The 111807-nt window shown below is 43.4% G+C and overlaps 1 protein-coding gene across 2 annotated transcripts; it reads right to left on the reverse strand.

The window, feature by feature from the left end:
* Positions 1–2416: 2416 nt before the first annotated feature.
* Pgap1 (post-GPI attachment to proteins inositol deacylase 1) lies at positions 2417–78562 on the reverse strand. Of its 2 annotated transcripts, none has more exons than XM_041668023.1 (27): positions 78299–78562; positions 71802–71955; positions 69868–70043; positions 64670–64841; positions 60500–60657; positions 56933–56985; positions 55796–55862; positions 54225–54330; positions 53347–53402; positions 51786–51869; positions 49530–49579; positions 48542–48593; positions 44383–44460; positions 42206–42281; positions 39368–39441; positions 39205–39256; positions 38521–38587; positions 38009–38117; positions 37092–37130; positions 23808–23901; positions 20943–21033; positions 19531–19728; positions 18304–18439; positions 16288–16338; positions 15540–15727; positions 12074–12178; positions 2417–10351 (listed from the first exon to the last, which is right to left on the reverse strand). In XM_041668023.1, the coding sequence occupies exons 1-27, from the start codon at positions 78443–78445 to the stop codon at positions 10213–10215; spliced, it is 2772 nt and encodes a 923-aa protein (XP_041523957.1). In that variant the 5' UTR covers positions 78446–78562; the 3' UTR covers positions 2417–10212. The 2 variants fall into 2 exon arrangements, with proteins under 2 accessions (XP_041523957.1, XP_041523958.1); XM_041668024.1 differs by having other exon boundaries at positions 10212–10347.
* Positions 78563–111807: the final 33245 nt, after the last annotated feature.

A 111807-nucleotide genomic window follows, 5' to 3' on the forward strand; every position in this document is an offset into this window, starting at 1 on the left:
CGTATCATACACACCGGCTTTCGTGGAGGCTTGACGAGCTTCGGTATCACAAGAACTTGAAAAGGCAGCTCGCCATTCTCGTTTCTGCCTCCCTTACCCAGCAGATCACAGCTGAGGTCCCAACAGTGCTGGCCTACTCAGAGAGGATGCCAAAACATCTGGTCCTCAGACGTCCCCAACAGGAATGCAGGGTGCGGAGAGGCAGCATCTCGGAGGCTGGCCAAAAGTGGGGACCCTGACCAAGTTTCCATGCGGCTTGGCTTCTGGCACAGAGGAAACCAGAGCCTATAGCTCAGTGACCCACAGCTCTTTTAATGGACTTCTCCAGAACAGTGGTGACATTTGACAAGAGACCCCAGTGCCGTCGACTCACGCTCTGGAAGACTGTAACATGGGAACACCACTTCCGTAGGATGTGGGGGCAGGAGCATGAGTTTATACATAGCTGGACATTTATGCCCGTAAGCACTCCTTGGTATCACAGTTGGCTGAGCAGTACAAGGGTGGACTCGGGGAGAAGATCGAAAGTTCTGCCATGTAAAGAGGCTTGCAGGGGACTCCTGTAGCTGGTCCACGCGCTTATTCACTTTCAGAATTTAAGTCGCATGCAATGAAGGCGACATTGTAGTGTATGTGGGATGGTGAAGGCATCTACGGACCATATTACTAAATACACTATACTTTGTTTGAATTAACTTAACCATTGTAGATCGGAGGCACCTTCAAAATACTCCATCCACAAAGCTGCAAGTTAAAAACGATAGTAATATCTGCACGAAGCCCAGAATATTCACATCTACTTCTCTCTCAGCTGGACTAGAATGAAAGCAGTAAGAGATTATCTCCTCTCTCGCCGCTGAAAAGAATTAAGATTTGAAAACTGAATTGATATTACTACTGTCCTCAAGTTTTGCATACACGCAGGCATACTTACACTGGGGTGCAGACCAGAAGGTAATGGCCGGTATCTTCTTTAACTGTTCTCCACAATATTTTTATTTTTTCACGCATTTATTTTCAAAAAGTATCTTGCCGGGCATGGTGGGTCACACCTTTAACCACTTAACAAGGCAGAAGGCGGCAAATCTCTGCGATTTTTTAGGTGAGCCTGGTCTACAGAGTGAGTCCCAGGACAGTTAGGGCTACACAGTAAGACCTCTCTCTCTCTCTCTCTCTCTCTCTCTCTCTCTCTCTCTCTCTCTCTCTCTCTGTGTGTGTGTGTGTGTGTGTGTGTGTGTGTTTACTGCTTGTGTGATTGCATGTAAGGATCTTGTTACCGTGTATATATGTGGATAACCTGAAGGACCTGCTTTTCTCCTTGTACCATGTGGGTTCTGGGGGATGGATCTCAGGTTCTAGGCCTGGCAGCTAGCCCCTCTCTCTACCCACTGAGCCACCCCACTGGGTCTCTATCTTATATTTGGAGACCCGGGTCTCTCACTGAACTTGGATCTCACTGATTCGGTAGGCTGGCTGGCCAACAGGCTCTGTGGACCCCATCTCTGTCTCCTACCTGCCAGCACTGGGGTTACAGACATGCACTGCAGTGCCTAACATCACAGGTGCTCTGTGTGTGTGTGTGTCTTTGTTTAAATCCCAGTCTTCACACTTGTAAGTCAGGCACCTCACCCACTGAATAATCTCAACATTCTGGCTCTCATGCTTAAAACCAGACCTTTTCTGGTCTGTGTAATAATACACACAATACTTGTATAGACAGATAAGGAATGTCTACTTACATATTTGATGATGTTGGTTAATAATACAAGAAATATGCCTGTCCCTACCCCTGTCCCCAAGAAATATCCCATCTCATTTGACTCTTTCTATCCAATTCTATAACAGTGTTTGAGTTTATGGTAAATTCTCAAATTATCTAGTGCCGTCTGGCAACTTGGAATTCTAAATCTCTGGTTGCTTCTAGATGCCCTCGGAAGTTAAGTTTATTGTCTAAACTTAAGAATTACTTCTGGGTAACTTGCTAACTAGAACTCCGGGCTTCTACTCTCAAAAGCCAACTGCGTAACTGTAAAGTGATCTATAAATCTGTGTAATGTCTAAAACCCTTCTCATTCTTCTTACGCTGAGAAACTGAGCACCGAGGATTATATCCAGTGGGCAGTGGCAAGGGGGAAAAGATTGTCTCTGGTGGAAACATATACAATTTCTGAAAGGTCACACAGACCCTGTGACCTATGAAGTGGCCATAGAAACGTATGTGAAAACCTATAAGATATCAAGTTGCAGAACGTCTGCTTTTCCTGGGACTTGACTGTGTTGAGCCCATATCCTGTGCCCAGCAGGTACTCTGCTTACGAAGGCCCAGACTTGCAAAGAAGCCTGTTTAACGCTTCTTCCACGGACAATATTTTAGACCATGCAAAGCAGTAAGAAATCTTTGTACCAAATGTGCTTGCTCACCAAATTTATTTTGGGACGTTCAGAACACCAGAATATGACAAATTAAAAACAAAGCACCCCAGATTGCTACACGTTAATACCTGAGCGGAGACGGAAGGTAAATGCTCACCTAATAAAACTACATCGTAACGTGGGAACAGAGGTTAAAAACGTTTACAAAACTCAACAAAGCACAGGAGCAGCACTTTTCCCCCAAACCACAACTGGTTCAACGTAACAGCGTTAATTATACCGTACCAGAAACACACAGAAGAGAACACGCACACGTGTTCGGTGCACTACACGCCGCGCGACGCACTGGGGGAGGAGCATGCATGTTCGGACGGGGAGATCTGCACGACGGTCATCGTTTTCAGCACACACTTTCGGACAGGCTTCTTGCACTAAGCCTTGTTACTACACACTAGAGTTTACGGATGAGCACAAAATGGGCGTGCAAATAAACGCTAACCCCACTGAGTCTCCCTCGGCAGCCACGAGTCATCTGCGCTCTAAAGGTTTAACTGTAAGGGTAAACACTGACGTCAGCTGAGAGACCTTGATTATGCACACCCTTGTCTAAACAGCCCCGCTGTCAGTCTTACCAGGCTTGAAGGAAAGACACACTGTCGTTTCTACAAGTTTTTAAGAGACTCTTATTTAAATAAAAACTTGAACAGAGTAAAGGAGTAGTGAAGGTGAAACAGGACAAGAGAAATACACTGAGTTTATGTCCAAAAGTCACGTGGAAAAGCAAACAGTACACGGGGATCCGGACGCCTTTGGAAAAACAGCGTGATTATATGATCAATCGAGTAATTTGGACTTTAATGAAAATCATACTCCTTGTTTTAAATAAACACAATATAAACGCTAGACTTTACATTAAATTAAAAACAGAGGAGCTAATTCTCCCATGACGCCATAAAATAATTAGGCAGGAAAAAGAAAATGAGAGGGAAATGGTAACGTTTTTTAAAAAAACGACATTGATCTGAGTTCAGCCACTGCAAAATCATTACTGGGTTGATACCCCTTCCTTGAGAAAAAAAAAAAAACACAAGTTTCAATCTGCCACAACACGGGGCACAAGTCTTAGAAGGAACTCACATGTTTGATAAGATCATTACCAATAAGACAAAAATACATTTCAATGATTAATTTTTATATATTCAGTAAGTTTAGAAACAGGAGGGCTGTGACTCTCCCTTAAAGCATCTCCCCCAGAAACTGCAGTCAAATCTAATTTCCCAGCTATATTAAGACTAAATCAATTTTTTTTAAAAAAAAATAGAACAACCAAAAGCAGCTCTGGAAATTAAAGGAGGTCTCAAGAATAACGGTTGTGTGGACCCTAAAGGAGGTGTGGGCCAATTTATACTGAAAATTTATAATTTCAACCGCTTGAAAGAAAAGGATTTGAGGTGAATTTGAGAAGGCCGCCCACAGTGAAATATCGAGATACAAAAATCGCAGGACGTTGCTTCGTCATTTTTTAAGGCACAGTCTGTTTTATCCCAAATAAGTTCAAGGTCACAGTGATGATATATATATATATATATATTCAGTTTTGGTCTGGTTTATCTTGGGCACGTTGTTATATTTACAATTAGTCCTAGGTTGAAGAAACCACAGTATGGCTTCACAACGATACACCTTAGTTCCCATTTTGAAAAAATCTAAGTATGTAACACAACTTCCTAGTTTATACACAATAAAAAATGAAGATCTCTCTCCCAACCACACATCGGGGAGGGGGAGATTGGCATGAGAATTCTGACAAACATGTGTTTCTCCACACACAGAGCCAGCTTATGTTAAGGACAGGCGTCTCCTACTTAGGCTAAGGCCATGGCACACGACACACGCACCCTGTAGCCAGCTCGCATCATAAACCACCTTTCTATCTACAGTCCCTCACAGTTAGATAACCATTACTCCACCAAGACCAAGTAATGTCGGTATCTGGCTTTCCACAGTACTTGGTACAAGGTGTGCCCTGCTCAAAGGTTTGCTTCAATGGACTACGTTAGGGTCTAGTGGACAAACACTTGGGACTGAACAGAAACAGAGAACAAAAGAGAGCCCGCAGGGCAAGCATTCAGGTATATAAAGAGGACGCATAGACCAAAAAAAAAAAAAAAATGGACTGAACAAAATTCACTTTTCGCAGCACAAAGTAAGACCACAGCGGATGACTTCTTCAATTAAAGAAGCTGAAAGACGACCCAGCGAATTCAGTTTCCACCCAACAGTATCAGGAAAGCAGACAGAAGCGAGCACATGGTTCTAAAGCTCTGAACAGCTTCAGAGAAAAAATACAGTGTGGCGTACGTTTTCACGGTGTGCACATTTATTGTAGGTCTAGATGAAAAATACTGGAAAAGATGACTCTTGTTTTAACCCCAACATCCTAAGAGAAGTTCCTTGGCACAGATATCCGGAGGTATTTTACAGTTTTGTTTAGCTTTGGTGGCAAAGTATGTTCTGCTACCCACGGAGGTACTCACAAATTCCAATGCAGATTATGCTGAAAAGAATTCAAATGTATCTTTATTTTCCTAATAAAGGGATGTAAATAGTCCAAAATGAAACAGCACAAACCACGTGAAATACAAACACACCGGCCACTAGGCTCTGGAGCTGTCAGTAGGGATACACAGATCTAGAAACTTTTGCCAGAGTAACATTGCTACCTTACGAACACTAAAAATCCAAAGAGCATTTGAAAGAGTACGTGCAGTTCACAAAACGGCTCCCCGTAGGTTTCCGAGACAAAGAGTAGGGTATAGATAACTGTACACTAAACGGATCAAACAGCAACAGATAGAGTTTCTCATTGCCGTTCAAACTGGCCATGTACAGGAGGATTATAGATTACTTCTGACACAAGAAAATACCAATTTTACACAAAGTCGTCAGAAATGGGCTGGTTTCTCCTAGGGCTTCAGGTGGGTCTGGACAGCGTCCCATGCCAAACATGTAAAGAAAATGATTCTTGGTTTATAATGACTGGTCACAGACGGTTTGACCAAGCTGTGGCTCAGACCCTGGTAGCTCTGAATCACACCATGACCCAGCCGCGGTTACGTCCCTCGTGCTAACAGAGTAACAGGCCTGTTTCCACTGTCTCCGGAGTCTATTCCGTCCTCAGATGTTACTACCACGTACAATTCTGTTTTTCTTTATTCACAATGTGTTGTAAAAATGAAGACGTTTATGCATGTATGGTGCATCTTTGAACTGCTCTGACTCCCATTTCCCACAGTCCTATGAAAAGTTGGGAACGTGAGGTCCCCGGGGTTTTCTTATGTCCCCATGCCTCAGCAAGCCTCACGTTGAAAGAGTAGAGAATCACGGAATCATAAATGTTTCTTGTTCAAAAGGATTGGCGATGATAAAATTCCAGCTCTCAACCTCACGGCTAGAGTGAGTCCTATATTTTCTTGACCTGTTTTGGGAGGAACTAATGTCGCAAACACAGAACCTTCCGTTGCTCCCTTTATTCCTGCCAAGTGTCAATCTCCCCAAATGGATTGTGAACCTCGATAAACTTCACAAACTCTGTTCTACGATATCCAAACTCACAAACTGTCCACACGGATGAAAACCAACTAGTGACCCAAAGCCTCAGCCTACTGTTGGAATTCTCCCAAAGGATTTTTTTTTTTTTTTAGAGACCACTTACTAAATGTCGAAGGGCAACATCCTAAAATCCTGCCTCGATCGACCTGAAAAACACAAGGCCTGCATGAATTCAGACCTGACATCTGGGGAGAGAAATACAGGCCACCTGATTATCCCATGATTCCGGAACCAGCAGCTCTAGCTTATCTCACGGTACCTCTTAAATGTTTTGTGTGTTCATGTGTGTACATGTTTGTGTATGTGCAGAGAGAGGTGCGGCGGGGGGCACAGGGGACGACACAGAATGCTGGGAGCCTTCCTCAATGACTCTCCACCTTCATTTTTGAGGCAGGGTCTTTTTACTGACCTCAAAGCAGGCCAGTGTGGGTAGGCTGGCCGGCCGGCAAGCAGCAAGGATCTACCTGTCTCCGCCACTCAGACCTGGGATTCTAGACACACATTGGTCAGCCAGTTCCTCCTGCGGGTTCTGGGAATTTGCTCTTGGGTTCTCATGTTCCAACAGCAGGCACTTCAGGGTCTGAGCCATCTCTCCAGGCGTGTGTCCCACCTTCCTCCTACAGCATGCAAGAACTCCTGAAAACCGAGTTCTACGTCCCTTGATTTCCCTCCACCATCTTCCACCAGAGGTACTAAGGAGCATGGTGAAACGGACACATCACGCTGTGAGAACTCTAAAGTTTTCTTTAAAGAACAGAGACTTCACAGTGGATAAGACAGTCTGCCTTGTACAAATTTGTGAGCACTGTGGAAATGTGTCATGTCGATACACACGACAATGTAATAGCAACTGTGCAGCAGGCCGACCTCCTGAAGTTATTTCTTTTTCCGCACTGTAGAATATTTTATAGTTCACTCAAGAAAAGTTATCCCTTTGCCGGGCAGTGGCGGCGCATGCCTTTAATCCCAGTCCTCAGGAGGCAGAGGCAGGTGGGTCTCTGAGAATTCAAGGCTAGCCTCCACTACAGGACAGCCAAGGCTACCAAAGAAACCTTGTCTCAAGAAAACAACTGAACTATCCTTTATAAACAGTTGAAATTATATAACTATAATATAAAAATAATTTAAAAGACTAATCAATACATGATTGATACATATTAGGCAGCCTCAAAGATTAGTGTTAACCCAGCATAAACGGTTTCTTTAGAATCACAGTTCTGAAAGTTTTCAATACATGATAATCAAGAAAGGAATAGAATGTATTTAATTTTGGCATGAAATGAATCCAGACTAGCTGTGGATACTTCAAAGGTAGAGAAAGTACTTAGGAAACACAGGTAGGACTGGACTCAGTCCCTGGTGTGCTCATGTATATATACACACACACAACTGTAATAATAATTTCTATCAGATTTATCAGGTCCTGGAACTAGAGAAACAGCTGGGTGAAGAGAGCTGCTGTTCTGGAGGATTTGAGTTTGGTTCCTAGCATCTTTGTCCAGCAACTCACAACCACCTCTATCTCCAGCTCTAGGGGATACACTGCTCTCTTCTGGCCACAGTGAGCAACTGCATACACATGTGTGTATATACATATACATATACACATACATACACACACACACACACGAATCTTTTTAAAAAATTAGCAGGTCTGAATTATAATAGCACTAACTCTATGAGGGTGTTTCAGAAATACTGAGCATTCAATGTTCTTAACAGTCTAAAGTATACCCAATCTATTTACTAGCAAAAATCCAGTTGTTTAATAAGCACAACACTTACTAAAAAACTCAATTTCCTAAAAAAGAAACCACAACAGTGGAACTCAAAATTTGATGTATTACTCTCTAACTTAACTGCCAATTCAAGTGACACTGGTATTGGGACTATGGTAATAAAACACATGTAAACATGATAGGTAAAAGCAAGAGATGCTGAGATAAAGGAAATCCCTTTTCTTACAGGAGAGCAGCCTTCATCATCAGATAGTCTACCTAGCTACCTGTATCTAAGTACTTGAAGAATATTCTGTCAACGCATGTCCTTGTATGTTCATGTGTGAGTGTGTATCTGGAAGAAGACTCTGTCAGAGCATGTCCTTGTATGTTCCTGTGTGACCGTGTAGAGTGACAAAGGACCAAAGACCCACACCACGATTCTCTGGGATATTTTGCTGGCATAAATAAGACTTGGAGGATTGGGAATAAATACTTTCAGACAAAAACCATTCTAGCAAGAATTAAGTGTGCTTTGATAACAAACGTACCACTCGTGAGTAAGGACTCAAACTTGCTATATCTTACTTAGTAGTGCTGGCTAACCGTGGAGATGCTAGATCTCACAAATAACGAAGGCTGTAAAAAGGTCTCTCACACCAGATTTCTGTTAAGATTTTGTAGATGCATGTCCTAATTCAGAAAGTCAAAGTGCTCAACTACCATTAAGTTGAGACGTCTGTAATGTCACTGACAGTGTAAAAGAACATGGATATAGAGGCTGCCCAGACCTGGCGAAATTGAAGCAGGTATGTCCGTGTATGTATGTATGTATGTATGTATGTGTGGTATACCGTGAGAAAACTGTATGATCTGATGAGCTCACTCTCAGATACTGAATGAACAGTACGGCGTAGTTTATTCTGTTTGACACATTTTCTGCGACAAGAGACTAAGACGTCCGCCACATCTAATATAACTGTTTTCCTTTCGGAGTCTTAGTAAGTGAGACTAGGAACACCTAACAAGCATGATGCCAGGCAAGACAGCAACGGAGTCACATAAACTAACGAACCCCTGTGGTAATACCATCACCCTCTGACTAATTCTGAAACGGGAAAGACTCAAGGAGGAACTCCCAGGGGAAAATGAGGCCAGTTGCCAAAGTGACTGGCGTGGGAGGAGCCTTCCGGCTGGCAGTGGCGGCTGAGAGGCTGTGGTACCCGGTGCAACAGCGGATAAAACGAGACTGGTTCCCGAAGTGCCATCCTGGGACTAAGAAGTGCATGCGCTCACAAGTCCACCCGTGACTTCACCCACACGCGAGGGCTTCGTTGGAGAGGCTTTGGGCATTTACAGAACACACATCTAGGTGAAGGGCTCTGTGAATCCCGACCTCCTCAGAGTTTCTCCTAACAGAAGGCAGAGAGCAACTCTGTTCTTCAGCTCCCTGCCTTTCTGTTTTTCTGTAGCTGAGAACGAACGAGAACTGGAAATGAAATAAAATGTTACCCTCACTGGCCAAACGGTAGTCCCGGGGAGTGAACCCTGCCAGATTCCACTGGTAACTGAGCAACGGCAGGGCGGAAGCCGGCTCAGACAGGGCTCACTCTCTCAGTACCACGGAGCAATGGCTGCCTACTGTTTCCCTATCAAGGGCAATACTCTACTTCTGTTGACATCTCTCCTTCCCAGGACACCAGAGATGATGCAAATGCCAAGTTATTTCAACTCTGGAATGTAGCTGTTTTAATACCTGATCATTACCAGAGGCACCTGTGGCAACCATCGGCACTGACTTAAGCAGGGGCAGAAACTGAGTGTGCCAATGTGGTACTCACCAGAAAAGTCTTCTGATAATAGACCTATCCGTAGATCTTTCTTGCTTTTAATGTTCACCAAGAGTGCACAGTAAGATTCGTATTTAAAGGCTCAAGAAAAGTCACTGCTTTGAACCTGACGTCTAACAGCTAACAAAAAAGTCTCCCTTTGAGGCCCTTTTTCATCGATGTAAGAAGACTGATAGAACTTTGCTCCCCATCGTTGCCAAAAACTGACCAAAAGCCTCCTTTACGACTGTCTCACTTCTGCGAAACAGCTGTGACTTTTAACCTTTTAAGACCTACTCTGAATATGTCAGTTATAGCAAACAGAAAACCCACTTTTCAAATAAAGTCTGATGGAGCCAGCGGAAGTTCCACAGGAGACGACAAACAACACCGCATCTACTAAGTTTCTAGAAGGTTCACGGCATGGCTAGTTGGTATGTACACGAGTGCCCCTCGCTCATTCCTCAGGCACGACGAGAACACAGACGCTACGTCACGAAACGAAACCATGCTTCGGCGACTTTCCTCACGCGTTACAAAACTAATTTCCTATTTCCAATACTGTAAAAATAGACGCATCTTCTCCGAAGGACCTCGCTGTGCCGGCTGGTGGGGCTGCGCTCACGGTATCACCGGTCCTTGAGGCTTTAAAGCGCTTTTATCGTCCTCTCAGGCCGGCCTTACAGGAAGTTGCAAAATGCGTGGTACAGAAGAGGGACGACCACGAAATTCGGGACCCTGTACAAGTGGGTGGAGCCGAAAGCGATCACGCCCACGGCCAGGGGAAGCGGTAACTGCGAGGTGGACTTCAGTAACTTACTGGGAAGAAACAGAGAAAAGCACAGTTAGACAAGCTACATTCGAGTCCAACAGAAATATGTTCCTCTTTTATACAGCCCTGGAAACTCAGTTGTGATTTTTGTTTACATTATTTAATTCTGTTTATTTATTTCTGGTTTCCTGATTATCCTCTTTTCCTTAGTTTTTTTGTTTGTTTGTTTTGACGGGTTCTGACTGCTTAGACTTAGCTGGCCTGGAACTTGCCCTGTAAACCATGCTGACCTCAGCTCAGACTCACAGAAACCTGCCTGTCCCTGCCTCCCGAGTGCTGGGATTTAAGTTGTGCGCCGCCTGTGCCGTCCGAGTTTTGGTTTTCTGAGATAAGGCTTTGTGACATATGCTATAACCCAAGCTGGCTTTGAACCCACGATCCTCCCGGCCTTCGGAACGCAGGGACGGCAGGAGCATGCCAAACCACCTGGCTTTTTAGGTGATTTTAAATGATGCGATTGTTTTTAATGAACTGAAAGAAAACTGTCTATAGTTTTATAAAGCTCCACAAAAACCATATTTTAAGCAGATAAAGGAAACACACTTCTATCCAAAGAACGGCTATATCCTTACTCGTTCCTTAACAGAAAAATACCAGTTGGTATTTCATTCCACGATTCCACCCTAAAAACACAGCCTAACAAAATAATGTTCTGGAAGACACAGCTACAAAATGCATAATTGAATCCTACTTACAGCTGCAAAATCAAATGAAAAAAGAGAGAAACAAAACAAGACCATGCATCTTTTTCTTTAGAAAGGAACTATATAAACCAAAACATTAACTATTTAAAGAGAAACTAGTTCCAGGGGAAACCCCTTAGACTTTACACTGAAAATGGAGAAACGGAGGCTAGAGGTAAATCTTATCGACACGACCAAGTCAAGATTTGCTCTTGCTTATTTATGCGGTGTATTTGAACTTGAACTTGAACACCCCTCCTTACTACAGACATGGGCCTATGTAGCTCAGGCTGGCCACCAATTCTAAACGGCTGAGGATGGCCCTGGCTGCAGAGCCTCCTGCTTTCCCTCCCATGCGTTCAGACCCAGGCATGCAACAGCACTTCTGCTCCCATGCAAGCTGCAAGCGCCTCCCAGAGCAAAGGCTCCAAGAAGACCAAGAGTTGTTACGAGCACCTCAAACACATCCACATAAAAGGCCCAAGAGCACAAAGCCCTCGCCCGTTACCCAGATGACTCAAATGGACATCATTCAGTCTCAAGTTCATCTACATATATGACTTCTATACTTTTGGGAAGTCAAATCTTAGATATTGTACCACTTAAGAGTTAAGATTTATTTATTTATTTACTTATTATGTATACAATATTCTGTCTGCATGTATGCCTGCAGGCCGGAAGAGGGCACCAGACCTCATTAAAGATGGTTGTGAGCCACCATATGGTTGCTGGGAATTGAACTCAGAACCTTTGGAAGAGCAGGCAATGCTCTTAACTGCTGAGCCATCTCTCCAGCCCCAAGCGTTAAGTTTTAAAAGAAAATAACTGACCCATTTCCTAACAAAACTCCTACAATTAAGAAAACAAGCAGAATATATTTGCATATGAACTACACTTGCATATAAACCACTATCACCCATGGCTTTACTTTTAGAGAGTTGAATTAAATACAAATAAAAAGCATACTTCGAGAAATAAAATGATAAAGGCCAGCAGTAGATGAAGACGTAACGTAAACCACTGTACCTTGACTTTACGGTCACTGTGAAAGAATTTCCGAGAATCCCTACAGCCGGAGTAAGGAGAAACACCAGGGGTTTGCAGGGGTCGGGCTGAAGTTTAAAATAATACCTAGAATAAGAAGACAGATCAATAAGGCAGGACTGTTAGCTATAAAAGGATCAGAATCAAATTAATTAATTTTCAAAAAGTTCAGAGACAATATAGTCACATACCCTTCTGTCAAATTCCAGATTTAACTACTTCAAATATCAACATACTTAGCCGCCGCCAACAGCATATTTTACCCACCTGCTGGGAAATGTCTACACTTGGCAGCCCACAGAACTTTCTCCAAAACAGATCACATGCTAGGGCTTAAAACAAGTCTTCATTTTGCCGGGCGGTGGTGGCGCACGCCTTTAATCCCAGCACTCGGGAGGCAGAGGCAGGCGGATCTCTGTGAGTTCGAGACCAGCCTGGTCTACAAGAGCTAGTTCCAGGACAGGCTCCAAAACCACAGAGAAACCCTGTCTCGAAAACGAAAAACCAAAAAAAAAAAAAAAAAAACAAGTCTTCAATTTTAAGACGCTAAAATAATTTTTTGTTCCTTACCAAATCATAATAGAACAATGATGGAGGAAGGTCATTGGTTAATAAACAAACTGCCTTGGCCCATTTGATAGGCCATCCCTTAGGTGGGTGGAGTAGACAGAACAGAATGCTGGGAAGAAGGGAAGTGAGGTAATTGCCATGCCTCTCCTCTCTGGGTCAGATGCAATGAAGCTCCGGCCCAAGATGGATGTAGGCTAGAATCATTCCCGGTAAGCTACTGCCTCGTGGTGCTACACAGATTATTAGAAATGGGCTAGTCGAAAAGTGAGAGTTAGCCAAGAAGAGGCTAGATATAATGGGCCAGGCAGTGTTTAAAAGAATACAATCTGTGTGTTGTTATTTCGGAGCATAAGCTAGCCAGGCGGCTGGGAGCCAGGCGGTGGGAAGCGGCCTGCAGCTCCCTTCTACAGAACAAGACTAGAAATCAACAACAAAAGAAACCACAGAAATCATACAAGCATGTGGAACTTAAACAATACAATTCCGTATGATCGGTGGGATTGATTTCTTTAATCAAGGGAAATTAAAAAGCATAGAATCACATGAAAATGAAAACATCGCTTATCGGAAGTTTTGGAATAATGCAAAGAAAGTTCAAACAGGAATGTTATAGCTATAAAGGCCTACATTTAAAAAACAGACCTCAAACAACCTAGTGGTGCACACAGAGGTCTTTGCAAGAGGGAACAAACTAAACTCTAAATTAGAAGACAGAAGTAAGCATTAGGAATAATGAGTTAGAGACTCAAGGGACAATAAAGGGGAGTAAGGAAATAAAGAGTAGGTTCTCTGCAATGGTAAGCAATACTGACAAACCCTGAACCAAACTAACACAGAAAAGTCTAGGAGTAAACGGGTTTAATCAGCACTTTAAAACACACACATCGGTTTTCGTCAATCAATCCATAAAAGAGAAGGAACACTGTCAGTCTGCAAAACAGTATTGATCGGATCTCGAGGAGCCAACAAAAAGGAAACTATAGACCCATCTCTCTCGGAAGAAGCAACACAAAAATTCTCGATAAAATACAACAACACAGTTAAAAGACGCAATCAGGCCAGTTTCAACCCAGGGGTGCAAAGATGCCGAGACACACAAATAAAACAACATGATTTAATGCATGGATAAAATAAAGGACAAAACCCATGGGATCGTCTCATTAGATGGGAAAAAAAAGCCTTTGAGAAAATTCAGAATCCACTCATGAAAAAAGCCCTAAGGATCCAAGACTACAAAGATAACAGGTCAGCAAAGTAAAGGACAGACATGACCAACCAAGAGCGAACTTTACACCGAGGGGAGAAAAGCTGCCAGGGCTTCTTCTGAAACCAGGACAACGGCAGGATGTCTACTCTGCTGTTCTTACTCAACAGAATGCTCAAAGTTTCAGTCAGACCAATAAGGCAAGAAGATGAAATAAAAGGGATAAAAATAAAAGAGTCAAGCTATCCCTATTAGTAGAAAATATGATCTTATACTTAAAAGTCCCTCAAAATTCCAGCAGGAAACTCTTAGATATGATAAACACTTTCAGCAAAGTAACAGACATGAAGACCAACGTCTGTTTCTATGTCTGTAGTGAACATGCTGAGTGTGACATCATAGACACAAGACCAACATCTATTTCTATGTCAGTAGTGAGCACGCTGAGAGTGATGTCATAGACACATGAACAAAGTCTGTTTCTGTGTCAGCAGTGAATATGCTGAGAGTGACGTCATAAACACAAGACCAACGTCTGTCTCTATGTCAGCAGTGAACACGCTGAGAATGATGTCATAAACACAAGACCAACATCTGTCTCTATGTCAGCAGTGAACACGCTGAGAATGATGTCATAGACACAAGACCAACATCTGTTTCTTTGTCAGTAGTGAACACACTGAGAGTGACGTCAGAAAAACAGAACCATGTACAAACAGCCTTTAAAAAGTCAACAAAACACCTAGGAATTAACCAAGGAGGCTAAAGATCTCCGCAATAAAACCTGTAAACCACCAAAGACAGAAACCGAGGGAACCCGAGAGACTGAAACACCTCGTACGGATCAGCACGAAGAATACTGTAAAAATGGTTCCTTATACAAAGCAGCCTACGAACTCAAGCTGATCCTGGGAAAACTCCAATGGATACTACAGAGCCTTCTGTGCTTTCATATCTGTTTCTTAAATTTCACATATTAGAGAGAACAAATTCACTTTTCTGAGTCTAGTTCACTTCACTTCATAGGATACCCTTCCAATTCCATCCATTTTCCTGCAAACAACACAGTTTCGGTCTTTCTGGCTGAAGAGTACCCCATTGTGTGTGCACACATGTTACATTGTCTCCATTCATTTCTGTCAATTAGCATCTACGTTCATAACTTAGTAGCCACTGGCACTGCTGAACCGATCATCTGCAGGCAGCCGCGCTGTGCACAGATCCTTTCGCTCGGGATCACGCTGGCTATGTGGAATCCATCGCACTTCCAGACAAATTTTACCGTTGCTTCATTTGGCCTCCTTGGTTAGGTTTATTCCTAGGTATTTTACTGAGCTTTTTTCTTTTTTTAAAAAAGGCTGTTTGTACAGAGTCCTGTTGGAAAGAGGAGGGGATCAATGGAAAAGAGACGCTGGGACAAGGAGAAGGTGACCTCCACCGAGTAAGAGGCATGTCTGAAAATGTCACAACCAAACTCATTATCTTGTATACTACACATAATAAAACCAGTTTCTAAATTAAAAAAAAAAAAAACTTTTGTTGGTAAAAAAAAAAATGCACATCACTTCCTTCAGCTGATTTTTAGAGACCATTTCTAATCAGGAATCCGGAAAGGTTCTACAGAGAGAGCGCTAGTGTCTAACCACACAAGCAATACGTCCATCAGTCACGCACCCAAGGTTCTTCAGCCAATAGATGAGCGACGGCAGGCTGAGCAGCACCACCCAGGTCAGTAGGTTAATCACGGTGCTGTGCATGCGCAGACTGTCCTCAACATCCTGAACAGACAGGCGGGGACCCTGCACCGACGAGTCTTTGTAGTGGTTGGACTTCTTCTCGCTTCTCTTCGAGTGCTTGGGATTCTAGGAAGCGATCACATGAGAATGTCAAGTTAGGAATAAACCAAAATAAGTTCACGATATCACTTAGAATCAATGATGGTCCACTGCTTGACTACATCATCTTTTATTACCAACCATAAATAAAATACTGAAGTTAGTCCTTGAAGTACTTTAAAATTGTTATCGTCACTACAGTTTATTCTTTTTGGTTTTATCTGAGATGAGATCTTGCTTTGTTGCCCTGGCTCAAGCTATCCCCTTGCTTCAGCTTCCGGGTGCATATGTAACCATGCTCAGCTACGTGTCTGACTTCTCTTTCTACTGCTAGTAATAACTCAAAATGTACTTTTTAACAGCAAAGTGCTGAAGGTGAAGGTAGCCCAGGAGCAAGTTAAACAGGACAGTTCAGGTCTACTTTACTGTTCCTTGACTTAAAGTTACTTACATTTGCAATTCTTTTTAAACACTGTAAAATCCTAACGCCCGCCCTCACAACTTCAAAACACAACAATAAAATCCCAGACATCTATTTTCTCACGGACTTTTATATCAGTGTGCAGTGCTTAGAAGACAAAGCTCACCACTTGCTGGCTGTTTCTAAACGTCGTCAGGCAGGCTTGCAGATGGACGACCTTGAGAAGGGAAGATGACTTTAACTTCACATGTATTTGGAACAAAACAATAGACTTTTTTTCAAACTAAGAAGCATTATAATATGAAATTTTCAAAAATATAAAAACGGAGCTGGAGAGATGGCTCAGTGGTTAAGGGCACTAACTGCTCTTGCATAGGACCTGGGTTTCGTTCCAAGGCTCCACAGGGCTCCAGCCACCAGGACTCCACATACAGGGGTTCTGAGGCCCTCTGCTGGCCTTGATGAGCACTGCACACACGGGGCAAACAAAACACTCATATGCATAAAATAAAAATGAGCAATAATGAAAACATCAACAAATATAAGCAACCAGGCCTCACTTAGGCCTTTGAAAACAGTAGTCTAAGAAAGATAACTCATAACAGATGCTAACTTAAGGGTTTAAAAAGAAAAACACAAAACAGAAACGATACAAACTTCCAGAATAGGCAAAGACATTTCAACTCCTGTGAACTTATGCTTGAATAAGGGCTTCCCATAGCAATCTTGCATGCCTCATAGATCAAAGTTTAATTATAGTCAATATTATATGAAAATGTCCCATTATATGTAGTGGTAAAATATCTACAAGACTTTGAGAAAATTTTATAAATTTATTGTTTCCCTCGAGTTAAATATCTGAGGGACTTTTGTCTAGTGAGTCTTTTTTTTTTTAAAAAAAAAAGATTTATTTATTTTCTACACAGAGTGTTCAGCCTCCATGCCTGCAGGCCAGAAGAGGCCACCAGATCTCATTACAGATGGTTGTGAGCCACCATGTGGTTGCTGGGAATTGAACTCAGGACCTCTGGAAGAGCAGCCAGTGCTCTTAACCACTGAGCCATCTCTCCAGCCCTAGTGAGTTGTTTTTTTAAAAAAATGTCTAGCCAAAGAAACAGAACCTAACCATATCATTTATAAACTGAAGTAGCTTAGACGGCTTCCAGATTTACAGAAGTGACTTTAAAAAACTGAAAATAACCTACAGTGTGCATGTCTTAGTTTAAAAAGAGGCAGATAGAGCCTTGATAAAGAGTAAAAACAATATCCAGTGTGCTGTGACCGTCCACCACGTGATCAATACAGTGGCTCTGACTGTCCACCACGTGATCAATATAGTGTGCTGTGACCGTCCACCATGTGATCAATACAGTGTGCTGTGACCGTCCACCACGTGATCAATACAGTGTGCTGTGACCGTCCACCACGTGATCAATTATCCAGTGTGCTGTGACTGTCCACCACGTGATCAATATACCACAGACGCAGCCTGTCGTCTCCTGGATCCCCTTCGAGGCTGTTAGTTTTTTGGGTTTTTTTTAATATTTATTTATTTATTTATTTATTTATTTATTTATTTATTTTGCATGCAATATTCTGTGTGTATGTCTGCAGGCCAGAAGAGGGCACCAGATGTCATTACAGATGGTTGTGAGCCACCATGTGGTTGCCGGAAATTGAACTTAACCACTGAGCCATCTCTCCAGCCCCCGAGGCTGTTAGTTTATGCAATAAAATCATCACTATATTGTTACCATTGCCTTCGAGTCTTCAGCAACACATGTCAGTAGTCGCTGACATGGCAGACAACTTGATAAAACTAACTTTTCCGTTCCCTCCTCGTGTGAAAGGTCTGAGTGAGTCAATCTATGCTAAAAAGGGTTTAAAAAGTTAATGCTCTTAAGAACAAAAAGTATCCTAAAACAGATTATATCTTCTCCCTTTGCTTTAACCAAACCCCCAACTCAGACCAGTTATATCAATTCTATACTTAACTAAATACAAGTTAAATAACCAAGATATAAAAAAAATTAAAATTAAAAAAAAACCCTTTACACCAACTTTCTGACGTACTAGAGGGTTGCATTCAGGAGTAATCACAATGTTGGTTAATAATGCCTGTGGGGCTGCTATAGGTGCCGGATGCTGAGCCCGGGCCTCTGGCTTTACTGAGCCGACGTACCTTAAACACATAGTACAGGTAAGACAGCAGGATAGAGAGGGCCCCACAGGTGGTCCAGCTCACTATGAGAAAGACACATGTCGCGAAAGGCAAGTCTGAGGCCGTCGCCCTGACATCTTTGGGAAGCTCAACAGGTCTAGAATAAAAGGAACAAAGTTTTCTTCTGAAATCCAACCGCCCACAGAAGAAGGAGACGATGTATCGGCCAAGGGCCACACACGCGACAAGAGGAGCGTTCTAAGTCGCGACCGCGTATGCCAGGCCAGAGCCAGAACACGGGTGTGTCGAGGAAACTGTAAAATAAGCTTCAAGTTACGTAGACAAAGCAATGTGAGACAAATGCATATCGTACTTGGATCCCGGTGCCATCCCCAAGATGCTTCCTAACGTATATGCGAACATTTCAAACTCTAAGAAAGTCTGGAGTTGGAACCGTCTCTGGCTGAGCATTTCCGACGGAGGGCTCTACCGGCTCCTCAGCTGGCGAGTTATTAGTATACGAGGGACACAGAGCAAACTATGAACCCAAACTGTGTCCAAAACAAACACAAAGGAAACATGTTTCTCAGCGAAGATGAGCGGGGACAGCAGCTCTCCACACTGTGAGGACGGTTTATACTACGCCTGGAACTTGTACCAGGAAAGGAACGGGACAATTATTTGCAGATCCTGTGTCAAGCATGCCCAGTCCTTCCTCCTGTGAGCCTGGGGTCTCACTAACAGAAACTTGAGACCCCCCTCTGAATGGTGAAGGAAGCAGCAGCATCTATGACCTCCCGTGTGACAGGAAACCACATCACAGTCACCCGGTGTGGTGGTGGAGTCAAAAGAGAACTAGATTGGAAATTTATCAGAAAAGCCACTAGTAAGTTTAAATTCAAACTGACTTTGGGCCTGTAATACAACCAGGCTGTTTTTAGGGCCTTAATCCATCAGATGGTAAAGGCCAAGGCTGACGTCCTCTGCCGTTAAGTTTGATAACAGAAGTGAGAGTCTTTACAAAATAAGAGACAACTAAAGGTTGTAAGGTTTCCTACTGGAATATGACTGTACATACATATGATTTCGGACTTTGCCCCTCCTCTCTCCTCCTCCTGACTTTTCAGTGTTGAGGACCAAGTTCAGGTCCTGGCATACACTAGGCACAAGCTCTTCCGCCAGGCTGCACTTCCACCCCCAATATTTTCTCCCCTAGGAGGAGTAAGAACGCTTTGAGGACGACCTTACCCTTTGAGAGCTAGCCACAGCGAGGAAAGGAGCTGCACAGATGCCGAAGAGAGTAGACCACTCCAGTACGCGGTGCAAGTTCCGAGCAGAAAGAGAATCAAGGACACCAGAGGGAAACACATACTCTGACTGGTTAGAACAATGGCCTCTAATTCCGGTAGAAACAGTCCATCCCATAAGTCCTTAAACCATCCATACCTGGAAAATGGACAAAGGGAACCATAAAAATCGAAGCAAAACAAACACTAGTGTTTAACTTTCTATTTGAGATGTTCAGCCATCTGTTAGAAGCTTTAAAGGGCTAAGTCAGTTTGCAAAATATACTGAAAACAAATCTTAATTATTTTTCATTTGTTTTTCAGAGAAGCACTTATGTAGCTCAGGCTAGCTTTGAAGGACAGCTCTTCCTGCCTCTACCTTCTGCATGCTGAGATTACAAGTGTGTCCAAGCACGCATGGCTTTTACTTCATTCCCTTCCATGTGTGTGCATGTGTGTATGGGTGTGTACGCGTGTGCATGTGTGTATGTGTGTGCAATGTGCATGTGCATATGCGTGTGTATGTGTGTGTGTGTGCGCGGTGTGCATGGTAGCCAGAGGAGGATACTGAACACCTTCCTCTACAGCTCTATGCCTTCTTCCCTTAGGAGAGGGTCTGTCACCAAACTGGTGGTTTGCCATTTTAGCCAGCAAGCTCTCGGGAGCCGGCTGTCCTTGGCCACTCAACAATGGGGTTTTACAAGCAAACACAACCACAACCGCTTTTTTTTTTTTTTTGGTTTTTCGAGACAGGGTTTCTCTGTAGCTTTGGAGCCTGTCCTGGCACTAGCTCTTGTAGACCAGGCTGGCCTTGAACTCACAGAGATCTGCCTGCCTCTGCCTCCTGAGTGCTAGGATCCACAACTGCTTTTTCACAGTCTCTGCAGTAAGTACTTTTACCCACCAAGCAAACGTCCCAGGCCTTGGCTCATAATCCTTTAAGTATCCAAGACCAAGGGGCCTGGGAGCTACCTTACTCCTATCAATTACAGCATGAACAAACACAGTATTTACATGTTTAAAGTCAGGAAGTCAAGAGCTATTTAGAATGACAGTATAAAAGTAAAAAATTACCAAATGTGAGAAAATCAGTAACAGATATTAACCCGGTTAAAGTTTAAGCTTTAGATTTTTAGACACATATAATATATAATTACTTATATATAAAAGTCTGCAATTACTTCTGAAATGATCACATTACTGGGAATAAATGTTAATAGACACATTGGGCTTTTTTTCCCCCTAAACGTTTCAGTTTAATAAAAAAAAAATCAATTGCCAAATACATATAAAAATTCCTACTACATTATGGAATAAAAACATAATTATCTTACAAACAAAATTAAAATCACTATCACAGATAATACAACTTACCCCAACAGAAACTTTATCATAATCACAAAAGGGTCCACTCTGTATGGTTTGGCCTCTTTATCCAATATGGTTGCGTATTCTAAGCAATAACCTGGGGATTAAAGAAAATCATTTGTGGGCAATGAGGAAATCACAGTAATTAAACAAATGTACGTTATCTCTGAATGCCAAGGTAACACACAACAAAAGAACAGCACTGTGCACCGGAAACTGCAGGGGCTCTCGTCCTACCACAGAGAGTCCTTTATTGAGATACAATTCCTATGCCACAGAATCCATCCATTCACAGTCCATAGGTTCAAGGACTTTTAGTGTATTTGGTCATGCCTCCTCACATACAGTCAGTCTCGGGACATTTTCATCACCTTAGAGACAATGTCTGCTTTGAAATTAGCCACCATTTGGCAGTCACTAATCTAAATGCTGTCATTCAAGACATCTGGGCATGTGATATTAATGGAATCATAGGCTATGTGATCTTTGTCATCAGCTTCTTTCAATCAATACTTGCCAAGATTCAACTATATTTTAATATTATATATTAAATTAATATATATATATATATATATATTTTGGGGAGTGTTAGGGACCAAACGCAGTGAGAGCCATTGGGCAAGCACCCTACCACTGAGCGACACCCTCGGCCCTTCTTTCTTTTTATCGGTGAACGTATCTTTTCAGCGACTGCTTTGCTATTATGAATAGAACTACCGTGGACACTCATGAACATTCTTATGTGAATGAAGGCTTTCAGTTCTCCTTGGCGTGTTCCTGAGAACAGAGGTGCTGGGTTACAAGGCAACCCTGCTCATCAGCTGAGGAACTGTCAGACTGTTTCCCACAGATTTGCATGGCGGTTGCAATCTCTCCACTTCCTTATTAGCATACTGTCATTTACTGGGCTCATTGCAGCGGGTACCGTCTGCAGGTGACTTGCGATTTGCATAGTTGGTGTACGACAGCCCCTTCGTTTGTTTGAGACCTGCTCATACATTTAAATCCTCTAGAAGAGCTAGTTTCCAATGTCCAAGCGTCTCCACAGACAGCCCGGCAAGTTCTCTGCGATTCGGAACCAATTATCAGTCTGCGGCAACAAAGCAGTACGAAGTCTCTTTCCAAAGACCAACGTGCATCCTAAGGGCCTGGCTGACGTCACACTTCCAGACTAGCTCCACCGTTACGAGGCTAGGTCTGGAACTTGGAAGACAGCAGTTGCATGTGCTCCCTATGAAGAGCCTAGTTTGCATGCATGTGTGCATGCATGTAAGTGGGTGCAAACAGGAGTGAGGCCTAAAATGCAGAGGAGATCAAGAGTGAAAAGGCACTGAGGGGGGGCAGGGGAAGTCTACACTGGGTCATGTGACACGAAAGGGGGGGTCACAAAAGATGGAAGGGGGAGACTAGGGGAAAATCAATTATAATATACTTCAGTTATATAAATCAGTTATAATATTTAATACTTTGTATCGTTTTTTTTTTTTTTTAAAGGCTGGTTCTGGGGCTGGAGAGATGGCTCAGTCATTAGGAGCATAAGCTGCTCTTCCAGAGGACCCGGATTCAATTCCCAGCACCCACATGGCAGCTCACACCTGTCTGTAACTCCAGTTCCAGGGAATCTGACACCCTCATACAGACATACATGCAGGCAAAACACCAGTTTTTTTTTTTTTTAAATGGCTGGTTCTGGGGCAGACCACATTTCTTTCCTCTCTTTAGAATATGGGTTAGCAGATTAAATATGAACAATAAATTCGCAAAGGCCACTCAAGTTTCGTGAAGGGCATTACAAGAACGGAGTAGTCAGAAGAAGGTTTGGCACACAGAAATGGTGGGGGAAGATTCCTGGCTTTCTGTAGCTTGGCCTCACTCTTCTCCCACCTCCCCTCTCCTTTGAGACTGTCCAGGAGTTAGCCTCTTGGGAACCATATTCTGCATCTCTTCACAGCCGCTCTGCCCTTCACTTTGCTGGCTCTGGAGGCCTCTGGGCAACAGCAGCGAACGGGAGAGAGGGAAGAAGTGAGGCTAAGATCTCCCCACCTTCCCCTGCGAGGCCAGGCAGCAGTGACTGTATCTTGTGTCTTCTTCCGCCATGTGTAAGAGTTTTAAAGTGTTTGGTAATGAAGCATTGGCTTAAAGTTTAGGACAAAAAGGCTAGGGGAATGAGGGAGGAGAGGAAAGGAAAGGGAGGGAGCAAAGGAAGGGGAGGGAGGGGAGAAAGAAGAGAGAGGAGAGGGAGGAGAGGGAGGGGAGGGAAGGAGAGGAAAGGAAGGGGAGGGAGGAGAGGAAGGGGAGGGAGGAGAGGAAAGGAAGGGGAGGGAGGAGAGGAAAGGAAGGGGAGGGAGGAGAGGAAAGGAAGGGGAGGGAGGAGAGGAAGAGGAAGAGAGGAAGGGGAGGGAGGAGAGGAAAGGACGGAGGAGAGGAAAGGGGAGGGAGGAGAGGATAGGAAGGGGAGGAGAGGAAGAGAGGGAGGAGAGGAGAGGAAGAGAGGGAGGAGAGGAGAGGAAGGGGAGGGAGGAGAGGAGAGGAAGGGGAGGGAGGAGAGGAAAGGGAGGAGAGGAAAGCAAAGGTACTGAAAACACCACAAAGACCTGAAGACTGGTCACAAAGCCACATACCATCCTGGAGTTTCCAAGGACAGTGGCGGCAGCTAATCCTAAGAACTTTCTTATTGTGCCGTCCAATACAGCATAACCTAAATATCTATGACCTTGGGAATAATAAAGCCGAGCAGCAGTTCTTAGACTGCACAAGATTTAGTTTTGATCTCCAGTACCGGAAAAGACAAAACCAAACAAAATCCACAGGGAAAACGCCACGGAACTAACAGTGGCTCTATTTCAACTCTGATGGTGTTGGTACTTTTACCTGTTGAGAGGAGAGAAGACAACTGTCCTCCATAAGCAAGCATGATGCTAGACACCACGTAGGCGGGATAAGCTCCACCGTGAAATCTAACTACCTGGAAAACAGACAGACCAACGTCAGCTACGGAACATGGATGCTGCTGAAACTTTCACACAGGATAAAAAGGTTATTCTTTACTTTGCACTTTCCCTGGCTGGGTCACACCCTTATTTCTAGTAAGGAGCATCAAAACTCTAAGGAAACAAACGTTAATAATGAATAGCGTCATAGAAACAGCTGAGTTTCTCAGCAGAGGCATAGATGAATTCCCACGGCACACGGTACTTTTCACGGCATCCTTACTGAGCACCCAGGGTTCAGTGAAGACTCCTGACACCTTGTATGCATTATCTCATGCTCTCAAAAAACAACCCTTGGAAGTGATTTTCATCCCTATTTTAAGTGCAGAAGAATTCGGGTATGGGGAACTCCGTACCTTGTACCACTACAAATGTTTGAATGGTTAACTGAAGTAATAGGGGCGGCGGCGGGGCTGCGTCCCCAACACCCCAGCCGCCTGCCCGGCTAGCTCAATCGGTAGAGCATGAGACTCTTAATCTCAGGGTTGTGGGTTCGAGCCCCACGTTGGGCGCCAAAATGTAGTAATAAGGGCGGCGCGGCTGCGTTCTCAGCACCCCGACCGCCTGCCCGGCTAGCTTATGCCCGAAATAATTACACGGACACTGTATTCTTTTAAATACTGCTTGGCCCAATTTCTTCTAGGCTAATTCTCACATGTTAATTTAGCCCATTTCTAATCATCTGTGTGTAGCACCCCAAGGTGCGCTTACCGGGAAGATTCTAGCCTAGTCCATCCTGGGTAGGAGCTTCATCCCGGGAGCGGGGCATGGCGTCTCTCTCAGGTGTCTGCTCCCGAGAGCAGAGCGGTCGAGACTGAGCTCACTTCCTCTTCCTCCCAGCGTTCTGTTCTGTTTACTCCTCCCACCTATCCTCTAACCAATAAAATGGGCCAAGGCAGTTCCTTTATTAGCCAATGACCTTCCTCCATCAGTTAACTTATTTCATCTTGTGTGCTTATCAATAAAAGGGGGACAATACCAGTGCTTATAGGTGGTTATAGAGGTACAGCCCCTGGTTAGAGCAGTTAGAACGCCAACTCTCTCGAGATAAGCCATCAGAAATCCACAGTGGCCATTATGAACCTTCTCTAAATGCGGAAATCCCACGACACTTGAACTTAACGTAGCCTAAGCTCACAATCGTATGTTCCAGGGCTTCAAGAGGGCATACCCTGCTTACGGTAGACGGTACTAAAAGTGATGTTGAGTAAATGGCTCCATTGGTATATGATAACTAAGCAAAATGAGAGGCTCTGTTGTGATATTTTTATACAGGCACATTAAGTACTTCTCATAATGCTAAAATTAATTTAGCTTCAAGTTTCCCTCCATTCCACGGAGTCCCTTCATAACACACACTATCTGGTAACCTGATAACAGCCTATGGAAGTGGAAGCCTAACACAAAACAGTGCACAAAAATTCAAAAAGTGCAGCATCTTCCTGATTTTTGTACTATTTAAGACAGGCTTGCTGGGTGTTTAGTGTTTCGGGACTGGAAGAGGCATTTCACAGGCACCATCTCACGTCCCAGCCCCCCAGGTCCTCTGAAGGAGTTTCTTCCCCACTTAGCAGGCAAAACAGGTTTAGGTTCAGAGACCAAGAGCCTTCTGCGGTTAGAAATGTTGATAGGGAAGAGGTTTCCGGGTCAAAGGAGATCAGAAAATGATGCAGATGCATAGCCCATGTTCAGCTTATAGCTTTAGTGGAAGGAATAGAAAAATGAAGAAGGTAGAAAAGGCCATTTTTAAGCCGGGCGGAGGTAGTGCACGCCTTTAATCCCAGCACTTGGGAGGCAGAGGCAGGCGGATCTCTGAAACCAGCCTGGTCTACAAGAGCTAGTTCCAGGACAGGCACCAAAACCACAGAGAAACCCTGTCTCGAAAAACCAAAAAAAAAAAAAAAAAGGCCATTTTTTAGCCAATCAACCTAAACAACATTCACTGCAGCTAATGTCAAAGGAAAATGTAAAGAACCCTCTAGTTACAGAGAGCAGAAGGAAAGCTTGCGTGTGGCCACACAGGGGGCTGAGACAGTAGCATCCCTGGAACTTGATCACGGAGAGTATGGCAGGGGAGTTAAGCAGCCTAGAGGGCTCACAGTTACGTCCAGCTGTCCATCTCACTGGGCTGTCTGTCTTGGCACAAGGCTCTCTGACCTTTCTCCCTCCATCAGCAAGAGATGAACAGCATTGACCGCCCGGGGCGAAGGCTTCGCTAAGTGCATCCACACTACGCAATTACTTGAAATGGTAACTGACATACACAAGTGGTGGAAAACAGGAATCGTTACCAGTCACCGGCATCCTTCACTGTCTCTAGAACCCTGGACAGAGTCCTACTGTGTGTTCTGAACACAAGATTGCTTTTAACAACGAAGGGCGTTGTTAGAAGCATGCTGTACTAGGCTGGAATCTAGCTGGCCCGTAAGGTACAACATCAGTAATCAGAAGCTGGTCTTTAGAGCTAATACTTTTGGCTTTTTACCTGGCACGGTGTTTGCTTAGAATTGGAAGTGTATGTCAATGGTAAAAACTTGAAGTTCTGTTTTAAGTAGTACTATTTTAGGTAGCACTGGATTTCCTTCCTATAGTGACTGCAGCTGAAGGAATTCGTCGGCTGCTGTTTGTCCTCTCTCCGGGGACCATGCTAAAGATGCAACCTCTTCTTTCTCAGAAAAAAATAATTCTATGAAAAAAGTCATCTATCTAAAGGCTGAAATTTCTCTCAAGTGGTTATTCTTAATTCCTCTTCAACATTTCTTTTCTCTCATTGTATGGGGAGTGGTTAGTAAGTAACCGTGGGGTGGGAGTAATCAGGAACGGCCCAAGAACAGATTTAATTCATGAAAAAAGTAGAAAAAGAATCATGTCAAGCTTGCACACCTGTGCCCACTGCTGCTCCACCCACAATCACAAGGGGGCAGAGCAAGCTCATGAACAGGTAAGTGGGTAATGAAAATGGCTCGTTCCATACATAGATTACATATAGATAACAGAATTCTACCCGACTGGAAACAGGAGAAATTATGAAATCTGCAGGGAAACGTATGGATCTAGAGATAGAGCAAGGTGACGCAAGCTCAAAAAAGATTCAAAGCAGGAGCGCGTTTCTTCTCCTGTGTAGATCCCAGCTTGTGATGTAGGCATTCATGCACACAGATGGCTGGGAACTGGGAAAGATGAAAAAGGAAACCAAGATGGAGAAACAGGTGCTGAGGAGGGAGAGGGCGTGAGGGCACGCGTGCCGTGAACATGTGCAGAAGACACGGAGGTCACTGTGCTCACAGATGAGCACCAGGAAACCAGGGGTATTAGACATGGAGCGTGGTCTTGTTGAGGGTAGAGGATGTACGACCTCTTTCTGTCCAGAAGGCTGGGAAAGAGGTGGTTAATGGCCTGGTGACCTCTGCACTGTCTGTGCCGTCAGGCCACACTGCCTCCTTGAGACCTGGATGTTTATCTCAGTCAGTCTAGAGACCTAGCCTCCCCCCCACTCTTATGTTTATCTCAGTCAGTCTAGACCTCTCTCCTCCCCAGACCCAGATGTTTATCTCAGTCAGTCTAGAGCTCTCTCCTCCCCAGACCCAGATGTTTATCTCAGTCAGTCTAGAGCTCTCTCCTCCCCCAGACCCAGATGTTTATCTCAGTCAATCTAGGGCTCTTTCCTCCCCAGACCCAGATGTTTATCTCAGTCAATCTAGGGCTCTTTCCTCCCCAGACCCAGATGTTTATCTCAGTCCGTCTAGAGCTCCAGCCTCCCCAGACCCTGATCAGGAGCGTTGTTTACCTTGTGCCTGTTTCCTCAGTTAATCCAGAAAACCTGTCTTTATGGACGACGCTACCTGTGCCTTACAAGAATTTTGATGTAGTCATGTCTTAAGCTTTTGTTGTGCGCAAAAAGTTAATTTATCACAGGAAACTTTTCTCCGAATTGTGCTGTGCTTAGATAGTTGTAAAATAAACTACCCAATGTCAGACTCTAGTAATTTAAACCCAAACTGTCCACTGAGTTATGGCGAACCAGACTTCCTTTTGTCCACTGAGTTATGGTGACCCAGACTTCCTTCCTTCTCCTCATTCTGCTGGCCACAATGCTTGCAGAGACTCCAACCCCGACAATGGAAGGAGACAGGGGGAGAGTTACTCTGCTGATGTGGGGTGTCCTTATGCATATGTGTTGCTTTGCTTGGAAAATATTTTTAAGCTGTTTCGGTCTATGGCAGGACAGAATAAAGCCAGGTGGGAAATCCAAACAGAGATATAAAGAGAGAGTAGGTGAGGCCAAGGAGTCACCATGTAGCTGAAGAAAGACACGCCAGAACCTTTACCTGTAGGCCACAGCCCTATGGTGATACACAGATCAATAGAAATGGGTTAATTTAAGATGTAAGAGTTAGTTAATAAGAAGCCTGAGCTAATAGGCCAAGCAGTGTCATAATATAGTTTCTGTGTGATTATTCGGATCTGAGTAGTGAGGAAGCGAGCAAGCAGTTTCCACCTACACTCTGCAGGCTCTAGTGTTTGCAGAGATCCCTCTCCTCAACAATGGAAAGGAGATGGGAGAGTTAAGGTGGGGAGGGCAGAGGGGGTTGAATGGGGGAGAAGAATTTACCAAAACAGTTTGAAATGTCGTGATGACATCTAATCATACTTTGTGTGCTAATTTAAGCAATAAATCTAAAAATACACATATACCAAATAGTTTGCCGTGTTACACAAGAACTCATTCTCCTAGATCCACAAGCCAAGCAACCAAGGATGAAAGAAATTTATGCTTTTCCATTTTGTAACTTTGGACTTAATTAACACAAGTTCTTTATTTGACATTTAAGAAAGCACACACCTTTGCTCTTACGACGCTAGTACAATCTTACTTTTCAGAAAGGTTTCTGTATCTAAACATAAATATTACACTGTCCTCTTTTGGTATAATCGTCTTTGATCATCGCATATTCTGGTAACTTGAATTTTCTCATCACTAATCTGAAATGTGGGCCATGGGGCTATGGATAAGAGCTTATATCCACCTTCTCTCTATGCAAGTGACAAGTCTTCTGCAGACTTTGAAAACATGAGAGCAGGAATTATTTTATATTGCAGAAAATAATTTTTAATTGGTTCTTTTAACTCTGAATTTTTAAGTATTTATGATGTTATTTTATAACTCAAACTAAAATTCACTTGTTTCTTCATGATTTATAAAAAATTATACATTAACTGAATTTTATTATATCACACAAACTTTACAATAATTAAAATCTAATTCTCAAAAGGTTGTTTTAAGGTTCAAATGAGATAATGCATACAAAAATGTTTCCAACTCAATTTTAAGAATTGGATTACGAGGCCTGATCTTTCGGCGCCAGGAGACCCAGCATTGGGGTGAGTTTCTGGCCCACGGCGCCAGCCTGGGACGGGGAGCTCGGGGGTTTCTTGGCCCCCTGTCCTGCTTGGGCTCTCTGCTGCCTCTTTCTTCCTGGCCCACCCAGCTTCCGTCCAGACCCCTCCCCACTTCGCCCCCACTGCCCTCTTTTGGCGCGTAGCATCGCCCAGCGCAGCCTATCTGGGCGCTGGGTCCGAGTAGCCGGGGCTCCCGGGCGGGCAGCAGTTCCTTTGTTTCTGTGGCCTGCCTGCACCAAGCGGGGTAGGCGCTTTCTCTGCGGGCTGCCCAACCAGCACGGAGGCCTGATCTTTCGGCGCCAGGAGACCCAGCATTGGGGTGAGTTTCTGGCCCACGGCGCCAGCCTGGGACGGGGAGCTCGGGGGTTTCTTGGCCCCCTGTCCTGCTTGGGCTCTCTGCTGCCTCTTTCTTCCTGGCCCACCCAGCTTCCGTCCAGACCCCTCCCCACTTCGCCCCCACTGCCCTCTTTTGGCGCGTAGCATCGCCCAGCGAAGCCTATCTGGGCGCTGGGTCCGAGTAGCCGGGGCTCCCGGGGGGCAGCAGTTCCTTTGTTTCTGTGGCCTGCCTGCACCAAGCGGGGTAGGCGCTTTGTCTGCGGGCTGCCCAACCAGCACGGAGGCCTGATCTTTCGGCGCCAGGAGACCCAGCATTGGGGTGAGTTTCTGGCCCACGGCGCCAGCCTGGGACGGGGAGCTCGGGGGTTTCTTGGCCCCCTGTCCTGCTTGGGCTCTCTGCTGCCTCTTTCTTCCTGGCCCACCCAGCTTCCGTCCAGACCCCTCCCCACTTCGCCCCCACTGCCCTCTTTTGGCGCGTAGCATCGCCCAGCGCAGCCTATCTGGGCGCTGGGTCTGAGTACCCGGGGCTCCCGGGCGGGCAGCAGTTCCTTTGTTTCTGTGGCCTGCCTGCACCAAGCGGGGTAGGCGCTTTGTCTGCGGGCTGCCCAACCAGCACGGAGGCCTGATCTTTCGGCGCCAGGAGACCCAGCATTGGGGTGAGTTTCTGGCCCACGGCGCCAGCCTGGGACGGGGAGCTCGGGGGTTTCTTGGCCCCCTGTCCTGCTTGGGCTCTCTGCTGCCTCTTTCTTCCTGGCCCACCCAGCTTCCGTCCAGACCCCTCCCCACTTCGCCCCCACTGCCCTCTTTTGGCGCGTAGCATCGCCCAGCGCAGCCTATCTGGGCGCTGGGTCCGAGTAGCCGGGGCTCCCGGGGGGCAGCAGTTCCTTTGTTTCTGTGGCCTGCCTGCACCAAGCGGGGTAGGCGCTTTGTCTGCGGGCTGCCCAACCAGCACGGAGGCCTGATCTTTCGGCGCCAGGAGACCCAGCATTGGGGTGAGTTTCTGGCCCACGGCGCCAGCCTGGGACGGGGAGCTCGGGGGTTTCTTGGCCCCCTGTCCTGTTTGGGCTCTCTGCAGGGCCTCTACTCCCCGGGTGCTGCCTCTTTCTTCCTGGCCCACCCAGCTTCCGTCCAGAGCCCTCCCCACTTCGCCCCCACTGCCCTCTTTTGGCGCGTGGCATCGCCCAGCCCAGCCTATCTGGGCGCTGAGTCCGAGTAGCCGGGGCTCCCGGGGGGCAGCAGTTCCTTTGTTTCTGTGGCCTGCCTGCACCAAGCGGGGTAGGCGCTTTGTCTGCGAGCTGCCCAACCAGCACGGAGGCCTGATCTTTCGGTGCCAGGAGACCCAGCATTGGGGAGACCCAGCATTGGGAGAGCCAACATTGGGGAGAGACAGCGTTTGGTAGGCAAGGAGACCTAATCCGGTAAAAGAAGATCCATAGGGAGCATTTGGAAGAAGAGATGGGCCGACGTCAAGGCAAGAATTCGCCCAACAAGCTGAAAAGCAACATGAAGCTACCAGAAACCAGCGACCTCACAACGGGAGGACAAGAACCCCTTAATCAAGAGGAAGGAGAAAAGATTGACTTCATGAAAGTGATTGACACCCTTAAACAGCATGTAAAAAACGCCCTTATAGAAATGGATGAGAAATATAACAGAAAGTTTGAAGAATTGAATAAATCAGTGAATGATACCCTAGAAAACCAAGGAAAAACAATCAAACAGATAATGGAAACAGTTCAAGACCTGAAAACTGAAATGGAGGCAAAGAAGAAAACACAAACAGAGGGCCGTCTGGACATGGAAAATCTAGGTAAACGAATAGAGACTACAGAAACAAGCATAACCAGCAGAATACAAGAGATAGAAGAAAGACTCTCAGATTCTGAAGATACCATAGAGAAAATAAACACACTGATCAAAGAAAACAGCAAGTCCAACAAACTCTCATCACAAAACATTCAGGAAATATGGGACACAATAAAAAGACCAAACCTAAGAATAATAGGAGTAGAAGAAGGAGAAGAAGGGCAGCTCAATGGTCCAGAAAATCTATTTAATAAAATTATAGAAGAAAACTTTCCCAACCTAAGGAAAGATTTTCCTATGAAGGTGCAAGAAGCATACAGAACACCGAATAGGCTGGATCAAAAAAAAACATCCCCTCGCCATATAATTATCAAAACACAAAGCATACAAAATAAGGAAAGAATATTAAGAGCTGCAAAGGAAAAAGGCCAAATTACTTATAAAGGTAAACCTATCAGACTTACACCTGACTTCTCCATGGAAACCATGAAAGCCAGAAGGTCCTGGTTAGATGTACTGCAGAAACTGAGAGACCATGGGTGCAAGCCCAGATTACTATACCCAGCCAAGCTTTCATTCACTATAAATGGAGAAAATAAAATTTTCCAGGATAAAAACAAATTTAAACAATACGCAGCCACAAATCCAGCCTTACAGAAAGTAATTGGAGGAAAATCACTAACCAAGGAGTCCAACAATGACCACAATACCTCAGACATCTAGAGACCCTTCACCAACACAAAACAAAGAAGGGAAACTCACAAACTCTACGACTAAAAAAAAAAATGACCGGAGTTAACAACCACTGGTCATTAATATCACTTAATGTCAATGGACTCAACTCACCTATAAAAAGGCACAGGCTAAGAGATTGGATAAGAAAACAGGATCCAACATTCTGCTGTTTACAAGAAACACACCTCAACCACAAAGACAGGCACCTACTCAGAGTAAAGGGCTGGGAAAAGGCCTTTCAAGCAAATGGTCCTAAGAAACAGGCAGGTGTGGCCATACTAATCTCTAACAAAGTTGACTTTAAACTTAAATCAATCAGAAGAGATGGAGAGGGGCATTTTATACTCATAACAGGAACAGTTCATCAGGATGAAGTCTCAATCCTGAACATCTATGCCCCTAATATAAAAGCACCCACGTACATAAAAGAAACATTGCTAAAATTCAAGGCAGCCATCAAACCGCACACACTAATAGTAGGAGACTTCAACACTCCTCTCTCACCAATGGACAGGTCAATCAGACAGGAACCTAACAGAGAAATAAGAGAATTAGTGAAGGTAATGAATCAAATGGACTTAACAGACATCTATAGAACATTCCATCCAAATAGGAAAGAATATACCTTCTTCTCTGCAGCTCATGGAACCTTCTCGAAAATCGACCACATAGTCGGTAACAAAGCAAACATCCACAGTTACAAAAAAATATTAGTAACCACCTGTGTCTTATCAGATCACCATGGATTAAAGTTAGAATTCAACAATAATGCTACCCCCAGAAAGCATACAAAGTCATGGAAACTGAACAGTCAACTATTGAACCATAGCTGGATTAAGGAAGAAATAAAGAAAGAAATTAAAGTCTTCCTGGAATTCAATGAAAATAAAGAAACAACATACTCAAACTTATGGGACACTATGAAAGCAGTCCTAAGAGGAAAGTTCATAGCACTAAGTGCCCACTTAAAGAAAACAGAGAAAGCTCACATTGGAGACTTAACAGCCCACCTGAAAGCTCTAGAAAAAAAAGAAGCAGACTCACCTAGGAGGAGTAGAAGACTGGAAATAATCAAACTGAGGGCTGAAATCAACAAAATAGAAACACAGAAAACAATACAAAAAATCAATGAAACAAAAAGCTGGTTCCTGGAGAAAATCAACAAGATTGACAAACCACTATCCAAGCTAATCAAACGGCAGAGAGAGAATTTGCAAATTAATAAGATCAGAAATGAAAAGGGGGACATAACCACAGACACAGAGGAAATTCAGAGAATCATTAGATCTTACTACAAAAGCCTATATGCCACAAAATTGGAAAATGTAAAGGAAATGGATACTTTTTTAGATAAATATCATATACCAAAGTTAAATCAGGACCTGGTGAACAATCTAAATAGACCTGTTAGTCGCGAAGAATTAGAAGAGGTTATCAAAAACCTCCCTACCAAAAAAAGCCCAGGACCAGATGGTTTCAATGCGGAATTCTACCAGATCTTCCAAGAAGATCTAATACCTATACTCCTTAATGTATTCCACAAGATAGAAACAGAAGGGTCATTACCAAACTCCTTTTATGAAGCCACAATTACTCTGATACCAAAACCACTCAAAGACTCAACCAGGAAAGAGAACTACAGGCCAATCTCACTCATGAATATCGACGCAAAAATCCTCAACAAAATACTGGCAAATCGAATCCAAGAACACATCCGAAAAATTATCCATTATGATCAAGTAGGCTTCATTCCTGAGATGCAGGGCTGGTTCAACATACGAAAATCTATCAATGTAATCCAGCATATAAATAAACTGAAAGAAAAAAACCATATGATCATTTCATTAGATGCTGAAAAAGCATTTGACAAAATTCAACATCCATTTATGTTAAAAGTCTTGGAGAGATTAGGGATACAAGGGTCATACCTAAATATAATAAAAGCTATATACAGCAAGCCGACAGCTAACATCAAATTAAACGGAGAGAAACTCAAAGCCATCCCACTTAACTCAGGAACACGACAAGGCTGTCCACTCTCCCCATACCTCTTCAATATAGTGCTTGAAGTTCTAGCAATAGCAATAAGACAACATAATGGAATCAAGGGGATTCGAATTGGAAAGGAAGAAGTTAAACTTTCGTTATTTGCAGATGATATGATAGTGTACATAAGCGACCCCAAAAACTCCACCAAAGAACTCCTACAGCTGATAAACAGCTTTAGTAATGTGGCAGGATACAAGATCAACTCCAAAAAATCAGTCGCCCTCTTATACACAAAGGATATGGAAGCAGAGAGGGAAATCAGAGAAGCTTCACCATTCACAATAGCCAAAAACAGCATAAAATATCTTGGGGTACATCTAACCAAGGAAGTGAAAGATCTATTTGACAAGAACTTTAAGACATTGAAGAAAGAAATTGAAGAGGATACCAAAAAATGGATGGACCTCCCTTGCTCTTGGATTGGGAGGATCAACATAGTAAAAATGGCAATTCTACCAAAGGCTATTTATAGATTCAATGCAATCCCCATCAAGATCCCATCAAAATTCTTCACAGATCTGGAGAGGACAATAATCAACTTTATATGGAAAAACAAAAAACCCAGGATAGCCAAAACAATCCTATACAATAAAGGATCTTCTGGAGGCATTACCATCCCTGACTTCAAACTCTATTACAGAGCTACAGTAATGAAAACAGTGTGGTACTGGCATAAAAACAGAGAAGTCGACCAATGGAATCGTATAGAAGACCCGAATTTTATCCCACAAACCTATGAACACCTGATTTTCGATAAAGGAGCTAAAAGTATAAAATGGAAGAAAGAAAGCATCTTCAACAAATGGTGCTGGCACAACTGGATGTCATCTTGTAGAAGAATGAAAATAGACCCTTATCTATCACCGTGCACAAAACTCAAGTCCAAATGGATTAAAGACCTCAATATCAGCCCGAACACACTGAACCTGATAGAAGAGAAAGTGGGAAGTACCCTACAGGAGCTGGGCACAGGAGATCGCTTCCTATGTATAACCCCAGAAGCACAGACATTAAGGGCAACATTGAATAAATGGGACCTACTTAAACTGAGAAGCTTCTGTAAAGCAAAGGACATAGTCAATAAGACACAAAGGCAACCTACTGATTGGGAGAAGATCTTCACCAACCCCACAACAGACAAAGGTCTGATCTCCAAAATATATAGAGAACTCAAGAAACTAGACTTTAAAATGCTAATTAACCCAATTATAAAATGGGGCACTGAACTGAACAGAGAATTCTCAGCAGAGGAAGTTCAAATGGCCAAAAGACACTTAAAGTCGTGCTCAACTTCCTTAGCAATCAGGGAAATGCAAATCAAAACAACTTTGAGATATCATCTTACACCTGTCAGAATGGCTAAAGTCAAAAACACCAAGGATAACCTTTGCTGGAGAGGCTGTGGAGGAACGGGTACCCTCATCCATTGCTGGTGGGAATGCCATCTTGTGCAACCACTGTGGAAGTCAGTGTTTCGGTTTCTCAGGAAATTCGGGATCAACTTACCCCTGGACCCAGCAATACCACTCCTGGGAATATACCCAAGAGATGCTCTATCATATGACAAAAGCATTTGTTCAACTATGTTCATAGCAGTATTATTTGTAATAGCCAGAACCTGGAAACAACCTAGATGCCCTTCAATGGAAGAATGGATGAAGAAAGTATGGAATATATACACGCTAGAGTACTACGCTGCGGTAAAAAACAATGACTTCTCGAATTTTGCAGGCAAATGGATGGAAATAGAAAACACTATCCTGAGTGAGGTGTCCCAGACCCAAAAAGATGAACATGGGATGTACTCGCTCATAATTGGTTTCTAGCCATAAATTAGGGCCACGGAGTCTACAATAGGTGAACCTAAAGAAGCTAAGTAAGAAGGTGAACCCAAGGAAAAACATATAGTTATTCTCTTGGCTAAGAACCTTCATCTGGTGATGGATGGAGACAGAGACAGAGACCCACACTGGAGCACTGGACTGAGCTCCCAAGGTCCCAATGAGGAGCAGAAGGAGGGAGAACATGAGCAAAGAAGTCGGGACCACGAGGCGTGCACCCACCCACTGAGACAGTGGAGCTGATCTACTGGGAGCTCACCAAGGCCAGCTGGACTGTGACTGAAAAAGCATGGGATAAAGCCAGACTCTCTGAACATGACGAACAATGAGGGCTGATGAGACACCAAGGACAATGGCACGGGGTTTTGATCCTACTTAATGTGCTGGCTTTGTGGAAGCCTAGCCAGTTTGGATGTTCACCTTCCTAGATATGGACGGAGGGGGGAGGACCTGGGACTTGCCACAGGGCAGGGAACCTGGACTGCTCTGTGGACTGGAGAGGGAGGGGGAGAGGAGTGGGGGGAGGGGTAGAAGGTGGGAGGAGGGGGAGAAGGGTGGGAGGAGGGGGAGGGAGATGGGAGGCTGGGAGGAGGTGGAAACTTGTTTTTTGTTTATGTTTTTTTTCTTCTTTTCTTAATAAAAAAATTATTAAAAAAAAAAAAAAAAAAAAAAAAAAGAATTGGATTACAAAAAAGGATTAAATTACAATCATGACCAAGTACAAAATCATCAATATTAACTAATTATCTTATGATTCAAGAAAGTAGTATGTCTGAGATACAAAATACAAAGTTCAAAAAATCAGAGTGCCAATATAAATTTTGTATTAATTTCTATTAATTTCTCTGTCTTAATATTGTACAATTCTGCAAGTTCTAATAATAAAGACTAAAATCTGTGGTCTTACTTAAAATACTACTAGTTTATTGAAAAAACTGAAATCCCTTTCAAATCACAAAGCAATAAATAATCAACCAGCTTGCATCAATGTCTCTTACCTGTCCAAGTATTTGTGGAAAGGAAGTCTTAATTGTCACCTAGTATAAAATAATTGTTTAAAAAAAGAGATTAATTTTCACAAATGCATTTCATGTTTTATTAAATAGACTACATCTGCATATCCTTTAAATATGGTGATTTCTGAACAATCACACAAGAGATCTTCCAGAACGTCCCAAACCATACTAACTGTCTAAAGGACAGTTTTCCAATCTGTATATTTTGTAATATACTTGCTCCTCAACGGTAAAAACTAGCAATTCTTAAAACCCAGATTTCCCTACAGAATACCATCCGTGAAGTCTAGGAGATGCAAATAAATTCTTTACAGAGGTGCACCCGAAACTTGGCGGGAAGGACAGATCCCGCCAGTGTGCTAGCTCCTGTTCCGCCCTACAGAAGAGACTCCCATTACAGAATTACTGATGTATGTCAACCAGGAATAAGATATTTCACATAAGCCAGGGTGGCATTACGCCACCACTGAAAAGCATACAGATCTTTAGGAAATACAAAAGCCTTAAACTAAACCAGTACTGGTATAAACCAGTATGCACCATGACTGTTCCTATAGTTAACTATAATATACTATACTATATAGCATGACGGCTAATTAAATGAAGCTCTTCAATTTAGGAAAGATTCTTGATTCTGGGCTTTAAAATTTAGAATAACCTTTTCGTAAATTTAAAGTTTGGAATATATTCTAATTATTTAGACCACTAAGCTTCCTCTTCTTTTTTATGATGCTCACATGCTCATACAATCTACTTGCAGAAATACTAAAGAAACAAAGTGGAAAATATTTAGCAGTTTCATTTCTCATATTTATGGGCTTCTACATCAGCTAATAGAAAAAAAGACCTCCGTCTGTCTATAACTAAACCATACTTAGTGATGCAAACGTATGTCTTACCTCATATTTACAGTCTGGCACTGTGTACATTTTTAACAACGCCACGTGGCTGTCGTTTTCCGGCTGAGCAACGTGAAGTTTCAGAGAAATTTCTGTGGACGATGGAACCCTGAAGAGATTATGGAAATATCAGTCCTCAAATATAAAACGCTGGCCAACAGCCAAGGCCCAGCCAGTTCTCAGCACAATATAAGGAACTAACGTAGAGGAAGGGAAACGACAGAGACATTATTGCGTGTGGACACCTCCATGCACACTACAGTTATTTGGCTCCCCCCCCCCCCCCCAGCACTTGTGGAGTTGTGGAAATAAAGGTAAGACACACATGTCCAAGCAAGACGTAAGTGCTCGGTTCTTCCAATAGATTATTGTACATCTATGTTAAAGGACATGACATTAAAGGATACATACACTGTCCTAAAAGGATTTTAATAATGCATATGACTTAAATAAACAAAGCACAGGTTCCACTTTAAGACACAGAAGTTAAGTAAATTCTTTCATGTACTTACTGTGCGATGGTTAGAGAATCTTCGTAAGACCAGGGAATATGAAGCTTATAGATACTGGTTTTTTCTTCTGTTAAGAAACCAAGGGGAGAAGCGTTACTCTTGAGTGTTACCTTAACTTGTATGCCAACTATAAGACTACTGTATATAAAGTGTCCACTTTACAAAAAGATGGGTGCACAGGAAGGATTACTGAATATCAGACTCATAAAAATATTAAAGCAAATTAGTACTAAAAATCTAAAACAAAATTCAAGAGCCAAACCTGAACCTGCTGTAAAAAAAAAAAAAAAAAAACAAAAACCTACAGTACTTTAACTTTTTTTAAAAAAAATTATGATTACTAATATGTTTGCGTATGAAGCTTGCATGTGAGCACACATGGTTGTTGGAGGTCAGAGTACTTCTTAAGGGTCATTCATTTCTTCCAGCTTTACATGGCATGTTCTGGGAATGGCTGAGCTATCTCACCCATCCCCAAAATACATAGACCTTTTAAACACATGAATGTGGTTTAGTATGAAGAAAGAGCCTAGGATAAATTCCTCGAGAATAGAAACATGTCCCTATGATCATATATTTAATTTTACTCTATATAAAATATATGAAAGAAAAAAAGATGAAATAAGCATTCTAGAGACTTGGAAGCCACCCACTGGGCTCCTCACATGGAACGCACACACTCACCTTTGGTTCTGGAGCACTTGCTCACCACGTTGACTTTAAAAGCTTGGTATATCTGATGAAGTTTGACAAAGACAAAAACCCAAAGTTGACTTGTTTAATGAAGCAAATTTATTTAATGGGCAAATGAAGATGAAATTCTTCCTGCTCTACTCAAGAGAATTACCTGTTCAAAGTTCAGAAGCTCTATATTGTAGTACAGGCCACTCAGATTTAACATGACCTTCCTTGAAGTCAATCCTGTTGAATGGAAAGTACTGCATTATTTAGAAGCTGGAGAATTTTCAAAAATAGACTGATTGCTTAAAAAGCATTTAAAATTAACAAGAGAACTTTGAAATTAGGAGAAAATTTGTTAGGATGTGGTGTGGTGTGGTTGTGTATGAGCAGGGGTGATGAACTTTTGAAGCCACCTGGGCTACAACGGAGACTGTCTAAAATAGAAGTTAACAGGCCTTCGCTGCTGATATAAAGGAAGCAAAAAATAAATTCTCATGCAGAAAATGCTGAATAAAACAGTACTTATAATGACTTTCTGATGCTGGAGGTATTTTTTTAAAGTCAAGTACTTATTTCCAAGTTTAGGAAGATGTGTTTTCTAAAGCATGCCATTTAACTGAAACAGGTAATTCAGAGTCATTACCTTTGTATTTTTCTGAGCATTTTGTACTCCAAACAGGGACCCAGGTGGGGGAAGGGGGATAAAAACCTTAAAGGAAGTTTCCTATCCCTTTCACGAAAGGGATACACGCACATGTGTACGCATGTGTCTGTGCACATGTGTGAAGGACGCAGCATACGAAAAGGTAGAGTAATGACGCTAAAGGAGCCCCTGAAAGCCAAGGCTGGGACAACCAAAGCATGAGCACATCTAACCCTGTTATAACCCAGGAATAAAATATCCATGCGAAGTAAGCACTCCGCCATTGAGCTAGGCCCACCCAAAATATATACCCAGGAATCCATACGGTCTCAAAAATAAATGAATAAATAAGAGAGATGAGGCTACTCTATCTCAGACAGGATTTCAATAAATGGAGAATACAATAGTAATTACTTGCTAAAGACTAAGTGACCCACTGTATGCTAAAATTAATTAGTTGAACATTTTTTCAAATGATTTCTTCCATGATATTTATTAATGGTAATGGTAAAACAGTAACTGCATAGTATAGAAATTAGTAGACACCACCTTAATTAACCAAAGGTAAAAATTAACACCACAGCAATTAGATTTATTAACATTGTGCATCTTGACACATTAGGAAAGCACATTAATTCTGTGTTGTTCTTGGCAAAAATACTTAAGCTCAACCTGAAAATGTCACAATAGCAAACAAATCCAAATGAAGGGATGTTCTACAAGTCACTGAGTACTCTTGAAATGCTTAAAATTGATAAAGGTCATGGGAAGACTGAGGAATTGACTTGAGTTACAGGAAACACAATCAAACCCAATGCACGACCCTAGAGGAGGACCAGAAGCAAAAGCTGGCAATAAATAAGGCCTGCTTAGGTTATTAAATATCATAACAATACTAATTTAGGTTCAAAACTATATTGTGGGGCTGAGAACAGCTGGGTTCCCGAGAAGTGAACTCAGAAGGTATGTTTTCTCATTGCTTTTTCTATATGACCAAGGCATCTTAGAAAGCAAAGTCTCCAATGAAAAGACATAACAGCAAAGCCGAGGCCTGGAGCCTGGAACAGCCGAGACCTCACATCTTGATCCCAAAGAAGGAGGGAGGCAGAGAGAGATTGGAAATCACAGCCAGCTTTTGAAACCTCAAAGCCCAGGCTTTTGACACCTGTAAGCGCACCTACGCGGAATACTTCTTCAAGCAAGGCCACACCTCCTATCCTTTTTAAATTGTTCCTCTCACTGGGGACAAAGTATTGGAAGACAGGAGCCCACAGGGGCCGTTCTCATTCCAAATCACCTCTGTATTTTTCCATATTAGATAAACTTGCAGTAACCACACGCTTCTATATGTGTAGACTATTATGTGAAATTTTTACCAAATCTGGTTGCATTTTATAGTTTTTTTCCATAGAACTAGCTTTGGTTTTTATTGCGTGAACAAGTCTTGTTTATTTCTCTTTCTGATTCTGTGCTTGTGGCTTCAGCACGGTCATCCTGACTTTTCTGCTTATCCATAGGAAACCACACTTGGTTCTGTCATGGACACATAGTATATCTAGATTGCTGTCTGTCTTATGAAGGACTCATGACTACATGTTATGAGTTTTTATGTGTATGAGTGTTTGCCTGTATGTATATATGTGTGCCATGTGTGTGCAGGACCTGTGGAGGCCAGAAGAGGGGATTGGGACTGGACTTACAGGTGGTTGTGAGCCACTGTGTGGTTGCTGGGAGCTGACTGGACTTGAGTCTTCTAGAAGAGCAGGCAGTACTCTTAGCCACTGAGCCAGCTCTCCACCCCCCAATTAAATGTTCCTATGAGCTTTATTATGAAAGAATTTTAGACCCATAGTTGTTATGAAAGAGTACAGATTTCTTTTATATCCTTTACCAATCTTTTCCTGATATTGACCTCTTTCTTAAATACAATCCTTTGTTTTGTTCTGTTGTTTGTTGTTTTGTTTTGTTGTTAACAATGGCTTGCTATGTGGCAGGCTACCCTTAAAACTTGTAAGTCTCCTGCTTCAGTCTCCTGAGGGCTAGGATAGAGCCTTCTCTGCCATGTTTGTCTAACATAATCTCTTTTATTTTTTTTTAATTATCTCTGTGTGTATCTGTATCTAGGCATGTGTACATGAATGTAGGTACCTGCTGAGGCTAAAGGTGTCAGATCCCTTGGAGGTGGAATTAGTTGTGATGTGGTTTCTGGCCTAGCATTCAGCGAGGATCTGACCACTTAACCTGACTACATACTTTCCTGAGAACTATACTTGAAACATACTAATATTTAATATTCTGTGACTGGCAAAATAAATTGGCACTGCGAAAATGATGCTTAAGCTTCAAAAATGAAATACTTACCAAAGGAAAAAAGATGAGTTACAGGAAGCTGTATGGATCTTGCTTCTTTTTTAAAGAATTCACAGTCTAAGAAAAACTGAGATACAACATTAATTTATTAGAAAATACAGAATTCAACTTAGCAAAAAATCTTGACATTTGTGTGAGAAAAAAAAATAAAACCTTAGCTTTGGAGAAAGCACCATGGATTATACTGTAGCTCTGGCAAGAATCCCTCAAGCAGATGCTATGCTAAGAAGACTAGGTAAGCAATCTCTCAATCGAATATATCAAATTATCTGAAGGTCATTTTTATAACAAAGTCATTGCAAAGGTTTATTATAACATCGGTGTTTATTAAAGAGTAGATCAAAGCACTGAGATACAAAATAATCTAAGATTAATTAAGGGTTTAGATAATATGTCTCTGAGTACTTTCCTAGTCAAAAGGGGAATGTAACTTTGTTACTTATGATTTTTTTATTAAATACTATAAATTTTAATCTACAGTTTTAATCAGGTTGTAAAAGGCATCTGTAGTCACTCATCTACATTCATCTATAGCTAATGCTGTTTATGAGAATATTACAGTTGAGGCAGTTATTACAGAAAATGGGAAAAATGAATTCTCACTTAGGAATACATGTGCTTCCCCCCCCCCCCCCCACAAATGGAAACCTAGAATGTGGCATGCCACTACAATTTTTATTTTGACAACATTTTCTTTATCTAGCAACATGTCCAGACATGTGCAGGGAGCCTGTTTCGGCATTCTGCAGAAGGAACAGTTCCTGGAAGGCACAAGGGTGTAAAGAATCAGCGCCACAGGATTGTTTTGGCCAGTAGGAGGAGAAGAAAAATAAATGAATATAACCCTCATGACAGTTAGAAGACCGTTTTCTGTCTCAAGAGAATGGTCGTCACCGGAGTCCACCCCAGGCTTTCGTGACGACTCCACCTTCGGTGTCTCCGCTATGGTAATGCCTCTGCCCACAGAGGAACTGGTTGGTTGTTTCTGAATTTGGACAGGAGGTGGGGGAGACTTCCCCATGTGTGGTGCTGAGAAACAAAACCACCATGCTAAGGGCTTTGCTCTCATTCCTTCTCAGAAGCCAAACAAGAAATCCTCCCACTACAGAAAACAGCCACGCCAGGACTAGAGACCACTGAGTGAACAGGATCATCCGTATTTTACAGAGTACGTTTGGGGGGAGATCGTGAGATGGTGAAGTGGCTTGCAAAAGCAGTTCCAACCGTTGTACCTGAAGGTATTCAAATACTAGGATCTTTTTTTAATACCTTAAAATGTGGCTGTGCTCTTAGCTTTGCGTAGCGAAACAGATCCTGAACCAAGAAAGGCAGAACCCAAAGGTATCTCTCTAAAATATCTAATGTCGGTTTCTGGGCTTGCCGATGGGTTTGTGATCACAGGGAATTGCAGCTAAATTCCACACTGCAGTTCCCAAACCATAAAGCTGTTAAGGATCTGTATTTATTCTACGTAGTTCACAGGGAGGGGACTTTCTAATGACAACACCAGGGGGCTCACCACTCTGGCCATCACTTTAGATAATCCTGTATCTGTTCAGAAATCATCAAGAAATAGTTTCACATCAGCATCCTCCGCGCATGCCCACAGAACCCTTAACAGGTCTGTTACCTTACTTCCGTGGACAGACGGCCCCCGCACATGCCCACAGAACCCTAACAGGTCAGTTACCTTACTTCCGTGGACAGACGGCCCCGCGCATGCCCACAGAACCCTTAACAGGTTTGTTACCTTACTTCGGTGGACAGACGGCCCCGCGCATGCCCACAGAACCCTTAACAGGTCAGTTACCTTACTTCGGTGGACAGACGGCCCCGTGCATGCCCACAGAACCCTAACAGGTCAGTTACCTTACTTCGGTGGACAGACGGCCCCGTGCATGCCCACAGAACCCTTAACAGGTTTGTTACCTTGCTTCGGTGGACAGACGGCCCCGTGCATGCCCACAGAACCCTAACAGGTCAGTTACCTTACTTCGGTGGACAGATGGCCCCCGCACATGCTCACAGAACCCTAACAGGTCAGTTACCTTACTTCCGTGGACAGATGGCCCCCGCACATGCCCACAGAACCCTAACAGGTTTGTTACCTTGCTTCCGTGGACAGATGGCCCCCGCGCATGCCCACAGAACCCTAACAGGTCAGTTACCTTACTTCCGTGGACAGGAGGGATGTAGATAATAATGTGTGACAGAAACGGGTAGTCTTGGAGCCTTAGCATCAGAGACTGAAAGACAGCAGTGAAGATAGAGTCTTTTACTTCTGAGGCAGAAAACGCATGTCAAAGAAAAATTATAAAAACTTACTTCTCAGCCGGGCGGTGGTGGCGCACGCCTTTAATCCCAGCACTTGGGAGGCAGAGACAGGCGGATCTCTGTGAGTTCGAGACCAGCCTGGTCTACAAGAGCTAGTTCCAGGACAGGCTCCAAAACCACAGAGAAACCCTGTCTCGAAAAGACAAAAAAAAAAAAAAAATCTAAAAAAAAAAAACTTACTTCTCGATGAGTTATTTTAAAAATCGTCTCTTAAAACACTCACTTAATAGGCACGAGGCCCTGAATTTAGCTTTCAGCTTATCCCCGCATTCCCCCCCAACACACACACAAATCAGGTTTATATCCACCCCATCAATAACCCTATAAAAGACAAATTTACAGGAACTACTATTAAATATAAATCACCTAAGATATTCCTTGAATATCTCTTCACATAGAACAAAGGATGCTTAACATTAAAGCTAATGATTTTGCATAATCATTTCCAAGTGCGATATATTAACTGTAATTTGGCTATCTGTTGCAGAAAACGTTATGGTTTTATTTCGACATTTATGGTGTTAAATGTGAGGGAAAACTTAGCAACTTAATCTCCAAGGACTCGGACTGAGATGAAATAGCAAAGAGTCACAGGCTAAATACATAAACACCATTCAATAAAATTCGTTCAGTAGGTGACGAAGACACACTGCTAATGATGCATCTCACCAAATAACAACCAACTGGTTCTACCACAGAAAAATGAAGACCAGATTTTATAGTCCACATTCGGGGAATGGACAAGTTAGAGACTAGCCTCTTTAACAATTGCCAAGGCTCCAACCCTTGATTTCTGGATGTGGATGGAGCATTGCAATGAATAAAAAATGTGCACATTAAGAAGTTTCTGCAGGCTGGGCGGTGGTGGAGCAGACTCTAATCCCAGCACTCGGGAGGCAAAGGCAGGCGGATCTCTGGGAGTTCGAGACCAGCCTGGTCTACAAGAGCTAGTTCCAGGACAGGCTCCAAAACCACAGAGAAACCCTGTCTCGAAAAACCAAAAAAAAAAAAAAAAAAAAAAAAGAAAAGTTTCTACAGGGGGCTGGAGAAATGGCTCAGAGGTTAAGAGCATTGCCTGCTCTTCCAAAGATCCTGAGTTCAATTCCCAGCAACCACATGGTGGCTCACAACCATCTGTAATGAGGTCTGGTGCCCTCTTCTGACCTGCAGGCATACACACAGACAGAATATTGTATACATAACAAATAAATAAATATTAAAAAAAAAAGAAGTTTCTATAGAGTTGGCTTTCCTCACTCTCTCTCAGAAACACCGACGTGGGCAGAGTCTGAAAACCTGAGAGCATCTCTCTAAAGGCCTGACAAGACACCCAACTAAGCAACAAACTCCTAAGTCCTCATGGAAACCGAAGAGTGTTCAAGGTGCCGCGTAAATTACAGCTACGGACGCTGGGGAGAGCGCATGAACGATAAATCGGTCAGGAAGAACTGAGTTGTTCCATGTGGCGGTCGGCGCTAAGGGCTCCTGAACACGGATTCTCACGACCGTTGAGAATCTGTGGCGATTTACTGGAGGACTCCGCCCATTTACTAAAGTACAGTCAGCAGAGGCACCCCAGGGTGACGATTCTCATGGTATTACTTCATAAAACCTACGGAATATTCCCACTTAACCATTTCAGCACGCTTCTCCATTTGTACACCCGTGGTGGAGAGAAAGGTTACTGCCTGGTGAGAATACAGTCACGTTGTCCTAATCAAGGAGAAAAGTCACACTTGACGGTGATCCCGAAGGCTACAAGGCTGGTCACGTGGGGGAAAACTAAGCAAACAGTGGCAGCCTGAGCCCATTAAGAGCATTTGTATTCGGGCAAAAACCTAGAAGGATGTTTAAGGTCTTTGTTAAGTCTCAACAAACACTGCTTTCTCCTTTAAGCAAGTATCCTTGCCTTCAGGATGGCCTATGCTAGTTTGCTATTTATTTATCAGTCACTTTTGCAAACAGGGTTCCGTGCACTAAGCTGGCCTTGAACTTACTGTGTAACACACATACCACAGGCCACCACACTTTGCTTTATTCCCTCGTTTTTATAGCTTAAAAGAAAACTGGGCTTCCTTAAAAGTCGCGAACACATTATATAAAATTTGTTCGCATAATGGGAAAGTTGGTTTCTGTTTAGTGTTAGCATAAGCCTGAAGACTACGGCAATCTGCTCTTCCAGAAATCACTGTTAAAAGCAGGCGGCTGGAACACCTTGTCTTCTGGCTACCCAGACATGGGATCCCTAACTTAAGAACTTAAGGGGCCTACCCTTTGGTAAACACACTTTTCAGTCTCTGTAGAATTATAGAAACAGTAGTTCCTTATGAAATTTAAATTGTATGAGAAAAGTTCTCAAGACACAGAGACAAGTCCTCAGTGGGCAGCCCCTACCGCACTCAGCTCCCTCCTCGCCTCCACTGCTGGAGACTGGGCTACAAGTGCACAACCACACCCAGCTGAGCGGTGCATTTAAAAGGCAGGGGCAGAGTGTGTTTCTTAAGGCCTTCAGGTATCCGTTTCTTTTGGAAATTATAAAAGGGATAGGATGTCCAAGTTGGAAGCGTAAGAGAATGAGAGAAGATTCTACAATTAGATCTATCCTAATGCTTCTGTCTGTCTTGCTTTTACATAGAAATTTAAGACTAAGGATAGATTTTTTTTTTAAAGATGCTATTGAGTAAAATTGCTTCTTTATACATTCGTTTTACAAATACCATTGTTAACTGTTTCCAAATAAACAGAGAGTGAACAAAGCAACCCCCCCCAAAAAAAACCCAAAAGTTTTTAAAGAGATTATTCTTCCTACATTATTCATCTTGTAAAGTTTCTCTCTAATAGTGCAATTAACACAGGGTAAATTGTTTATACAAATTAATATTCCAGTCACTCGGGCAACTGAGACAGGAGGACCATGTGTTCAATGCCTATGTGGGATATAGATAGATAGATAGATAGATAGATAGATAGATAGATAGATAGATGATAGATAGATAGATGATAGATAGATGATAGATAGATAGATAGATAGATAGATAGTCAGTCAGCAAGTACACTCAGTGAGACCCCTCCCCCATCTCAAAAATAAAAAGCAAAAGGCTGAGGATGTGTCTCAGGGATGGAGAGGACACAACTGGAGGATGGTCCCTAGTCCTGCTCCCTCAGTAGGGAAATGAGTATCTGTGAGAAAAAAAAAATTACTCAATTGGAATCAATGGGAGAGGAATGGGAGCAGCCAGACGTCTGTTTCAAGTCTGAGCTCATCAGAAGAGTGTACTTTATTTTAAGGTGTGGATTTATGTGAAAACTGAATCCACCAAACCCAGACAAGACCGTAAATTATAATACACACAAGCTTGGAAATTAGAACTGACATTATCCTCAGATTACAGGCTTATTTTGTGTTTCCCGCAGTTTATTTTGAGAATATACAAATTAGTATTTGTTAAAGAGGAAGAAGAAGAAAAATAAAAAGAGTTGCTAACTTACTGGAGTCACCTAAGGAAACCACTAACAACGATGAAGTAAATCCAGGCTGTGATTTGCCACCCTGGAGAACTAAATACAAGAGTTACCCAGCCACCTGACCACAATGTGGTGTAATCTAGAGAATTATTTGGTGTCTCTTTGAAATCTCACCTCCCACTGCAAGGTCCTTCCACCCAAATGAATTCTCAATAGAATGCACTAACTGGTTTATAGTTTAAGAAAAAAAACTGTTTAAGCATGTGCTCAAAAAAAAAAAAGTAATTTTAAAAGTGTCTCTGACTCCTTCAGTAAATGACATTACAACCGGTTCAGCAAGTTCTCAACCTACAGTTTTTAATCTCTAAAGATAAACAAAACACAGCTAATTCATTGTTTGCCGCGCCTCATCAAACACAGTTCCAAAGAAAGGACTCCTATGACTTTTTTAAAGAGCCAATTCTAAAAGGTCTACCAACTGTTTTTTTTTTTTTAACCGAAATATAAAATTCTAGGGCTAACATTTACCTTGATTGTCGGCAGCAGTTCAGCTTTCCATGATAAATCAATCCCTTGCCGGCTTTGAAATAAACATGAAGGTATGATTAGAGGGCAAATGTTCAAGTATTATAATTTGTGAAGAAACTTCAGAGCAAAGAGAAAAAGATCTGCATCCCTGGAAGTGAGAGACTGTATGGCTGCCATGAGGGTAGAGTCTGTATACAAGTTCATGAAGCTCCCTTAGCAAAAAAAACAAAACAAAACAAACCAGGGATCTGTGAGTTCGAGACCAGCCTGGTCTACAAGAGCTAGTTCCAGGACAGGCTCCAAAACCACAGAGAAACCCTGTCTCGAAAAAAACAAAAAAAAAAAACAAAAAAAACAAAAAAAAACAAACCAGGGAGGTGAGTCAGTGGGAAGAAGCACCTGCAAGGGCGAGCTTGACAGCCTGAACTTTATACATATACCATGGCGTGTGTACTCATGCACGCATGCGCACACACAGAGCACATGAACACACATATATACACATGCACGCAGCAGGCACATGCATGAACACACACTGCATACACACGCGCCCAGAGCACAAACACACGCAATCATAGATGCACACACATGCACTGTATAACACATGCACACAATAATCAAAATTTAAAATATAAAAATTACAATTTGATACAGCAGCAAAAACGATCATATAACGAGCATACAAAGTGCCGTTTGTTGTGATTCGTGTCTATAATCTCAGCACTGGGGAAGCTGATGCAGGAGAATAACGCTCAGTTCCAGGCCAGCCAGAGTACACAGTATGTTCCAGGACATCCCAGGCTACAGAATGGGACCTTATCTCAAAAATCAAAGAGAAAAAAATATTGTGTGTGTGTGTGTGTATGTGTGTACATGCGCGCACATATATGCACGTATGTATACATACACACATATACCTTTTCTGAAACTGTAATTTCTGAGCACTATTTGTGTTAAGAAAAAATGAACAAGTGATCCCAAAACTTACCACATAGATGATGTGCTGTTTATACAGCCAAAAATCCAACTATTTGTATCCTGTTGGTTAATAATAGAAAACAGTGTTATAAAACAAGCATCTCAAATACAAACCGATATATATATGTATGTATATATATATACATACATACATATATGTATGTATATATACATACACACACATATATATACATACATATATGTGTGTATGTATATATATATGTATGTATATATATATCACATACAGGAACATCAATGGTTAGGATCACGGAAAACAAAGTAGTGGTTTATGACTAAGGAGCATCCGACGTGCTTTTAAAAGACACACAGGTCGAGGGTAGGCCAAAAGTTGGCGACTAACTTGGGTCGAGCGGATGAGCAGCTGACCCACAGCACGAGACTGGCCTCGGGCATCTGTGCAGCCCATGACCTAAGGGTTCCTAACCACTGCCCCCAATGTCTGGCCTCGCAGTATCTATGCCGTAGTTACACGCGGTAATCTACATCCTAACAAAAGCAAGCATGAACCAGAGAGAGACATTTCTAGAAACACACGCCCACATCCAGGATGTTAAAAAAACAAACACCTTTAATTTGAAAAGCTGGCTTTTTACTTTATTATCCCCATTCTCATTGGACTACCAGGACATAACTCCTATATCACTAGGAATGTGGCTAGGCGGAAACCCAGCTGCAAGGCTGGACACTGAAGGTAGCCATCGTCATCAGCACTGAATCAGAGGCTGCAAAATGTACTGCCTGCTTGCTTGCTTGCTTGCTTGCTTGCTTTCCTTCCTTTCTTAAAGCATGCCACAGTTAGCTTTGGTTATTTAAAAAGCACTACCACCTGACATTTTTACTCCAGCTTTTATGGACGAAAACATGATATCCAAAATCTGACGCTACTGAAATCTCACCAGAGTGTAGGATGATGGGGAGCATGGTCAAGACAACTATGTAAGCTGCCTCGGAATCTCAAACAAAGCAATGGTGAAATCAATCCTTTCATCGAACCAACGTCTATAAATTTCATTCTAAGGACCAAAAAGTTAAGGTCTCAGAGAAAACAGTGAGTCAGGCAGTCAGTATCTGATTTCATGAGGTTTAAATAGAAAATGATTTTTTTTTAAGAATAAGAGAAAATAACAATTAAGTATTTCTCTCCTCTCCCTGCAGGCAAAATGCTTGTGTGATTCTGGCTCCTTGGAACAATAATGAGAGATTCTGAAGCAGGAGGTCAGGCCAGAGCTGCAAGTTAGCTCGTAATCCCAGGAATAAATAAAGTCAGAATGGCAGAACTGGTAATTGTTCAAAATTGTGTTCTGCTTACAAAATAATTCATTACCATATTTTCTCCCTACTTTTATACAGACTTACAAGTTCTACCAAAAAAAATTGAAATAAAGATTTAAATTGCATGTTATCTTACGGTAATTAATACTCAACTGACTTAGTTGCTTTGCTACCGATGTGACAACACCATGACCAGAGCAACTATGGAAGAAAGCATTTCATTTGGGGGGCCACGGTTCCCGAGGGCTAGCGCCCGTGACCACCGCGGAGGGGACCATGGCAGCAGGCAAGAGGCTGGAGCCGTAGCCAAGAGCTCGCAGCTCCATCTACAAGCCCAGGTAGAAAGCACCAACTGGCAATGGGTTGGGTTTTTAAAAACTCAAAGTCCACCCCATGACAGACCTCCTCCGACAGGGCCACCCCCCCCCCTCACCCTTCCCAAACAGTTCTACCAACCGGGGACTGAGTATTCAAATATATGAATCTATTCTCATTTAAGCCAACACATCCACAGACACTAAATACAGAAAACAACCCCCTAACCACTCAGATGTGTGAGCTGGAATCTGACAAGCATTTGCCTCAATACAATGCTGACCTACGCCTATGGCTGGAATATGAGCTGTTCCCTAGAGGCTTGTCTTTGGATATTTTGTGGACTCTTAGGAGGTGAGGCCTGGCTGGAAGAGGTAGGATGTGTGGGGCAGGCATTGAGAGCTATAGGCCAGCCTCCTTTCTGCTCCCAGTTCTGCTTCCTAATTTGCTGAGATAGGAGGGGGGTCTCATCACCTTCTACTGCCATGGGCTGCCTCACTTTCTCTAATATGACGGGTGGTACCCACTTAAACCATAAGCAAATGCAAACTGTTCCTTATTAAGATGCCTCTCTCAGGTACTTTATCACGGTGACCACGGAGATAACTAACACACCTCCTAGCTGGAAATTGAAAAGAGACGGTGCCAAGCATCTTACCAACATGGTACTCTGGCAGTAGGCATGAGTGTAGCTCTTCCTTTTTTTCGCAAGAGGAAATGCGAAATAAAGCTTTTCAGAGTTCTAAAAAAGAGAGAAAACAATAACTATAGTGAGCAAATAATTTCATCATTCAAGAACTTATGGCAATGGGAATAAATTATATATTATTGCTATTACTAAGAACTAATTGGTTGGGAATATAAGGTAAAGAATAAGGAGGGAAAAGGTTAAGTAAAAACTCAGTAGTCCAGAACTGTCAGGCAAGCACCAGGGTTAATGCATTCGTGTGTGTGTGTGTGTGTGTGTGTCTGTGTGTGTCTGTGTGTGTGTTGATGATGATGATTTACCTTTTGTTTAATGTTTTTGTTGTCTCATTTTTGAGACAGGGTTTCAATTTTATAGCAATGGCTGGTCCAGGATTTGCCATGTGGATCATGCTGGCCTCAGACTTTCAGTAATTCTCCTGCCTCTGCCTCCCTGGGATTAAGGGTGTTGTGTGCACCACCATGCAGGGCTGCGATATTTGAATTCTCAATCATTCTGGTTACTGAAAAGGTCCATAAGTAACAACCTAGTCACCAAGAGCCAGGCCAGGGTCTGTGGGTATCGTTTCCTACATAAAACAATTCCTTAAATAAACACCAAATTCGAGCCCCCAGAAGGGGAGAGGCAAAAACTGAGCTGAAACATTCTGCCACACCGGGGAACGAGGGCACTAACAGAAAGTGCCTCTAAGTAGCTGTACTGAAAGATAAAGAGCCACACCTGAAATGGCTTCAGCTTGTCAGGCAAAGAACAACCTTAGGATCAATAAACAACGAATGCAAGCATATTTACATACGTGTGCTAGCAACTGTCACCCACGAGGAATGCTACCAGGGCGACGGCTAGTCTAACAGCCAGCGCACACAAGGTAGAAGCCAGAAGTCAGGCACGGATCGTTCTTTCCTGTGGGGTTTGTCTTACTTTCGACAAGTTTAGTAAAGGAAAACTTCTCTGATCAGTATCCTGATCAATAAACGGAAGAGAAACAGGATATCGTCGTCTTTGTATCCTCCTACAGTAATTAATTCAGACATCCCCTACCAACTGCTCAGATCTCCAGAAGCGAACCCAGGAAAAGCAAAACAATTCTAATAAAAAAAAATGGAATATATCAAGCATTTAGATCCAATTACTAAATCATATGAAGGGCTGGGAGGAATATACTGAATGACAATGGAAATGCAGTCAGCAAAATCAAACCAGTATGAAATCCCATCATAAAAAGTGACAGAAACTTTATTAATAAATTCCAAAGAAAATAAAGGAGTGCGAAATATATTGAAGAGGAATATCAAACAATGATCTATCGCCTCATTGGGTGCTTAGCTAAATAAAAAGTAAATTGAAAAACAAGAAGGGGTCCAAATTTATGATAAAATAGGGAATGTGAACAGATTTGGTATTATTAAGGTATTCTTAGTAAATCGTGAGAAAATGTAATTAAAAAAAAATCTTAACTTTTAAAGGTAAATCTAAGAATCAGTCTGGACAGAAACAAAGACAGAATACCTACATTCTGAGCCACGTAGGACCATCTGGACACTTTCACTGGAACCCACTTGGATGACCCTTAATGGAGAGAAAATGCAGTTATTGCATATGCAATTACTTCCATATTAAAATTGTTGTTCTAGAGGGCTGGAGAGATGGCTCAGTGGTTAAGAGCATAGCCTGTTCTTCCAAAGGTCCTGAGTTCAATTCCCAGCAACCACATGGTGGCTCACAACCATCTCTAATGAGGTCTGGTGCCCTCTTCTGGCCTGCAGGCATACAATCAGACAGGACACTGTATGCATAATAAATAAATTAAAAAAACTGTTGTTCTATTTTGAATTCTGATAAATACTCATTAGCAATAACAAACACGTGGTCCCTTGAATATTGGCTACTTTAAAACATGAGATCCAGAAACATGTTCTTTGTGCTTAACACGAGCAAGCAATTCCTATCAGAGTCTTTGACCTCTCAACAGAAGGAAACGAGGATCGCTTTCCCCAAGGAAACCACCGGAGTGAGTAGAACATGAGCACATTTGCCACGCAAATGAAGTGCTGTTAACTCGGATGGCTGGGGAGTAAACGATGCCGAGAAACAAAGACGTTATAAATAGCACAGCTCTTGCTTTTGGTGACTATCCGAAAACAAGGGCACACAAAACCTTTATTTATCAACTTATTTCCAGTGCAAACTTTGATCAGTGTCTTAACAATTTGCTTCTCTAGTTTTCCTTTCAAACCAAGAACGTGCTAGTACCACGACAGAGAAAAATCGGTAAATAAGACCAGAATACTTGAAGCATCCCAGTTTCTCAAATACTAACAGCTGTGCACAGCTGCACACTTATCAGAAACAACAGTGAAGAGATCCACGTTAAAGGTCACCATCACAAACCTGGGAAGTCAGAAATTATGGATGGGTTTTCCTCAAACTGCTTCGCTGGGTGTCTTATGAAGTGGTGATTCAACACCGACAACTTCTTCTTAGGTTTCTGAGTTATCTAGAAAGAACATTAACATAGTCTGCATCGTCTACAGCATGATGATTTGATGAAGCATTACTTCAAGTAATAAAGAGTCAGCATTTTACTCTCTCTGGACCAGGCACTGTCCTAAAACAACATGGTATCAACGCTCATCCTCACAAAAACTCCGATAGTATGTATCTGCCTTTTTGTAAGAAACTAAGGCACAGAAAAATAGACATTTTTCTAAAGTCACACAGTTATTAAGATTTGGGGCTAAAATGCTCTGTCACAATCAGACAGACCTCAAAAGCTCATGTTTTCTCCAGAAGGGGGATGAAGCCAGAGCCATGGCTTTCAAAACCATTCCCACAGAACAGATATTTACTGTAGGGGCTGGAGAGAGGGCTCAGAGGTTAAGAGAACTGACTGCTGTTCCAGAAGTCCTGAGTTCAATTCCCAGCAACCACACGATGGCTCACACCCATCTATAATGAGATCTGGTGTCCAGAACACTATATATAGATATTTACTGTAAAATGACCCAGGGGAAGGCAGTTGAAGATGAGAAACCCTAGCTTCTTCCCAGCGCACAGCAGAAACTGAAGCTGCTGAACCCGAGGCCCTTAATCACGCTGAAGCCGCCCCTAGGACAGACAGGTAATCTAGCAGTCAAGAAAGAAACGAAAAAAAAAAAACAACATGATGAGCCGCGTGGTGGTGGCGCACGCCTTTAATCCCAGCACTTGGGGGGCAGAGGCAGGCGGATCTCTGTGAGTTCGAGACCAGCCTGGTCTACAAGAGCTAGTTCCAAAACCACAGAGAAACCCTGTCTCGAAAACAAAAAACAAAAGCAAACAAACAAACAAACAAAAAAAAAAACCCCATGATGTCCTGTACAGGATACGGCAAGTGATTCCCAGGCTCTGCTAACTGATAAGTTGGAAACCTCGGTGGAACAGAGATCTCAGGACAGAAATGGCTCAACCCGGGCCAGTGCACAGCTGATTCTCTGAAACCATGGTGGAACGGAGATCTCAGGACAGAAATGGCTCGACCCGGGCCAGTACAGAGCTGACTCTTTGGTGAGTGAGTTACTGAGGACGGCATGCATTCTGATCTTACCAATTCGCCAAAGATAACTTTTAATAGGCATTCAAGAGTACCTAATAGGATAGATTATGATGCTCTCACATGTTACTAAGAAAACCCATTAGAGTTTGTCATAAATATTTCTCTTAAATTAAAAATGAGAGCTGGAGAGAGAGGCATCCAATTTCGGACCTGTGCAGAGAATGTGCTGAGAGAAGAGTCAGCCGTTCTGGTCTTTATTTTCACCGCTTCCTGAATGAATTGTCTATGCATTACATCAGAAGGAATAAAGATACTTCTATTTCAGAACTAATCCACCTGACACGAGGGTTCTGTTAGTATGGAATCCGTGAGCGCCAACCAAAGCGTTCGCTTCGCTAAAACAAGCTTTCAGTTTAAAAACACCTACCTGCTTGGTATCGGCGTCGATGAGATCCAAGAAGGCTCGGATTGTGGTCAACTGTAACTGCTTACACCTAGAGCGGAAAGGAAGTGTTACGGATACAATGTTCGTAAAACACTGGCCTTTCTCAGTGTGAAACTGTTACTTAGGCAGCAACACAACGGAAGACAAAAATCTATGTTGGAAATGATCGTGCTCTCTTTTGTGAGAATTTTATACCTCTCCAGCTCTCCCCACAATCCCCACATCATCTCTCCATCTCAACCTCATGTCCTCTTCTTCAATTTAATTCATTTTTTTAACTCCCTAAACCCAATCAGTCCCACCCACTTATGCATTAGGACGGGTGAACCCTAAGGGAACGGGGGATTCTACTGGTCACCATACCGCCAAAGACAAGCGACTCTCCCTCCCCCAGAAGCCACCAACCGCCAGTTTTGATGCAAATACGCACAGTTCTATCAGTTAATGGAGCACGTTCTATTGCTTTAATGCTGTGCACTAAGAAGGCACACAACAAGTCATTCCTACTAAGTGTATATATCAAAGGTTAACCTATAAAAGCAAAGCAAACAAAATCTTTCAAGATGTCTGGCAGCCAAACGGCCTTCTGCAGCCCACGTGACTTCCAGCTCCAGGCACACGTGAAGCCTGCGCCACCCTACGCGCCTGCCCTGCATGGACCTTGAAGACAGTGGCTTGTCCAGACAAGAGGAAGGACAAAAGAGAATCTGACAGCCAGAGCACAAGGAGCTAGAGACTGGAGTCTTTGCTTTCCTTGACCCACGTGTAACCTCTTACGTTTCTACTATTATTAGGTAGAGATCTGATTTCTGGTTGGTCTCCATCACTCCCCACAGCAGCCATCACAAATCTAACTCTATCGGAGAGCAGTGATTGGCTGGGAGCTCTGAACGTCCTCTCGGGGGCACATCTGACTCTGCCTACCTAAGACAAGCCCTAAAGTTTAGTATTTGATGTTGGCGCCATTCGGAGTGACGTTACTTGTGTTTCAGAAGACAATGTTACGGGTTGTCAGGTCCAACAAGCAAGAGACAAGCATTGAGCTCGAACCTCTATTAATCTTTCACTAGGACTTAATTATGGTGATAAGACAAACCAGCAGCCTAAGTTATAACGTACCACACGATGGAGAGATGGTCTGTTGAGACCCAGGTCTTAGGCACTGCTGAGCTCTGAAAGGAAAAGAAAAAATTCAAGTACATGACGATTTGCTGGATCTCATACACTGATATTTAGAAACACGTGTTAAAAATTTCACTATACTGTATATGTCTTTAATCAAAATGATCCATTTTTATAAAAGGTGATCCGAATATATTGTTCCATGCATAACATAACCCCATATATGTTATTTCTGGTTCTCAGACTTACATTACCCTTTAAAAATTAATATATCCGAAGAGCCTATGCTGAGGTTTTAATATCTAACATTTTAAACGCACAATTAAAAAGTTGAGCTTAATATTCCTTTAATAAAGAATCTTATTAAATAAAGTTATTAAGTAAGACTTTGACTTTTACATGAATGTAGATGTTCCAGTAGATAGTTCAAGATTTTAGTTTTGAACTGAACTCCTACTTGGGGGGCTCTGAGATGTGACTTGATGAACAGGGGTGTGCTGAGAAATGTGTATTAGCATGTAGTATTTATCATATGTATTAACTATATGTATAATTTATTGTATGTATTAACTACACAAAGTAAGGAAGTTCGATTTGACATTTCCACATTTGCCTAATAGAGATTGATCATTTCCATACTCTATAACTCCTGTTTATCTGCACCCCTCTTATTGATGAGTTTATAGGCGCTTTATATATTTAGGAACTACTGCTGATAAATTACTAAAAAAAAAAAAAATCTGACACCAGAGTCCTCTACGGTTCTAAGATTTTACTAGCCACTGAGCAGAATAATAGCTCAACCACTGGTAGGTAGCATTTACCATTATCAAGTAAATAAACGTGCTTTATCTTCTCATGTGGAATTCCCCTCTGTATGCTGTGATTACCATTAACGAATAAAGAAAATTGGCTTGGGCTGATAGGATAGAATAGAGGTAGGTGGGGAAAACTAAACTGAATGCTGGGAGAAAGAAGGAGATTCAGAGAGAAGCCATGGAGCCCTGTCAGAGCTGGACGGAATTTTACCCAGTAAGCCACTGCGACGTGATGATACACAGATTAATAGAAATAGGTTAAATTGAGATGTAAGCATTATCCAATTAGAAGTTAGAGCTAATGAGCCAAGCAGTGATTTAATTAATACAGTCTCTGTGTAATTATTTCGGGGCTAAGCGGCCGGGAACAAACTAGCGACCTCCTCCTACAATTTTGTTTGGCTTGGTAAAGGCACCACAAACGCCACCCGCTCCTCCCTCTCAGGCCCAGAGAACACTGTAGAAGGGCAGAAAGCACACAGGAGCCCCACTCAGGGGGAACACCTGTGAAAAGCCGCCTTCTAGGCAGGACACAGTCGGTGCAAGGGTGAACTCACACCAGCTGTGGCTACTGACAAGCCCAGTCCTTCCGACAGTCAGCTATGGATGGAGGAGAAGCTGCTGGGACCCCAGCCCTACTGCTTAGTCATTGACTACTGACAGATTCTGGACAAGGCATTCCATTGTGTGCCTACAGGAAGACCACTGGGCTGCAATGGATAGACCCACACTGTGGTCACACAGACAGCCCTTGGGGGGGCACAAGCCACACACAAGGCATGAATATGGTGTAGAGATTTGTGGGGAAGGAGGAGGTCGGTAGGAGTGGGAGGGTCACAAGAGGCGAGGGGAGTCATCAGAACACATTATATTCACTTAATGAAACTGTTAAAGAATGAAGTTAATAAAAATGCAGACATGTTATAAGGGAGGCTGCTCATGGAACCATTAATTGTACACTAAAAGACGTTCATTCTGCTCTATAGCAAACAACATGGCTCAATCCTTCAGCCTCTCTTTTTCAAGACATAATAGCATTTCCTCTCATGGTGAGCAGAAGCCATGGGTGAGAGAAGCCACAGGTGGGAGAAGCCATGGGTGAGAGAAGCCACGGGTGGGAGAAGCCACGGGCGGGAGAAGCCACGGGCGAGAGAAGCCCTGGGTGCCCTTCCCTGTGCTGATTCCTCTCTCTGTTTGATCCAGTGATGACTAACGTGATCTGGGAAATAAAGCATTGCAGATGGGGTATCTGGCATCAGCCTAGGTCCCTGAGTCAGAAACCACACACCGTTCTACACAGCCAAAGGTCATTTGTATTTGTGATACTATTATCCACAAGGGGATATATTATAGCAATTGAACACAATCGCGGTCTTCTTATCATTTTCCCAGTCCCCATGACTATAAAGTAACTTAACCACTCCTGTGACAAGCACTGAGAAACTGTCACTGCTTAACTGACTTTAATATCAGACATATAAACGTGAGAAATTACAAAGAGAGTTAAAAAAATAAAAGTTCTACAAACAGACACCTGTGGGGAAATTCTATTAGTGAAATCTCTTCATCAGAGACATAGAAACAGCGACAGCCACGCACTGTCAAAGGGATTAGAGCAGACAAGGACACACACTCATACATCAGCGGACGCATGCGGGATCAAATGAGCAATGTTCTTCCACAGACAAGCATCAGCGTGCAGGGTGTTGACGCCACGCTGCGGGCCAATGATGGCGAGGAAGTTATGTCTGACTTCGTAAGACTTCATCACGTGTGTTTACTGAGGAGCGACACTGGGTATTCTGAGGAGTCCCGGAAAACATCTGTCTGAAATACTCGGACACCAAAACCAAGATTCCCGCCACTAATAATGATGTCTAAGAGAACGACTGATTAACATATCAATCAATCAACAACTATCCTGGCTGTATCCTAATGCTTCCAGTTAGAAGAAAATGGTAAGGATAGACCTGCATCCTAATTCCTCTTCTGGATAAGGCAACGAAGGATTCAGTTAGCAGCTCACTCATGGATGAACGGCAGGGCAATAGCAGGAAAGTTACACAGAACAACTCAGAGGCGTGATTTTCTCCCACCATCGCCCCAAAGCACGGGGGACAGGCAGCCCCTCTACAGAGGCTGTGTATGCCTCTGTAGTGGAGATCTTAACCGCTGACATCATGATTAAAGGTATAAGAGATTCTAAGGGAAATTTGAGTTCACTTTCCAAAGTCTAAGTATCCTAATTAAAGATCAAACACTCAATAGCCTAGCAGGGAAGGGTAAGTAATAATCGGCAAGTTAAATAAGGCTTCTATTTGTTCGCCAACTATCAAAGAGCGTTATTTTATCTGGCAGCTGGTAAGTCTTTACTCAAAGCTAGCATTAGGAGGATGGGATGCGTCGGCCATTCTACTAGCAATACAGTTACATCACGCGGACATAACTAGAGCCCCTTGTGTTTAGTCCATGCATTCTTACGGTTCCACCTCTGATTAATGGATAGCGTCTGACTTTGGAGCCTACTATTTTCATTGATTTTCAAGGTTTCTCACGTCCTTTTTTTCTTTCTCCGGCAGAAGCGTCTGCTTTCCAGCACCTCGGATTTCCTCATACATCCGTGTGCGCTTGCGTGCACACTTCCTCCACCCACCTGGCGTCCATTTACGAGCATGGATACACCATTTCCCTTCTGACGTTCCTCTGTGTCTACTATAGTACGATATAGAACCTTTAAGATAGTTACCACGACAGACAGGGCACTGGTCTCATGGCTTAATTTTGGCAGAAAAGTCAGTCCTGAACGAACTTGGTAATCCCGGAATCCTCCAGCTACGGAGAGCGTAGTCAGATTTATATTCCGAGCATTTAAAATCCAATAGTCGTTTACAGTCATATAGAACTCTGGAAGGAAATGAAAGGGAAAAGGAAACACTGAAAGTTAAGCCATTTCATGCAGCCATACTTATAATACTAATATTTATCTGAATTTTTGCTTAAGCTATTTGGTCTATAAATATCATTCACATTTCTATATTTGGAGAAAGAAATCATTAGCTTTGCATACAAGTCAGAGTACAAAAATCCACGTTTGCAATGAGTTGAAGTAAAATACTGAGAGTTACCAAAGGTGTCACTAAAGAGAAAGGCCACACGGAACCAGTTTTCAATGAGTTCGCATGCAAACACGTCTCTGCAGCCAACGAGACTGGCACCACCCCACACCATCACAAAGAAACCCTTGAGTTCCTTCAAAGAGGCGTTGTAGACATCCATGACGCTAGTGCCATGATAGAAGCCGTGTTCACTCCCACCATATTGTATATATTAAATGCATGCATTTTTGCCTATGAATTACCCTCAATAAAGTAGTCTTCAAAAAAAGAGACATTCACTTCTCCCGGTCACAGAAGTGCCCGGTCTTTCAAGGCTTAGCAACCCTGTGTTGAATAACCATCACCACACATCACTACGTAAGCTCCTACGAAACAACCTATCATAAGAGCGACATATTAATTTTAGGATGACACTGCTGAAGAAAATCTCAGGCTTAGAGTTCCACCCATCAAAGTCAGCAGCAAACTGAAAGTGAGAGGTTTCCAAGCAGATTTTCACTTTATCTACTAAAACTAGGAAGTCTGTTGATCACTAAACTGAGATCAGGAAACAGAGCCCTAATTTCTTTTTCTCCGCATCGAACTCCATCAGATCCCATTCATGCCTTCATACATTTGGTATGTAAAGCCCTCCTCATTAAAGATCTCAACAGTATGTATCTGAGACACCACCAAGTCTACTGAACTCTGACATCTAGAGGACCTGGGAAAAATATCAATGAAACTAAGTATTAAAGTCTAAATATTAAAACCAAAAACTGTGATGAGACCACTAAATGAAGTATTTTCTATGCTTTCCTTGACGGACCATTGAGATGACGTCATATGGAGTTAAGATTCTCAGAGTCTTCAAAGTTAGCCCTAGATTGTGAGAACACACAGAAACACACCACGGGTCCACTGCTGTGGTACCTTCTCTCTCTTCCCAAGCTAATTCTATCTGACATCCCAAGGACCTTGTGCGAATGTCCGGACTCCACCACAGAGCCACACTTTGCCGTAGTTCACTGTAGGTTCGTGTGCACTGCTCTTACAATAAAGACACGTAAGAGGCCCACACCGGCCCTGGAAAGAGCTTGGGGCACAGGAGCTGGGCATGGTGCTGCAAACGTGTAAACCCAGCCATGAGGAGGCAGGACGATCAGGATCGTAAGGGGGCTACATCAACACTCTCCAAAAGAAAATAAACGGGCAATCTGGAGATTTGGTTTCCAGAATTATGATCTGAGCGTAAGAGCATGAGCCACAAGGAGAAAGGCTGTCTGGTGGATACATCCCATCCCTGTGAGGAGGGGTGTGGTCAGAGATGACCCTGAACCACTTTCCGCATTTAAAGGTAGCATTACCAAGTATAAACAGGGCTTCTATTTCTGGAAGTCATATGTACCTCTCAAGAACATGAAACCCTTCGCTACTTAAATACATTTTTTTCCCATTCTAATTTAAAGAAATAAGAAACCAGAAAGTTGAAAGAGACCGGACTTTCTCTAACTCAGGAAAAGCATCCCAAGCTTAGGAATCCCTTTCAAAGGCGATCATTGCTATCAATGATTCAAGCCTGACAGTATTGAAAATACATTTCTTCTTTGGGGGATGCAGATATAGTTCAAGGTGTGATTTTGTTTGTTCGCTTGCTTGTTTTTGCTTTTGTTTACGTTTTTGGTTTGTTTTTTTTTTTTTGAGACAGAATTACTAACAGTCCTTGCTGTCCTGGAACTTGCTCTGTAGGCCAGGATGGCCTTGAACTCAGAGATTCACCTGCCTCTGCTTCCCAAGTGCTGGTGTGATTTATTAAGCAAATACAAGGCTCCATTTGACTTCAAGAGTCTACTGCTGAGAGGTAGAAAATACTGGGAGAAATGACTGGAATTGGGCAGCATCTGGGGAGCAAAGTGGAAAGTTAGTGCAATGAAAAACTCCATGGAATCTACAAGAGTAACCCTATCAAAGCCTCCTGGCAATCTTCTGTAACAGGCAAGACCTCAAAAGTGAAGGATTTGGAATATAACCCCAGCGACAAAACCTTTGACCTACAGTTTGTACCGCCTGCAGAGTGTTCTGGGACCAAAGCCTAGCAGAACCCTCATCAAAGAGATCAGAGCGACTTCAGCATCAACTCGTGGGAGCAGATGTAGAGTCCCACAGCCAAACATTAGGCAAAGGGTGGGGAGTCCTGTGGAGGAGGGGAAGGAAGGACAGGAGGAGCCAGAGGGGTCAGGGACATCACAAGACCATGGCCCACAGAATCAACTGACAGGGACTCACTGCAGAGATTGGGGAGCCTGTAGGATCTAACCTAGGTCCTCTGCATATATGTTATAGCTGAGTAGCTTGGTGTTCTTGTGGGATTCCTAACAGTAGAAGCATGGCTGTCTCTGACTCCTCTGTCTACTTATGGGACCCTTTTCCTCCTCCTAGGCTGCCTCGCCCAGCCTTGATGGGATTGTGTGTGTCTGGTCTTATTGTAGCATGGTATGTGGTATTTGGTTGATGTCCCTGGGGGGTCTCCTCTTTCCTGAAGGGAGGCAGAGCAGGTGTGGATCTGTGGGAGAGGGGAGGCGAGACGGAGAAACTGGGGAGAGGGGATATAAAACATGAGAGGAGAAATTTTTAAAAAGGTCCTACTGCTGAAGAGGCCACGCTACTGAGTCACAGAACATGGTGAGATCAAGCTGACACATCCCTGGAAGCTTCGTCCCTGCTGGCTGTCTCTAATAACGCTACAAGATGCTCTACAAACTCTCAGAGGAGAAAGTCATTATCAACCACGCCCAGCTATGACCCCTGAAAGCTATAGAGATGATGAGTCCGGAAAGACAGGCTCACTGGTGCAATAGTGGCAGGGACACCATGGGAGTAACCAATAACTTTTCGCTCAAATTTAAATCCTGTTCCACCAGATGAAAGTCATACTTTATAACCATTATTGGGCTAGGAACCTACGGCTAGATAGATAGACAGGCCACAGTCCCTAAGGGACGGTCTACTATTCTGCTGCTAAATGACATATCAAACTAACTCTTGCTGACTTATTATTTTAAGTGTATCTGGAATCATTTAACCTTAACTACACGGCTCATCTATATGAACTGTGCAAAATGCAACCGAAAGGGTGGTAACAAACCTGACTGACTTGTAGTTTTTGATTCTTTCCCTAAATGAATACTCAGTCAACATTAGTAGAAGCAGCACAAAAGATTTAAGCAATTTTAATCACAAATCTCTTAATTTCATTACTGTGAGAATCTGATACGGCAAGTTTCAAACAAGTAACTCTTTTTTTTATTTTTTAAATTTATTTATTTATTAAGGATTTCTGCTTCCTCCCCGCCACCGCCTCCCATTTCCCTCCCCCTCCCCCCGATCAAGTCCCCCTCCCTCATCTGCTCGAAGAGCAATCAGGGTTCCCTGACCTGTGGGAAGCCCAAGGACCGCCCACCTCCATCCAGGTTTAGTAAGGTGAGCATCCAAACTGCCTAGGCTCCCCCAAAGCCAGTACGTGCAATAGGATCAAAAACCCACTGCGATAAACAAGTAACTCTTAAAAAGACAGAATCGTCCCCAGGAAGAAAGAAGTTGGAGTCCTAGAACCTCGGGCTTAGCAAACACGCGTTAACCGGCTGGAAAGAGAAGTCAATGCCATCCCCAGTAAGCCTAGATTGAAAGAGACGAGCGACAGTGAGAACCTGAGAACGGGAGTGCTGACGTGTAACCGGACAGCCTCACCCCTGGATTAAACTCTCAGGAACCAGCTTCACCCGGAGGATGGAGGAGGGAAGTTTGAAGGTGCTCATACTCACCCGTGATGAAACGGTCTAAGGGCATCACGGGGGCCACGTGTGGAGTGGCCTGGGTGACCAGGAGGTTGATCAGATCTGGCTTAAAGTTTTTCAGCGTAAGCAATGCTCTGGCCACGAGGCCACCCATAGAATGACCGACTATCGTCACACTTGTGGGAGCGAATTCTTGACCCTATTGGAAAAGAAAGGAAAGGAAGGGAGAAAGGGGGAAAAAAAATCACCATGATAGGATTCTTAGTATCATAGGAAAACTACTTAGTACTTCTGCTTGCATATGACTGATATAGTAGCAACGATAAACCATGGGAATATCCCTCAAAAGACAGAAAAATCTGTCTGCACACAGTTCTAAGCAATAAACAAATCCTCTTTTGGCTTGTGTTAATTTTAACAGTTATACTTTTGGTTATGATTTTCTTTCTTTCTTTTTTTTTTTTTTTGGATTTTTCGAGACAGGGTTTCTCCATAGCTTTTGGTCCCTGTCCTGGAACTAGCTCTTGTAGACCAGGCTGGCCTTGAACTCCCAGAGATCCGCCTGCCTCTGCCTCCCAAGTGCTGGGATTAAAGGCGTGCGCCACCACCGCCCGGCTGGTTATGATTTTCTAAACTGAAACTGGAATCCTTGATTTAGTGAATCACATTTGTATTCATTTGCTAGGTTACATATAATCTGAAGTATATTAAATATAGAATAGAATATCATTTTATAATATACAATACTTTTTTTTTTTAATTTTATTTTTCGAGACAGGGTTTCTCCGTAGCTTTTGGTTCCTGTCCTGGAACTAGCTCTTGTAGACCAGGCTGGCCTCGAACTCACAGAGATCCGCCTGCCTCTGCCTCCCGAGTGCTGGGATTAAAGGCGTGCGCCACCACCGCCCGGCAATATACAATACTTTTAATATAAAATATTATATTATATATAATATATGTAAATATATATTTACTTCAAATATTCTGATTTTTGAAATAAATAAAACTGAAAATAGTTTTAAAAGACAATTATAGCTGTTGAAGCAATATACCATCATATGGATCTCTAAATTATTTCTCTACAATGCGTTTGCATTTAAAAAATAAAATAGCATCTTAAACATTTAGTCACACATTATGTAATTCTTTAAAAAAAAAGCATCGCTGGGGGCTGGAGAGATGGCTCAGTGGTTAAGAGCATTGCCTGCTCTTCCAAAGGTCCTGAGTTCAATTCCCGGCAACCACATGGTGGCTCACAACCATCTGTAAAGAGGTCTGGTGCCCTCTTCTGGCCTTCAGGCACATACACAGACAGAATATTGTATACATAATAAATAAATAAATAAATATTTTTTAAAAAAAGCATCGCCTCAAAAGTAATCTTTGTTGGGGCTGGAGAGATGTCTCAGAGGTTACTCTCACTGATTCTTCAGAGGATTGGGGTTCAGTTGCCATCACCCACATGGTGGATGAGGACAACAATCTGTAACTCTAGTCCCCGGGGATCCAGTGCCCTCTTCTGGCCTGCAGAGGCACCAGGCGCACACACACGGTACACAGACATACAAGCAGATAAAATACCCACACACCAAAAGTTAATTACTTTTAAGGAAAAGCAATAATAATCTTTATTTATCAGGTGTGGTGGTGCACACCTTTAATTCAAGCACTCAGGAGGCAGAGGCAAGCGGATCTCTGTGAGTTCAAGACCAGCTTGGTCAACTTAGTGAGTTAGAGGCCAGCCAGAACTACATAGCAAGGACCATCTCAAAAACAAGCTTGGGTCAGCCGCACTCCTTAATCTTCCTACTAGACTGTAGAAATGTCTCCCACAACACTGGTCCTCCACACGTGCCTTTCCTTCAGTCGCTGCGCAAAACAGAGCTGACCCGGAAGGCCTGGGGTTGCTATCCTTAGGATGATCTAAACGAAAGGCTGCTACAGAGTGCAACCTGGGACCTTATATTTCGGGAGGGCTCTTGCCACTCTTTAGACAGTTCACAGTGCCCACAATGCAAGCAATACGGCCTACGCTGAACACCTGTTGTCTTCCAGGCTAGAATTCTGGTCTGTGTTAAGTAGACAGATTTGGAATTAGCTCCCGACAAAACTCTGGGGCACTGCGTCTCTAACTGCGCCCCTCGCCCCTCACTCAATTTGTAGATGGAGGAACGAAGTACAAATGTGTCCGTGTCCGTCCCGCCTCCTCCATCCCTGGAGAGCCTCTGGAAGCTCACACCTGCTTTCTTCCGATTTCTTCCCTGCGCTTCTCCTCACGGGCTTTCCCTGTGTGACAGCCCTAGGTCTGATACAAGCTGAGTCCTGTGAACATCCCTAGCAAGCCAGCCTGCCTGGGGATGGCCTTGGGGATCCCAGCGTTCATCACGGTGAGGGCCGACCTGCTTCTGCACCCAGACTTCCTGTTCTCTTGTCCACCGGTGATCACTTTTAGTCTTTAGTGCTGCGCCCCTTCACTTTCCTGACCCCTTAATGGCCTGTGATTGGTTCTTTGATCTCTCTGACACACACACACACACACACACACACTCTAATAGTGGCCACACTAATCTCATCTACTCCCCTGGCTGTAAATACATCTACCTACAGTTAACCACCCACCAACTAATCTCCACTGGATCTCTCCGCTGGAGTCCTCGCCTTGAACTCCTTTTGTGTAATTGCTGTACTGGGAATATTCTCATGGATCTCACACTCAGTCTGTCTTAAATTAGACTTTTATCACCCCCAAGCCTTTTCCTCCTTCCTGTCCAAGGCAATTCAATCCCTCCAGTTAGCCAAACAAAAAACTTGGAATCATTAACTCTTGTTTCTCCTTTCTACGGAACTTTAACCTGCAATCTGCCAAGCTAAGTTTGCTGCCTCTGCCCCGATACTAGTACCCCAGTACTTCAGTTGCTACCGACCTAACCTAAAGCACTATTAGCTCTTGTCTGAGAGACTGCAACAGGCTTCTCTCTGGTCTCCCTGTCTCCACCCTTACGCCCCTCCAGTTTATCCTCGAAAATAACCAGAATGAAATCATCCTACTAAAATTGAAGTAAGAACGTGTCACTGCCCAGTGGTTTTCCTTACCACCCTAGATAAAAGGGGGAAAAACATTAAAATTGTCTGTGTCGTTACAATCTCCCCGACCACCCCAGCCATATTTCTGTTTTCTACATGGCTGTATTTACTTAGACTCTTGTGATTAATGAGGTTTTCTCTGCCCAGAATAGTCTTTCCATACCTGTACTTTATCCGTCCAATGAGTCTGTTTCTTCCTCTATTCTTCTCAAAGCTGATTTTGCTGTTGTTTTGAGATCAATAACTGTTGTATCTTAAATAAGGACTAGAATTTCACTGAAAGTCATTTTGCCCTAGGTTTTTCTTAGTGGCAAGATTTTCCATTACACACACACCCCTGACAGATACAGGTCTAACCAGACTTTCTGTTTCTTCTTATGTCAGCTTTTTAATTTATGTTATGTATAGGCATCAAAGTGTGCCTGTTCCTTCACTGTCCTATTTGCAGGGGTAGACTGTGTAGAAACACGCCGTCACTAGTTCCTGATAGCATTTACAAATTTACCAAGCTGTTGATCTTTCTGAAGAATCAACCATTGGCAGAAGTGAGTTTTTCTGTTGTTTTATATATATTTGAGACGGTTACCTTTATTTGTTTATTCTGTCTGCATGTCTGCCTGCATGCCAGAAGAGGGCACCAGACCTCATTACAGACGGTTGTATGTAATCCCATGTGGTTTCTGGGAATTCAATTTAGGACCTCTGGAAGAACAGGCAGTGCTCTTTAACCACTAAGCCATCTCTCCAGTCCTGTTTTATATTTCTTTAATTTCACTTTCATCATGACTCCTTACTCTACCTGCTTTGGTAACTTTCTTTTCCCTCTGGCTTACAAAGCCTGCGGCCTTCAGTCACAGACTTGAAATCTTACTTTATGAGCATTCAAAAGCAGTATTTGTTTTTAACAAGTACCCAATCTCATAAATTCTTTTTTTTATTATTTGACAATTTTGTGCACATAAAATGTTATAAATTCTGATATGTATTTTCATTTTAATTTATCTCATAGTATCCTCAAATTTTACTTTTTCTGAAATATTGGGTAATCTAGCAGTAATAGAAGTTTTTTTTTTTTTAAATTTGGTTTTTTGAGACAGGGTTTCTCTGTGTAACAGCCCTGGCTGTCCTGGAACTTGCTTTGTAGACCAGGCCGACCTCAAACTCACAGAGAACCCCCTGCCTTTGCCTTCTGGGTACTAGGATTAAAGGTGTGTGCCATCACCTGGCTAGAAGAATTTTTTTAGGCATTTTTTTTTAACTTTTAACTTTGCTATTTTCAGAAAATATATGGCATTGCATAGTTTTAGCACTCTGAGGATTACTAATACCCGTGACCCATATATGGCCTGGCACAGAGGACACCTTAGTACATGGTCACTGTGCACTGAAAGAGAAGGTTTCTATAGTTGTTGAGCACAGCATTCTATTATTACTAATAAACATACAGCAGAGGGGGTGAAGGGTGTTCAAATCCAGAGTTTTACAGAACTCTTCTATCAGAAAATTGGGAGGATTCGTAGTGAAATCATTCGTACTAATTGTGCTAACAATGATAATATCTTTCCTTGGTTCTACTGGATTTGGCTTTGTGAATCTGGAAGGATTAGAGGCACACAAATGATTGCTTTGCTTCCTGGATACATCGACCCTTTTGCAATTATGAAAAGTCTTTCTTGTGGGGACAGGGCCCGCGGATAAAACTAAAGTCTCTAAAGCGTCTACACTGATCCCCGATGAAATGCCTTTCCCTAAAATGTATTGAACAGATAGTAATTTAGTCATTCTAGTTTTTGATTGTGTGGTATGAGCACGCATGTGACTCGGGACAATGTGGGGAGGGGGCAGTTTCTCTTCTTCAAACTGAAGAGAGGCCATCATGCTGGGCACCGGTGCCTTTACTCCCTAAGTCACCTCACTGGCCCGCCACCTTATCTCTCGATGAACCAGGAAACTGTAAATTCAACTTAGATCTTTAAAGTAGCACTGGATTGAAGATACCACTTTAAAAAAAAAGTACTGCCGTTTTTGTATTGCTTCAACTTCCACAATATAAACAAATATACTATTTAAAATCAATCCCTAAAAGAAGAAGACGACACTGCTGATAGGTTACACTGATGATCTGCATCTTTATTGCCTACCTTGTACAGTTTGAGAATTGTTTTGATGCATTGGTGCACGAACTTGGTCTGCTTCCGAAGACTCCCGCCGTACAGGGCCACCAGCTCCTCGTTGAAGTTCACACTGAAGAAGTCAAAGTGGTACTTGAAGTCAATGTCCTCCGCTTTTCTCAGCGCGATGGAGCCAATGGAGCGGACTGGAGAGGAGAGGACAGCTCACTGTACAAGACACCCCAGAATCCCTTCCCACTTTGTTCTGAAAGGCTTTGTTTTGCTTTGTTGTTTTTTTTGTCTCTGAGACAGGGTTTTTCAGTGTAGCCCTGACTGTCCCAGAACTCGCTCTGTAGACCAGGCTGGCCTCGAACTCAGAGAGATCTGCCTGCCGCTGTTGGGATTGAAGGCTGAGCTTCTGGGGTGGGGGGTTTACTGGGATCTGAGATCAGGGTCTTCATACAGGAAATGCTAACAGTTAGCAGCTGAGCTTCTAAGGTAATACGGTTACTGTGTACCACACTGAAGTAAGTTGTTTCTATTCATGATAGGGTTATTTATTTAAAGCCCCTCAATAGCTCAGATTATATATTATAAAGATTAAAAACCAATAAATAGAGTATACTAGGGATTCACACTTAGGGATTAAGACTATAAAGAAAGTTTATGAAAATTGCTACCTTAAAACCAGGATTGTGGAAATGTGCGCGCGCGCGTGTGTGTGTGTGTGTGTGTGTGTGTGTGTGTGTGTGTGTAAGGGGGAAAGCTTTAGTCATGAAGGAACACACAGGGTTGGCAGGGTGCTGGCAACTTCCTACTTCTTCACTGAGGCTCTGTAAGTTCACTCTGTAATAACTGAAAGTGTATCATTTCAAGCGTGACAGCTAGCAACAAAAATCAGATTATATCATTTCTTACCCAAAGCACCCATGTTTCACATCCCTCTCAAATAAACATTCAGTCTTTCCAGATCTTATCTATAGGTCACAGCGACCTCTCCATTCTTGTTTCATTTTTCTCTAGTCCTGTGACCTATGGTCCTCAGGGCACCGGATATAGTCTTGCATCAGGAACTTCCCCAAACTGTACTGCTCAAGCTCCCCTCAAACACCATCTCCCCGCCAGGGCCTTTCCTGACCCCCTCATCTAAACAGGTCTCTTTCCTATTACATACCGTCTGCCCCCTTCAGTGATTTACGGATATATTTCTTGTAGCTTTTAATATTACTGAAACCTCCACTGGTGGCTGTCTTCCCTTAAGAACATGTGCTTGACGAGGGAGGAACTTGCTGTCTTGTTCTACTCGGGACCATCAATACCTAGAATACTCCCTGGCTCAGGACTCACATGCCACAAGTGTTTTGTACATGAAAATCAAAAAGAAACATAAGGAATCACCATACACGCTGAAACAATTGTGGGTTCATTACTTCACAATTCCTGGAATGTTTGTAAGAACCAACACAGACTCTGTGTGTAATGACTTACAGATTGGGATGTCTGCCTGTTAGGCCAGAAACTCCTGACATTCCAAACGCTGAGTTTGGAGCCTGAACACATCACTTCCTTCTTCCCGCCATTCTGTAACCCTTCCACACTGCGATAGGCCTCCACCCCGGGAAAGACACTGATCTAGTCCCATTCAGCGCAACGTAAGGTACTGTTCTCCCTACCGAAGCTTCGGATTCCACTCTCTCTGTCTAACTTATTTTCCAGTGCGAGCCTTCCTTCTGCTCGTCCTGAATACCTGGCTCATCTATTCCCCCTACCCTGGGCATCTGCCTCTTCTCATCCCAAGTAGTCTTGTATTTCACTGTGTTTTCCCGCGAAGGAGGTGGCATTCCCATGGCTCTCCCAAGAGGTAGCGGGACACACTTTTTATCTATCCCTGCTTGATTCAGGCAGGACACACACCCTCCGAAGTCTGAATTTCACAGCGTTAACTCCGCTCTTCCAGCACCTACCTTGCTTGTAGCTGCCGGCGTTACCAGGAAGGAAGAGAACAGGAATTCCTGTCAGAGGGAGAGCTTTGTGCTCGTCGGCGTAAGACCCTTCTCCATACAGATAGAGCTCATAGGATGGATAGCGTTTCGTCAGCTTCTTCGGGAGTTCGATTTTCTACAGAAAGGAAGTAATAAATAAGTCCACTTTAATCACTTTTGTTAACACAACTCAGATTCAACGCAAACGTAAACTAAAGAACTTTGAAATCGTGCAACAGAAAAAGATCACCAGCGGTATTAACCACACTTGAGGCACAAAACAAGTTCTCCTTGCCATGTTTCGAGCAGGAGATTACTCTTATATTATGTGGATCTTGAATGGTGTAAACTTCAAACACATATTGTTGAGATTCTAGTGCATGCCCATTAGTCTAAACAGTGCCTGACAACTGCTGTATGTCACACTGGTATACATCAGAAAGTTTCACATAAGCATAACCGGAAATGCATTTCATTTAGTCAGTTATCAATTACACTTTAAAACGATGGTAAACGCTTCCCACGATCAAATTAATTCTTTTTGTAGTTTTATACTCCTTTCTAAAGTATCTCCTTTTTATTCAGGCCCCCCTACGTACTGCAGCTGTGGTGTGTGCACACATACATTCATTTGTGTGTGTGCGCACAGGCATATACAGATGCGTGTGTGTGTGTGTGTGTGTGTGTGTGTGTGTGCACGTGGAAGCCAGAGGCCAACATTGGGTATCTTCCTCAACTGTTCTCCACCTGAACCTGGAGGTCGCAGATTCAGCTAGACTGCCTGGCCTTCCTCTGCTTCCCCAGCGCTGGGATTACAAACACAGACTACCCTGTCCAGCTATGTACCTGTGCTCTGTGGATGAGCTCCAGCCTTCCTCACGATGGCTAGGCAAGCCCTTCCTCTGCGAAACTAATTCCACAGCCCCAGGAAGTTGGCTTGACAATAAAACTTTCTGAGCTCTCAGTGCTTTAACTATGATGGTTTAACAAAATAACAAAATTACCTGAACTTGACAATCAAGAGATGAACATTCTTCTTACCATTGAATTAGCAGCTCTTCCACACCAGGGGCCAGCACCCGGACTGTGAGCAAGTCTTAAGCTACTTTGGCAAATCCTAAAGTTATATACAGAATTCTTTCCAGTATAACATATATCCTCCCCAAAGGACAGGATCCATCAAAGATGTACAAAGTGCAAGCTCTTCTACTCCCACCCCCACCCTTGGAGGCCCGTTCTCACTATGTAGGCTCAGCTGTCTTGACTCGCTACCGTGCTACCCCATGTTCCCTGGCGACTGTTGGGAATGACAGGCGTACATCATCCTACCTGGTGTTTCCTTTCTTTCTCTTTTTAATAACAGAAATTATTAACAACAAGTCATTGGGCGCTGTAGAGATGGCTCCGTGGTTAAGAGCACTGACTGCTCTTCCAGCGGACCCAGGATCAATTCCCAGCACCCACATGGCAGCTTGCAATTGTCTGTAACTCCAGCTCCAGGCGATCTGTCATCCTCACACAGACATGCAGGCAAAACATCAGTGCACGTACAATGAAAATAAAGTTTAAAAAAGGGTGCCACTTTCAAAAATAACAATTGTACTGAACCATAGATTTAAGCAGTATCAATACATTGATAATCTAGCAATGTCAAACATATACGTACTTGATGAAATATTTTACCATAAAAATTTCTAAACCTGTAAATGTTAATACTGCTGAAAAATTCTAAAAAAAAAATCTAATCATTTGTGTAGATTCCAGACTATTCCTTTAAGGATATTACCATAATCTGGACCAACCACACTCCAGGGGCATCTACAGGACTGCTATGTACCCATTATTTAAGAGATGAGTACTTTCAATTACCCTCTCCAATACACCAAAAACCAGAAAAACCAGCGCTATCTGCTGTACAAGCACACTGGTACTCGAAGTCAAATTAGTTCCAATAATTTATGCAGAGTGCAAGTAAAAACGAAATGATGCAGTATCTTATTTACTGGAGTACAAACCAAGCAAAAAGAAAATATAACAGAATAAAGAAATAATTCCCAAACTGCTCCCAAACAAGGACACGATTTGATGCAATGCCACATGCATAATAGGATCGTGACTTTCTAGTTTAGTAGACAAAGTTTGAGTTAAGCTGAATTAATATTCTGAATTAATATTCAGAAAACAAGAAACTACCAAATATATCTAAAAAGAAACAATTAAAGATGAAAAGCAGGTAAAACAACATATTGGCATATTTCATAGCATATTATTTTGAGGGCAATTTTGTTATAAAACATTAATAGCATGAAAAATTAACTTTATATATATATATATTAAAAACATACAGGTGGGGGAAAGGTAGGGAGATGGAGAGTCAATAGTGGGGAGCAGAAAGGGAAGCAAGAATGGTAGGCAAATGGCAAAAGGGCAGCAGGCAGAATACAAGGGAGTGTCCAGAAGCCAAAAGGCAGCTAAAACGCCTGGCGACATGTGAACCCACAGAAGGGACGCCGAGGAGAAAAAGGAAGCACAGAGAAACCTGCTGAATGGCTCCAAGATACATTCTCTTATACGGATAGTTTGAAACAATCAGACTCTCACCCACAAGTGCCCTTTAATGAAGATCAGCGACCTTCACGTGACATATTACATCCACGATGCCCACCCTGCCATCTGCCATGCCTTGACTGCCCCTCACACTGTCCGCATCACCAGCTTACACCCCTTCCAAAAGACAGGCGTCCTAACAACCCCTCACCTGCTGAAGGATGCTGCCTTACAAAGGCAGAGGCCTTGTTTTATAGTGTGTGTGTGTGTGTGTGTGTGTGTGTGTGTGCGCGCGCACACGCGCATGCTCATGCATGCGTGTGTGTATGCGTGTGTGTGCGTGTGTGTGTGTGCACCTATCTTTCATCTGTAAAGAAGAATGATAAAAGTTTGATAGTCATGATATAACCAAAAAGGAAAAAGTATGTATCAAAATGAATGCAACTTTGAAGCTCTTCCTAAGTCCTTGGCTACTCCTACGAGTAGTACTAGGGACTCCTGTTTGATATAGAATGGGCAAAAACACCTACACATAATGTAACCTTTCAGACTGGCCTTTCTTCTTGTCAGAATCTCTGCGCTCCAATCCAGTCCACACTGCTACCAAAATTTCTTGATCAAACACATACCCCATGTGTTTCCATACTGTACACACAAAACATAAATCCTTCAGAGGAGGGAGCTTTTAAAATTTGATTCCGACATCTGCCTCATTCTTATAACTTATACAGGCCATGTTTTAAAATTTGGGCTTAATATATTTGATTTTTTTTTCAATTTTGAAAGGAAATGCATTAAAAAGAATGTCTCTTACCCAATGTCCTTCAGCTATCCAGTTCCTCCATCCCAGACGACAACCAACGTTAATCAACTTACGTGTGCTGCCAAATATTTTGGACACATACAGGTGAATATGTTTGTAGATTATTTTCTCCCTTCGAAATCATTATATTATATATTATTATTATAAATGCTGACCGGATAATATGTTCTGATGCCTGCCTTCCTCTGTATCCTAACCAAATGACCTATATGTCCAAATTCACACCCTGCCACCAGTTCATTTAGTTTTTATATTTTATGTTTTGCCTGCATGGTACCAGAAGAGGGTGCTGCATCCCCAGGAACTGGAGATGAGCATGGTTGTAAGACACCATGTGGGTTCTGGGAACTGCTCCCGCGTTCTCCGCAAGAGCCACAAGTGCTGAGCCTCTGGGCCATCTCTTCAGCCCCTCAATTCTCATCTTTTCAAACGCCTTTGAAAACCCAGTACAAACAAGGATAGTCTCTCTTCTCCAAACAGTCTCGTACATAGACTCTTGCTTTATTATATGATAACTGGTTTTTAGATTCTTATCTCTCTTTTTGTTAAAATATAAACATGACAGGGATAGGGGCTTTTATCCCTAATTCCCTTATGCCAAGTATACCCAGGCAGTCAATAAATGACTGTCGTCTAAATAAACACCAGCACGTTTCATTTTAAAACGTGATGTTTTCCACATCTGCATTTCCTTTCAGAGCGCCATCACCAGGCCACATCCCCACGAGAGAAAAGAACTCGGCTGTTTCTTCTCAAATTCTACAGCTGGTCTAAAATTACGTGCGGCCAGGCAACAGTGTGGCCCTACTGGCATTATAAGGCAGGAGGCTTTAAGTGACGTGACAGACTCAAGCTCTGACCGAGAAACAATCAATTAACTCCAAATCAGAGCATCCAGGAAATTACAGGCAAGGGACCAGGAAAGAAAATAAATCATTTTTTTTCTTTTTTGAGACAGAGTTTCTCTGTATAGATAATCAACAATGTTAAACTCGAAAGTTCATTTTTGCAGAGTTCCAAATTCCTCTCTCACTTGAAGAAAAGAAGGAATGCCATTGATCATTTTCCGATGACGAAGAAAGGTACAAATGAGCAATGTTTTTAAAAGAAGACAAAAAAGGCCTCAAGGAAGATGAAAATGCAATGAGTAGGACATGCCCACCGAGGGACACCAACCGTGAACAATTAGAAGGTGCAGAAAACGCTACTTTAAAAGGCGATCTACCAACCACAGGCGATATATAAACTATCCGCAATACATAAACTATACTTAGAACCTTTTTACTCCTATGAAAACCATTTGGCTGTTAACCGAATGAGCTCGGTTATCTTAAAAGTCTCATTATTTATGCCAAAGGGCTCATTTCTATAGGTAATTCTTAATTCCGTTTTGTGAAATAACCCGACTCATTCAAAGCAAAAGGAAAAAAAAATCATCTGCTAAAAATATGTTGCCAAAACTTCTACCACTGGGATTACTATACTCAGAAATCAATGTGTCAGACTCGGAAAAGGCAATTGAACCAAAAGAACTAAATACTCACTACTCAACCCAAAGCCCAACAGCTCTTGTGTGTGAGAGACACTAATTTTCTCTTTCTAGTCAATTCCACGAGGCAGGCGATACATCTGTGAGCTCCATATGCTTTGCGCCCAACAGGAAGGAAGGCGCTCCTACTACTGAAAATATTAAAATAGAGTCGATAATAAATGGAAGCGATTGTTCCAAAATGATAGCCTTTTAACCAAAATATGTGTTTAATACAGGACTAAACCAAAGTGGCCTACTTCAATCCACTGAGAGCTTCCCAATTATGAAAGGCTAGGCAATAAAATGAAATTATAATAAAATCTACTTCCAGTTTAAGAAAACTAAAGTTCATATATTTAACTACTAAGAGGCGAACGCACAGAAACCAACATCACATCAGTTCATTGGCTTTGGAATTAGCATTAACTTGTTAAAATCTCCAAGAGCATCTGAAATCCAATGTTCCCCTTCCCTCATAGCCACAGATGCAAAATCAAGGTAAGAACGCTGGTCCTACAAAATATCCATGGAAAAGCATGATCCCCACCAATTTAAACCTCACCCTCTAAATGCAAGTAAGAAAAGGACCTAAACACGGGAGCAATCCTGACGTTCATTCTTCATCCTACAGGAAAATCTTCAATGATCTTAGAAGTATACTAAGAACGCACGTTATCAAAACCTATTGTATATATTTTATAGGAGTTATAATAGATGTTCCAAAATTAAGAGATTAGTTTAGAAATCTTAACAAAAATATCATCAGAGGGAAATTTCCCCCGAACAGCTGTGTAATCTGTCATCATCTCTTTCTACAGCTGGTCATGAATGAAATCCTAGATTCTACTACGCAGAACAAATGAAGCCATTAATTGAAAGCATTCAAATTGAAACGGAGGAGGTGGGGGCGGTGAGAGGGGAGGCAGCGCCTGTTAAACCCAGTGAGAAAACAAAATAATAGCACGAAATTGAGTGCGCATGCAACTGATTTTAACAGGTATCTTAATAGTGCAAGTCACCGGCTGTTCAGAGGCTTGCGAAAACACAGGTACACACACCCACGGACTCAGAACCTACAGAACAGGTGGATCCGCAGAAATCTCCACAGGAGGGAACTAAACAGGATCCAGTTTAATTATTCACCAGGGCAGCCTTTCACTTCACCCAGAGATAAAACCCTGGAGCCTCTTTTTAGATCCGCCCTGGCAACTCTGCAGACGCGGGGTTTCTTTCCAGAAAAGCGAAATCTGACATGTCCATCACTGGGCGTGAAGAGAATTCATCTCCATGCAAGCAAAGGAGTGTCGGAGGCGGATTAGTTCAGGGACAGGGACCGGGGGTGGCTCTCCGGGGATGAGAGAGATGCACTGTCCAGCGGGTCAGAAGTCGGGGTCCCGGGTCTGGGAGCGCAGGAATTGGGGGGGGGGGGGGGGGCGAGGGGCCCAGGAGGCGAGCACAGGACGCCCTACCCGGCACGAGGCAGGAGACTGGCTGCAAGTGCCCGGAGGGCTCCGACCCGGGATCGTTCGGGCTGAGCCCGAGGGGAGCGGGCGAGGAGCAGGTGAGGGAGGGCCGTACCTGGTACTCGGGGTACTCAAACATGTAGCTCATGCTACACTTGTTCTCCTCGAAGTCGAAGAAGACATCCCACACCCCCAGGGTGGCCAGAACCACCATGAAGGCATAGAACGCCAGGTTCCAGAGGCTGACTGAGTGCAGGAACATGGTGCTGCTGAGCGCCTCTCCACGGCCGTCCAAGCCCAGCCGCCCAGACCGAGCCAGGGAAAAGCCGCCCGTGCCAAGCCGTGCCCAGCAGAGCAGCCGCGCCCGCGCGTGCGCGGAGACCGCCAGCAGCCCCTCCCCTTCGGCCGCCCCGCTCAGCGCGCCTGCGCACAGCCAGCCCGCGGCGCCGCCCACGGAGGAGGCGTTTGCAGCGGGAGCGCGAACGTGCGCCCCGGGGAGGTGGGAGTGGGAAACCGGAGTGGGTTGGGCTGGAGAGCGTGGAGAGAAACGGGAGGGGGCGAGGAAGAAGGGAAATAGGGTGGGGAGGAAGGGAGGAGGGATGGGAGCGCGGGATCCCGGAGGCAGGAGGGAGGGATGGGCCGGGTGGGTACCAAAGGCTTTGGCCAGGGCCAAGGATAACGCCCCGGAGTGCAGAGAATGTTTATGATCCAGTATTGACTGGCCAAGGGAGGCGGGCAGCACATTAAAAGCTTGTCCAGTGGCTGTCACATCACAGACACCATTCCCTGCAACAGTTCAAAAAAAATCCTTTCCTGATTGATTTCGAACCGCCTCGGGTCTCCGCCGTTTCATCCCAAGCCTTCTTGGACCAGTTAGCTTGACTCCGGAGGAGACAAATCGCTTTCACCCGGCCTTTTAGACCACCAACTTGGGGCCCTATGTAGGTAATAACACTTGAAAGCACCGACTCATTAAAACAAGACCCAGAGGAAACCCTGTTCTTGGTGGAAGTCTAAGTCACGCGAGGGGTGGTCTTTAAAAGACACTACGAAAATGCCCACCAGCATGGACGTCCCAGTTGGTTTACGCTGGATGAGGTTGACACTAACTGGTGCTCTCTGGATCCTCCATGTCTCTGGGGGATCGGTTCTATATTGGCGTTAGAAGGCGATTTTGTCCAAGCTTTCATTTAGAAGGATTTCACTTTGCCTTTACACAAAGGGTTTTTTTTTTTTTTAAAGGCAGGACAAACCCGTTTGCAATACCTATAACAGCTTCAAAACGCTCTCTCTCTCTCTCTCTCTCTCTCTCTCTCTCTCTCTCTCTCTCTCTCTGTGTGTGTGTGTGTGTGTGTGTGTGTGTGTGTTAACTTCAGGATTTTAGAATAATTTTTGGCGTTGACTCAATTTCATTTTACTTAGACTAATTTTCTAGCATATATCCTGAGAAAATTGGCTATGATACATGAAATCAAAGAATTTTATCACTGAAAAGCAGTGTATTGCTTATCTTAAACAAAACACCCTCCTATTCACACTAAGAAGCTATGACCCAAGTTAAAATGATAGGCTAGATATTTTTACCATACACAGAGACACTCACAGGGCCAGGCAAATACCGTTAGCTACAGGATATGGGATATTTGCGAAGAAAGAAAGGAACGGGGAAATGGACAGGTAAGCCGTTTTGACACACGGAGGTAGATTTGGAAGGGCCAGAATAACATGTGAGGGAACCCTGGGTAATATTAACTAGCGGGGTTAATGGCTAACTAATACGAATTTAAGGCATGCCATGTATGTTTCTGATGGTGTGGTGTGCACACTCAGTGTGTTAGATACTTGTCTTTACAGTGTGACAGTACCCTTGCACAAGTGACTTTACAAAGGGTTTAACTCACAGTTTCAAGGCCTGACATGGCCTAGGATTTAAAGCAGCAGGGGATTTATGGCAGCAGCACCTGAGGCAGGGGATTGACAGATTGCACCTACACACAAGAAGCAAAGAGAGAGAACAACGCTAGAGCCCAGTTCCCTTTTTTGTTTTTTTACCCCGTTGGGAAGTTAGTGTGGGTTTTCCGACTTTAGGTAACTTAATCTAGAAAACCACTCCCAGACGTGTCCAAAGATGTGTCTCCAAGGTGATTCTAAATTCTAGCCAGCTGACAAAATTAACCTTCACGGCCCTACTCGTCAACTTGATACCTCAACAATTAGACTTTAAAACAATTACCTTCCACCTCGTGTTTCCACAAGATCACAGCCATCTCATAATGCAGATGCGTTTAGTTCAACTTCAAAAGTCCCCCATACTACTCAAAAGTGTCTTTTCTGAGGCTAGAGCAATCCCTTAACTGTGAACCCCTATAAAACAGAAACTTCGTTACATACGCTGGCACCGAGTGAACATTCTCTTTCCCAAAGGGGAGAACTAGGAAAGATCACACCAAAGCAGACCAAATCCCCACAGAGCAAACGTCTTATTCTGCATCTCCATGTCAGGCATCTGCAGCTCATGATGAAATCATCTGGGTTCTAAAGGGCCTAGGTATCCTGGCCCTCCTGCTGTGCTGCCTGCGGGACACAAAGAGTCCCTTTAAAAGAAAGTTTTATCTCTTAATTTTGTGTATGAATGTTTCGCCTGCACATCCTGCATATATGCATGTAGTGCCCAGAGACCAGAAGACACTGGATCCTCCACAAGTGGAGTTCCGTTAGTTACAGACAGATGTCAATTGTCACAGAGGTGCTGGGAACTGAACCCAGGTCCTCTGCAAGAGAAACAGATGCTCTTAAGCACGGAGCCATCTCTCCAGCCTCACAGCCTCTCTTGTCAGCTCCACTCCACTCCACTCCGGCGTCTTTGACAGACGTTCCATGATTCCGGCATCTCCAACATCCTAGGGTCTCTGCTGCAGCTTGGAATTCACTTTCACAGCTTCAGGCAACAGCATCTCAGGACCTCCTGCAGCGCACAACGCCCGTCTGCACTCTATGCGCTACCATACAGTTCATGAGCTTCTGGCAAGGGGCTGCAGGTTAAAACATACAAAGACACACAGAGACAGAAACACAAACCTCTAGTCACTGGTAAGAAGCCCTTTATTCAATAGCACCACAGAGGCTTATATACCAACAGTCAGGTGGGTCAACAGGTGAAAACCTTGTCCTCTGATCCTCAAGGCAAGGCAACACGTGCTCGTGAAGCAGAGCTGGTAAACAACTTTGACACAGCTTTCAGTAACTCAAATCAGAAGGAAAGTAAAGATCTCTAGCAGGGAAGAGCAGCTGGAGGCCAGGACTCCAAATGGTCCCAACACCTCCAACCCTGCAGTATTGCCTAGGCTCAGTTGCTCTCTGAATCTATGGTAGGAGAGTCCATGATCTCCTTAATCTTGCCTCTTCCATGCCTACCCGACTAGTGCCATGGAGATAGCATTTCTAAGTTCTACTGCCAGCTCAGGGTGGAGCCTTGTCTTCTTGGACCACAGCTAGAGCAGCCTATTCTTGCTAACCAGAGGGCCTCCTTAGGTAGTTGCTTTCCAGAAGCGAGGACCCCCTCCAGCTAGCATTCTCAGCTTGGGCTCTGCTTTCAAATGAATTTTTGCTTTGCAACAAAAGCTGCAGCCTTTGATGGGTGGAGCCTTGCCCTCGTGGCGTTTGTCTCTTGTCCAAGTGAAGAGCAGGTGATTTCTCTTGGACAATTAAGCCTTGGTTTTAGTGTATGTCTTGACTATGACTTAAACTTGCCCAATCTCTCTCTCTCTCTCTCTCTCTCTCTCTCTCTCTCTCCCTCTCTCCCTCTCTCTCTCCCTCTCTCTCTTTCTATTTACAAATTATGCATTAAACAAAAAATTCTTTCCACCTGTTGCTCTTTTTTTTTAACTGTTGACCTAGGTAAATGTGATATCAGGCTGAATGCTAAACTGCCTTGAAATTTCCTCTGCCAAACAAATTAAAAAATGTGTTGCTTTGCTTTGCTGGTGATGCTGGTGGTTTGGGAGTTGTTGTTGTTATTGTTTTGAGGCAGGGTCTCACTCCACAGCCCTGATTGGACTGGAATCGGTCCTCACTATAAAAGACTTAGGAAGGATTTGGCGTATATAGGACAGGGAAGATAAACTAGAGCCAGGAACAGAGTAGACAAAGGAATTCAAGTTTTATTCGTGTCTTGGGGTTTCTATTTCTGTGAAGGGACACCGTGACCACAGCAACTCTTATAAAGGAAAGCGTTTAAGTGAGGCTGGCTTACAGTTCAGAGGTTTAGTCCATTATCAAAAAGCTAGAAATAGACCTATTTCTTAAAAGCAGTCCAGGATGGCCTTGGACTTGTGGTCTTTGTGTTTCAGTCCCTCAAACACTGAGGTTACAGGCATGAGCTACTCTGCCTGACTTCATCTGCCATTTTTTTGGTAATTTTTAAAAAAAAAATATTTATTTATTTATGTATTATGTATACACTATTCTGTGTGCATGTATGCCTGCAGGCCAGAAGAGGGCACTAGCCCTCATTACAGATGGTTGTGAATCATCATGTGGTTGTTGGGAACTGAACTCAGGACCTTTGGAAGAGAAGAAGGCAATGCTTTTAACCATTGAGCCCTTTTTGGTAATGTTTTATCTGACTTTATGTACTCAAGTTCCAGTTTTGAAATTTCTTCAGGTAGTTTAGACATGTTTCCAGAACTTGGTTGTGGCTCAGCTGTCAGTGCGCTAGCCTAGTAAGAATGAATCCAGCACTGCAAAGTCCTGAGTGGTGGGACCAATCTGTAACCTTAGCATTTGGAAGACAAACGTCCTTGGCTACAAGGTGAGTTCCCGCACCAGCCTGAGCTACAGACCCTATCTCAAAGCAACAAACAAAACCAAAACAACAAAAGACATATTTTCCAAAGACTATTTCTCTCCTGTATTACCCAGGATTACTCACTTCTTCCATATAGTCCATATAATGGCTCTCTTACGATCCCCTTATTACACTATAATTTTGGTTTACAAATTCACCCTTAACAAGAATTAAAGGCTGTAGGGTCCCGTGCTTTCCTTGCGAAGCTGCAAGTGTGGCTGGAGCCATGTATGACTCCGGGTTTTATAAATTTAGAAGGATATCTTTCATCTGCAGGGAGAATGCTATGACATTTGTGTGGAGGTCGGGGGGCGGGGCCAGCTCACTCCTTCCAACACGTGGGCTATGGAGATCAAACTCACTCAGGTACTCAAGCTTGGCCAGCGCGCACCTTTACCTGCCGAGCCATCTCGAAAGCCTTGGGGTTTTCGGATATAAAAATAGCCTGGAAATTTGGGGTCACTTCCACATCTTCGGGATTTTTGCGTCTGAGTCTGTGAATGGTCACCGCTTACGAGTGAGGCTCGGCCACTTCTCCATTTCTTAGGTGTACTTAAGCGTGTCCTGCTTTTAGAGAGGCAGTGAAGCATATAAAAGAAAAACATTCATTTCTATGTGGCTGGAATAAGGGTGTAACACCAAGGCGAAGGAACAGGTTTCATCTAAGCCAGTTGTTTGGAAGTGTTAACGTCACCCCACACATAACTTTTTAATCCTAAGAGAGAAATCCTTCCCATACCGTTACTTTAAAGGAGCAGCGAGGAGAAGAGGGAAGGCCAGTAATGGTGTTTTAAGAAACAGACCATTGGCCAGGTGGCGCTCCTTTAATCCCAGCGCTCAGGATGCAGAGGCAGAACGATCTCTTGAGTTCTAGGACAGCCAAGTCTACACAGAGAAACCCTGTCTCAAAAACTAAAACCAAACAAACAAAAACAACAAAGACAAAACATACAAATGGAATGTTGGAGCTTTCGGATCAAATTACTGACACCTCTCTTCCCGCTTCCGAACGATTTATCTGCTTATCGGCTATCTGTCTGAAAATAGGGTGCTCATCAAAAGCCTCTTTATAGGACAACAAAGTACATGTGAAGGGGTAGGCAGGGAGCGAGCAGGGCATGATGCCGCATGAAGAGGATAAGGAGGAGAACATCTTTCCCTGGAATCCAGACAGGGAAGAAAATGAAGCTGGAAGGCAGGAAGACGAAGGGAGGGCACTCTGGCTGGATGCTAAGAACATCCGAGGGGAGACTCCAAGGGTAGGAATAAGGGCTGGCCGAGATTCAGAATGCAAAGGCTTCGGGATGACTGCTTTGAAAAATGAACTGTAATAAACAAAGACCTGATCAATAGTGAAGACCTCAACAGTAATGTTCTGCTCTATTGCTCCCCAGTGTTGCTGACCTCCCTCAGCTAAGATGGATTTCTTGTTTTGCAGTATGCAAGGCAAAAACAAGAACAGAGTTTATGCGGTCACAAAACATTTAATGGACTATTTGTACCAACTTTTGTAATGGAGACTGAGATAAGAGATAAATAAGAGAGTCATTATTATAGCACAGCAAACCCCCAAAGTGACTCGGGAGGTAAAATACTTGCTACCCAAGCATGACTACCCAAGTTTGGATCCCCGGCACCCATGTTATTGGGGTGGGGTCTGGGGTACAGTAGAGCACACCTGTAATCCCTGCACTGGGGAGGCAGAGACAGGAGAACCCCTGGGCCTTGGTGGTCTGACAGTCCAGCTGGTTGTGGAGCCTCGGGCTCAATGAAAACCTCATCTCAAGAGAAAGGTGGAGAGCAACCAAGGAAGACACCTTAGGGCTACTTCTGACCTGCATATGTGCACGCGCACACAAGCTCACGCGTGCGCATACACGCACTTGCACAAAAACACACTCTCTCTCACACACACACACATGCTCTCTCTCTCTCACACACACACATGCTCTCTCTCACACACACAATTCTCTCTCACATACACACACGTTCTCTCTCTCTCTCTCTCTCTCTCACACACACACACACACACACACACACAGCTCACACCCACCGTACCTGCACTGCCACGGTCAAGTATTATAGACATGAACACGGAGCACTGGAGCCCAGAAGAGGAAGTATTTAACTGAGCCGAGGAAAGCGGATCCCAGAGAAGAACGCGTTCGGTACACGGCGCTATCATCGCTATCATCGGGCTGAAGGCGTGCTCACTGAACTGCAGAGGGAGCAAGTTCATGGGTAGAGAGGTGGCTGTGGCTAGAGAAAGATAAATGAGTTTCCCCCAGTTCAGCGTCCCGAGAGGTTGCAAAAACGGTTCTCAGAAGATGCTTAGTTCTGACAATTTTTCTGAAAGGGAGATGCGAGGTTGCTTTCCAGTCTCCTCGGGTGTGGCCATCCGAGCTCCCTTCGCGGGCATGAATGGCCTTCCAGTGTTGGTGTTTTTCAGTGTGCAGCCTGGGTTGCAATATGCGACGAGCTGGTCGGAGTTATGAAGTTTCTCCTCTGCTGTGTTAGCAGACACATCAGGAGCACAGATCAGAGACTGGAGTTCTAGAACTTTCCATTCTGGTGCATGCGTTCTCTCCTTCTTCTGGGTAACATTTATCCGATCAGTTATTTCTAAAAGCTTATTTGGACATGTATTCAAGTGGAGATACTTTTTCTTATTTTTTTTTATTTTGTTTGTTTCTTATTTTTTCTTATTTTGTTCGTTTCCATTTGAGACAGGATCTCACGTGTTTCAGGCTAACCTTGAGCTCCAAGGATGACTTAAACTCGTGACTCTCACACCATCCGAGTACGGGGAAGGAGGTCACTGGCGTAGGCCAACCTACTCCACTTTAAGAGGTGCAGCTGCCGAGCCCAGAGCTTCTTACTGCATTGACCAGGACTGACTGAGCTTCAGCCTCAGCCCCTGCTAAAGCCTTTAAGCTTCAATTAATGCGAATTTCTATAAGAGAGGAGATCACATTGTAATCATTTAACAGCCACCCCTCAAAGACGATACTTATTAAATTTATTGGTATATCAATCTCACTTTATGCTCAGGAAGAGAAAGAGAATCCGGCCTGGTGTGGAAATCCAATCATTTCTCAAATTTGTCTCACTAAATTATGCTAGCTTTAACGCTTTATTACAGGCTTTAAATATCAACTTTATTCCTCAGTTTCTTAAATGAAAAGGGAATCCACTGTACAAGAGACCAGGTCTTAGAAACCCACCATAGTCTACTCAGTTGCGTTAAAGCGTTCTCCTGCCAGCCCACTCATAACTCACGCCCCACCCCCAAACCATCTATGCAGAAGGCGACCAACAATTATTTGTCTAAAATGTATTTGAAAAGAAGTCATATTACACAGTTATAACCACAGAACCTCACCTTTCCTTTGATTCTTTAGAGCTTTAAAAAAAAAAAAAGAAAGAAAGAAAGAAAATGCAATGCTGGCAACTGTGTGGCTGCCCGCTTGGTTTCCATGGAAACAGAGAGGAGCTCATCAAAAACAAAATAAGGCTTTTCAAGCTGATTACCCTCCTCCGCCCCCGCAGCCCCGGTGCCACACAGTGAAAGGCAGCGCATCCCGAGCCTTGGGAACCAAAACTCAACTCTGTCCATGCTGCTTCTCGCAGCGAAACGGGGGGGGGGGGGGTGGGGGGGTGGGCAAAGACAGGATCTTTGGGGTGGCAGCTTGGTTTGCTTGTAGGGAGAGCTAGACTCCCTGAGAGGGAAGAGAAACCCATGAGCAGAAAGCGTGACGTAACTGTGTGCGCTTTAACCCCGGTTCAATGCATGCACTGTTTAATCTCAAAATTTATATTTCTTGGGAATAATATAAGAAAGCCATGGGAATTTATAATAAGGGATTAAAAAAACTCCTGATAGGAAATGTTTAAAGAGCTGAGGCCGCATACAGGATGGGGAAAAAGGAGAAACGCTGAACCAAAAAAATAATTAGATTTCCATTCACATGGGCAAAATACTATTATAACATTACCCTTGTTCCACAGATGCATACCTACCATGGCTAAAAATTACGATGACAAAAATAGATTTTATCATTGTCAAAAGCTTGGTTTAGCATAGTTTCATTACCCAGGATTGCTATGTATTTTATACGGCAGTATTCCTCTATTAAAAAACAAATTTAACTGAAACCAGAGGTTTTTGTGGGCCGTGGCATACACAATAGAAACACGGTTAATGGAAATATCATTGAAGAGGTTTTAATATCAGATAAAAATAATGGAATTCAGGTATATCCCTAGTGGGAAAGAAGGAACACAATCCTTATTGTTTGCCTTTGTGTATATACATTTGCTTATGCATGTGTTCCCTCCAAACAATCCAAGCTTTGCAAAGGCCTGTGCTATATAAGAAACATGGTCATTTTTTTTAATACCTAAGCCCCAGAAAGAAAGTAATTGGAAGTGTTCCACAAGTATATTGAATTAATCTCTTAATTTACGTAGGTAACACTCTATAATTTAATTAAAGGCTTTCCCTAGATTTTGGAGCCTCTTGCTCCAAAAGTAAGTGTAAGATTTGTAATATTTAAAAATAACTTCCTAGCCAAGATAAATGATAATATTATACACAGCTCTCAGTACTTGAAGCTTTTGAAAAAGACTTGGGAACAGAATATGAGTTGAGAAAACTAGCTTCGCTAACGTCAAAGACGTTGTGTTAAAAAGAGTACCGCTAACATATGGTTGTGTTACCAGGGGACACTAACAGTGTAGGGAACAAGCATGTTCTTGCCCTGAGGCAAGCACATGTTCTCCCGAAGGCACACAGGGTGATGAGATTGGGTTAAAGCGTGTGCTCACATATTCCAGCGAAGCATCGAACCTGAAGTCTATGGAAGTGATGGTGAAGGATCCAGACTTGGGAACTTACCTCTAGTCTTAACGAGTTGAACTAAGTCAGGGGTCCGCAGTACCCAAACAGGAGCAGGCAATAAATATTTCTGGCCACGTGAGTCATACTTTTTTTCTGCTGCTTTTTTTTCTTTCTGCTGCTGAGAGGCTGCTTCAGACAGAAGCCACGGCTGCTCTTGCATATGTACATGCTTCATGGCTCAGCTCTTGCCTGCCGCCAGGGTTCTGCTTCAGAGCCTCTGAGACCTGAAAGCCATGGAGATTCCAAGGAGCGTTGCAAAGGGCAGAGCACACAGAAGGGGCACCCCGGTCTCCGGATCTGCTCTTTCGAACCTGAATTCAATGAGTCACACCACAAAGGCTCCAAGAACTCCTTCTGGAGACTCTTCGTGACTAATAACCATTTGTCCCTGAGGAGAGAGGAGCCAGCGGGGAGTCGTGCTGGGGAGGGGTTAGCCTCATTTTTAATCTGTTATTTCTTTTCCTGCATCTTGTCGGTGGATCCCATGAGAGAGGCTTAGGCAAAAGGTACGTGCAGGTAGGTACTTATGTCTGCTAGCTCCGTTCTAGGATTTCCAACTTCTATGTTCCTGGCTTATTCTAATGACTATCTAGAAGAATAGTGATGGATCTCTTATGCCCAAATTCGCGAAGTCCCCCAAAAGCCAACAAGGAGACCGAGTCCCATATATAAAAACAAAGAGCCATTATTTTATGCAAGTTTACAAACTCGGTCTCTCCACATGTCCGACGTATTGGAGTAAACGGAGAACCCCAAAGCTCAGTTAGAGTGGGTTTTTATAGTAGTAAAGGTGGGGGTGAGGGGATTCTGCCTGAGGTTCAGGCCCCCTGATTGACTGACATTTGTCTAGGGGTGTCCTGGTGAGTGTGTGCTGGCAGGTGATCCTATCTATAGTGGTTGGAACGTTAGGCATTTCCTTTGGAAGGTCTGTTCTTGGGTGGTGCTCAGGTAATCTCAGTTTACGGTTCTTCCTGCAATCAGGTATTGCTTCGGGGTAAACTACTGAGACTCTGGCCTCCATTAAACTTATCAATGGCTGAGTCCTACTCAGGCAGGTGATAGTGGTTGGAAGGAAAAGAACTTCCTGTGGTGGTCTGTTCCTCTTTAGCTTATCATGGCTGGCTACTACAGATCCTTCTCTTTCTTTCTTTTTTCTTCTTCCTCTTCATGTAATTAGTGCTGAGATGAATCTCTTCAAACAGTTAGTGGAGGGAATACAAAGGAAGGGTACAACAGGTGCCATGATTTGAAGAGGACACGAGTTGTCTGTAGGACCCAGCCATGACAAACTCAACAGAGGCCTGAGTCTCTAGTTTACCCTGAGGCAATACCTGGTTCCGATAAAGACCACAAACTGAGACCACCCAGGCACCACTCAGAAACAGACCATCCAAAGGAAATTTCTAACATCCTAATTGTTGTAGATAGGATCACCTGCCAGCACACTCCCATCGCTTTCCACCAGGACACCCCTAGACAAATGTCAGCCAATCCGGAGTTCTGAACCTTAGAAATCCCTTACCCCCATCTTTGCTACTATAAAACCCCAACCCCAACTGAGCTTGGGGCTCTCCGACCATGGAGAGACCAAGTTTGCCAACCCGTGTAAGAATAAAGGCTCTTGGGGGGAGGGGCGATGTGTGGGAGGAGGGGGAGGGTAATGGGAAACCGGGAGGAGGCGGAATTTTTTTTTCAACAACTAAAAAAATAAACAAACAACAACAAAAAAGAACAAAGGCTCTTTGCTTTTCCATACAGGACTCGGTCTCCTAGTTGGTTTTGGAGGGACTCCGCGATTTGGGTACAACATTGACAAAGTTGAGTCAAGGAAAGCAGAGATGCCAAGTCTCGACGGAAGAATGAGAAGCTGAGCCTAAGGAAGAACATGAAAATAACTGCAGAGCTCCGGGATCAGAGGAGCTGGCCGCGCGCTGACAGGAAGTGGGGCTATTACACACCCACACGCTTCTGGCACCAGCCTGTCCGCCATCCTTATCTGTAGCTCTCTAATCTAAGTACCCCCTAGTTGACAGTGCTAAACGATATGTAAAACTAAATGACGAGCCTCACAAAAATATCTTACATCCGGGTTCACCACAGCACAACTACGATAGGTAGAAGGTACGTGATCCAAGTGGCCAGGAGTTGGCTTCGCGTATGAATCCGTTCTGAGTATGAAGAGCTAAGGGAAGCCGGCACCTAAACACCCACACAAATGCGCACAGACAGGAAGGAAATTCCGACACATTCTACACGCTTGAACCCTAATGATATGCAAAATGGGGGGGAAAAAAACCCCAGAGAGGACAAAATTGCAGGGTGAGGTACACAGAGTGTATTCATGAGACAAGAAAGCAGTGTGTCTAAGTAGGGACTGGAGAGAGCAGCCAGATTCGCATACGAAAGCAGCCAGTGGGCGGAGAGAGACTGGAAGCCCTTCCCCACCTGGGCTTCCTGCAGCAAGCACAGCAAGCAATGAGAAGTCCCAAAGATACAGACCCTGGAGAGGAAGGTTCTGCCTAAATAACCTACAAAACTTCCTGTGCCTCCCTTCTTCCACCTCACTACCAGCTCCCGTTCTAGACAGTGTCTTTCTCTGTAAACCCTCCCTATTCCTACTCCTGTGCTCTTGGTACAATTCTTGGAACCTGGAAAACTTCAGCAGGTAGGTGCCGCTGGGGTTTTCAACTCCGTTCCTGGACCGGGAGATCGTGATACCAAAGGGACTGGGGAGGAGGGAAGAGTGAGTTATGACTTCACGAGTTTTAGTTCTACAAGTTGAGGAGAGATATGTAGATGGCAGATAGAGACGGTTGCGTAACTAGGTGAATGTATTAAATGCCACTACAAATTTGCTACGAGATTTGAAAAGTGGGTGAGGACCTCGGGGAGCATCATTTTTATACTGGCTACACATCCACTGTATGTGATCCCATCCTCAAGGTTATTTCCACGGAGAAATCCAGTGATTCTTGATTTTAGGAAAGAAAACATATTTTTTAAAAAAGGATACTTTTTGTAATTTTTAGGAATTGTTTTTAATGGAAGAATCTCCCTTTTAATACTGCCAAGAAGCTAGTACTTTTTTGTTGTCGTTGTTGCCAAAATGACACTTTCTGGAGGAATAATTAATAGAGAGCGTGCAGGAAAGGAAAAGGCACCAGGACAACGTGTCATGCGGAGCACAGGGAGAATTCCAAAAAAGAAAGAGGAAAAAATAGAACAAGGGCCGAAAACTAGAAGCTACGCAATAATCGTTGACTGCAAAAGTCCTTGAGTCTGCAGCAGCAGGCGTAGCAACAAGGGCTCTGAAACTCTCTCAAAAGGAGCCAAACAAGGCTCAGAGGTGATTGAGGTTACCCTGAGGGCTGCAATAGCTAGAGGCGACCTGCCCTACAGCCAGATGCTCTGCTGTGAGCGTTGTCCAATTCGGATGCTCTGCTGTGAGCACTGTCCAATCCACATGCTCTGCTGTGAGCATTGTCCAATCCAGATGCTCGGCTGTGAGCATTGTCCAATCCTGATGTTCGGCTGTGAGCATTGTCCAATCCTGATGCTCAGCTGTGAGTGTATCCAGTTCGGGGGCTCAGGGGACGGGTATGGCTAAGGGCAACTCTGAATGTGACCCAATATAAAACCACAAACTTACTTAAAACATTCTGAGAATTTCGGGTGGGATTTCGTGCACGAGTGACTAGATGGAGCAGTTCTCCTGCATGAACTTTGTAGGTGACAGTGTTTTATGTCAAGAGGGTTGACATGCATGCTAGAATAGTCTTTTACCAGAACCACCGGGAGAGCTTTATGATAGAGATCTGGTCCCTTACAGGGGTTTCTTCTGCAGAAGGTCTTGGGTAAAAATAAGACCCTTGCATTCCTAACGAGTTTCCTGGGGATGCTGTCACTACCGGTTTGAAGATGCCACTCCCCCATCCACTCTTCCCCATCTCCATTCAGAAGGAGTAAGGCTTCCCATGGGAATCAACAAAGCAGGGCACATCAAGTTGAGGCAGGACCAAGCCCCCCCCCCCCCCCCCCCCGCCATTCCCGCCGCCAGAATCAAGTCCTAACAAGGCATCCCACCATAAGGAATAGGCTCCAAAGAGCCAGCTCTTTCATCAGGGACAGGTCCTGGTCCCCCGCCAGGGGAGCCCACGAAAGACCAAACTACACAACTGTCACCCAGATGCAGAGGGCCTAGGTCAATCCCATGTCGGCACCCTAGCTGTTGGTCCAAAGCCCATGAGCTCCCACAAGCTCAGGTCAGCTGTCTCTGGTTCCCCATCATGATCTTGACCGCTCCTCCACTTGCTCACATGATGCCTCATCCCTTTCTTCAACTGGACTCCCAGAACATGGCACAGTGCTTGACTATGGATCTCTACATCTGCTTCTATCAGGTACTGGATGAAGGCTCCACGATAAATTAGGGTAGTCATCAGTCTGATTACAGGGGAAGGCCAGTTCAGGCACCCTCTCTGCTATTGCTAGGAGTCTTAGCTGGGGTCATCCTTGTGGGTTCTTGGGAGTTTCCCTGACATCAGGTTTCTCTCTAACCCCATAATAGCTCCCTCTATCAAAATTACTCTTTCATTATTCTCTCCCTCTGCGTCCTTGACCATCCTAATCCCTTATATTCTCCCATCCCCTTCCCTCTACTCCCCCCACCTCCAGTTTACCCAGGATATCTCATCTATTTCCTCTTCCCAGGGAGATCCATGTATCCCTTTAAGGGTCCTCCTTGTCACCTAGCTTCTCTGGGGCTGCGAATTGTAATCTGGTTATCCTTTGCTATCTAATGTCCACAGATTTAAACAGAGAAGTCTAAACAGAAGAATCTTGGATGACCCAGGCACACTTAAAGAAGTGTTCAGCATCCCTTGCTGTCAGGGAAATGCAAATCAAAATGACTCTGAGATACCATCTTACACCTCTCAGAATGACTAAGATCAAAAATTGTAAGGACAGCCTATGTTGGAGAGAATGTGGAGTAAGGGGAACACTCCTGCACTGGTGGTGGGAATGCAAGCTTGTACAGCCACTTTGGAAATCAGTATGGTGGTTTCTCAGGAATTTGGGGATCAATCTAGCTCAAGACCCAACGATACCACTCTTGGATAAATACCCAAAGGATGCTCAATCATACCACAAAGGCATTTGTTCAACTTTTTGCATAGCAGCATCACTTGTAATAGCCAGAACCTGGAAACAACCTAGATGCCCCTCAGCTGAAGAATGGATAAAGAAAAGGTGGTACCTTGACACAATGGAGTATTATTTCTCAGTGGAAGAAAACAATGACATCATGCAATTTGCAGGCAAACGGATGGAACTCGAAAAAAAAATCATCCCGAGTGAGACAACCCAGACCCAGAAAGACAAACACAGCATCTGCTCACTCATAAGGGGATATTAGATTAAAGCAAAGGTTCTGTGACTTTTGATCTTTTCAAGCATGTAAGAAAGAAACACCAAGTCAAGAACTGTAGAAGGGACTTGAAAGACTTGTTTAAATTCAGGTAGAAATGACCCATCATGCTTGTGTTAAGGTGTAAGCTTCAGACCAAACCTGAGATACCATCACATCAGAAAGCATCACTTTCTAATAATATAGTATGCTTCTGGCCAAGTGACTTAACCTTTCTTGACCCTTCATCTGTGAAATGGGGTAATAGTGTATCAGTCCGCAAGGGTTGTTGAAAAAGAGACATTGGCAGAGGATTTAGTACAGCACTAAGCATGTTGGAAGTAGAACAGGCATCCCTTTGGGCTGCTCAGCATCTATCCCTGCTACTTTTGGGCGGCCCATTTATCCATCCACTTTTGTCCATTGTCCTTTAAAATCTGAATCTTAGGAATAAAGCCAAGGCAATATCCTGCCGTTTTCCTCTTCTCTACTTACCATGGAAACCACTTCACCCCCTGGCAGATGATTTATAGGCAGAAGTGTAAGGCTATACATTGCCTTTATGGAAATGTTTAACCCCAGAGTGTCCCCTCCAGTAGCTACTGGAGAGGGAGAAAGATAGCTCCAGAGGTTCCCAGAGTGGATTAATTACTTTGCAATCGCAATATTATGCAATCTCTCACAGTTATAACACTGTGCACTTTAATTTGAAAAGGCTGGAGCTGGTTGATGGGATGGAATGCAATTTTTTACTATCTAAAAACTCAATAAAGATAATTAATTTGGGAGGAGGCTAATATTTCAATAAAGCTGAAATAAATGACCACTTTCAGCTCTCTTCTGTTAGAGCGTGTACTTAAAGTTGAGAAATGACTTGGCTAGTAATTTCCCTTGAACATATCATGTTGAAGATGAGTTTAATGCTGTCAGGTCTTTAGGGAGATGCTAATTCTTGCCCTTGGAAACTCCGGAACCCATCACTTAAGAAGACAAGCTTTCATATGTTTCCATTATATAAGTGACCCTCCAAAGACCCCCAGCACATACAATAAGCTATGTGATCTTAGGGCTGGCGGGTTTTTTTTTTTATGGCTCTTCTTTGAATAGTGTTTTTTTTTTTTTGAATGGCTTTCATACCGCAAATACCTCATCCTTTCCTTCTTCCTCTGCGACCTGAACCTTCTCTTTCATAAGATGATTTTTCCCAACTCCAGCTCTGGGAGAGGAGAAGTGGAACTGCTATTTCTTAGTCTTGAATGGCGAGGTGTGAGGGCAAGGCACAAGTCTGGTGGATTTAAATAAGATGACCTCTCATCTACTGGGGACATTTATAAAATCTGTCCCTGCTCGTAAGAGCACACGGGTGAGTGGCATCTTTTGCGGTTGGGCGGCTTCTTATCTCATGTAAACTGGGAGAAAGGGTAGCCACCCTACTACTAGAGGAGCAACCAATCTAGAAGGTGGAAAGACAGCAGGGTGGAGCGGCGCCAAGACCTCAATAGTGTCTTGGAGGGTCTGAAGTCATCTCCCTCAAGATTCTTTGTTAAGCGAGTTACAAAATCGCTCTCCTATCTGATATATTTCGAGTCTGAGTTTTTTTTTTTTTTCAGTTACTACCAGATAGCATTATCTGAACAGTTATCTACATGAACCAATCCTCTGAGTGGATGAAATATTGGGCGGAGAGGTTAAAGGGCGTGAGAAATCAGAGGGTGATAATTCCCTTTGTTATTCTGATTGCAGTGATTGTCCCATGAGTATCACATTTTACTGCAAATTACAGACTGTAGGCTTCCAATGCATGTGTGTGGCTGATTAGCCAGCAACAATATCTTCAGGATGATTTTCTCTGAGTCTGTTAGAGATTAATAATAAAAGCTAGGACATGTACTTAGATATTAAATACTTCTAGAAATCTGTGGATCAAAGAAAAGAGAATATCATTTCAAAATTACTAAAACATCTACGATGGAAAACGACCTAATTGACTGTAGCTCAAGGGTTACCAAGAGATAAGCTTATTTTTATTTTCTTAAACACAGAGGAGAATGAAGGTGTTATATCACTGGAAATGGAATTAATAATAAATAATGCAAAAATAGGGAGAATGAATTAGTAGAACCAAAAATATATAATAGGAAAGGTCAATCAAATAGTGGTTCCTTAAAATGATTAATGAGACAAGCCCAGAATAACTAATACATTCATTTACAGACAAACATAGATGAAATAATAATTTGCAAGATATCAGACATCAGATTGAAAGACAGTGACTCCTCAGAAGTGAAAAATTAATGACAGAACACATGAGGGCCTCAAGCTTCCTCATCTTAGGTGTTTGCAGCTCTTAGCTGAGGGATGAGGAACAAGGCAGAGTCCAGCGGGTTCTTTCATCTTGCAGAGAAACTGTTTGTTTCTCCCTGAGGATACAGAGCTGGGGATCCAAGCACACCACCCTACTGGAGATTGCACAGCAGAGCACAGAACCCACAGAGCTACACAGAGCGCCTAGAATATGGTGTGAAGAAACGATCCAAGGGCAGAAAAGGGATATCGGCAATGCCCCCAAGTTTACAAAGTGGCAGAACTAGAGATACCACCAGCCGATATGGAAACCCCACAGTTCACCAGGGCATCCTTAAGTGGCCCGTTAGGAAACATGAGAAAAACCTGGCAAAGGATGGTTATATTTGCTGCCCTGAGTGTGCTGATGGTTTTATGGGTATATACTTATGCCAAAATTTACCGAGTTATATAATTTAAAACTGTGCAGTCTGTCGCCTGTCAAAATATATCAATAATGCTGTTTTTAAAAATTCATGTATGAGACCAGCAAGTTGGCTCAGTAAGTAAAGGTGCTTGCCACCAAGCCTGGTGTCTGAATCCAACCCCTGGGACACACATCGTGGGAAAGGAGAACAAATTCTTCACGAATCATCCTCTGTCTTCCACCAGAGAGCTATGACTGCTGCCCGCTCCAAATAAATAACTAAATGAATAAATGCAGGTTTTCATTTTAAAGTAGTCAAAATAAAAAAGGCAACTTTAAAAAGCTAAAGCTGATTCAGAAAAAAAAAACCATACATTCCCTAACATGCTCTCAAAATGTTCATGCTAGTGAAATATTTTATAGCTGAAACTTGAAAAATAAATGAAATAGATAGAAATAAATATTCTCAAGAAGGAAGAGGAAAGCTCAGCCATCCTAATAAAAGCCAAGCAAAATTTAAAAGCTATCCCCCCCAAAAGAAGAAAGTTGTTCCCAGAAAACCTTTTCGGTATATTTTAGCATTCAAGTGCAATAAATAAAACAAAAACACACACACACACAATATAACAGGACAGAATAAACATGCAGGTTCCATGTTCACTGACAACGTGAAACACACTAATCTCAGTAAGAGGAAAAATTCAATGCTCATTGAAGATTTGTAATTATTCCAATAGATAACAGACTAAGCAGGCAAAGAATAATAAGACAATTTAAGGACCATAAGTTCAATAGTTATATATTTCCAGAAGATAAAGCCACTGAAATGCCCACTGTGAGACTGAAATACCCAGATAAAAATAAATCAAGCACAAAATGAAAAAAAAATCCGCATCCATAAATATGAACGGAAAAATTCTAAACAATGAAGTCTACCAATGTTTTAACTATTTAAGCTTTTTTCTCTGAAACACAAGGTTGGTTTAATATTACAAATATATGTTCTGCCCTAATAGGTCAGGGGAAATCTATACTATTATTGTTTTAACATTATGAATATATAGAACATATACACTATCCCAACAGTTTAGGGGATCATATAATTGTATGGGTATATGGAGAACAATTTTAAACAAAATCTAATTTCCTAGTCTGGAAATTCTTTGTAAACTCTGTCTATGAGGGACTGGCTTAATCGTCTGTATGCTTCTACAAACCATGTCTCGCAAACCACGCCGTTAATGGGAAGTCTCTTGAAGACCAGAAACAAGACGCAAATGCTATCATGGCATTTACTGCATCCTCTGTTTTACAGCATAGTTGCTCACAATGCTAAGCAGAGATAGGAGCCAGCGTGAGAAGATTCGAAACGGAAGATAATCAGAGAAACAAAAGCAATGAGAAGAGAGAGCGGACAATGCAGTTTTCTGCGTGGAGAATTTAAATCTCCTAGACAAACTTTTGGACTCAGAAGTTTTTAAAACAATTGCTGGTTCCAAAAACTCATGTGTAAAAGTTGAATCACATTTCCAAGTAATAAAAACAAGTAGAAGCCGGGCAGTGGTGGCGCACGCCTTTAATCCCAGCACTCGGGAGGCAGAGGCAGGCGGATCTCTGTGAGTTCGAGGCCAGCCTGGTATACAAGAGCTAGTTCCAGGACAGGAACCAAAAGCTAAGGAGAAACCCTGTCTCGAAAATCCAAAAAAAAAAAAAAAAAAAAAACAACCAAGTAGAAAAAATATTTTTAAGGCTTCGTTTACCATACCAAGACAACAAAGTAGCTAGCAAAAACTATTGGCAGCAGATACAGAACCTCTGCGTGGGAAGAGCAATTCTGTTGAAAGAACAAAAATCCAAATAAAAGGGAAACAATGCTTGCGGATAACAAAGCCCTCAATGTCACAAAAACAAAAGCACAGACTGAGTAAATTTTTAAGTAAATTTGTTCAGTCATCAGGAAAAAGGGAAACAAAATGGCAATGGAACAAAATTAAACCTCCCCCATACTAGCAAAACAAGGAATCAGATAATGCTAAATATCAAAGACGACGTAGCAAAATGGGAATGGTCCCACAGTTTCAGCGGGGCTGCTGGTCGGTGCAGTGGCTTGACATCACATGTCACAGCTGATCACGCACACAGGTAACCCAGTATTCCCATGCAGTGCAGCTTCAGTACACACTACCGAGAGGATAAGCAAAGATGCTCATAGCATCTTCTATAACTGCAAGGTAACGGACACCGGCAGCCTCTGTGTCCCTCAAAAATACAATGGCTAGAGTCTTATGTTCCTACACTAGGCTGCGGTGGAAACAAACTGCCGTAGAGAAGTCAGACCACCGGGGCTCAGTGTTCAAGTTTGCTTTTGGTTGCTGTGATAAGCACTGACCAAAGTCAGATCACAGTTTACCAAGGGAAGCCCAGGCAGGAATTCAAGGCAGGAGCTTGAAGCAGAAACTACGGTGGAAACACTGCTTACTGGCTTGTTCCCAGGCTTGGGCTTAGCCACCTTCCATTACCTTCCTAAGCCCACATGCCCAAGGACGACATGGCCCAATCTGCGCTTGGCTCTCCTGCATCAACTAGCAATCAAGAAATGCCCGACACATGGACACAGGCCAAACTCACGGGGGCAGCTCCTCACTCTTCCTGTGTGTCCTATGTCTCCCACACCTCTTCCCACATGTCAAGCTGAGAACTGAAACTACCTATGCCATGAAGAAAAAGAGAAAAATACAAAACTACAGAACATTTAGAGAGACATATTTATGCTACTATCCTATAGTGCTTTGCTGTAATAAAGCAAGCAACACAAAATGCACCTAAGAGGATGGAAGCGGCTGGACACAGAATGAGTTTTGCAAGCCACGGTTTTGCTCAGTTTCTAAGCTTGAGCGATAGCACAAGGCTGCTCATTTTATTCTGTAAATCATACAGGAAGCAACAAGTCAACGGAGATTGGAAATGATTGAGACACTTCCAGCTGGTACGATTGATGTACAGGTTCACGTTTGTAATAGCATTCACATCCCATTCAGAGGACCCATTCCTCTTTATTTCTGGATGCCTGGTGATGTGGGATTTCCCCCCTAGATGCTCGGAATACCATTGGTTAATATAGAAATTGTCTTGGGCCTTCGCGGGGAATAGAGGTAGGCAGGGAACACTAAACTGAATGCTGGGAGAAAGGAGGCGGAGGCAGAGAGAAGCCACGGAGCCCCGCTGCAGCCAGACGGAATTTTACCTGGTAAGCCATAGCCACATGGCGATACATAGATTAATAGAAATGGGTTAAATAAATAATTAGTAAATTAATAATTAGTAAGAGTTAGCCAATAAGAAGCTAGAGCTAACGGGCCAAGCGGTAATTTAGTTGATATAGTTTTTGTGTGATTATTTTGGTGCAGAGTAGTCGGGAACGAACAAGCAACCTCCTGGTGTTTTTGATCGGGTTCTGTTGAACATAGAGCACATGGAGGAGATTAGGGAGCCAATAGAATATTCTCTGTCTGCCTGTAGCACTGTAAGACAGGGAGGAAAAGAGACTGATGTAGGCTGATGATGTCAGCTGTTGTTCCGGATGTCTCTGTTTTGGGTGGTAGGAGCTCAACCCCTCTGGAACCTCCAAGAAGCACTCAGAAATGCCTACCAGGCTCTACAGAGGAACAAGACACTGCACTTTCTGGCTGTGCATTGGTTGTTGGTGTGTTAATTCATTTATCACTTTTGGGCCACAGTTGGGCTGGACGCAAGGTTTCCAAAGACAATCACAGCGGAAATGGTTTTGTGCCTGCCACGCACAAGAAGTAGATTCTGACGACAGACAGAAACAACAACGAGAAAGTGCTAAAATTATCTCACAAATGTATTTAGTTATTTTTCTGTTCTTTTTTTGGAGACAGGATTACTCTGTGCAGCTTTGGAGCCTGTCCAGAAACTTGCTCTGTAGATCAGGCTGGCCTCGAACTCACAGAGAATCCCCTGCCTCTGCCTCCCGAGTGCCGAGATTATTATTATTAATATAAGTGTTTTGCTTGATGCAGACCCCCTGGGATTGGAGTTACAGATGTGTGAGCTGCCATGTGGGTTCTGAGAATTGGACCCAGGTCCTTGGGAAGAGCACCTAGCGCTCTTAACTCTGAGTCATTTCTCCGGTCCCTTCTGTTCGTTTTTTTTTGAAGATGTTTCCCGGGCTTACATCTTGAAGGAGCCTTCTCTGACTTGCCCTGCCCAGATTAGACATCACACTTGGATTCTGACTTACGGTCACTGTTGCTGGGAGGGAACGCCATGAACAAAAGCAAGCTGGCCTGGAGAGGGTTTATTCCCCTTACTCTTTCGCATCATAGTTTATCATCATTGGAAGTCAGGACAGGAAGCTGAAGGCAAGAGCTACTAGAGAGACTGTCGAGGAGTGAGGGGTGTTGCTTCTTGGCTTGCTTTTCATGGCTTGTTCAGCCCATTCTCACAGTCAGGGAAGTCTCTCCAGAGAAGCCAAGGATAGCTACAGCAAAGCCACCCTGACTTGCCCAGCCATGCCTGATCTTGGAAGCTTGGCAGCACTCGGCCTGCTGAGCAGCTGGATAAAAAGTCAAGAGACTTACCCTAACCAACATCCCTCTACCTGGGAAAACAGAGTCAACCAGACGGTTAGGAATAAACGCTCCTGAGAAAGGAATCCATCTGTAGTTAAAACAGGCTACTTCCTGAGGCACAGTTGTCTTTACAGGGGTGGGGAAGTGAGGGGATGGGGGAATAGGGAAGGGGTTAGGGGGATTTGTGCATATAAGTCGGACAGTGATGGACAACATTTGACATGTGTTGTCACCATAACCAGACAGATTCAAGTTCAATAGCAGGAGAGGGAAAGAGGCCAGAGTGTAAGAAACAATATATATATATTCGGTTTGACACCAGGGAAATGCTCCAAATATATATTCAGCTGTTCCTGTTAACATTTTAAAATAAAACAAACCTTCCAGGGAGAACAAATATCACACACACTTGGCACAGGCTCGTGCAATGAAAGTGTCTCTCCTGCCCTGCCGATTGCTTTCAAGAGCTATTTTTGTGATTACATATAATCAGAGCTACACTTTATATTTATCACGTGCCCTTTCTTCCTGATTTGATGAGTGTGAAACTCTCGATCTACGGACGAACGTTTGGAGCACAATCGGCATGCGGGTCAGACGGCATGGCAAATCTGTTCCTAGTTTAAGGTAACTCATTAACTTTTAATTAAGCATCAGACGCAGCGCAAGCAGCGACGTGAAGCCCAGTACAGCTGATTACGTTGTTTCTGCAATAGTTTGTGTTTCAAATTTTTGTGAAGCCTGATTTTCCTCCTACTTGTTTGACTCCAAAATCCCAACAGAGCCCATCTTCCCATTTCCCCAATCTTTCTTAGTAGAATTCACAAGCTAATTCCTAGGAAAGAGAGATAAATTGTCTCACTTTGTTGGTGGATGGTTTGGTGTTAATTTTGGGAGGGTAGCTGTGTACCACACAAGCCACCCAACAACTGGGAGAGGGGCTGCAGTGGCTCTTTAAGGCCACTAGGTATTGGAGACACATCATTCAATGGGGCTTGGATTTTGATGGCAGGTCTCCTTAGCCTTATCCACCAGGGAAAGGTGCGTGCGCTACCCACCGCCCCGTTCTGCAGCCCCACAACACAATAGGGAGTCAAATCAAAGCAGGAACTCAGTTTCCTACTGTGAGCGTCAGCTTATATAGGTTAAGTGGCATCGTGTGATGTGGGGATACCACCAGCCAATGAGAGACAGCCAAGCCCTCCCTCTTACTAGAGGGGCCTCTATCTAGATTTTGCTGTCTCATCCTCATTCAGTAGTTTTGAGACTATCCTTCAAACTCGAACCAGGCTTTTCTCTGTCCTACAGGTCTCCAGGTACAGGCCCTGAGATAATTTTAGCCCAACATTTTGATATCAGGGATGGCAACAACGGCTAAGCATTCATAAATGTCTTTAACTTATAGACAATTGAAAAAGGCTCACAGTCAGTTTGATGACATACAGTGATAGTTTTTGTAAATTAACACAATGGAAAGGAAAGTGTTTTTTCATGATTAATTTTTCCTTACTTAAAAGAAGCATATTTCTTTCATACAATGTTTCAAAATCAACTAACCATCATGACCTGTGACTAATATTTTGGTGACATAAACCAAAGAAATAATACTTATAATCAACTTACCCCAGAAATAGCAGCCGTTATATAATTAAGTCAAATGTTTTCTTCTCTCTCACTTAGTTAATTGAACTAATATGTTTTGGCCAGGTATATTCTTGGAGAGGGGTCAGACAGTCTTTTGGGAGGAAATCTGCTACCTGTGAAGAATATTCTCCGAGACACAAATAAGGAACTTGCACACACACTCACAAATGTGATAAAGAGACCGCAGACCAATAAACTATGAATATTACCAAAGAAAACCACGCCCACATTGGGAAACAGCATAGTATTGCAAAGCATAATCCAAGAATATGAATGTTTCCACAGCTGAGTATCAGTTATGAAAATGGTTGTATTAATAAAACCAAAGAGAAAAAAAATCAGGAAATTACTTCCACAAATGCTGAACAGGCCTTTGACGAAACTCAACAAACACCCTTTTATGTAAAAGAAGAAAGAAAAGGAGGGAGAGAGACATATAGACAGACAGACAGACTTCAGCCCAAATGGTAGCTTCTCAGTTAACGAGCAAACATTGCTAACAGTAGGGAGACATAGACGACCACCTGTCAATCACTATGTAACACTGGAAACCAGAGCAGGCGCTAACACAGCTGTATCTTTACTAAAGATGGAAGAAGAAGAAGAAAAAAACCTATCCTTTCAGGTAACATGATCATATAATTGGTAAACAAAAACTGGACACACTAATAAGAAATAAGAACGTGGTAATGAAATAGGCTGTAAAATTAATATAAAAAGTCAATAGCGTCATATGAACAAAAATCAGACAGGAGAAACAATGTGCATTTCTCAGGTAGTTTGTAGATGGTTTGTCAAATGGAATATAAATTCCATAGCCAAACAGAACCATTTAGAGATGAAGATGCTCAACTAGTTTATCATGACCCCAATTCAATGAAATTTAATTTTATCTTTTCCTTATTGGATGTTAAAATAATTACAAAGTTAAAGCATTTTTATTTTTTTGAAGAAAACCATAACAAAATATTTATGAATACAAAACTGGTGAAGGTTCTTCACTTTCCAGAAAATAAATCATGTAATTAGATTACAATTAATAAAATCAACAACACGGAATAGGAAAAGTGACAAAAATATACAAAGACAGACCAACAAATATATATATTATGTTCTGTCAAACATGAACTGCAAGATTCTAATCAAAATCAAATTCCAAGAATCACTGCCCACCACTCATCCAAGGCGCTTAGTCCTCTCCTTTGCCAATCATAGAAAACTGGTTGAGAAAGGAGGTTTTTTTCACAAAGATTCATTTAAAGCCTTCTGATGATTTAACTTTGTAAAAACATTTCCAACTACTAAAAGGATCTCATTCTCTTATGATAAAGAAAATGATGTCTGTTAGGATCACTTAGACACCATTTTGTTTCTTATGATAGGTGATTCTCTGTAAGCCTGCATCAGAGTGAGGAAATAAAACTTTTTAAGACAAAATTCAAGATTACAGATTTAAAAAAAAAATCAGAATGCACCCCATAGAGAATGTCAGATCAACTGGATCTCAAACTTAAGTGTTGGTACCTAAAGTCAGGTCATCCCCAAGAGAATACATGTTGAACCACCTGCCAAGGCAACGTTCTAGCCGATAAACCAAGTCTTTCACAGATTAACAAGAACATCAAAAGCTAAATAAATGCAGAAGTAAATGATCCTCCGAATACAATGCATCAATATCAGGTGCTGTGGATGGTAAATTTGCACCGTAAAGTGAATGCAACCCAATGACAGTGCCCAACAATTTATAAGAGGAAATGGATGACAAACCAACATTCACAGTGGAAATATGCATAATGCTCAATGGTTTTATGAAAAAAAATGGTACATACATTGACACAATATGAGTTCTATACATACTACAAAGCTAAAACCATCAAGCATGCGAACAATATTTGTGAAAGAATAAAGGGGATGGGGGAGAAAAGGCCAAGAACAAAGGCAGGAAATTATAACCAACTTTTAACCAAAAGACCAAAGGAAACCCAGCCAGGAAAAGGGTGCTCTTGATCCACGTTACCCAGCTCCCTATGAGCCTATGTGTATAAAAATTAAATAAACACAATTTACAACTTCCACAAAATTAACTCAGACTGACCCCTAAATGGTTATGATTCTGACTCCTCAGCTTTCTTCCAAAGACGGAAGCTCTCTCTGCAAACGGAGGTGATCTCTTGTTACGGCTGGGCAGCCCCTATGGCTCCTTGTCGTTTCAGGTAAACCAAGCCACACTGATGCCTAGTCCCAAAACCACAAAGAAGAATGATTTAAAAATCTGCTTCCGGCCACATCAATTATGGCAAACGATGTGGAGCTGCTCTATCTATTGTACAACAACCATGGACGCCTGAGAAGTCTCTGCAGGTCAGAAACACCCTTTGTGCCCTGGGACTGAACTGAATCACGGAATCCCGCCATGGTGGCCGGTGGTAGCAGAAAGCAAAAACCATTATAATCAAGGATTGCTGAAGGATGGTCCACATCACCTCTTTCGACCAGTTCCGAAACTATTTGTAACATTTATAACACAAACCTCAAAGTGGAATGTGCAATATTCAGAACCTCTAGACCCTCTCTATTTCCAATTCGTTTTCCCACTGTGCACAACAGCAATATGATGGAGGAAGGTCATTGGTTAAATAAAAAGAAACTGCGTGGCTCTTATTGGTTAGAAGATAGGTGGGAGGAGTAAACAGAACAAAACGCTGGGAGGAAGAGGAAGTGAGCTCAGACTCCACAGCTCTCCTCTCGGGAGCAGATGCCTCAGAGAGACTCCATGCCCCGCTCCTGGGCAGACACACGCCATGAAGCTCCGACCCAGGATGGACTAGGCTAGAATCTTCCCGGTAAGACCGGTTCTCACAGATTATTAGAGATGGGTTGATCGGGATATCAGAATTAACCAGTAAGGGCTAGAGCTAAAGGGCCAAGCAGTGTTTAAATGAATACAGTTTGTGTGTTGTTATTTCAGAGCATAAGCTAGCCAGGCTGCCAGGGTGCTGGGGATGCAGCCCCGCCGCCCCTATTACTACAGCAATACCTGTGTGAGCACACTGGACAGTGATATTTTAAGCATCATGTCCTCCAAGTCAAGGTTGGAGAGTCTCTCCCTCCCCAGAAAATCCCACACAGTGAGGATCAGAGAAGAAGGGCCACTGCCACCCAGGTCATCACAAGGACCAACAGAACCACAGTCTGGCTCAGGGTCCATCTAAGTCCCCACAGACCTACTGTGAGCACCCCACACTCACCACGGGGCCTGGCTTCTGGTCTTCCCTACAACTCCCTACAGCAGAAGGAAAAGAATGATCCTGAAAAAGAACCTGCAGGCTAGGATTCCTGTTGCTAAGGCTTGCCAGAGTGAGTCCCTCACTACTCAGGGCCACCCAGCTGGACCTGAGAAAACAACAAGCAGCTGGGTGAAGGGATAAGGAACGTTAAAGTGTTTTTAAAGCATGTGTCTGGACACAGATGCTAATGAATTGTCCTGTGCTGAGCTGTTTTGCTGATTTATCAGAATTGGAAGTTAACCGGAAGATTTGTAAAGGACACCTCCCGTGTTTGTGGAGGACTCTGACAAGTACATTGTTTTAAACCATTGATGGATTTGAAGCTTGAATAGGCTATTGGGAGGACTGCAGGTAGGACCTTAGTGGAGGCAGCGTGGCCTCGGCGCTGAAGGATGTGCCTTGTCTCTAGCCTCTTTTTACTTTTTACTCCCTGGCTTCCATGAGTTGAGCAACTTTCCTTGGCCATGTTCTTCCCTCATGACGTTTTGGCTCTGTCACAAACATAGGGGCAACAGAACCAGTGGGAAACGGAGGTTTTCACAGGCTGGAAACCTGAAACCAGGAGCCCAAATACATCTTTCCCTTTTAAATTGTTCGTGGCAGGCATTTCAACAGCAATGCAAAAGCGACAAAAGCATCCGCTGATGTCAGTGAAGAAAGAACCACCTCTTCTATGACCACCTTCTGTCCTGGGGCTGGTAAGGGTTGGGCTTGTTTGAGAGAGAATGGGGGTAACTGTATACAATGTATATCAATCGAGATAAATGAGTTTGAATTTAAGTCAGGCTAGGACATTAACCTCAAAATGGGTCAATAGTGGAGGCTAGCTTGCTTCAGAAAGCGGAGCTTTGTTGTTTTTGTTGGCTAAGCCTTCACATTGACTTCTCACAGGGGAGCTGAAAGCAGATTTCTCCCGCAAATTGGTGTCCTAGGGAGAGCCAGGTACTTTGAAAATTTCTAATTAGAAGTTAAAGGTTATATAAGCCCAGCTGTCGAACTGACTGCCTGATCTCAAAAGCCACACAGATTCGCCCCCTCTTTCCTGCCATCCCACCCTCGGTCAAGGACTCAGCTAGAAACAAAAAATGTAAATGCTGGCTTCAAGCTGCGTGATCAATGGGGTCCGCAAACAATCGGGAGCTGCTCTGGTTGATGACTTTGGCAACTACACAGATTCTGTCGTGAAAGCCATGTTGTCATTAACGCCCCAGGTTTGGCTTCAGTTGGAACTAATTCCGCAAGAGAGCAAGAGTGTCCAGTAAACCATTCTGTGTCCACTGACCATCTGTCCCTGAAGCACACTCACTATGATGAAAACATGATCGTTTCTGTTTGAGTTACAGATCCTGGTGCCGTATAGAAATCTAACTAAGAGCACCCGGGTGCAGGGCCGTTCATAGGAGATAAATAACAAAGAGACAGACAGGCCTATGACGACCTCGTCAATAAATTAATTTACTAACTGTGGGTTACAAAGACTTCTAACCCAACTGTCAACTATCTTCACTAGCCAAAACAAACTATCTTCACTAGCCAAAACAAACAAATCATATATTATCTACACATAAATTGCAATAGACCCAAATTCTGCTGCCTCTGAATAGGAGAATGCTTTTGCTCTAAAAATGATCCTGTTGTTTCTGGGAATTCCTGAACATGTCCTTTGCCCAAATCCACAATGCTGCCTCTCATATGTGTCCTGACACGAAGCTATTCACCTACTAGATTAGCGTGTCTTGAGTATCTATCAGCTACTACATGAAGGGATACAGCAGAGATCTGCAGAAACCATGGCCTTGCCTTCTTGGGACAGCCATAAAATGTTTCCTTGTTCATGTTTTTTTGTTAGCATTCGCTGCTCGCAAGCAGTGACCGGAAGGAAGTTTCACGACTACCTCTGTGGCAGAGATCCACAGTGAAACACTGGCTTAAGAAGGTTCTAGGAGAATTGTTTCCCAGCGTTGCTATGGAAACTGCTGGATTCCATGTGGTAGGGAGAATCTCTCTCTCTCTCTCTCTCTCTCTTTCTCTCTCTCTCTCTCTCTCGCACACACACACACACAACTCTGTGTTACTCTTTGACATCTCTGCCTAAATCAATGTTTCCTCATAAATATATAAAAATCTTCTATAACTGTAGAGGCTTAAAACCAATCTATCAACCCTTTTCCGGGCTTTCTCCAGTTATTTAAGGAAAGCACCCAGGCAGGTCAACAAAAGCTCTCACTGCTGTCAGGGGTTGCATCTAGAATCACACATGGAAGGAGAATCGGCTCTCCAGGAGAAAGGGTCTGCGGTATGAAGCAGTGTGTTTCAATGGCTTAGCCCTAACCTGGCGTACAGAATGCAGTTGCTTAGGCTGAAGAGGTAACTCGACAGTTAAGAGGACCCATTGCTCTTGCAGAGGACCTGAGCTAGTTCTTCGCATGCAAGTCAGGTAATTCACAACTGCCCCTACCTATAGCTCCAGGAAGATCCAATATCCCTGACCTCTGGGCATCTGCCTTCGTGAGCATGCATGTACCGCTCTCTCACACACAAACACCTACAATTAAAATAACAAAACTGTCTTCAAAAGAAAAAAAAATAAAGGCACTTGATGATTCCGCTGGGAACCATGGCAACAAGGCACACAGCAATAATCCAGTGAACTTTGCTTCTGCTCTGCGGTGATGTGGTCAGATGCCGGTGTAGACTGATTTTCTATCTGAAGGTAAATACAAACGAACAAACAACGGAGACCTTGATGTCATGTAAGGCGGGGTGCGGAGCTGAGTCATAAGCAGCAATTGCTTCTTAGTGATGTTGAAAGAGCTTCAGTATGGTTACTTCTGGAGGATTCCAGGCATAACATAAAATGTGGGCAGGAAAAGGATTCATCCCCCCGGCATAACCCTGCAAGGTTCAGAGTTTGTGTAGCCAAGAGCTTCTTCGAGGATCAAAGAAATGAAACAAATCCAACTCACGAATGGAATCACCAGCCCAAATAGAAACATTAACCAAGGAGTGGCTCCAGGGAAGCCAGAACAAACTAAAGGACTTCTGACCAGCCCTAAGTCGGCTGTGCAGCCTGAGGATCCCAGGTGGCTTGCAGAGTCGAAGAACAATGCACGCCATTGCACCGTCTCTTCTCTATTGCAAAATAACTCAACACGGCCTACCACGTCTTTAATCTCCCCCACGATGCCAGGTATTTTGTGACTGGCACGGAGAGCAAGTAGCTGGAATTTGGAAACCCCTGGTATTCTGTTCGACCTACCTCTTATGTCATTTGGATTCCGTCAAAGGATACATTTACATTTAGGATGGGTTTCTCAAATGGAAGAACAGCTAAATGCTCCAGACAGCAGCCACTGACTGTTCCTTTTGCTTGAAAATGCTCCCATTTTCCCTCCAATCCTCAAAGATGCAGACATAGCTGCTGTTATGCTTGCAGTATATTCTTGTCTTCTCATTACACCTATAGCTTTTTTCCTAGAATGGAGATTAATGGTATATACTCTGTTCTGTAACTTGGCTTCCATCACTAAATAATTTAAATTATTATCTTTGCATGCCAGTCAACAAGAGGTTTGATTTTTTTTGAAAAAAAAAATCCGATATCATAATCTCATTAAATGCATCTAACAATATTTATTCATTGAATTCCCCATTGATGGACATTTGGGTTATTTCCAAGTTTTAGTACAGGTCTTACTGCAACTAATATCTGTTTACACTTATATAGATGCATTATGTACACATTCTGGGAGATAAAGCCTTAGAAATCGAATTGCCTTGCTAGATGCTATCTAGATAAATGTAATAAATATTCCAAAAACCACTTCCAGAATGCTTGCACCAGTGAACAGGAGTTCCATGCTTTCTACAGGATTCTCTTTCTCCATCTCAACCAGAGAGCCTCCAACTGAATGTCCCTCCCTTCTACTTCCTGTGAGTCTCTCTATCCAGCCTCTTGACTCCTTCTCATCCTTGTTCATTTCCTGTCTTCTGGTTCCTGGCTCTGCCCCTTGACCCATGGTTGACCGTATTTAATCCTGTTCACAGTAAGCAAAAAGCTCTCGGATTAAAGGTGTGTGCTGGGGCAGAGTCACACCACAACTAGAAACAGGTTTTTCTAGTAAATAACGCAATCTCGGAGCTCACGGTGTGATCAAATATCCGGCAACAAGGATGTAGAGTATTGGGCTGGCTTTGGTCCAGCATTCCCCAGTATGCCCCAGTATGAAATGGTAATGCATCTTCTCTGCCACCGTATGTAATCTGCTCTTTGAGCTTGGTTTTATGAGGGTTTCAGTGAAGAGATGACCTTGAGTCTCAGAAGAGACTTTTGAGACAGTGTTAAACCTGTATAAGACTACGGAGACTTCTGAAGTTGGCATACACGCATTTTACATCCTGATATGGCTACAAGACTATCGAGGGCAGCAAGCAGAAGGCGGTGGTTTGATTGAGAACGGCCCCCATAGGCTCCTTTGTTTGAACACTTGGTTCCAGTGGAAGGAACTGTTGGGGAAGGATTAGGGGGTGTGGCTTCATTGGAGGAGCTTTGTCACTGGGAGTGTGCTCTGAGGTTTCAAAAGCCCATGACATTTCAGTGAGCTCTCTCTGCCTCACGGTTATATGTCAAAGATGTGAGCTCTTGGCTTCTGCTCCAGTACCATGCCTGCCTGCCTGCCTGCCTGCCTGCCACCGTGCTTCCTACCATGACGGTCACGGGCTCTCACCCTCTGGAACCATAAACTTCAAATGAAATGCTTTCTTTCATAAGTTGCCTTGGTCATGGTGTTTTCTCACAGCAATAGAAAAGTTATCAAAACACTGAGTTAGAACTCACTATGTATCTTGGCTGGCTTTGAACTGATTCCCCCCCCACACACACACACCTTCCCCTTCATTTTTAAGGTCATCCATATTCAATCTGGAAGCCTTTGCCTTGGTAGCAATTATCTAATGTTATCACTTTGCAAAAGCCCTCTCTGTAAAGTCCAGAGTGAATTACATCCCTACCCTCTTGACACCTCAGGATGGGTATTGCCTATTGGCAGAGAATCCCTTACAGGACAGACGATTCCCAAACCTTGGCAGCTTATTGCAAGTGATCAATACTCTACTACTGTACAAGCGCCCACACGTTGCAGACAAACTACTTCTTTAGGTGTAAAGTTTAATTACTGGAGGCAGAAGAGTACTCCTTTTCAAATCGCAGAGAGGGGAAATACAATACATTCTAATGTCCCCTTACTATTATTTGCTGGCTCATTCATCCGCACGCCTATGAATCCGCATTCATGCTTGCATTCACACAGTCATGCAATATTCAAGTCAGTGAGGTCCCGGGACTCCGTGTTCATCATCCTGGCTGTGGTGGTGACGAGCAGCTCTGGCTTCATGATCATAGTCAGTGTGGCACAGGGTGTGTGTGTGGGGGGGGGGGGGTGAGGGGAGCAGGGATCAATCTCTACAACAGTGTACAGAAACTGGAGCTATGGAGTACAGACCTGAAGGCAGCTCTGTAGAGACCAGGAATAGGACCCTGGCAAACATCATCACATCTGATCATCCTGGAAGGAAGCAGCCAAAGAGTTCACAATGGGGTAGCCTAAAACACAGTCTTTGAGGAGGAGCAGAGAATTGCATTTTGTCGATATTGTTTTGTTTTATTCTTGGGTTTTTAGTGAAAATTCGTAAGTATTAAAAAAAAGTCTCAAATCTATATTTGCTGAAACAAAGGAAAATGGGAGAAGCAAGACTTGGATCCCATTTACTAAAACAAGCGGGAAGGTATTTATCGGATCTGTCAGTCGGGACACTCTGAATTATGCCGTGTCCTGAAATCATCCCCTGCTTCCAGCCAGAGTTCCTTTCATTTTCACACTGCCTGTCTATCTCTGGCCAGCAAGTTGCTACTCATCTCCTGGTTACCCCAGGACCCGCACGGATGACACAGGCCCATCTCAAAGCAAGCTTCCATGACAGTAGAAGCAGATAAAAGAACGTGTGAACCTCGGAGGAGTCTCTAAACTCAGGTTCAGAGGATATGGGCAGCCGGCAAGCTAACAACATTACTGTCTACCTCGTTTACATGCCTAGACCTGTTTGTGAGAGAGGGCGGGAGCTGGAGAGATGGATCAGTGGATCCAAGCAGCGGCTGCTTTTCCAGGAGACCCAGGTTTGATTCCCAGACCCCGCATGGTGGCTCACAACTGCCTCCAACTCCAGTCTCAGGGGATGA

This window comes from Microtus oregoni, unplaced genomic scaffold, assembly GCF_018167655.1.
Source record: "Microtus oregoni isolate MIOR12 unplaced genomic scaffold, Mior012 000018F_ref0000195, whole genome shotgun sequence".
Lineage (NCBI taxonomy): Eukaryota > Metazoa > Chordata > Mammalia > Rodentia > Cricetidae > Microtus > Microtus oregoni.

Coding starts and splice junctions, on each gene's coding strand:
- Pgap1 (XM_041668023.1), bottom strand. CDS start 78,445: ATGTTCCTGCACTCAGTCAGCCTCTGGAACCTGGCGTTCTATGCCTTC. Junction 54,331..55,795: donor TCGACGCCGATACCAAGCAG/GTAGGTGTTTTT, acceptor TGTTCTTTCTAG/ATAACTCAGAAACCTAAGAA. Junction 48,594..49,529: donor AACAGCACATCATCTATGTG/GTAAGTTTTGGG, acceptor TTTATTTCAAAG/CCGGCAAGGGATTGATTTAT.